This window comes from Oncorhynchus kisutch, linkage group LG3, assembly GCF_002021735.2.
Source record: "Oncorhynchus kisutch isolate 150728-3 linkage group LG3, Okis_V2, whole genome shotgun sequence".
Lineage (NCBI taxonomy): Eukaryota > Metazoa > Chordata > Actinopteri > Salmoniformes > Salmonidae > Oncorhynchus > Oncorhynchus kisutch.
The window spans coordinates 25,769,649-25,891,207 of NC_034176.2; the positions used below are offsets into that span (position 1 = coordinate 25,769,649).

Below are 121,559 nucleotides of genomic sequence, written 5' to 3' on the forward strand. Positions count from 1 at the left end.
ATGTTTCTCTTTAAAAATACATGCTTATCTGAAAATTCGATGGAATTGTAGTTGTTGATATTTTATGTGTAGCCTAATGCTACAGTGTGTCTGCGATACTGTAACTTCATCACAATCTGATTTACAGTAGGACACTGCATCGCAGAGCTATGCAATAGTATGATAAGGAGTCCCTCCCTCCTGATTTAGAGTGTTGAAATGCAAAAGTGATTTGCAGTTTTAATTTCCAATAAATCAGTCTAGCTTCTCAATTATTTGTATTTTCTATTGAACCTTTATTTAACTAGGCGAGTCAGTTAAGAACAAATTATTATTTACAATGACAGACTACCCCGGCCGAACGATGCTGGGCCAATTGTGCACCGCCCTATGGAACTCCCAATCATGGCCGGTTGTGATATAGCCTGGAATCAAACCAGGATCTGTGTGACGCCTCTAGCACTGAGATGCAGTGTTTAGACCGCTGCACCACTCGGGAGCCACTTATAATTACAATTATAATTACAGTTAATGCAGTACATAGTGTTGTACATATGATCTAATGTAGCAATTGCAGATAACAGAGTTGTGTCAAATTAACTGTGTCACCTCAACCAAATCTATTTTTACATTTGAACCATAATACAAAATAAACATTCATCCAAAAAACAGAAGCTACATTTAGTTTCTCTCTACTTGGATATTGACCAATATATGTAAAGAGGTGAGTTTGAAATCTTGCATATGTATGGAGCTATGTACTGTATGTAATGTTTGTCAAAAGTAAATATTTCTGTAAAAGACAGACATCAATACATCAATTTGGAGTCAATTTGGAAATGTGATAACACAACATAATGAACATCTTTCAAAACAGAAATAGTCTTTGTGTGCTATACACTACACAGTAGACTGGAGTGTATCAATTGGACAACCTTGTTGTTATTGGCAAGTTAGTGCCAAACCTGAATTTGTAAGCTTTATATAAACGGCTTTATATCCTTCCTATAAAACAAGAATGGAATAGCTCTTTTCTTTTAGACTATAGCAGTCTCTGTCCTTCCTAACCTACAGAATTTATGGACGAGAGGGCTGAATGTGATCCTGTGTGTATTTTTTCTCATTCTGTGTGAGTGACAGCTTGGCAGCTCTCGTGAATATCTTACCTAATCTGGGTGCAGGTGGATGATCGACATAAGGAACAGAATCGCTTTGTCATTGCACATGCTCCTTGTTAAACAAGTTGCTCCTCTATTCTCAACAGTCATTTGCTTTTTTCAAGAGATCGACACAGAACTGAAGGTGCAGCCAAGGTATGGTGATTAGAAATGGTTTTGTTGACCTGCAGGGGTGATCATGGTATTGATAACATTTCAAGCAGCCTCCTAATCAAAGGGTTTCCTGTTGAAGTTGTAATCTTTCTTGAAAAAGAGCTTTGTTTGTTTCAGTGCCATTTAGGCTACTTGACCAATAACTTTTTGGCGGTAAACTAATGGGACTGGGTTTGAGTGGTGTTGTGGCAAGGATCAGGCTCCAGGTGGGGTGGCTTGAGGCTCTGAGATGCCTCACTTCTTTTTTTATTATTCCAGATGACTTAGCAAATTCTGCAATAACCCCCCCCCCCCCTCCTTAAATCTTTGGGGAGCAAAGGCTGCTAGGATCTATTCAAAGTCATGATCTCAGGTATCAGTGTGAAGGAATAGGGGGCTCTACTGTTTTGTTTTGACTATAGAACATTCACCCCCCCCCAAAAAAAAATGAACATATACTTTGTTTCAGAATAAAAACAGAATAACCTGAGCAGTTGTCATACAACTGTCACTTTAATTTTCAATATCAAACATAATTGAACTACAACATCTTGACATGCAAGGAAATGGTTTACACTTTAGTAACATTTAATAGCAATGGAGAACATTCCATTTGTCTCCTTGTAAATATAACATGAATAACACATTGTTCTCCATGTGCAGCAAGAGTCCAGAAATAACTTGGCTGTCAGTACTCAGGAGGAACAATGGCCTCCCAGTCCTCTAGTCCAGAGAGAAGCTATAGTTCACTGATGGAGAACATATTTCCCAATAGCAGGTGTTTGAGTCTGTCAGTGCCTGGTCCTCACCATGACTGTCAATGAAAGGGCCAGCTTGGCCAGGTGTGGGAGCACCTCTCAGCCCTCTCAGGTTACTCCTTGAAGACGTTGAGGGTTTGGGGGAGGTTGTAGCTGATATCAGCAAAGAAAATGTTGCCATTATTTATATGGAGAGAGAAAGCGTACCGCATATTTCCCCTGTCATTGTTCAAGACTAGAGCAAATGATTCTAATGATTCTAAAACGACAAACCATGCATTTGCATCTTTTGTTTAGTGCTTGAGCTGTCCCTTTAAATATTTAGTCGCCTCTATGAAAATGAATAGCTTAGATATCTTAATTTGATCTGAAAACCAAAGATGAACAACGGTACGGCACACTACTCTCAGAAAAATCATAATTAGAGGTGTGTGAATACAAATGATAATGAAGCTCTTAAATGCTTCGTCTTCAAATGTATCATATTGCATTTGCCTAAGAAATTAAGGCAAATTGTGGAAATTATGGCCTGGGCTTTCAGCAAACACAGAGAGGCCTGTGGGGATGAGTGATATCTGGCACACCATGAAGAGAAGGAGAGGTGTGCTGCCCGGTGCTTAGCCCAAATGAAAGCCCTGCTTAGTGGAGCAGAGATCAAGATGACGGACTGGTGGAGGGTTCAGCTGGGTCTTTGTTATTGATAAGTCTGTCATCCCTGCTGATATTGGAGCAGTAATGGCAGCTGATGATTAGGCCAATCCTGAGCTATTAACTACATTTCTTATCCCTTTACTCGAGCCCAGGAGAGCAGGCTAAAGAGACAAAGGCCGCCTTTATGAAGCCAAGGACTTAAACGGCATCCACCTGACCTGAAAGACACAACTGTAACGTATTTCTGTCAGGCCAAAGAAGTCAGGGATGAGGTACGTGTCAAAGGTTGCTATTTTAAATGAAGGGGTTCTGAGTGACTGGGCTGTTGAAAGAAGGCTGCGATGAAATTAGAGAAAATTGGCTGTTTTGTCAACATTTCATCGGCAAATTTACAGAAAGCTGACCTCAACCCTCTCTCTCCTCTTTTTCCTTAGGCTAAGGGGATTGGGTCACTCAGAATTGACTGACAAATCTCCTCTTTATTTCTCTCTCGCTTTCCCTCTCCCTCTCAAGAAGTGATATTTAATATGATCTCTTTTTAATGATCCATAGCTGGCTGAAATTACATCTCTTCCAAAACATGTAAAAAGACAGGCTTTAGCTTTATTTACCAAAATCTTAAGGAAATGTGCCTCTTAAAAATGTTTACAACATATAAGCTAGTTTGATTACAATTAAAACTAAACAGTAATACAAAGTAATGTTTTGCCTACAAATATAGACATTAGATATTATAGTGAAACCGGCAAACAATGTTGTCAATCTTACAAGTGAACCAACCTGGAAATGAAATATTACAGAGCTGAAATGAAAATATAGCTACTGGATTGGTTGCTTATGAACACATCACTTTACAAATTTTGCAACACAGCATTTCCATATCAAATCCCTATCCTTGTCCCTGACCCCATACCTGCCCTATGTCTTTCTCTGGTATTGCCTGACAAAGACCAGCAGAAGTCCTGGTCTAGTTGGTTTAGCCACCTGCAGCCAGATGCAAAGCATCTTTCATTAAAGTCTAAAACTTCAGGAATATGATACTGGCCCTGTGATAAGATCTGGTAATGCAGTAACATGGAATTATGAAGAAAATTGCCATTTTGTAAATAAGCACCTGTGATCTCTTATGAAAGCCCCTGTTTATGGGCCGGGTCAGTACAGGGAGAGAGGTGGCCCTGGAACCCAATCCGTCCCCATGTGCAGACTCAGATGGGGGATTTACAGACCAGGGGCCATGCAGGGGGCCGGGGGCAGTAATATTGGAGCTGTGGAAGGTCAGCCCAGGGAGGACTAGACAGTGCCCCCCCTTACAGGGGAGAGTGGCCCGTGTTAAAGTCATGTTGAGAGTCGTGTTGTGGTGGTCAATGCTAACAGGGAGGGAGGCTCTACAGGGCAGCATTCCATCCACTGTCTGTAGTGTGTGAACCAGGCTGACCACATCCCTTTATTGCATTGAACCCTGACTTCAATGTGGAGGTGTTGTCATGTTATCATAGACGGAAGAGGAAGCGAGACACTCCACTCACAGTTTGTTTTCCTGTTTTTTTTGTTGTTCAATGAAAGTCAGTTAACTAAGTAGATCAGACCCAGCTGTTTTTGCGGGAGGGGGATCTCTCACTCGCCAGCTGAACAGGTTCTGAGACAGCGAACAGCTTAACAATGTCAGACAGAAAATGAAAGGGACAGTTCCAACAGAAAGGCAGAAAAAAGGCCTAATGTTTATCAGCAGATTTTTTTACAGTTCTTTTTTTGATATCGTACCTAGAGGCCCGGGCCGTGAAGCAGCTATAACATTGCCGTTATTCTCTTATCCTCATTGATTATCCACATACACAGCACTTGTGGAGCTTTTAGAATATAGCCTCCCGAGTGGCACAACGGTCTAAGGCACTGCATCGCAGTGCTTGAGGAGTCACTACAGACCCGGGTTTGATCCCAGGCTGTGTCACAACCAGCCATGACCGGAAGTCCCATAGGGCGGCGCACAATAGACCCAGCATAGTCCGGATTAAGGGAGGGTTTGGCCGTTGGGGCTTTACATGACTCATCGCTCTCTAGCAACTCCTTGTGGCGGTCTGGGCACCTGCAGGCTGACTTCAGTTGTCAGTTGAGCGGTGTTTCCTCTGACACATTGGTGCAGCTGGCTTCCGGGTTAAGCGGGTGGGTGTTAAGAAGAGTGGTTTGGCGGGTCATGTTTCGGAGGATGCATGACTCGACCTTCGCCTCTCCCGAGCCCTTTGGGGAGTTGCAATGATGAGACATGTTTGAAAAGGGGGGTAAAATAAAGAAATAAAGAATATAGGCTACCCAACACTATAAGGCTGTCCATTGTTTTGTTTCCTCTGTCACTTGTCAGTTCTTTTTAAAGGCTTGTAATGATCTAGTGATTGATCCCACAGGGGCATGTCTGTTCTCCCTCCCCTCCATCCCTGAAAGTGCATGTCAGGTGCGATAGAGTTATGTGACATTCTGACAGATTTGACGAAGGAAATACAGTGTTGTACTTACACTCACCCCAAGTTCAGAACCATCAAAAGAGCCCACCAAGCATGCAGGTGTCCTGCAAGAAAATTATGCTACCCTCCCCCACCCCTTTGGCTCTCTTTTTTCTCTCTCCGAGCAGCCACAAGCAGAGCTATGCTTAATGCTCACATAGCAAACCTTCTGAACATACTGATATCCATGATCAGGGCTGGCTGTAGCGTTTTGGGGTCCCAAAGTTTGGTTGGGGGCCTTCCCTACCTCGCGGCAAATCATTTTTGTGGCTCCCTTCTTTGGGAATTTTCTGCAATTAAAAAAACTTTTATGGGGTGGAGAGAAAACGTTGCAGTTTTATAGTGTAGAGTGACTAACATAATCAGGGACCCTGGGCACCTGCCTTGCGTACCCTATCAGTAATTACGCCATGATTACTACAAGGTTTAGATAGCTGTCTTGACTAACATACCTAGCAATCTATAAAATGTTAGCTGACATGGGCTAATTGAGTGAATATCTATTATTCTAAACCTAAACAGTAAGTTGAAACCACGACTGACTTGTTTTCATTTTTGGTCGGGGGCCCACTAGTGGCCGCTCATGTTGCTTAGTGCCATCACTGTCCATGATACAGTTTCCAACAAGTTGTCATTCTCATATACTGTGGTTGAAATCTTCAGCCAAGAACAGTCCGCTGGTCGTTCACACCTCATAGAAGCACAGGACTATCCGTGACTGCCACCTCTAAGGATTTGTTCTGTTTCACCTCATTATACGCAGCTTGCTTTGACAAATTCTTGATTTTCGTTCGTAAGTGGAGGCTTTGGTGAAATTTAAGTCAGAATGCCCAGTTCTCAGTGCAATCAATTTACCCAGGCTTTCCTTAAACATAATCTCCACTGTTAGTTAAGTCTCCAATGACTCATGACGACATAAGTCCCCCAACACAAGAACAGGTTAAAGTGGCTGGAAATGAGTGCTCAGGAGGTTTGCTAAAATGGAGAGGTTAGATGGAAGAAAGAGAGAAGTCTTATTGTGCTAGAACTGATGTGTTTCGTGTCTCCTCTGGGTAGTTTCCTCATCACCTCTTTAAATTTGAAAGTGATTGGCACACAGCCCACAGCAGGTTCTCTTGAGGAAGCCAGCAAAGCAATGAGGGTCAATGGTGGCCATACATTTTAAACTCTGCAGATTGGAATCAGCCACGGACTTACTGCAGGAATACCAACACATTTAGCTTGTTCATATTATTGTCATACTACCCTCTACAAGGATAACATCAATTAAGATACTCTACCATGAAAGGTGATTGAGATATTTTGAATGTAATAATCCAAGTATCCGAATGTCTGTCCAGGACATTTTGAGGTGTCAGTTTTAATATAGGTGGCTCTGTGCAGTAAGCGCGAAACCAACAGTTACTTTTAATTCCTTCCCCAAAGATGTCTTGTGAATGAACATGAAAGACTGGAAATTTAATTTAAGCTCTCAAATTACTTGGCAAAGGCTAATCAAGGAAAAATAAATAATTTAATATATCCATTTTGAAGAAATTGGTCTTTCATGGAAATTCATTTGGAATAGTGTCTTAAATCACAAATAAGTTCAATTAAATAATCTTGTCAAGAGATTTTGGGACCAGAAATGTAAAGCCAGTGTGACTACAAAACAGATTTGGAAAAAATACCAATCTTGAATAGCCATAAATTGCTTTTGTTCTGCAGAGTACAATGTGTAACATGCTCAAACTCCCCATAATTCTCGCCCTCGGTGGAAGGGCTGGAGAGGGAGTGGGGTTGGCAGACATTTTTTCGCAGCTCATTCCAGAACGATGTAATAAGTGACATGACTGTGGCCTTAACTAACACTCACAGACAAGTGTTTTTTCCACCAAGCCTCTGTCCTTCCTCACCTAAATCATGCCTCTAGATTACACTGTAAAATGTACTGTATGACCTCATGTGGTCATCATAATTGGATACATATTCTTAGGCCTTCCAACATAGAATATATCAGGGGCCCAAACACAGCAACTGTTTTGTACTGTAGACCAGAGCAAGCCTGTACTGTGCCACATGTTCAGACATACAATACTGCGACTTACAGTCTGTGTTATATTTTTATATACCATCAGGGGGTGATGTGAGAAAGCTAAAACAAAATATCTAATCATTCGTCCATTAGTCCAATAAACAAGCAACCAATGCAATTGTTAATTATAATAAACTAAGAAGTTATTTAAACCTAATCTCTCTTGGACAGATTTTGCGTGTTAACTGAAAAATCTGTCTGTTTGGGTTTCTCGTCACTGGTTATTTATATTTCGCAGGGGTTAGCATCTTTCAAATGTCTGAAGGGGAGGGGACATTCGGCCCATAGACTTGCAGGTAACTTGCGAAGAAAGAGGGTGGAGCTCCTTGTTCCGGTTCTGTTCCTCACTCTAGCATCTCTTAATCCCTTCTCTTAACATGTATGGTCCCAGAACTTAATTGAGCAGCTGACCAATTACGCAAGACTTTAGTTCTGGGTTAACTAAGATTGTTAAAACTTAATCAGGTGAAATACCATTATAGGGCTTATATCATTAAATAAAAACTATTTGACCATTTACTGTTCTTATTTTGCTAATTCAAAGTTGAGGTAAAATCATGTGTAATGTGTGTAATAGTCTCTGAACTGAAGACACTGAGGGGGAGAAGTTCAGAACAATATTTACAAGCTGGGAGTATGATTAAGTGTCACGGTGTTCCTCCTCTTCTTCCGAAGAGGAGAGGCGAGAAGGATCGGACCAAAATGCGGCGTCGTAAGTGTCCATGGTAAATCTTTAATAAAGAAAGTACTGACACTGTATACAAAACAATAAACAAATGACGACCGTGAAGCTACAACATAGACAATCACCCACCAACAAACAGTGCAACCCAGGCTACCTAAGTATGATTCTCAATCAGAGACAACTAATGACACCTGCCTCTGATTGAGAACCATATTAGGCCGAAACATAGAAATACCCAAATCATAGAAAAACAAACATAGACTGCCCACCCAACTCACGCCCTGACCATACTAAATAAATACAAAACAAAGGAAATAAAGGTCAGAACGTGACATTAAGACAGTAATTCAATTAGACAAGTATCCTCGCCCACTCTGTCTGTGGGTCAAAGTTAACCTCCATCTTCATCATGGGAGACCGGAGATGCCTGAGCTCCACTGGTTTCCTTTTTGGGTTCGTCAGATTGGACGAACAATGGCAATTACATATATTGACTATCACTGCTAGAAATATCAAGAACATATGCTACCGATGTACACATACAAACCCCAGTGAGGATTATAGGCTACAGGAGGAGGGAACAAAATATTGACTTCAGTTTTTGCAAACATTTTCAAGCAGAGCAGTTTCACCAGAAACAAACCACAGCTGCTTTGCCCTGCAGGAGAACATGAAAACAAGTTATATGCAAAATATAATTCATTGCATAGGGTAAAGAGGCATGACAGTGCACCGAGGGACATGCATAAATCAATAGATTGTAACCACCACTGTTCAGTGTAGCTCTTCCCTTGTTGGAAAGCACATGTACACCATGTTCATCTGCTATTAATCCAACCCAGAGAGAGACACTGTGTCATACCTTGAGTCTGATAAAACACTCATAACAAGGCAATACAATCTACAGGACTGAATATACTGTGCATACAGTATTCAAAGTATTCAAACCCCTTCACTTTTCCCACATTTTGTTATGTTACAGCCTTATTCTAAAATTGATGAAGTTCATTATTTTCCTCATCAATCTAAACACAATAACGCATAATGACAAAGCGAAAAAAAGGTTAGAATTTGTTTTGCAAATGTATTACAAATATAAAACAGTATTCAGACACTGCTATGAAACTCGAAACTGGGCTCAGGTGTATCCTGTTTCGAATGATCATCCTTGAGATATTTCTACAACTTGATTGGAGTCCACCTGTGGTAAATTCAATTGATTGGACATGATTATGAAAGGCACACATCTCTCTATATAAGATCCCACAGTTTACAGTGCATGTCAGAGCAAAACCCAAGCCATGAGGTCGAAGGAATTGTCCATAGAGATCGTAAACATTATTGTGTCGAGGCACAGATCTGGGGAAGGGTACCAAAGAATTCTGCAACATTGAAGGTCCCCAAGAACACAGTGGCCTCCATCATTCTTAAATGGAAGAGGTTTGGAACAACCAAGACTCTTACTAGAGTTGGCCGCCCGGCTAAACTGAGCAATCAGGGGACAAGCGCCTTGGTCAGGGAGGTGACGGTCAATGGTCACTCTGACAGAGCTCCAGAGTTCCTCTCTGGAGATGGGAGAAACTTCCAGAAGGACAACCTTCTCTGCAGCACTCCACCAATCAGGCCTTTATGGTAGAGTGGCTAGACGGAAGCCCCTTCTCAGTAAAAATGCACATGACAGCCTACTAGGAGTTTGCCAAAAGGCACCTAAAGGACTCAGAGCATGAGAAACAAGATTCTCTGGTCTGATGATACCAAAATTGAATTATTTGACCTGAATGCCGTCACTGGCACCATCCCTACAATACGGTGAACCGTGGTGGTGGCAGCATAATGCTGTGGGGATGATTTTCAGCGGCAGGGAAAGATGAACGGAGCAAAGTACAGAGAGATCTTTGATGAAAACCTGCTCCAGCGTGCTCAGGACCTTAGACCTGGGGCGAAGATTCACATTCCAACAGGACAACAACCCTAAGCACACAGTCAAGACAATGCAGGAGTGGCTTCAGGACAAGTCTCTGAATGTCCTTGAGTGGCCCAGCCAGAGCCCAGACCTGAACCCGATCGAACATCTCTGGAGAGACCTGAAAATAGCTGTGCAGCGACGCTCCCCATCCAACCTGACATTGAGAGGATCTGCGGAGAAGAATGGGAGAAACTCATTGTTGTAGCGTCATATCAAGAATACTCGAGGCAGTAATCGCTGCCAAAGGTGCTTCAACAAGGTACTGAGTAAAGGGTCTGAATACATATGTAAATTTAATTTAAAAAAAATATATATATATTTTTTTAAATATACATTTGCTAAAATTTCTAAAGACCTGTTTTGGCTTTGTCATTGTGTGTAAATTAATGAGGAGGGGGGGAGCAATTTACTGCATTTAGAAAAAGGCTGTAACTTAATAAATGATGGAAAAAGTGAAGGGGTCTGAATACTTTTTGAATGCACTGCACCTTGTTTTCCAAACTGTTTGTTTTGTGGGCTTATGAGACTTGATGCACCTGCACTGTAATTTACTGGCAACCAGCAAAATAAGATAAATTCCATAAAGAAACTTTTAACAGTACATTACTGTAAAGTTTTGTATTTACGGTAACATACTGTGCCTTTCTTTATAATAACTTACAGGTAACTGGATGCCATTTTTTTTACAGTGTGGTGTTAATTGATATAAATTTAATGAACAACTTCTTGGGCCTGTTGTATTTATTTCAAGGCTACCATATAAAATGCATCTTTAGCGAGACAAAAAAAATCACAAGTTAGTTAGCACTTTGCCCCAAGCCATCCTCACACTAAACCCTTTCTGTTTTGACAGATGGCAGTCTGTCCTCTCCCCTGGCTTGTTATTTCTATTCCCAACTTAACAACTTCCCATTGAAGCCTTTGAAACATCCAAAGGCAACTTTAATAAGAGCTGGGTCTTCATTGGATGCACAAGTGTATCTTAAACTGGATTTCCAAACCTTCCTTTACCGTCTGAGACCTGTCTGAGACCTGTCTGAGACCTGTCTCTGCACCATGCATCTTCCTGTATGTGATTTCATACCGCCTTATCTTTTCAATAACTAAGTGCAAACAGTCCCTTCCCCTCAGTCTGAACCATTGCCATCAGATTGAACCTATGCTGGGGGCACCTGCAGTACTTTGCAATATAATATCTCTGAGCTACATTACAGACAATGACACAAGAATGTATATACCAAGCGTATACAATTTGACCTGGACTTGTTGGACTTTGTTACCAGCTTATATAGGCCTATATATATTCTAGTATGACAATACATATGCAGGTCATGTGACAATAACAACAACAAAAAATTTGTGAACATGGATGCCAATAGTACTACCATATAAATTATTAAACACAATTCAACCTGGGACAAAGGGGGAAAATCAATGGGAACAATATTCCAAAATCAATAGGGATATCTATCAGTAATGGCTGTATGTAGCTCTAATCTAAGGTGGTGAAGTGACAAGACTGGTATTGGCAGCTGACACTTTGTGAACACTGCAAGGCCCTATGGATTATTAAACATATTGTGTGTTGATCTCTCCAGTGACCTCTACAACCCTGTAGTCCTCTCCCTCCATAGGGCTCTATTGAAAATCACCAAGCTGTCCTCATAATGTGGATTCGGTATGACGACACAGCCAGCATCAAGTACAAGCAGTGGAATGTTGAAATGATGGTGTATTTGTGACCATATAATTCCACAAACGGTAGAACTCTGTGATGTGTGGGATCTCTGTGTTTGTGACAGACTCGTGACAGCCTATCACATTTTTTGAAATCCTTTAAGTCTTGTTTCATTTTATTTCAATAACTCAAAAAAGACAGTTGGATATCTCTGATTCAAACAAATTTGCTGTCATTCATTTCATGTCATGTGGGCAACTCAGGTGACCAATTTGTCCATGGACTGACAGTGCCTGGGTGCAGGGGAGAGAGAGGGTGGGGGACAGCAGAGTAGACAGATAGAGGGGGAGGAGAAGGACCATGCAGGCCTGTCATCCTGACTCTGAGATGAAGTGGGGAATTAGTGTGGAGGTAAAAGCCTGCTGAGGACCATGGAGACAGCAGATGGAGAGAGATAGGATAAAATCTCCTGAAATTCACAAATGGTGTCGGCATGAGGAGACAGAGTGAGGGAGAAAGAGAGAGAGAGAGGTAGAGAGAGAAAGAGAAGACAGAGAGAGATTTTGTGTTGTTCTAACCTCTTGACACCGGAATAGTCAGATATTACTTTCTTCACACAAAAACACAGGACTCTGGCCTCCAGGTCATTATAATATGACACCAGTACATACTATATACCTGGTACAGATCACTGTTGACCTTTCTGTGTGATAACCTGAGAAATCACATCTTATGATATACAATAATGAAAGCTGTCGGGAAGAGTGGATGATGTGTTTGTGTATCCTGTGGCTGTGTGTGTGTGTGTGTGTGTGTGTGTGTGTGTGTGTGTGTGTGTGTGTGTGTGTGTGTGTGTGTGTGTGTGTGTGTGTGTGTGTGTGTGTGTGTGTGTGTGTGCATGTTGTGGTACAGCAACACCAGGCATTCCTCCTCCAGCAGACACACTGACTAGGCGAGAGTGGGCTCAGGTATCTCCAGTAACCTCCCTTTTGTCCTGCGCTATAATAGAGCCTTTTGTCTGCTGGTTTCTGCAGGTCATTGTGAGGAGCACTTCTTAGTGTCAGCTTTAATTTACACTGTAATTCTAACCATGATGCTCTGGGGAGCACTGCGGCAGCATTACCTGATAACTGCACCCAAGGGGGAGCTTGTAATGTTTGTTGCTTAAATATTTAAATATTGTTCAATATTTAAATATGTTCAATTGACCTCCGTCAGACCTCACCCAGAGTAACGGCAGGGTCCACAGGGTGGATGGTTATCTGGAAACTTCCTAAGATCCCAGCCAGGATGATGGCCCTCGGGCTCTGTCTGCCTCAATGTCCTCAAAAAAGAAAAGAAAGAAAAGAAGATCCTCACTTTAAAACAGCAAACATTATAACCTAATACAGATACTCGGCTTGAGTCAGACAGTGACTGGGACATAACACTGTCTGTACAGTGCTTCTCTTCAGAATTACATGATCCAGCAGGAAGTGTTTCTTCAAACTTTAGACATCTTGGCTGAAAATATATGTTAAACTTTCAAAGCTTATTATGATAACATTTACTGTTGAGAAATGGTTATCAAAATGTGTGTCTTACTTCGCCATTCAATTATTATGTACTGTAAATGCAGTATGAATGGGCTGGACTACATATAACCAACCAATCAACCAGTCAATATAATCATTGATCATTACTAAGTCTGGCTGTTTCTAATATCTTCTCTAAAATACTTTTTGTAAATAACACAAAAACTGACGATTTCAGGAAAGATCTTTGAGCGTAATGTATACTTATAGTAACCATACCAGAACCCAGTTTTCCAGGGACAAGCAAGTAAAAATATAGGGAGGTTCAAATGGGCCTGTTGACATGTGGAGTGGAGGGTTGTGGGAGCCAGTCTCAGCCCTATTCCCCGGCACAGCTCACGTTCTCTGGGTGAACCCGTGTCCCGGGGCCCTGGGCCAGCTGGGCGGCTCTGTCTCATGTCTTAGGTCCTCACAGTTCACTGAGCCCTTTAAAGTGAACACACCCACCAGGGTCACTCAGGCCCACAAACACAGACAGGGCAGTCTTGGCTCCCATCTGAGACACACACACACACACACACACACACACACACACACACACACACACACACACACACACACACACACACACACACACACACACCAGACAGGCATCCTTTTATCTAACCCACTTTCCTTTGATTTAATTAAGACACACATTTTCGTATTTCTTGTTGTTGTTTTTTTCGTCTGCAAGAGATGGATTCTGAGATGGTTACTGGAGGGAAATGTCCAGAGTGGATCAGTTTTCTGACATGTCACACTCCAGTGAACATATGCATGGAGATCAAAGTGACCCCTGTACCTACCACAGTGCATCCCCGACAGATCTGACAGTGCCCCCATTGTGCAACCCTGACCTGTTACTGATAATGGATAGCCGCCACAGCCGCCCCCCTTTGAGAACCGGTCACACACAGAGAGCCATGTAGAGCTATGGCTGCAGTAGCTATCCCCCTGAATCATCACATATGACAACAGGTCAACTCTCATGTAGTATGACAGACAGGACTATGGACTAATACACACAGTGCTGAGTCCTTGTATCTTCATGCAAGTGAATGTGATTCATTACCATTCACTAGATTCATAGCTTCCTCCCTGTTGCAGCTATTTTGGTCTGTAATCTCTCCTCCGCATTACTGTTTATTTATCGTAGTGCAGAAACTCTTGGAACATCAAAGAAAGGGAACAACTGAGTGTGAGTTCCGCACATAAAAATATTATCTGCAGTTGTTTGATATTTCTGCTTAAACAGCAATGCACAGGATTTGGTTTCCATCAGGTCAGAACAGAATTCTCCCCCCACATCTGACTCTAGTCTGTGTTTTCAATTCTACTATGTTTTAGTATCTTGATGGAACTTTAGATTAGTCTAGAACAGACTCTCCTTCAGGCTGGTGATAATTACTTTGTTTTGGTACTTGCATGGATCTGCAAACCTGTTCAGAAAGGTTGTATCCCTGAAAGTGCTATCAGCATTCAGACAGTCTCAGAAAGTCTCCCTACCAGCCTTGTCTTTGCCCTAGGCTGATGATCTCTACGTCATGCCCCTCGCAAAACAAGTTTGGATGATCAAGGCCAGAGCAGTAGTAAAGTGCACCAACTTTGACCTTCTCATGAACTCTGTCTTCACTGTACCTTGGAGGTTGACACACATTATTGGTTCTGTGTATATTAGAGACCAATCCATGACAGGTTTGTGAATTATCACTGGCATGAATGTGTAAGATATACTGAAGGGCTACTGGTGGCTCCATCTAACCCAGACTGACTCCCCTCTAGCAGAGACAGTGGGACCATGAGGGGGTCAAAAATGCACAAGTTATCAAATTATCCCCAAAAGCTCCTCCATACCCCCCGCCTGGGTTTACAGAAGCAAGCCAGACTCCCACAACACACCCTGCCAGCTTACCAGTCCTGAGGGTTCCGTCAGACAGCTCGGGAATTTAGGATGGGGATCCGACAAGGCCTATAGCTGGGATGGAAATTTCTCTCCTCCTCTGTTTCAGCTTCTTATTGTCTGGGACAGGGATCCTGGTGTGCTCCTTCTGCCTTTATCTTCCTCTGAATCACCTGTTTGGATGACCTGTTTGTTGGGGCTCTGGGGTCATAATCCTAAAACATCACTGTCTGTCTTTCAGAGGAAAACTAGAATGTCACCAGAACAAAGGTGCACCAAACGGAAACATTACAGGAAAATGGAGGGGCACAAAACAGAGCTAATATTTCACCTCTCAGGGTGAACCTTGATGGAATTCAAATCTATTGATGTTGAAAACAATTGTAAATGTTACACCAGTTTGTAAAGTTGATGCAGCCAAGGATGTGTCTGTACTGATTAAGTTCCATAAGAGACAGTAGTTTCATTTTGTATGAAATAAACATTTGTCAAATGCGTCTTGCAGTGTGAAGGTAAATATAGGTATGCTAATTAATTATTTATTACATAAACACATGTTGCAACTTTCTATTTATGGTCTGGAAATTACCAACAACAACAATATCTAAAATAGTAATTATTTACATAATTACATTTGGAAATATTACTTGGAATAAATACCCTCAATAGGCAAAGGGATGTTTTAGCATTCCGGGTTTTATCACCATTCTCAGTTCAAAATCATTATAGACGATCCATCATCATACTGAACCATGCATGTTGGTATGGTATGATATGGTGATGAAACATAGTTTATTAAAAACTGCAGTAATCATTTCAGATAATGAAGTTATCAACACATGAAAACCATCACCAACACATAGACAAAGTTATGAGTCTGGTGCTTAGCGTTTATTATGACAGTAAGAGGTTACCACTTAATTTTTACATGTGCGCTTACTTCTAGAATGATTTCAGAGATATGGTTTTAACTTGATATTGATTAAATACTAATTGATGACAAAATATTGACACTTACATCTTGTTATCTAACTGTTTTTAATTTATTCACAATTCCATTTTGAACATGATTGCAATACAGTGAATGGATTCCAGGGGGCAGTATTAACCTGGCAGAGATCAATTTGGCCCCACCGCAGGTTGACCACAGAACAAATCAAATCAAATTTTATTGGTCACTTACACATATTTTGCAGATGTGATCACGGGTGTAGCAAAATGCAGACAAGACAGTAAATAATCAAACTCTTATCTATAGCTTAGACAATATCACCACAAATATTTCCCCACAAATTGACTGTTTCATGAAAACTGTATTAGTAACACCCATACAGAATCCTACTAGAGAATTATGTTCTCAGGCTTTACTATATTACCAACTTTGGAGTGTAGCACTGACATTTGATTGGTCATTATTTTCACCTTCCCTGTGGCAGGTAAATTAAGTCAACTAATCATGGAAGATACAATGTGACAAGAATGTGTCACAGTGCCAATAATGTATTTAAAAATATATATATATTCTTCACTTTCATCTTTAATTAAGACTAGATCTCAAAAACTATCATGAAAGTAGTTCTAATACATATTTTCTTTGGTATTTCTCATTTCAGGTGAAGCTATTGTACTTTTAAGAAGGTAGGCCTAGTTGGATTTAAGAAGGAATGAGGGGTGTGTGTCAGTATGTTGAGCATAGCATATTTGAAAATATATTTAAATTGCTTTTCTCTCAATTAACTGGAGAGGGAGAGCAGCAGTGTAGTTTGATCATATGATTTCAACACATTGTTTATGAAATTCATCGCACAGCTTCTACAATCAAATATAAAAGCAACCCTTATTTTTTGACTGCCTTGGCACAGCTAAGAACGTTCCTCTGTTCCACTCGCTGCTCATTATATTATCAAAATATGATTTAGCATTTCTAAGATTTTAATAAAACATTCATATCATGTTTCAAGTTGTAATGTCACGTGCACAAGTACAGTGAAATGCCTTTCTTGCAAGTTCTAAACCCAACAATGCAGCTGTCAATAACAATGTAATACTAAGAACAACAAGGTAGAACAAAAACACATGAGAAATAAAAACACACTGTATACAGGGTCAGTCAGTTGTCACCCCCCCCCCCCCCCCACACAATCAGCTCCTCGGTCTTACTGACATTGAGGGAGAGGTTGTTCTTCCGGCACCACCTCCCTGTAGGCTGTCTCATCCTCACCGGTGATCAGGCCTACCACTGTCGTGTCGTCTGCAAACTTAGTGGTGGTGTTGGACTCATGCATCGCCACGCAGGCATGGGTGAACAGGGATTACAGGAGGGGACATAATGATTGTCGGAGGAAAAGTAAAATGTACAAGATAGTTCTATGACAGATTCAGTAACTTTCTCTTGTTTTGTAGCAAACCTTATATAATTTCATTGAAGACAATGGCAATCAACACAATTCACACCACTGCATTAACAAAAACAAGCAATCATTTTGTGTCCTATGAAATTAAATTGTATGGATATTAGATAAGCCTAAAGTGAAAAAGATCAAAAGGCCATAAGACAACAAACAAGTTGCACAGTCAAACAAACAGCAAACAACAAAATGCCCAGCTAATCCTTGTCCTGGCTAGCCTCATTGTTGATCACATATTGTGAAAGCTGAAAAGAAGCCAGATCACAGCTGAGGCCATGACACTCGTCACATACAAACTCAGCTGACGAGATGGACAGATGAAATGGAATGAGAAGATATTAGAGTAGGAGAGAACAGGATATGGCTGGGCTGTAGATGAGGCCTGGCAGAGAGAGGCTGGCAGCTCCAGGGAGAATATGCCAGCAGTACCATGCAGGTGGCTGGATGTTGGCCCTCAGATGGGCCTGCCGCCAGTCTGGCCACAGGCCCCATCCCAACCTCCTGCTCTCTATTCAGCCCTTTGTGTTGCTGTGGGGCAGGCCAGACAAATTCATGTCTCATCATCACACACTGTGATAGCAGTGACTCAGCGAGCATCAATATCCCCTGTCACCAAAATCAATAGTGATGACTGTATTACACAACGTGCATGCCCGTGCGTGCGTGCACACACACACACACACACACACACACACACACACACACACACACACACACACACACACACACGCACAGAAGAGTGATACATACACAATTAAACAAAGCCTAAATATTGTCCTTGCATTAATATATTCTTCTCATTTACATGAAGCCTTAAACCCAAATAGGAAGTAATATACCCATATAAAGCCTCAAGTGTCAAGCAATAATGCAGTTTGAAATGTCATAAGAACGTAATGTCTTTGGACTGGCTCTCACAGCTGATACCTGCAGATATCAGAGGAAGTGTCTCACCTTCTGTTTGATTTTTCTCTATGCATACTCTACACAAACACTCACTCACACCCACACACTGTCACACCCTTGTCGTGTCTTTGGCTATGCCGGATTAAGTGATATGACATTCTAGTCTATAAAATAATTTCTCCCTGATTAATATTACCTGATTGAGCTAATCATGTAAATGTAATTAACTAGAGAGTCGGGGCACCACAAATGTATATTTATAGAGCTGTTATCTTCCGAATAAACTCTTAAAGACCTAGTAATATTTTACATCAATAGCAGTCAATATTAATCGTCATCTTAATTCAGTCTCATCTGAAAGTTGTAAATTCTTGGTTATCTGCACGAACCCTGGCTAACAAGTTGAATCAGCAATACAAAATTGGGCTTAATTATTTATTTACTAAATACCTAACTAATCACACAGAATTACACATACACATAATTAAACTTGACTTGATTACAAATGACGTCATAAAGGAAAACGTCCCTAGCGGGCGGAACAGATATGACAGCTGGTTACACCAAAGAAAGGGCTGGGTTTGAGTGAAAGAGCGGGAAACCTGAGGAACAAAGGGCGAAGCTGTGCTATCGTAAATGCAGAATCTTATGCATTCTAAATTACCGCCCATTTGGAAAAGAAAAATGAAATAAATATTTACTCTGAACTGCGCTTCGGTAGGTTGGTGGTAGATGGAAGGCCGTGTTGCCCAACCGAGTCCTTTGTCCTTTGAAGAATGTCTCTGCTGGTAAATTGGATATGTTGTAGTAACGTCATTGTGTGGTAGATGGGATACTCTGTCTGTTCCTTCCTAACCTGCGTTTGCAGCTGCAGTTGCTAACTCAACGGCTAGGAGGTATCACTTCTGTAGTGAATAAGAGTTCAATGTTCATACCATTCGCAACCAAGGCTCATGCTGATGTTGGTTTCCTTCTGTAGTTATTATCTGAACCATTCTGACAATGGACCGTCGTCCTCACATCCTCGGAACAGGAGGTTATATTGTCGTCAAGGCTTTATATTGGAAGGGACGGGCCACTGATTGAGCAGAGCCCTACCTTCTGAAAACCCAAATCTCACATTTTAGATGCTAAAATCACATTTCATCCCATCACAAATAAATTCATATTCAAACATTTAAATTGAACCACAATTCCATGTGAATCCGATAACTCTGATGTGTAGACTTTCCACTGTAGAGTTTATGTCATCTTATCATTGATGAGAATGTCTCAGATGACATCATATTCATTAAGTACCACCGCATATGTTCAATTGATCGGATTACCAGAATATAGTTCATTTCCACCCACCTTCTGATGTTCCCAGAATCTCTATGTTTTAACCAAGGGTTTTGCAAATGTAACATCAGTAGGGTAGAGAGAGGAAAAAAGGGGGGAAGAGGTATTTATGACTGTCATAAACCTACCCCAAGGCCAACGTCATGACACCCTCATCTGTTTCACCTGTCTTGTGCTTGTCGCCCATTTTCCCCATTATCCACTGTGCATTTATTCCTGTGTTTTCTGTTTGTCTGTTCCCAGTTCGTCTTGTCTCGTCAAACCCATGCTCTGTTTAATCCCTGTTTTCTAGTTCTTCCGGTTTTGACCATTCTGCCTGCCCTGACCCTGAGCCTGCCTGCCGTTCTGTACCTTACGGACTCTGCCCTGGATTACTGACCTCTGCCTGCCCTTGACCTGTCATTTGCCTGGCCCCTGTTTTGTAAATAAACCTCTGTGACTTGAGCTGTCTGCATCTGGGTCTTATCATGAGGTCTCCTGCTGTGTTCCAGGCCCTGGTTAACAACGTACTCCGCGACATGTTGAAACGGTTCGTGTTTGTCTACCTTGACGACATCCTCATCTTGTCACACTCAGCTCAAGAACACGTTCTCCATGTCCGACAAGTCCTCCATTGTCTGCGAATTCCATCTCTCCTTCCTTGGATACATCATTGCTACTGGTAATGTGCAGATGGATCCCGGAAAGGTGAGAACGGTGGTGGATTGGCCCCAACCCACGTCCTGAGTGCAGCTGCAACGCTTCCTGGGATTTTCCAATTTCTATTTCTGTTTTATCTGGGGTTACAGCACCATGGCTTCCCCCCTTTCTGCAATCACCTCTCCCAAGGTGTCATTCACATGGTCACCAGTGGCAGACCAGGCATTCCTGGACCTTAAGCACTGCTTCACCACAGCTCCTATATTAATACATCTAGACCCGTGTCGTCATTTCGTGGTGGAGGATTATGCTTCGAAAGTTCGAGTCAGGGCTGTCCTGTCCCAGCATTCTGCTCTGGACCTTAAGCTGCATCCCTGTGCCTTCTTCTCCCATCGTCTTAATGCCACAGAGAGGAATTAAGATGTGGGAAATATGAAACTACTTGCGGTGAAGATGGTGTTGGAGGAGTGGAGGCACTGGTTAGAGGGGGCCGAACATCCATTCATTAGGGGAATGGATCACAAGATCCTGGAATATCTCCGCACCGCCCAGGGTACAAGAATGTGAAGCCAGATGTGCTTTCATGCTGATATAGCCCCGCCGTTACACCCTTGGACCCTGAGACCATCCTTCCCACCTCGTGTCTGCTGGCTGCACTCATCTGGGGAATAGAGAACCTGGTCCGTGTGGCACTGCGTTCCCAGTCGGAACCCGGGGGGGCAGCTAACTGGATGTTTGTCCCAGACGCTGCCTGCTCCCTGGCCCTGGACTGGGCTCATTCCTCCATGCTTACCTGTCACCATGGCTCTCGTCGTACCCTGGCCTTTGTTCAACAACGCTTTTGATGGCTGACCATGGTCCATGATGTCTCCGCGTTCGTCGCCTCCTGCACTGTCTGTGCTCAGAATAAGAGTCCTTGGCAAGCTCCGGCTGGCCTCCTTCAACCACTTCCTGTCCCTCACCATCCCTGGTCACACATATCTCTGGACTTCGTCACTGGTCTCCCTCCGTCTGATGTCAACACCACGATCCTTACGGTGGTGGTCATTCCCCTCCCCAAGCTCCCCTCAGCCAAGGAGACGGCCTAGCTCATGGTACAGCACATCTTCCGGATCCAAGGACTTCCGGTGGGCATGGTCTCTGACCATGGTCCGCAGTTCTCGTTCCGGTTCTGGAAGGTGTTCTGCACACTCATTGGGTCATCGGCCAGTCCATCCTCCGGGTTTCATCCCCAGTCAACAGCCAGTCGGAGTGAGCCAATCAGGATCTGGAGACGACTCTTCACTTCCTTGTCTCCACCAACCCCACTACCTCGAGCCAGCAACTCGTGTGGGTGGAATATACCCACAACATCCTTCCCTGCTCAGCCACTGGTCTCTCGCCTTTCAAGTGGTTGATGGGTTATCAGCCCCCGCTCTTCCCTGAGAAAGAGGAAGAGGTCAGCGTACCCTTGGCCCAGATGTTCATCCGCCGCTGTCGCCGTACCTGGAAGACGCCCGGTCTGCTTTTCTCAAGACTACCTCTCGGGGTCGATGATAGGCAGACCGCCACCGGACCCCGGCTCCCCGCTATCGTCTCAGGTCGAGGGTATGGCTGTCCATTCATGGTCTGCCCCTCCGGACAAACTTTTGCGCTGTTTTATTGGCCTTTTCCCCATCTATAAGATTCGTAGCTCCTCTGCTGTTCATCTTCTGTTGCCAGTTCGTCTTGTCTCGTCAAGCCTACCAGCATGTTTTTCCATACCCCTGTTCTCTTTAGTCCCTGTTTTCTAGTTATTCTGGTTTTCTAGTTCTTCTGACCATTCTGCATGCCCTGACCCTGAGCCTGCCTGCAGTTCTGTACCTTACGGACTCTGCCCTGGTTTACTGACCTCTGCCTGCCCTTGACCTGTCGTTTGCCTACCCCCTGTTTCGCAAATAAACTTATGTGATCTGAACTGTCTGCATCTGGGTCTTATCCTGAGGTCTAATACACACTGACACTGACACTTAAACACACACACGCACACGCACACACACACTTCATTTGCTCATACGTACAGTTGAAGTCGGAAGTTTACATACACTTAGGTTGGAGTCATTAAAACTTGTTTTTCAACCACGTCACACATTTCTTGTTAATTAACCAACAATTGTTTTGGCAAGTCGGTTAGGACATCTACAAGTAATTTTTTCAACAATTGTTTACAGACAGATTATTTCACTTATAATTCACTGCATCACAATTTAAGTAGGTCAGAAGTTTACATACATTAAGTTGACTGTGCCTTTAAACAGCTTGGAAAATTCCAGAAAATTATGTCATGGCTTTAGAAGCTTCTGATAGGCTAATTGACATCATTTGAGTCAATTGGAGGTGTACCTGTGGTTGTATTTCAAGGCTTACCTTCAAACTCGGTGTATCTTTGCTTGACATAATGGAAAAATCTAAATAAATCAGCCAAGACTTCAGAAAAACAGGTGTAGACTTCCACAAGTCTGGTTCATCATTGGGAGCAATTTCAAAACGCCTGAAGGTACCACGTTCATCTGTACAAAAAATAGTATGCAAGTATAAACACCATGGGACCATTCAGCCGTCATACCGCTCAGGAAGGAGATGCGTTCTGTGCAAATCAAAATCAATCCCAGAACAACAGCAAAAGACCCTGTGAAGATGCTGGAAGAGGAGGTACAAAAGTATCTATATCTACAGTAAAACGAGTCCTATATCGACATAACCTGAAAGGCCGCTCAGCAAGGAAGAAGCCACTGCTCCAAAACCGCAATAACTGCACATGGTGACAAAGATCTCACTTTTTAGAGAAATGTTCTCTGGTCTGATGAAACAAAAATAGAACTGTTTGGCCATAATGACCATCGTTATGTTTGGAGGGAAAAGGGGGAGGCTTGCAAGCCGAAGAACACCATCCTAACCGTGAAGCACGGGGGTGGCAGCATCATGTTGTGGGGGTGCTTTGCTGCAGGAGGGACTTGTGCACTTCACAAAATAGATGGCGGCATGAGGGAGGAAAATTATGTGGATATATTGAAGCAACATCATAAGACATCAGTCAGGAAGTTAAAGCTTGGTCGCAAATGGACAATGACCCCAAGCATACTTCCAAAGTTGTGGCAAAATGGCTTAAGAACAATAACGTCAATGTATTGGAGTGGCCATCACAAAACCCTGACCTCAATCCTACAGAACTGTAATGGTTTTCTAGGTGTGAAGGAGAGTCGGACCAAAATGCAGCGTGTAGATTGCGATCCATGTTTAATAAACAAACGTAAAACACGAATCAATTACAAACACTACATAACAAAGAACGTAAATGAACCTAACGAAAACCGAAACAGCCTATACTTGTGTAAACTAACACAGAGACAGGAACAAGGACACTAAGGACAATCACTCACAAAACCCAACACAAAACAGGCTACCTAAATATGGTTCCCAATCAGAGACAATGACTAACACCTGCCTCTGATTGAGAACCATATCAGGCCAAACATAGAAATAGACAAACCAGACACACAACATAGAATGCCCACCCAGCTCACATCCTGACCAACACTAAAACAAGGAAAACACATACGAACGATGGTCAGACCGTGACAAGAACATTTGATGGCAGAACTGAAAAAGCTTGTGCGAGCAAGGAGGCCTACAAACCTGACTCAGTTACACCAGCTCTGTCAGCAGGAATGGGCCAAATTTCACCCAACTTATTGTGGGAAGCTTGTGGAAGGCAACCCAAAAGGTTCGATCCAAGTTAAACAATTTTAAGGCAATGCTACCATAGGCCGCCGCATAACACTTCACATAATTCTGCCCAAAAGCAATTACAATTTCTCTCAACCCGTGACATATGGGCTTTTTAGGTGAGCGCTGATGTCGCCCTGTGATACAGTGTCGACTTTGTCAAAGGCAGGGGCGCAAAATGTCCAGGGTGCTGTTGGAGAGAGCTGCGGCACTCCACCAACATTCCATCAAAAAAGTATCTAACATAAATCATATAGCAGATATAGGATATTGTAGAAAGAGTATGCAGCCTTTTCTGTAGCCTACAGGCTGGAGATAAAATGTATGACAGTGCAATGAGACGGACAATTTTAACATCATGCAGGTTTCTCCGATCAAATAGCCTAACCTAAATTAAATAAAATATAAAATGAGCTGTCATGTTAACAAACAACATGTCCTAAAAACAGGACAGGTCAAAGTAAAATTGACAATATGGAAGGGACAATCACAACTGTTGTCCAGGAGTTTCACCCCATTGTCATGATCAGTGGTTTCAAGTTTGTATCGATACATTTTTGACAAGCTGATCATACTCAAAAATAAAATACGTCTGCATTTCTTGCTGTGTTAACACATTGCAAATAGGCTGACGATAACACCTGATAAAGTTGAGTTGCTGATTTTCAGAGCTTAAATAACCAAATTGATTCGTCACAGGAATCAGGACTAATAAATCCAATGCAACGTCCTGTTTTACAAATGGTGAGCCAACCACATGGATGGGCATTCATAAAATGCCCATTGCAGCCGACATGGCATGCTACACCCCAGTAAGCACGGACAGAAGTCTATGTTTGGTTCAGATTTTGTCGGGTTTGGGCAAGCCTTGATTTGGCCCAAACACAGATGTCTATAAATTCTTTCTGTCTTCAAACTTTTATTCAGAACAAAATATTTGCAAAATACATATTTTTCAATGTTTGGAAAAGATGCCTTTTGAACGTCCTGCAAAATATGCATTTTAAACTTACTGAAAACATGTCTTTTCACCTTCCATTCAGAACCTAAATTGAACCTAACTTCAACGTCTAGAAAATAAATATTTTACATGTCTTTTCAACTGCATTTTGCTTACTGGGACTATTCTAGTTTTTTTTTGGTGGGAGGACATTTTTTGGTCTCTCCTAGCGAGGCAGAACGGCACATTGTAAATATGGTATTTGCACTGACCCTGGAACTGACCCTGTATATACAGTAGCTTACTTACTCTCTTGTGTTCTTCTTATTTCCATTTCTCATGTGTTTTTGTTCTACTTTACTTTTTTTTATTGTACTACTGTTATTGAAATGTTGGGAAAGCTAGAAAGGCATTTCACTGTACTTGCATTTCACTAAAACTTGAAACTTGAAACATTCAGAATAAGCAGGGAACCAGAACAACCCACTACCATTTGTTTTCCCTTCTGTGGCTATGAAGCTACAAAAGAGACTGACAGTATTTGTTACCTTAAATCCATGTTGGCGTGATTTGATGGTTGTGAAGGAGGCATGAGGTTCATATACTGTGGTCCCATGAGTGGACAGGACCTAATGAGAAGCAGGGGGGGCTGGGAGGTGGGAGTTGGGAGCTGGATGGGCCCTGGGGACGGGGTCACTCTGGGTTAACTATCAAAGATGAGGGCAAACCTATCCCTGTGGAAAAGGCCCAAAAGAAAACATCACCCTGCGCAAGCTAAGCCCTCCAAACAGAACAGGGAGTTCCCCGCCATACAATAATTAATCCAAGACACTAGAAACTGCATTTTTTCATCCTACTAACTCCTTACTGGTCACAGCCCACAAGACTGGACACTGAGAAACTTTGGTCCAAAAACATGTTGGTCTATTGAGACGAGAAAATCATCATTCAGCCATCCTGTTAAAGATTTTGGTGGATAACTTGACATTTGGCACAATAGCTGTGCATGATTGTTGTATTAAAAAGGCTTTGACCCTCTTTCTTTGTAAATACAGTAGTTTGTTTTATATCAATATTTTTTTGTATTAATCAATGTGCGTATTGCCAAGCCTTAGCTTTTGAGAGCATTTCATGGTTTTCAACAAAAATACTGACCATAAGAAATTGATACATGTTTATTTCTTTGACTGTTTATTGAAAAATATCTGAAGGAATGAATAAAGTATATATGGTTAACCATGGAGAAAATATGATAATAAATGTATTATAGAGTCTTGGAAAGATTCGTGTGGGGATTTTGAGAAACACCCAGCAAATGTGGTAACCACACAGTGATAGACAGTGAAAAACCAAATGAAAATAAAGACAGATGTGAAAGTCCAACATTTAGCATGACAGAAACAGTGGCAACAATGAAGTTGTCTAGACGGCTAGTTTTTATTAGATGAAAAGCTGGCTATTAATGCATTCTCTGTATTAAAAGTCAACTTGAAAAAAAGTCTAAACCCAATCCAAATTTCTGTGTACAGTATACTTTCCTGTTTAAACTTTTAAACACAGTAAAGTGGCATTCACAATCCCAAAATAACTCTTTCTTACAATGCTATTTGAATCTTTCAAACAAGCCTACTTAAAAATGTGACACAATCTGTGCAATTTAACTCATAATGATAATGCAGATTTTATTGTCATCAACTTGACGGCGTCAGGCAACGTAACTATTATGACCACCACTCGATGAAGATGAAGTGCTTCTTCTACAACTAGAACAGCGTTTCCTGAATCCTTTGTCCACCATGGTCCAAGAGGGCATGCACCTGCCATGCCGTTACTGATTCAGCATTGTGGTCCAGCGAACATCACAATTCATGTCAAATCCTTCATGGGATCACTGCATGGATATCAAGTGAACAGCTCCTCTCTATGTTCTGTGATGATGATGATAGAGTACCTCAACCTTACTGCTAACAAAACCCAGCTTCCCCAGCAGATCACTGGATCTTATGCATGTATATGTACCCATAACATAGATAAGAAGACCCACACACCTACACAAATGCTGCCCCCCCCTCCCCTAATCTTTTTAATCACCCCTCTGCTGACACTCCTTGCTAGAAGGCCCCTTAAAGAGAATCTCTTTCATCACAGCGACACTTTTAGTCTCATTTCACATGTCCAGACAGAGGTAGCAGTGCTAATGGGGTTGCAATACTTGTCAAATGGGTTACAGGTCCTTGGGCAGAGGCAGTAAAGTCACATCACTGAGACACTGCTTGTCTGACAGCTCACTGCATGGTTCTAACTACTATACATCTATGAAGTGCTAGAACCTTCTGATGATCATGTCTGCTTTATTCTTTATATTTGTCTTTAGTCAATTTGCTTTTTGTTGTGGTTGCCTTAACCACTTGAAAAAATACCTGTACTGTAGGTAGGTAGGTAGGTAGGTAGGACTCGGGTCTGAACAGATAGTTCAGCTCTTCTGCTTCTTTCTTTAACCTGTAGCAGACACAACACATTGTCTAAACTTGGCATGTAGGTTTCTCACTTATGGGTGGCACAACTTGGGATATGGGGAGGGCAATGGGCAGGGTTTATGCAAATTAAATACTGTGGTATCACTACAGTTGTCACGCCCTGACCTGAGTTATCTTTGTTTTCTTTATTATTTTGGTTAGGTCAGGGTGTGACGAGGGTGGTATGTGTGTTTTTGTCTTGTTTAAGGTTTTTTGTATATCTATGGGGTTTTGGTATGTCTAGGTAAATGTAGGTCTATGGTGGCCTGAATTGGTTCCCAATCAGAGACAGCTGTTTATTGTTGTCTCTGATTGGGGATCCTATTTAGGTTGCCATTTCCCATTTTGGTTTTGTGGGTTATTGTCTATGTGTAGTTGCATGTCAGCTCTCGGTTTATCATAGCGTCATGTTCGTGGTTTTGTTAATTTGTTTAAGTGTTCTTCGTTAATTAAAGAAGAATGTATCCTTATCACGCTGCACCTTGGTCTCATCATTACGACAAACGTGACAATAGTTTAAAAAACTGTAGTGATTTTGCCGACTATAGTATTTTGTCAGACATTACAATAATATTTACTGTAGTGTTTTTGTGGACTGTAGTATTCTGTTGTATTTACTGTAGTATCCTACAGTATACAACAACATTCTAAAGTAAGTACTACACATGATCGAGGGATACTACAATGTATAGTATTCTTTAGTATTCCGTTTACGACAGAATTCTACAGTAAGTACTGCAGAATAGTAAACTGTAGTATTTTTTTATGTGGGTAGAGCCATAAGAAATATGTTAAGACAAGTACAAAATGTATGCTGGCTGGACCTTTCTTTCCCCAATATGTCAAATGAATCAGCAAAGTGTATAACTGTGAAGTAATGCAGGCTGCTAAAGACTTAAGTTATTGGTTATTGGATATGGTCATAAGGAATATACTAGATCAGCGTTTCCTCATCGTTCAGTCAACATGGAAGCAAAAGAGAAACCAATAGCCATTAAGACATCGCTCAGCACTTGTAGCCTACTGGGTCCTAAAGCACCAGTAATGTGTTGTTTCTATATGTCCAATGCTGATGAGTTTATTGTTTTAGAGCAGGGCTCCTCCTGCTGAGATCATTAACAGCTTTAAATTGTTTAAGGCTGAACTCATGCTGAAACCCAAGCTCCCAGACATCATTAATTCAATTAGGCTACAATGACATAATTTGCTGGGGGAGCATTGTCGTAAACACTAAAGATGGCTGACACCTGTCTATGTAGATACTGCAGGGCAGTCGTACAGTCATATACTTTGCATATTTCTCTCTTAATTGTATTAACACCCGCATGGTCTATTAATGTTGCTCTGTTCCAATTGCTGTGGTGACACAAATATTTCATGTTTGCCATCATCCCTGCAGTGTGAGTCTAGTTATGTTTGGCATACAACCTACTGCGGGGATAATGCAAGATTAGATGGTGTTCTCTTTATTATCAGGAGAACAAGAAGAGCACTAACAAACAATGTTATTATCTATTTTTTCTGTAAGGGATTAAATATTTGGGATACACATCATTCTGTAAGCGTATGTCAGACCTGTAGCTATCTAACAGACCTGTGACAGGACTAGTTGGGCAGGGACATTTTCACTTTACTCTTACAAACAGTTTATGTGGAATTGAAGAATTAAAGCATGTACATTCCTCACCTGACACTGAGACAGCTTATCTTTTGAATCTTCTTCCAGACAGTTTGAACACAAACTTTAAGACAGTGAAGAGGCAACCCAATGTTTCCAGGGCAACTTGACAAGAAATTACATGCAGCTTCAAATGTATAGCCAAAGGCAAGGGGTTTGTGGGTAGCCTTTCCTCCCTGAGCGATGGTAACTCATTCCAGGCTGGCTGGGAACACAGCCCTCTCTCTGTCAGGGCTTGCTGCCTTCACCTGAGCCTCCTGCTGCCTTCACCTGAGCCCCCTGCTGCCTTCACCTGAGCCTCCTGCTGCCTTCACCTGAACCCCCTGCTGCCTTCACCTGAGCCCCCTGCTGCCTTCACCTGAGCCTCCTGCTGCCTTCACCTGAGCCTCCTGCTGCCTTCACCTGAGCCTCCTGCTGCCTTCACCTGAGCCTCCTGCTGCCTTCACATCCTCAAAAGGTTGTTTTGAGGAGCTAATACAGAATGGTTGTTTCTGAGGAATATTCAGACATCATAAATCTATGACACGAGAGCTTTACAAAGCATGAGTAATGTTCATTTTAAATAAATCTTTCTCACACCCCTTCTCTGAGAACATTTTCATTTAGTGAAAAGCTATAACATAAAGACATAAAATCGTGTGTTACTTATCCTAATTCATGGCTTAGCGCTCAACGCCATATAGCTTGTCAGGCCTCCCTTTCAGCAGAGGAAGTCAACAGAGAGCTTTCCATCAGGAGGGTACAGGGAGTCTGATGACATGCAGGGAGGTGGGGAACAGAGCCATGTGAACCCATGTACCTCCACCTTGGGAGAGAACCAGTAAATGCCCGGGAGGAACCGATCCATCACGACCTTGACTTTCCATTGCCTGCTTTGCCTCACTGATGTGACGGTCTGACCGCACCAAGCGAGGAGGAGTAGGACTAGAGGGAGGGTCTGTGAAACTCAAGCCTCACACACACAAATGCATGCACCGCCGCAGCCGGATGAGTAGACACACCGACAGAACGTATACATAAAAAGGTCATTCTGGGAGGTCACGTCCTTTGATATCTGTGCTAGGATGTAATCTGGAACCAGAGATTATTGCTCCGGCTAGAAACATATACTATATTAAATGATAATGCATCCCCACCCCAACACTGACAGGTAAACAATCAATGAGATTGAGGTTTATATAATATGGAGATCAAAGACATGTCAAATGATTTGACATACTGTACATGTGGTGGTGTTCTATGTCTAAATATTAACATGGATCTATTGAGATGAATATATTATTACATCCACCAGTTAATCCCCAAAAATATATATGGAGAAGACAAACAATAGCAACACTTAACTTCACCAGACTCAGAGACATTGCAAAAGTGCAATTTCTCTCCAAAACGACCCCACAGTTAATTATTAAACCATGACATTTAAGAAAGCCCATAAAAATCCATATAGTGAATGTCCTAACCTTTTGAAGAAAAGTTTGGCGGGGCTGTTCATCTGAGGTTTATTTGGGATGTTTAAAGCCCTATAATAAAGCCAGTCAAAGCCAGTCAAAGCTGCCCATCTGAGAGTAACGGTCTTCTGGTGTGGTGCTCCGGTTGGTAAGCTGAGAGAAGAAGGTACTGGGGTTCAGTCAGGCCTCTGATACAGTCAATACGGTCTGGGAGGACACAGACATAGAGAGAAGACTCTGAGGAGGCACAAGGAATCATGATTGTGTTTTACATTATATATATTCATCCATCCTATGAGACATGTATGGAAAACACATTCACATTAAAATAATAGCATTGCTGTCCTGACAAAAACTCCGGAGCCTTCATAATATCTCAGAGCAGGTCAGAGGGAAGGGCACGCAAGTGACAGTGGTAGGGACCTCTATCCTCTCTGAGAAAACACCCGTTATCAGATAGGTCAATTAGGTCATACATAGATCACATCGGGTGACGTGACAAGATCCAGAATCCAGCCCAAAAGTCCTTAGGTTTGCACTGTTAGCTTTGTCACTGCAACTGGAGTTAAGCAGGATTCCAGCGTGGGGTTTAACGAGGGCTTAAATAATTGAGGTCAGCCAATTAGATTTTTGTGGATTCATTGCATGACTTGTCTGGGTGTAGTTAATCCCTTGGACCATTTCACTTCAACATGGCCCAAAGGTCCTTACTACTGTAGCTAGTCCCCTCAGAATGTCATACAGTATGGCTCACACTGCCACTGACGTGATAAAGCTTGAAAAGGAAGACCCTCACCGCTCTCTGTGAGAGAACTATCCCTCCTGCCCTTGTTAGGAAATGGAATTATTTATACTATTTATACATTATTTATACTATTATTTATACATTATTATCCAAGGTGGCATAGCAGTTCAGACGTCTTTTGTCCTCGTCTTGTCGTGTCCTGTATATATATATATATTTACAACTTTTTCACATACATTTTATTTTTATTTTCCATCAACTCATCTTCAAAACACTCTCCTGCAACCCGCCTCACCAATGTATATTTATAAAAAAGTATTATTTACCTCAGATCTGTATTCCTCCAAGAAGCTAGCCAGAAACTCCAAGAAGCTAGCCTGAAACTAGCCAGAAGCTAATCCAGAAGCTAGTTCAGAAGCTAGTTAGCTCCTTTACTGGCAAATCGTTAGTATTCAGCTAACCACGGTTTGTGGTCATCAGCTATCCTTTAGCTCGAAAATCTATCGGCAGTTCTGTACGGCGCAGCGCGGCTCGGAACGGAACATACCGGACCAATTTTTCTCTCCATGTCCCTGGATTTTGACTGCTCTCTGGACATTCATACCCGGATCTCACAGCTAGCTAGCTGCTATCCGTGTGACTATCGGCCTTCGTCAATTCCGGAGCAAACATCAATTATTCCGGAGCTAGCAAGCTCCGTCAATCACTCCTGAGTTCCATCAATCACACCTGGGCTGCAGTCACCTATCCGGACCCGTTTTACTGCCTTCGCGGAGCCCCACCGGGCCTTCACAACTGGACTGCCGACGTTATCTACCCGAAGGAGTTATTCGGCTGGCTCCTCCGTCGCGACGTTACCTGAACGCCCATCTGCGGCCTGCTAACCGTTAGCTGTCTTACCGGCTGCTATCTGAATAGACAATCGGACAATTTTTTTTATTTTTTATTATTATTATTATGTTTTCTTCTTGGGCCTCTATAACTATATCTATTGTTTTTATTTTTGTTGTTGTTGTGTGATTTGGATTAATCCCCTCTACCACACGGAACCCCACTAATCTACTGACGGAACTCAAGTGGTGGCTAACAACAGACCTCCATCCTATGCTAGCTTGCTACCGATGCCCTGGCTAGCTGTCTAAATCACCAACCAACCTCTCCACTCACCGGACCCTTTTGATCACTCGACTAAGCATGCCTCTCCTTAATGTCAATATGTCTTGTCCATTGCTGTTCTGGTTAGTGTTTATTGGCTTATTTCACTGTAGAGCCTCTAGTCCTGCTCACTATACCTTATCCAACCTATTAGTTCCACCACCCACACATGCAATGACATCTCCTGGTTTCAATGATGTTTCTAGAGACAATATCTCTCTCTTCATCACTCAATAGCTAGGTTTACCTCCACTGTATTCACATCCTACCATACATTTGTCTGTACATTATACCTTGATGCTATTTTATCGCCCCCAGAAACCTCCTTTTACTCTATGTTCCAGACGTTCTAGACGACCAATTCTCATAGCTTTTAGCCGTACCCTTATTCTACTCCTCCTATGTTCCTCTGGCGATGTAGAGGTGAATCCAGGCCCTGCAGTACCTAGCTCCACTCCTATTCCCCAGGCGCTCTCTTTTGACGACTTCTGTAACCGTAATAGCCTTGGTTTCATGCATGTTAACATTAGAAGCCTCCTCCCTAAGTTTGTTCTATTCACTGCTTTAGCACACTCTGCCAACCCGGATGTTCTAGCTGTGTCTGAATCCTGGTTTAGGAAGACCACCAAAAATTCAGACATTTTAATTCCAAACTACAACATTTTCAGACAAGATAGAACTGCCAAAGGGGGCGGTGTTGCAATCTACTGCAAAGATAGCCTGCAGAGTTCTGTCCTACTATCCAGGTCTGTACCCAAACAATTTGAACTTCTACTTTTAAAAATCCACCTAAAAACAAGTCTCTCACCGTTGCCGCCTGCTATAGACCACCCTCTGCCCCCAGCTGTGCTCTGGACACCATATGTGAACTGATTGCCCCCCATCTATCTTCAGAGTTCGTGCTGCTAGGCGACCTAAACTGGAACATGCTTAACACCCCAGCCATCCTACAATCTAAACTTGATGCCCTCAATCTCACACAAATTATCAATGAACCTACCAGGTACCTCCCCAAAGCCTTAAACACGGGCACCCTCATAGATATCATCCTAACCAACTTCCCCTCTAAATACACCTCTGCTGTCTTCAACCAAGATCTCAGCGATCACTGCCTCATTGCCTGCATCCGTAATGGGTCAGCGGTCAAACGACCTCCACTCATCACTGTAAAACGCTCCCTGAAACACTTCTGCGAGCAGGCCTTTCTAATCGACCTGGCCGGGGTATCCTGGAAGGATATTGATCTCATCCCGTCAGTAGAGGATGCCTGGATATTTTTTTTAAATGCCTTCCTAACCATCTTAAATAAACATGCCCCATTCAAGAAATTTAGAACCAGGAACAGATATAGCCCTTGGTTCTCCCCAGACCTGACTGCCCTTAACCAACACAGAAACATCCTATGGCGTTCTGCATTAGCATCGAACAGCCCCCGTGATATGCAGCTGTTCAGGGAAGCTAGAAACCATTATACACAGGCAGATAGAAAAGCCAAGGCTAGCTTTTTCAAGCAGAAATTTGCTTCCTGCAACACTAACTCAAAAAAGTTCTGGGACACTGTAAAGTCCATGGAGAATAAGAACACCTCCTCCCAGCTGCCCACTGCACTGAAGATAGGAAACACTGTCACCACTGATAAATCCACCATAATTGAGAATTTCAATAAGCATTTTTCTACGGCTGGCCATGCTTTCCACCTGGCTACTCCTACCCCGGACAACAGCACTGCACCCCCAACAGCAACTCGCCCAAGCCTTCCCCATTTCTCCTTCTCCCAAATCCATTCAGCTGATGTTCTGAAAGAGCTGCAAAATCTGGACCCCTACAAATCAGCCGGGCTAGACAATCTGGACCCTTTCTTTCTAAAATTATCTGCCGAAATTGTTGCCACCCCTATTACTAGCCTGTTCAACCTCTCTTTCGTGTCGTCTGAGATTCCCAAAGACTGGAAAGCAGCTGCGGTCATCCCCCTCTTCAAAGGGGGGGACACTCTTGACCCAAACTGCTACAGACCTATATCTATCCTACCGTGCCTTTCTAAGGTCTTCGAAAGCCAAGTCAACAAACAGATTACCGACCATTTCGAATCTCACCATACCTTCTCTCCTATGCAATCTGGTTTCAGAGCTGGTCATGGGTGCACCTCAGCCACGCTCAAGGTCCTAAACGGTATCTTAACCGCCATCGATAAGAAACATTACTGTGCAGCCGTATTCATTGATCTGGCCAAGGCTTTCGACTCTGTCAATCACCATATCCTCATCGGCAGACTCGACAGCCTTGGTTTCTCAAATGATTGCCTCGCCTGGTTCACCAACTACTTCTCTGATAGAGTTCAGTGTGTCAAATCGGAGGGTCGGCTGTCCGGACATCTGGCAGTCTCTATGGGGGTGCCACAGGGTTAAATTCTTGGACCGACTCTCTTCTCTGTATACATCAATGAGGTCGCTCTTGCTGCTGGTGAGTCCCTGATCCACCTCTACGCAGACGACACCATTCTGTATACTTCCGGCCCTTCTTTGGACACTGTGTTAACAACCCTCCAGGCAAGCTTCAATGCCATACAACTCTCCTTCCGTGGCCTCCAATTGCTCTTAAATACAATTAAAACTAAATGCATGCTCTTCAACCGATCGCTACCTGCACCTACCCGCCTGTCCAACATCACTACTCTGGACGGCTCTGACTTAGAATACGTGGACAACTACAAATACTTAGGTGTCTGGTTAGACCGTAAACTCTCCTTCCAGACCCATATCAAACATCTCCAATCCAAAGTTAAATCTAGAATTGGCTTCCTATTTCGCAACAAAGCATCCTTCACTCATGCTGCCAAACATACCCTTGTAAAACTGACCATCCTACCAATCCTCGACTTTGGCGATGTCATTTACAAAATAGCCTCCAATACCCTACTCAACAAATTGGATGCAGTCTATCACAGTGCAATCCGTTTTATCACCAAAGCCCCATATACTACCCACCATTGTGACCTGTACGCTCTCGTTGGCTGGCCCTCGCTTCATACTCGTCGCCAAACCCACTGGCTCCATGTCATCTACAAGACCCTGCTAGGTAAAGTCCCCCCTTATCTCAGCTCGCTGGTCACCATAGCATCTCCCACCTGTAGCACACGCTCCAGCAGGTATATCTCTCTAGTCACCCCCAAAACCAATTCTTTCTTTGGCCGCCTCTCCTTCCAGTTCTCTGCTGCCAATGACTGGAACGAACTACAAAAATCTCTGAAACTGGAAACACCTATCTCCCTCACTAGCTTTAAGCACCAACTGTCAGAGCAGCTCACAGATTACTGCACCTGTACATAGCCCACCTATAATTTAGCCCAAACAACTACCTCTTTCCCAACTGTATTTAATTTTAATTTATTTATTTATTTTGCTCCTTTGCACCCCATTATTTTTATTTGTACTTTGCACATTCTTCCATTGCAAAACTACCATTCCAGTATTTTACTTGCTATATTGTATTTACTTTGCCATCATGGCCTTTTTTGCCTTTACCTCCCTTCTCACCTCATTTGCTCACATTGTATATAGACTTGTTTATACTGCATTATTGACTGTATGTTTGTTTTTACTCCATGTGTAACTCTGTGTCGTTTTATCTGTCGAACTGCTTTGCTTTATCTTGGCCAGGTCGCAATTGTAAATGAGAACTTGTTCTCAACTTACCTACCTGGTTAAATAAAGGTAAAATAAAATTTTTAAAATTTAAAAAAATACTGACCTAAGGACATTCTTCTAAAACTGGTCAATATATAAAGTAAGATAAAAGTCGATTATTTAATTGTTTATTGCAATTCTATCAGAGTAAATGATTTCATAACATATGTGCAAAAGATGCTGCAAACTCGAGACATCAGCTGATTTGAATGATACAGATTAGGAGAACAATTATCACAGTGTCACTTCAATAAGTTTTGCACTCTGCAGATTTACTATTTGTCAAAGACCTTTGGGCATGAACAACAACTTAAGCTCATTTATGTAAACAAATATAGACCTTAAGGACAGGCTTGCTTTTTATATCTTCCCTCATAAAGAACAGAGGCAAATGTATGTCTTACAAGTCAGCAATGGCCTACAGGAAGCAGAGAAAAAGGGTCTCTTATTGGAGGTATTAAGCGTATGTAGTAAATAGAAAGTACATGACAGGATGTGCGCCAAATGCAGAATTCCTGCCAGTTTAGTTTACCAGTTATTGGCTGTTGACTTTAGGATTTACTGTCTACGGCAAGTTCTATGCCTACAGTACCTGTGATTTATTAGCCAATGGCTATTTCTGTCAAAACATCGTGGGTTGAAATATAGCAGAGAGCCTAAACACCTTGTCCTGTGCTACATCCCAGGGTAACTGAAAGGTCTCTTCTACTTCCCAGAGGACTAGATGTGCTGTCTGGAGGGATCCAGTCTGCTGCGAGCCAGTCATCTGACTCCTCCCTGCCCTGAGTGTGCCTGGACAAGTTGTCTCCTATTCAGTTTCAGCTATACAAGTGTGATAGGATCACAGAGTGCAGAAGGCATCGGGCTTTAACAGGCTATCAAATGAAACTGATTATGTCTCTCCGTTACATGAAACCATTTTTTTTTAAGAAAATGAGACGGAATAAAATACTTAAATAGAGCTCTTTATTTGACGGTTTGTAAACTGCCTGAGTAATATGAAACTGCAGACACACACTCCCTTCCAAGTCTTGTGGTTAACAGACAGCTTATCTAGAGAGAAAACGCGGTGACAGGTTTAATTCTGTGTTCCTTTTTGACGTATGTCCATCCAATACAACAGCAGAGGTGAACTTTAATTTGTTAGAAGTTAGCTCAGTAAATGTCAGTGTCCTGTGCATTTGCAAAAAGGTACGTCAAGTCATGTAATAATGGTAAGCACACAGGTATCAGTTTACATTGCATTTCATGGTTATGAAACACTATAGTGAAAGATAAATCAACTTATTTACCCTGCATGCAAGCAATAACTTTGCCACTGCATTGTGTTCTAACAAACCTCTAATTAAAGTTAAGACCACAAGCAAGATATTAGGTTTTCCAATTATCTTCTCTTTATCCACATTGAATAGCCTTTCTTAGGTTTCATAATAGGAGCATAATACTGTCTGTATGTCCATTTTAATTAGACGCAGCAAATGGAAAACTCTTCCTATAGTCATTCTTATTCTATAAATTGAGGTCCCCGGTCAATCTATTGTTCTAGTTTGCAAGACATACAATTCCCATGAGGGAGTCCAAAAATTTCTGTGGCAAAAATGTGTTTGGGGATTGTAGGGCAGCATTAAATGTGGATCTCCAGGAGGTTAGGGGTGCTGGCTTGTGTTAGCCCCGGAGGTTATCTCTACTACATCCATTGCCCCTGGCCTCACCATCCTCCTCAGACTTCAAACAGTCAGACTGCATTCCTCGGCCGTGTACAAATAAGGACTAATAATGCTGAAAAATCAAAAAAACAGATGGTGTCCAATAGCGTGGGAGGATTACTGGGGCTATCCAAGGCTATGTCTACACCTCTGGGCACGGAGAGGTAAATCACATTCCATTTCTTTCTCAGCAAAAGGACACAGAGTTGACCAGCCTCCCACGACACAAATAGTTTCATACAGTATCTGTGGAAGAGCGTGGTGTTTTTGGATTGAGAGCCTGAACTCAAAGTTTCTCTGGGGGGGGGCGGTACCTGGCTGGATAGCAGGCTATGACTTCTCTATTTGTTTACGAGCACAGTCAGTCAGCCTCAGTCGTGTGCTCATCACGTACAGGGCCCTTCAAGACTCTTTCTTCAAGAAAATGACTGGCTTGAAGAAAGTGTCAGAGTCAGATATTGGTTACCACCATTCTCCCTAACAGCTAACCACAAGCAATGAAAAGTGCTCAACAAAAACGGAGAGAAGCTCCTCTGCTCCCCAGTTGGACTTGGGCTGAACTCAGATGATTGTGCTGGGAGCAGGGAGATCCAGACAGTAGTGAGCCCACAGAGGCCTGATTGTCTTAGGCCCAGCCTGTAATTAATTTGGCTGAGGGAAATGTGGTCTCGGTCGCTTCTAATTGTAAGGTTGGGAAATAATGGTGATAAAATACGCCTTAAAGGACCTCATTGTGTTAAAATATGCTGTGGATATGAAAACAATAGTCAGATAAAAACAATGTATTGTGGGATATTCAGAGCAAACCCAGTCATCTGTTACAGTAGATTCATTCGTGAAGGGCCTCTTCTGATTTGAGTGATGGAGAGAGGATGGTTGTAAGGTCACTGACTGACACATACTGTAGCACTATAGATTGTCTTCAGCCATGCTGTGTTCTTAAGAGGCCTGCTGCTAAAAATGTATGTAGCTATTCATTTAATACTTTGGATAAACAAACAGGACCATACATATGTTTTTTCTTGGGGCGGAATGTAAAGAAAACATCTAGAAGAAAAAAACAGGCCTACAACTGTCTCTCAGGTGGAAAATGGGGGATTTTGGTAATCGAATGAAAATATTGTCACTGGACTAATTTCCTATGTGGTGCCAGAGCGGCAGTGGTGAAAATGTGTGAAAACTCTACGGAGGCCAACGGTTAACAGAGTGGAAATGTGTGTATGAGAGTGTGTGTGAGGGTGTGTGTGAGTGGTAGAGGTCAGCTCATGTTTCAGGAGTGGTGTTTTCTTGCCCAGGCCACCCCACTAGTCCCAGGGACTTCTCTGGGCGAGCTGAATCTCACAGCAGACAGTGATACAGGGAACTACTGCCTGCACTGTTTTGCCTTGATTAGTTCCGCTCTCATTTGAGAAGCTAGAATCTTAGGTTTGTGTTGATGATGAGCGGTACATTATTTATGACAATAAGCAGTTTGTGGTTTGAAATGACAGGATATGAAGGCATGTGGATGGAATAAGGAATTATGGTTGGGAAAAGCTTAAACAACCAGTACATTATTGAGATCCAGAAGTGCCTAAGAGTGAAAAGGTTTAAAATATTGTGATATTCACTAATGTGATATAACATATAACATCTTCAAATAATGGAATCCAACATGAATAAACATGATGTCAACTCTGCACAGTAAAGTACTATACAGTACAGTATATCACACTACATGCTTGTGTTTGCTGGTAACTGAGCTTACAGTTGTCGTCAGAGCCCTACACTGTGGGTTCACCTGGCCTGATGTCTACTAGGTGAGGTCCTGACCAACAGTCTTTTTGAAATGCAAACACTCCGTGGGTGTGCCAGCTCCCTGTGTGTTTACTGTAAATGAGGCTCCTTTGTCATCCCAGTTTGCTGTGGCTTTCACTCTGTAATCAGTACTCACGACTCAGCCCATTGAGCCCATCACTTCAACCTGCTTCCTGAGAGGAGACATTATGAGGCATGTTCCCTGGACATACTGTATCTCCTCACAGCTGTACAGAGTCTTAGTTCATCTATAATAAATCATTCCTAACATACTAATAATACCGCACATATATTAAAAGGATTTTAGCTAATATTGTACAGAAGAATTGGCAACTGCATTTGGCTATGGTAAGACTGTCATAGTGGAGAAATGACAGCAATTCAGCCAGGGGCCATAACTCACATAGATTAACAAGGTGATATGGGTGGTACCCATTTCCCTGTCATTTGTATCTGTAGACACTGAGGTGTTTGAGCTGAAGTGGTAATGTAAGTGATGCTCCTTTAAGGAGTGGCAGGATAATAACAGAGAGACAGGGGAAGACCAACAACCCTATACCTTCCAACACCTGTGATGTCAGATCTCTAGGTTGATAAGGAAGAGATATACTACTGTCCCAGAGAGAGGAGGCCTTCAGCAGCTCACTCACTCACGCCACAAGCCCTCCAAGCCTCGTTCGTCACTGTCACAGCAGTAGATCTCGCACGCATTGTTCTAGCTGCTGTGGAGTTGTCTTCAGGTGGACATTTATTTAATACCTCACTCACTCACTCACTCACTCACTCACTCACTGTCACGGATCCCTCCGGAACTTTCATCACGCACACCTGTCCCCTATTCCCACTGATAAGTATTTGTATATATGTGCCCTTTGGTTTCCATTGGGTTGTCGATTAATGTTACTATGTCCATTGGTGCATGTGAGTACCTGTGCTGTGTGTTTTGGGCTTTCGTGCCCTTATGGATTGGGTAGATGATTACGGGTCTCGTCCCGTGTGTTAATCATTGTGCGCATGTGTTATTTATTCGAGGTACTCCTCACTCTTTTGTTTGGGTTTCAACCCTGTGTTTTGTATGGTGTTTGTTTGGTCTTCGTCCCCGTGCCTTTTCACGGCACGCCATAATTTGGGCTTAATAAAAAAAACGATTACACATTTCCTGAGCCTGTCTCCTGAATCATTCATACCAACGTGACACACACTCTCATGTACGCTGTGCATGAAGCACAGAAGCAAACACACAGCAAAAATAAGAAAGGGCATTTACTACCCAGTTATGATTTAAAAAAATAGAAGTGAACATCCTGACCACAGCAGCTAAAAGCTAAACAAATATACAATCACATGTGATTCACTGTTCGCAGAATGTCAACCTGCAGTCATAAAAGGACATAGAATGGGAGGATGAGGAGGACTATACAATTGAATGGACAGAAGTATCACCTCATTTAGTATGATAAAATAGAGCTCAGATTAGAAGAGACTGTAGGCAGTAAGCAGGAGGCAAGGCTCTGGAGGAAGTGTCAGCTTGCCTGACCTTATTGAGGGGCTGTCAGGGAGATGAAGGATCACCCAGGTGGTATCTAGCCTACATTCAAGCAGCTGCTGGGGGTGTGTCTGGAGCCTACTCAAGCCATGCTACAGTATCCTGCTCTCTTTTTCGGTCACCCAAATGACCCATTTCCCCCCCTCTCTCCCTCCCTCTTCTCTCAATTCAATTTAAGGGCTTTATTGGCATGGGAAACATATGTTTACATTGTCAAAGCAAGTGAAATAGATAATAAACCAAATGCTCTCTCTCTCCCCCCCAACTCTCTCTCTTTCTCGCTCCTTCTCTCAATAAAATCAAAAACGAACATGGTTGCAATTGCAAATTTCATCCATTCACAGAGTTTAATAAAAAATAAAAAATAAACTTGAGTTCAGTCGCTTTAACTATTACTATACAATGAAAATACACAATACAATGTTGAGTTTGCTATTATGAGGTTTAGTCTTTTGAGTACAACACTGTTTTAGTGTAGCATGAATTAAGCTATTATCATGAGATGGAAATATTGTTTATTCAATGAACCAATTGACTTTGGTAATTTAGCAATTTCTTAACATTAAAAATGTACATTTGACATGGTCTCAAATCTGTACAAAATAAATAGCACAATTTTGCTCATTTACAGCTTGGCTGAAAAAAAAGGTTATGGTTGGTCATAATTAAATGGCATACAAATTCATTTTAATAATCATGTTCTCACCAGTGGAGGCTGCTAATAATGCCTGGAATGGAGTGAATGGAATGGTATCAAACCCATTGATACCCTATGTTTTTGATACCATTCCATTGACTCCATTCCAGTCATTATTATGACCCTTCCTCCCCTCAGCAGCCTCCACTGGTACTCATTAGTTACATAACAAAATATTATCCTTTTAAATAAAGCTTTTCAGATTCATAAGTACCATCAAGAGCAAGTTATAGTTAAATAAATAGAATGTTTTCCATTTTTACATGCACAACCAATCTGTTTGGGAATGTATTTACACTAAACAGACACTACACTCCATATTTATTTTTCAAAAGGTGTATATGTCGACGCCCGGACAAATACACACTCACATAATCTCTTGTGAACACACTGTCTATTTACTATGAACACCATATCTTCTCTTTAGGGCTAAAACTATCAATGTGATCAAGCTGAACGCATTATAAAGAGGACATGGAGTTCAAAACCACATTCTGACATCTCAACAATTCACATGATTTTTTTTAAGGGTTTTTCACTTTTATGGTCATACGATTAACTATGGAGTCATGCATTATGAGAACTGGTAGGCTTGTAGTATTTGGTAAGAGTTTTTTAAATCAGTGGCTCAATTAAATGTCTTTAGGTGGACAAAGAAAGATGTGCTACTTCTGTGACAGTACTATACAAATATGCTACAAATAATCTCTAGAAAGGAGGAGAAAATAGAATCATCCCAGGGAATCTTCACGGTTGAGAAACTAGTTTCTCTCTCTTTGAGTCCATTGTCTGCAAATGATCCAGGAGTCACTGGAAGAGGTTGTTGCTTATGTCTTGTCCATAGCAGTGTGGAAACTCCTTGATGTGAGGCAGTTGAGGAAGTTGAGAAGCAGATTTTGTGGATGATCTGCTATATTACGTAACATCATTTCTGTATGTGGTTCTTTCATGATGCAAAGTAAGAGTTCTGCATGGAATAGAGTCGGTCAATGGGTCCCACACGTGCTTGCATATTCACTTCTGAAGATGCCATGAAGCAGTCACTGAGGCTGGTTAAAGATGTGTCGCTGTCTATATCATGGAAAATTGAGTCATTACCTGTAAAGAAGAGAAAGAGAAAAATAAGTTGCAAGAATATAATCATGTACATAAAAAATAAATACTAAACATGGCACATTGAATAAAAGCAAACTGCAACTTCCAATTGCTCTGATAATACTGATGATGTACTGTATTTATGACTGTCTTGAAAATGAATAATTGTAAGTCTTGAATCCCACTTTGAATTATTGTTATTACATACTAGTGTAATTCTGATAACTGTTTTGACAATAACTCTCTGAAGTCATTGTCCTGCCTCCCTGGGACAGTTACTATAGATCTGAGAGGAACATGTCAACAAAGAACTTAATATGCATCTCATCATTTCTTGTCCTATTATTTTCCTTGCGGGAATTGTTAACTTTATTGCACTCCAGATTTTAATGACACTGTTACACAAGACGGGGACCGAGTGATGAAGAGGCATATCGTTTAATGTGTTGGCAATATCATCCTTCCCTCTATTTATCCCATAAAAATAGAGGGAGTGTGATGAGACTGGGACTTTGGGTGTTGCAATTGCAAGAAACAAAATGGTGGCTTAAAAAAATTATATCAAGTTGAAGAAGCTATCTTTATGGGGTTGGAGACATTGGTCAGAATTCTCTTCTACATGTTTCACCCCGTGTAAGTAAAGGGAAGAATAGAACAACAGATTCAAGATAGATTCAAATATTTGTTTTTTCTTGCTTGCAGCTGCAACCCTCTGATTGTCACACATTAATCACATAAAATTGTTATTTTGCATTGTGGCACATTACTATACTCATCATGGTCACCATTGTTTTGATTATAATTTACCGCAAGCCCTTTGGATTATCTAAAAGCTCTTCACATAGTCCGCAATGCAAACTTTTAGATAACATACCAGAGCATGTCACCAAACCCCATGCATAGAGAGAATACAGCGAGTGATTGTGGGATGGGAGTAGGAGGGTAGTAGAAAACATGTTGGATTGATTTCAAAATGAACTTCAAAATAAGCCAGTGGCCTGTTTGTGTCATCTCATGTGGGGGTGGGGGGGGGGGGGGGGGGGGGGGTGCTTGTACTTTGTGCGATATGCCTAAACCAGGGGTCTGTGGCCTGAATACATGTCCCACACTGGGGAGTGTGTGAGGTTGAATAGAGGGTCAGGGGGACTGATGCTCACCATATGGGTTCATGTGGTCTCCGGGCATCTGTGGGGGGGTGAGGCCCTGCTGGAAGGGGTCCGTACTGTAGCCGTTCTGATCCATGGCAACCAGCTGCTGCTGGGGCGGGGCCAGTGGCGTGAAGGAGTTCATCATGCCCTCCATCCGATTGGACATCACCTCTGTAACACAGCCAACCACATGGAGAAAGAGTTTACATTAAGACTGTTGTGGAAGAGGCATTTACCTGATAAGCATTTTTCAGCTGGAAGGAAAGCCATCGACTCTAAATCTAATATAGAAACTAGACCAAAAGCACTGTCTCCATGGAAACCCTTCCTGCTCTGCTGTGGCCAATGGAGATTCTCCCAGCATTTCCTGATAGAAGGCTGCTCTTGACTCACTCAGAGGTGAGTGGGACACACACACAGCCCTTGTTGCTTTAAGACTGGAGCTCACCACCCTGCACTTTCCTTTACATTGGTGAGCCCCTGTGAAAAGATGTCTGTCATTCATTTATTTTTAGTTCCAGAAGTTTTAATTGTTCTTGAGATTTTTTCTTGTTTAAGTTAACAGCACATAGTGGATTTTGTTATACATACACTGCCTTCAGAAAGTATTCACACCTCTTACTTATTCCACATTTTGTTATTACAGCCTGAATTCAAAATAGATTAAAGAAAGAAAGAAATCCCCAATCTACACACAATACCCCATAATGACAAAGTGAAAACATGTTTGATCATTGCTAGACAACCATTTTCAGGTCTTGCCATAGATATTCAAGTAGTTTAAAGTCAAAACTGTAACTCGGCCACTCAGGAACATTCATTGTCTTCTTGGTAAGCAAATCCAGTATAGATTTGGCCTTGTGTTTTAGGTTATTGTCCTGCTGAAAGGCACTGTAAATCCTATCTCTTCCCATACTATCCTATCCACAGTATGCACTTTTGGGGATTTCAGGGCATGACAAAAGGTCCATAAATTAACACACCACGAGGTCAGTTTTACAAACTGGTCCATAAAATGAAAGCATTATTACATTAAGTTTATACTGTATCCGAAAATGATTCAATGATCTTCATGGCTTTTCAGTACCAAGGCAATGTCAGTCTGTTCAGTAATACAATGTCAATGTAAGCCTTGGGATTTCCACAGAAAATAAATATAGAGCCCCTTTAACTTGTAAAACTGTAATTTCTCAAGTGCAACATCTCTTAAATCGTGAATCTTATGTCTACTGTATACCTGGTTTTGATTCTTCCTTCTCACTGTTATAATTCTTGTGTTTTCTTACCATATTTTGTGAGATGCTTCCTCCAGAGTGGATGTATGCCTTCCAATTAAGCTTTTGTCTACGACTGGAATGATATCATTACCACCATTTAATTGAAAAATCCCAATCTAATATGTTTTGTAAACATTTTACAACTGCTTTAGGTATTTTGCCTGGCAGTGTGTTCCTATGGCATTATCTGCAATATTTCTTTATTTTCCTCTGTTTTTATTTGCTTTGAAGATTGTCTGTGAACACGTGTTGGTGTGGCTCTAACTTCCTGTGTGTATGACATCATTTTTTATTTTTTTTATTTTAACTTTATTTAACTAGGCAAGTCAGTTAAGAACAAATTATTATTTACAATGACAGCCTACCAGCAAACAGTGGGTTAACTGCCATGTTTAGGGGCAGAACAACAGATTTTTACCTTGTCAGGTCAAGGATTCAATCCAGCAACCTTTTGGTTACTGGCCCAACACTCTAACCACTAGGCTACCTGAGATGCAGTATCTGAACGGGGACACAAGAGTTGGACCTGGCTACAGCATGTAGACTACAGTACTCACACAGAACGGGTCATCTAATTTACAAGGATGCTTAACAGGGTTTGAGTTGTAAATCTCCCCACCCACACACACAGTAGACACGGTCTCCCTTGTACCACGCCTGACTGGGGCCACAGACGCTAGCTAGCCTCCTCCACCTCCGCACACCAGTGGACACTAGGGATAATATGAGGGGGGTCACACATGAGCAGAAGCCATTACGACCGTTCTACTCCCATGGTTCGCATGTTCCTCAATTAATGCCATGTTTTAGAGTGGTCACACAGAGCTGTGGTGTACAGTATGTGATTATCCTGCCTCTGTGCTTCTCATTGAAGTGTCATGCTACAGGTTTAGCTGGCTGAAACATAATTTTAATTTCTGCTATGTGATAATCCCAGATCACCATTTAAACATCATGTCAAATGCAAAATAACTGTCTAAAATCATGGTAATAACAGCTGTTTTTAAACTACTGAAACAGCTATTAAAAATGATACTGGGACAGTGGGTGTTGCCCTATTTCAGGCTGAACTGAAGGCTGTGTACTGTACCTTGGCCAAGCCGTTGAGAATTCTGTTGTTCCTGTTGCTGCTGCTGTCTTCTTGCCAGCTTCTTCATCTGAAAGAAGGAGACAGAGTTTTAATGTACTCCCCAAACTAACATGTGCTCTTCTTAATTTGAAAAGGATGCTCCTTGTTGCTCACCCCTGAGTGAACTACAGGAACACATATCTGACTGTACTTCATTATCAAAGGCTTTTGAAGATAATATCAAAAAAGGCAGTGGGTGGAGACATCTAATGGAAGACTGAGGTAGATTTGCAAGCATTGCACTTTAACTTTACAGAGTTGAAAGGAATGCAATGAAAAAGTAAAATTTATCGTTGATAGCTGTGGTGATTTGATAGCTGTTTTAGAGTAAGTAATGTTTTGCCCTTTCCAGCCAATCCATGTGCACCATTGCTGTTGTTACTTTGTTCTCTTGATTAGTAACAAATAACATCATTATCTCAAATAACACTGCCTTTGGGGTGGTTATGCTCTCACCTTGGCTCTCTGGTTTTGAAACCACACCTGTACCACACGAACACTGAGACCTGTCTCAGCAGCCAGAGTCTCCCTCACCTTTAATAGTCAACACAAAAGCATTTCAACATCATACAAGAAAACAAACTTAACTACAGATTGGAATCGTATGTGCTTTTTTATTTTTTTTGTGGCATATTTCCAAGTGGGCGCCTTGCCTTTATTTTCTTTGATTTCAAATGTTGAATTAATGTGGCGGTCTTTTTGGACTGCTTGGTTACTGCCTCTTCAAAGCTCTGGACCGAGTGCAGTGAATGCTTTTAGGGCCTACGCTAAATGCAGTTCCTCTCTCTCAGAATGTCATTTGGCGCAGGGCAGGCGGGCTGCGTTACCCTCTACCTCAGTTAACACAGACCAGAGTGCTGCTTGCCACTTCAAAGCACAGCTCTGAGGTGCTGGAGATTTTTTGAATTTGAGAATTTGATTTGTAAAACTACTGTAGGCCTCATGGCATGCATCCAATTCTCCACATGCCAGTCTGTCCAGAGGGATATTCTAAAATATTAGTGTGGATTTGTATCGACCGTATACCACAAAAGCACGTCAAAGCAAGCTTAAAAGATTGATTTTGTTTCACAAAACTCAGGTTTCAGTACACAATGTGTGTATAATGTAGCCATGCAGACATTTCAACTAGCTTTTCCAATGTAGGCCATTCTTACAGGTAATTTTCTGTACATAAACTTGTTCCTCAGCTACTTTTGAGCTCAAACTGCAGCCAGCTGTCTTCGCGTAAGAGGTTAAATAGAGTGTTAGTTTTCAGCTCTGTTCAGTGTTCAGTAGGCAGACAGTGGTATTGTATGTGTCTGTCTGTCTGTCTGTCTGTCTGTCTGTCTGTCTGTCTGTCTGTCTGTCTGTCTGTCTGTCTGTCTGTCTGTCTGTCTGTCTGTCTGTCTGTCTGTCTGTCTGTCTGTCTGTCTGTCTGTCTGTCTGTCTGTCTGTCTGTCTGTCTGTCTGTCTGTCTGTCTGTCTGTCTGTCTGTCTGTCTGTCTGTCTGGTGAGAGTAGAGCTGCTGTGGCAGAGATCAGGTCATGTGAAGGACAGGAAAGGGCCTCACCTTTCTGCAGGGTTTGGAGGACACCTCGAAGGAGGCTTTGAAAGCTCGTCTCTGCTGAGTGGTCAGAATGGTGCGTGGCCGCTTGGGCCTCCTGGGGTCTTTCCCATCATCTCCCTTCCCCTGGCCTCCCGTGCCTTTCTCCTGCTTGATATCCACATCGTCATCGTCACTTTTCTCTGCATAGATAGACAGACATTTTTCACCAATATCAGCATGGGTTTGAGCTGACAACATCCCTGACAGCCTACTGATAAATATATGGTCTGTTCTTTTCAATTCCAAGAGATTCAGACTCCACAACTGTATCCATAATGAATGGAGACACATGTGGTTTTAATACATTTTATCAATTTATTACAAAAACATTAGGCCACATGCACGATTAGACATTCAGAGGACTGAAAAGCATAATGAAAAATGCACATTTGTCATTAGATTTGACATCGTGTCATTGGTAATTCATTACAATGGTTGTTTTACACCAAATAAATCTTTGATAAGAATCCTACATAGCAGATCCACCCCAACATGAAAAGGCATGGGAAATTAACTCAAGATATCAAAGGAAATGGGAAATATATATTTTAGAAACACACAAACTCAAAATAAAAGGAAAATACACATTGGGTCCCAACAGACAAAAAGACTGAAGGGACGCTATGCATAAAGAGACAAATTGCAAAAGTTACCAAAAGGTGGAAAGCTGATGTAGATTTTATTGTCTATGGTAATTAAATGTGTCCATAAAGGGATCTTGATGTTTCTCTCTATTGGCACACATTAAATGCTATCTTAACAAACTAGCTAAATTGCTTTATCATCAAAATAGTCTGCTAATCTAATAAGCAATATCAGTGTAATAGAAAGATAATCATAATTATAACACTAAACATAATGGCTTTGACTCCTGTGTTGAATAATGTATCCCCAATGCATTAGTAAGATAATACAAGACCTGTGTGAGTGAAAGGCAGTGTTCTCTGAAGCAGCAGCAATGTCAATTCAAGCAACAAATGATGTGGGCTTCCAGTGATTGCTTAGAGATGCACACATCATGGTTCCTGTCATCTGGTTCTGATCATCTCCACTGTAAATAGTGTGGTGTAGTAGGCCAAACAGTATTTCTCCAGTTGATTTCAACATTCTGTCTGCCGCATACGTCAAGGTTATCCTCTCTTCATGTCAACTCTGGAATTTTGGAGACCCTCCATAAAATACCAGTGTGATACACTGGGAGAAAACGAAGCGCGGAAGTTAAACAAATATTCCTATAAGTTGACAAAAGTGTACACAGGCACAGACGGTTTGATAAATTCTCTGCCTTTGTGTGTGTGTTTAAATGAGAGCCAGATGGGTCTGAACAGTAAAGGCTTGGCGAGATGCCTCACTGTGTGGAGGCGAGGTGAGGATGCAAAGAACACAGAGTAGCAGATAAGAGGAGCTACGCTCGGCCCTCCGCAGAAAGACCCCAAATCCTCCCGTCAGTGAACATGATACACTGTTTATATTCCTTCCAGCACAACAGCCCGCCCACACAAGAACCTAACAGCCATTAATACAGATTGGCTTCTGCTCACTGCCCATAATATCCATTAGAATAAAATGAATCACAAAAGACTGGGTGTCTCAACCAGAATATGTTTTTGAGATTTGGTCTTGTATAGGATTTGGTCCTACCTGAGTCAGAATCGTCTGGGCTGACAGAACTGAGCAGGTCCTTCTCCTTCTCATAGTCACTCTTACACAGCAGCTGGCCCTCCTTCAGGACAAACTCATCCCCTTTCCTCAGCTGCCGGTCACACACACAGCAGGAGAAGCAGTTTAAGTGGTACACACACTCCAGAGCACGCATCACAAACTCTGTGGGGGCGATCTTCTCCAGGCATCCACTGCACTTGGTGGCAAACAATCTACGGAAGAAGATGAGAGAAAAGGTACCATTACTAATTGATGCATTGAAAATGTATGTAACATTAATATTATTATTTCATCACAGAGTCAAGGGGGTCTACTTAGTCTCCCTAGCTTGGCCTGTCACCATGGGCTTTTGATTAAGAGGATTTGGGGGCAGGAGGCTGTGGGCTGATCCTGTGGGCAGCCAGTACCAGTAAGTGATTCTTTTGACTAGAGCTCATGTGTTAAAGTGCCTAAGGTTGCCCCAGCCCCACGCCACACCAACAGCGCTCGGTCATGGGCACCCAAATGCCTCTTAGCCTCAGACAGCTGGCCAACACGGGGATCAGTCAGTTATAATGCTCAATTAGAATCCACACCCTACACATGTCTTTTCACTTGTTTATCGTAATCACTGTTTCTCTGTCGGATTAGCATCTGATATATTTGGCCCTATGTAACTGTTGCAATAGGTTGTCAGCATGGTCCGTTTGATTAATGCCCAGAAGTGGAACATGCCCACTGTGTCCCCTCCCCATTCTATTCTACACCCACTATATCTGTTTATTCTTCTCCTCCTACATATCAGACCTCATCTAAGGTTACACCTTAGGCCATCCTAAACCAGCCTCTATGGTACATTGCAACATTACCAGTACCCAAACAACACCTCCATCTTCCTTTCTGTCCTTTCATGAAGATGTAAAACTGTTTGTATTGTATTATTGGTTGCTGGGAGAGTTTTTAATTCATTTGTTGTCGTTCAGAAGGAGCCCCATTAGCTGAAGCAAGGAACAGAGAGTGTGGTTGATCTTGGCCAGCCTTGAAGCTGGATTTACTAGCGTGCTCTTTGTTTGCGTTGGGTTGGAAGACAGCTGGCAGCCGCCTATCTATTTCTGGTGAAAATCTATTTCATTGTGCAAGGGAGAGAGCACAGCAATTGACATAATCTGCTCCTGAAACAGGACAGGGATGAGCGATAGTGATGAATATGTGTAAATATGAGGGGAGAGTAACCCAGGGAAGGTTTTGTCATGCTAATGTTATTGTAGATGCTGATTTAAAACTGCTAGGGAGTTTGTCTGCCACACAGTTCAGTAGAGCAGCTGTTTGCATGGTTGAAACAAGATAGTACATGTTGGTTGCTGTCTCTTGTGTCAACATCTCATATTAGGTCCATCTTTGAGCTGCCATTTACTACAGATCAAACTGTACTACAAATCAGACTCTACTACAGATCAGACTGTACTACAAATCAGACTGTACTACAGATCAGACTGGTTCTACTCCAGTGGATGGGTAATTTTATAAGCTATCCAACAGTATTATCACACAATTGATCATTGACATTGATAATAGAGCAACTATGACATTTTCTGAATGATTATAACCTCCAAGTAAAATGTTTAATACAAAATATTGCATTATTATCCAGAGGCGAACACATTTGACCCGAGTGTGAAAACTAACCTCCGACCTTAATTTTCCCACACTGTGCTCCAACCAACTAGGCTATTGGAACTTTTCTCACTATAATGGAAAAACAACATATATCAGATATCAGAATTAGCACACGTAGGGTTGATGAAATCCTTTAATCTGTCATTTATTACAATACGTTAAGAAGATTATTATTCAACTATGGAAAAACCTTGAGGATAAGCCCTTAAAAAAAGTACTTTTTGCAAACACGCTGACTTCTTGGGAAAACAACCTGCTGACCTACATCACGCACATCTGTTCAACAATGAAATGACTGTGATCACAACAAAATCTACTATTCATACAACCTTAATGATCACCTAATATGAATACATTGCGTATCAAAAGATTATTGCAGGGACATCAAACATCCAACATCCAAAAGTCTACCACAAAAATATACGCGTAAAACAAAAAGAGATCAGTAACACTGATAGCCCTCGTGGATCAACCATGCAGTTGCTTGGAAAATTGGCTATCCCTGTTTACACAAATCCACATTTTCACCTGCTTTTTCAAAGATAGATCAATAATCATTCATAGCTTTAGAAAGAGGGACTGTCTAACTGTTGCATGCTGGGATTGAGGGACATTGGGGGAGGAATGTGTGGAGACCAGCCCAGAGGTCCAGCTCTAATGTTTAGCTAATGATTGGCGTCTTAGTCTGAGAGTATAAAGGCAGAGGAAATGACTTGTTAGTATGGTTTGATATGTCCCGGATTGCACATTCACCTTCAACCGCTCTCTCAAATCTTCTCACCCAGATGAAAACATTCTTATTCAGACCCTTCTTTCTTTCTCTTTCTTTTGCTCTCTGATTCTAATCTTGTAAGCCATTATTTTTCTATTTCCCCTCTCTGTCACTTTGCATTATTTTTGGTGCTGTAATTCCTATTTGTCCCTTCTGGAATCTTCCTGTCCCGCTTTGTCCTCTGATCTAATCCGGACTTCTAGCCTGTTGTTGGCCCCTGTTCCCCATTCTCAGTGGGGTTCAGATGGAATACCCATGCATGACGCCCCTTCTATGGCAACCACACCTCCACAGGAAGTCAACGGCGACTTTTCGGATGGGCAGAGAGGGCCTTTCAGAAGCTGGCAGCAGAAGTAAATCCTTCTCTAAGGAACAAGGGGAATTAGCAGGGAGCACTGGACTAGGGATTTAACCCTACCTCTCTCCTTTGAAAGGCCTAGTCACTCCGACTCCCGTGGCTAGCCACAATCAAACAGAAAGGGGGTGGAGGGACACGGTGCAGAGAAGAGAACACAGCTCCCTGAATGACACAAGCACTGGATTGTGGAGGACCCTAATCCCGCTTTAATACCTTTCCAAGTTCAGCTCCTAAAGAATGCTCTTTAAAACAACACCAGTGTGTGAGCAGTGAAGGCCGACCAGGGGGAGGCACGCCATTCAACCTCCCTAACATTACCTGATTAGCAGATAGAGGTCCAGGCGGTGGGGAGAACATGCCCACGGGAGACAAGGGAAAGACGTGGATTATGATGATTACGCTGATCCATAAAAATACTATAATAAACACATCAACTTGGTTGTGCTGACTCCACACATAAGATGAACAGGGTCTGCAGTTTGTAGTGTAGGCCAGGCCTAATGGGGCAAGAGGGAAGAGATGCAAGAGTTGTTGGGCCAGCATTGTTAGATTATTACTTTCATCCAAACGTATAAATATAATTATGAATCATAAGACAAAAAAATGACCAACTGACTCAATCAAATCTATCTGCCAAAGATCAATCAGTTTCTTCTGCTGCCAATATTAACACCTCTGGAAGATGAGGTAGGAAGTTTGTTGTGTAGTCAGCCGCTGTCCTGTATGATTACTGAGGACAGAGATAGAGCAGGTGTCCTGTATGTTTACTGATGATAGAGAGGGCAGGTGTGCTGTAAGTTTACTGAGGACAGAGATAGAGCAGGTGTCCTGTATGTTTACTGAGGACAGAGATAGAGCAGGTGTCCTGTAAGTTTACTGAGGACAGAGATAGAGCAGGTGTCCTGTATGTTTACTGAGGACAGAGAGAGCAGGTGTGATGTAAGTTTACTGAGGACAGAGATAGAGCAGGTGTCCTGTATGTTTACTGAGGACAGAGATAGAGCAGGTGTCCTGTATGTTTACTGAGGACAGAGATAGAGCAGGTGTCCTGTATGTGTACTGAGGACAGAGATAGAGCAGGTGTCCTGTAAGTTTACTGAGGACAGAGATAGAGCAGGTGTCCTGTATGTTTACTGAGGACAGAGATAGAGCAGGTGTCCTGTATGTGTACTGAGGACAGAGATAGAGCAGGTGTCCTGTAAGTTTACTGAGGACAGAGATAGAGCAGGTGTCCTGTAAGTTTACTGAGGACAGAGATAGAACAGGTTTCCTGTAAGTTTACTGAGGACAGAGATAGAGCAGGTGTCCTGTAAGTTTACTGAGGACAGAGAGAGCAGGTGTGCTGTATGTTTACTGAGGACAGAGATAGAGCAGGTGTCCTGTAAGTTTACTGAGGACAGAGATAGAGCAGGTGTGCTGTATGTTTACTGAGGACAGAGATAGAGCAGGTGTCCTGTAAGTTTACTGAGGACAGAGATAGAGCTGGTGTCCTGAATGTTTACTGAGGACAGAGATAGAGCAGGTGTGCTGTAAGTTTACTGAGGACAGAGATAGAGCAGGTGTCCTGTATGTTTACTGAGGACAGAGATAGAGCAGGTGTCCTGTATGTTTACTGAGGACAGAGATAGAGCAGGTGTCCTGTAAGTTTACTGAGGACAGAGATAGAGCAGGTGTCCTGTAAGTTTACTGAGGACACAGATAGAGCAGGTGTCCTGTATGTTTACTGAGGACAGAGATAGAGCAGGGACCAAAAAAAGGACCACCAGCAGGATCGTCTGTCCCTCCTTTAATTTGCAGTCAGGATCTGTGTTTCTCTCCTGCCACACCTGAGCGCACGGATTAGCCCATAAGACCCTCCTGTGTGGATCAATGATCACGATTCCAGCAGCAAAGTGTCAACATTTACCCAGGCCTTCTCAGCATTGGACCTCATCACTAGAAGAAGACATACTCTCAGCAGATACCTTTAAGAGGGCTCCCAGGGGAATCATTATCTCCTTCCAATCCTTTGTCCACACAATTCCTCCTTCCATCCTTACGTCTCACACCATCTCTCTCTCTTCCCTCACTCTCTCCCTCTCTCTCTGTCATGTACACATTCTATCAGTTGAGATTCACAAGAACCCAGACTCTCACATCGTTAGAGCAATGCCCTACTACAGCATAGTTGTATTCGATATGGTGCAGCTATGAACCCTCAAAGCACCTCTTCAGATGGAGAAGACCAAACTTTTTGACAAGCTTTGTCAGATAAAGATATTTCAAAAAAATATCCCTGCATGGTCAAAGGCTAAGCTCAGTGCAGCTGAGAGGCCTCGGCCTTGGGAGTCGTGGGGTTTTCACCTCCCTGTTCCTCTTCTTTCTTTCTCCTGCTAAAGCCCACTGGAGAAGTATGAACTTTCCCTTTGAACTGATTACAGGCAATTTAAAGTGTGACAACATCTTAAGCTTTCACCACATGTTGCCAATGATTTCCCACTAAAGACATTATTTTCAATGCTTCTACCGCAGTGATAAGGATCAGGGTGAGTGGGTGAGATAAAAGAGAAGGCCAGAAGAGAGAGAGAGGAATGGAGGAGTTTGTGGTTTGATAATCAAGGTACATTTAGCAACACATGTTCCCATCTCACCTACTCCCCTTTTGCTATTGAACAACCAGAGAAATAGCATAACAATTTAGTGAAGAATAGCCCAGGCTATTATGTCACCGCATCCCCTTCAAAAGAAAGAGAGGATCAGGATTAACCCACGAAACAGCTGTAAACTATCACTTTGAAGATCCTCCTGGTTTCACTAGGAAGCGGGTGGGCCTGTGAGGCTATCCATGTCAATCAGCCAGACGTGAGAGATGAGGTGCATGGGCCAGGGTCACAGCCACAGGAAGGCCTCCGGACACTGATTGCAGACTGACGACCTGTGGAGTGATTGGTCAACACTGCATGGCTGGAAGTTCATTGATTTATTTACAGGCTACATCTCTGGCTTGACCTTTCTCCCCAACTATCCATCTCCACTGCAGCCCAACAAGAGCCCAAGCTGCCTGTGTCCTGGAGACCAAGGAGATGGGTGGATGGAGAGAAGGTTGAGAAGGGGGAGACCAGAGGCCAAAGTTACTGATAAACAGCAGCTCCATAACAATTCCAATAACAGCAGCTCCATGGTAACTCTGTTGCAATGAAGACTGGAGTGTAACATGCTGACCAGAACACACGCGCGGGTGCGTCCGTGTTGATCAACCAATTATATTAATTTGGGACAGGTTGAAAAACATTAAACATTTATGGCAATTTACAGTGCCTTGCGAAAGTATTCGGCCCCCTTGAACTTTGCGACCTTTTGCCACATCTCAGGCTTCAAACATAAAGATATAAAACTGTATTTTTTTGTGAAGAATCAACAACAAGTGGGACACAATCATGAAGTGGAACGACATTTATTGGATATTTCAAACTTTTTTAACAAATCAAAAACTGAAAAATTGGGCGTGCAAAATTATTCAGCCCCTTTACTTTCAGTGCAGCAAACTCTCTCCAGAAGTTCATTGAGGATCTCTGAATGATCCAATGTTGACCTAAATGACTAATGATGATAAATACAATCCACCTGTGTGTAATCAAGTCTCCGTATAAATGCACCTGCACTGTGATAGTCTCAGAGGTCCGTTAAAAGCGCAGAGAGCATCATGAAGAACAAGGAACACACCAGGCAGGTCCGAGATACTGTTGTGAAGAAGTTTAAAGCCGGATTTGGATACAAAAAGATTTCCCAAGCTTTAAACATCCCAAGGAGCACTGTGCAAGCGATAATATTGAAATGGAAGGAGTATCAGACCACTGCAAATCTACCAAGACCTGGCCGTCCCTCTAAACTTTCAGCTCATACAAGGAGAAGACTGATCAGAGATGCAGTCAAGAGGCCCATGATCACTCTGGATGAACTGCAGAGATCTACAGCTGAGGTGGGTGACTCTGTCCATAGGACAACAATCAGTCGTATATTGCACAAATCTGGCCTTTATGGAAGAGTGGCAAGAAGAAAGCCATTTCTTAAAGATATCCATAAAAAGTGTTGTTTAAAGTTTGCCACAAGCCACCTGGGAGACACACCAAACATGTGGAAGAAGGTGCTCTGGTCAGATGAAACCAAAATTGAACTTTTTGGCAACAATGCAAAACGTTATGTTTGGCGTAAAAGCAACACAGCTCATCACCCTGAACACACCATCCCCACTGTCAAACATGGTGGTGGCAGCATCATGGTTTGGGCCTGCTTTTCTTCAGCAGGGACAGGGAAGATGGTTACAATTGATGGGAAGATGGATGGAGCCAAATACAGGACCATTCTGGAAGAAAACCTGATGGAGTCTGCAAAAGACCTGAGACTGGGACGGAGATTTGTCTTCCAACAAGACAATGATCCAAAACATAAAGCAAAATCTACAATGGAATGGTTCAAAAATAAACATATCCAGGTGTTAGAATGGCCAAGTCAAAGTCCAGACCTGAATCCAATCGAGAATCTGTGGAAAGAACTGAAAACTGCTGTTCACAAATGCTCTCCATCCAACCTCACTGAGCTCGAGCTGTTTTGCAAGGAGGAATGGGGAAAAAATTCAGTCTCTCGATGTGCAAAACTGATAGAGACATACCCCAAGCGACTTACAGCTGTAATCGCAGCAAAAGGTGGCGCTACAAAGTATTAACTTAAGGGGGCTGAATAATTTTGCACGCCCAATTTTTCAGTTTTTGATTTGTTAAAAAAGTTTGAAATATCCAATAAATGTCGTTCCACTTCATGATTGTGTCCCACTTGTTGTTGATTCTTCACAAAAAAATACAGTTTTATATCTTTATGTTTGAAGCCTGAAATGTGGCAAAAGGTCGCAAAGTTCAAGGGGGCCGAATACTTTCGCAAGGCACTGTAGCTAGCTAAGTATGGTTGCTATTTTACCTGAAATGCACAAGGTCCTCTACTCCGACAATTAATCCACAGATAAAACGGTGAACCGAGTTCATTTCTAGTAATCTCTCCTCCTTCAGGTTTCTTCTTCTTCTAACTTGATATGGCGGTTGGCAACAAACTTTAAGGTGCATTACCACCACCAACTGGACTGGAGCGTGGGACCTCAGTTCATCTTTCAATCACCCACGTGGGTATATGCTCCTAAAAACCAATGAGGAGATGGGAGAGGCAGGACTTGCAGTGCGTCGCGCGTCACAAATACAACCAAGTTCTATTTTAGTGCCTAGCTACCCAGACGCTCGTTGACACGCTCAAGCAGTGTGAGTGCAATGATTCATTAAACATGTATGTGTACATTTCTTTTGCAATGCTCACACACGCGACGCGAGCAGTGTGGTCAGCATGTAACAGCGTGAATATGAGGATGAGGTTTACAGTTGAACAGATTTACTGGTTGTGGATGTATTTTCATGCAATGATGAATAAAGGCGATCCTTTTCAACTTTATTTCACCTTTTAGAAAATGACTTCATGTACAATTGTGCTGGTTACTACATACAGCGGCTTCTATGTTAGATCACAGAGGCACATGCTCTAAATATAGCAGCCCGAACTACAACCCTACTTTGTCTAATTGCTTACATTGATAACCACAGTTGCAAAACACACATAGAGGGGGACTTGACATGGGAGAGTATGGACTGTCATCATAACCAAATCAACACAAAACTTGTTCATTTACTCTCAATCCAATTTCAAATCTAGAGCACACAATTGTAGTCTAGAGCAGCATTACTTTTAATAATCCTAAAGGATATGGCTCAATAGCAGTAAGGTCTCGGCAAGTATCTTAGGTTGGTGTAAATAGATACGTGTAGAAAGTAATGAAGCCAAATAAGAAATGCCATCCTTCTAGTCCCCAGGGCCAGCTCCAGTCAGCTCTAAAAGCTGCTTAATCACCACCCTTAATACATTAGCATAGTAATGGGCTTTAAATTGAGCCTCTGTTTTTTAATTAAACTCCCAGCAGGTAAAAGTAAAACGCATTAGAGGAAAATGTGCACACCACTAATGGCCCAAAGGGGCCTTTTCCATCACAACAACGGGTGGCAGGTAGCCTAGCAGTTAAGAGGGTTGGGCCAGTAACCGAAAGGTTGCTGGTTTGAATCCCTGAGCCGACTAGGTGAAAAATCTGAGCAAGGCACTTAACCCTAAATGCTCCTGAAAGTATCTGGTTAAGAGCATCTGCTGAATGGAACAACTCTCTCACAAGACTGGCATTTACTAAGATACCTTGTTGAAGCAAGCTACATGATAACTCATATGCACCTGCCCCAAAATTCAAATTTTGCGATATCACTATGTTTAAAACATTATACAGTATAATGAGCCACAGTCTGGGATGAGGAGGTGTTACCCCCACTGCCGGTCTGGCTCAAATTAACACAGTATTTCTATGACAACATGATTTCCTATGTACTGGAATACGGAGAGATTTCTTCAGACAAGCCTCTGGCCACACAGACTGCCAGCTAGTGTAACAGTATAACTTTAGACCGTCCCCTCACCCATACCCGGGTGCGAACCAGGGAACCTCTGCACACATCAACAACAGTCACCCACGAAGTATCGTTACCCATCGCTCCACAAAAGCCGCGGCCCTTGCAGAGCAAAGGGGAACAACTACTTCAAGGTCTCAGAGCAAGTGACGTCACTGATTGAAACGCTATTTAGCGCGCACCGCTAACTAAGCTAGCCGTTTCACATCCGTTACACTAGTCATATTAGTTTGGGCAATATCACTGTATTACACAACTATACACAACAGTCCTCTGCTTTTAGTCAGTTGTGTCATGTCGTCTTTGGTATCAATATTAAATGTCTTCACATCGCTTTATATGGCAAAATGTATCAACTTCTATACTTGCTGTTTGTTTCCTTAAAATTGCAATTTGTTTGTGGAGGTGTACTCTACTATAGCATGTTGGCCTTCCAGGATCCCCAGACACTGTAAACCCTGTGGGCACCACCTGGCCGTCAACTGTGGGTGAATAAAAGGACATGGGAGAGCCTCATCACACCTATAGTTAAAGGTCAGACTGTTAATCAACCAGGGCCCTGACATGTCACTGCTGCCTACCATAATGCTACGTCTATCATTTACAAGACATTCTGCGGCACCAAACATCAGAAAACAGAGCCAAGAACAACAATCACATTCCTCCAAGTATTGATCAACCTGTTGGCTACTTAAGTCTGACATATGGAGTCCCATGGTGTTGTTGTTGAGTTGTTATCACAATCTGTCCCGTGGGTTTATAACAGAAGCAAATTAACACCATACAGTTAACCTCTATCTTTTTCACTCTGTAGTCAAGAGAGCGAGCGGGATAACGTTCTATGCATGTTAGGGAAAGAGTTGTACTTCTACAGGTTTGGGATCTTTATTTGACATATATTTTCACAGCAAACTAATTCTGCAGCAACAGGATTTGAACATTTAGTCCATAATGTTGCTTGATCGGTGGTTAGGGTATTAGCTGGACAAAAGTATGTTACATGAAAAGTGCAATACTCTTAATACATCCATGTGTTATTGTTGGTTTTCAGTGAATGTATGCAAATCACAAAGCTCATCTGCACTTCCTGCGCTGCAGGAAAATTCTTAGCAACAAGAGTGATCAAATGAAGATCTCACATCTGTAGCACACAGTGAGAGAAAAGCTAGTGTTGAAATGTGAAAGGACAGTGAAATGGCTGGCCAGCAGAAGAGGCTGAGTACACAACTAAGCCGATGGGCAGGCAGCCAGGTACACAAATGCTGTTTGGACAGCTGTAGTTTCTGAAGGTGGATGCTCAATGCAACATCACATTCAAGCCCTTCATCCACACATACAGTGTCATCACTCACTCTGAGTAATAGAGTGGGTGACAAAAAAACACCACTCAAATGCGGTACTCTTACGGTACATAGAGTATTGCATCTACACGATACATAGAGTACTGCATCTACATGTACATTTGCTAATTAACAGCATAATATTCAAGGTAATCACCCGACAGTCTAAAGCAGGTAACTGGGAAGACCGACTGAGGCCCTGGGAAGACCGACTGAGTTCCAATTTTGTATTTATTTCCCCAGTTGGTCTCAACTTACTGTTTCAACTTACTTTGTTTGTTGTGGCCCCAACCCCCATAAAAGTTGTCAATCCCTGGTCTAAAGGTTTAGGCCCATTATGTAATTGTAACTGTCTCTAAACTGGACTTTTATCTTGGATTCAAAACAGCTGAACTTACTCCTCTACAAATGAGGCAGAAGGCTGTGAATTACCAGACTGGTATTAAGAGTGCTCTGCTTCTTCTCACTCCAAACCAGTCAGTCTAGCTGAAAGTAACTGAAACTGTTTGTATGGCCCATCTCACCTGCCGCCCTGCTGGAGATTTGACATCTTAACAGTACATGCTCTGCAAATGTGAGCTGCCGAGAACAGAGGGAGGGCTGGGGATAGCTCCCATTTAAAGCCACTGTAAATTCCTCCGCACCCATTTGATATTTTTAATAACTCTATTGAGGGCCTCTCTCTGTCTGTCCCTTCCAAGCTAATCTAGGTGAGGTGTAGCAGACCCCCCATTAAGGGCTTGGCCCACTCAATGAGGCATCCTGGGTGATTGCTTCTTTTGAGAGAGGGAGCTGGTGATGGCTAGCTACAGTTGGATACATAGTTCTAAGATGTTTTGGAGTATACTGCTGCCTATAACTGCCTACAGATACAGTCGGCTCTTATGACAGTGGACCTGAGTCCTGCTGTACTTAGGGCAGCAGTCAGGGCAGAGGAGGCTCTGGGCCTGTGTGCTCATTACCACCCACTGCATCTGAGAGCTGACATCATCCTTCAAAAGTACAGTTCATAAAATAAACCAAGAGTAATGGCTAAAGTTCCAGTTCTTTTTCTCTGTAAGTAAAGATGGAGGTCTTTGATGATGAATAACCTGATCTTCCATCAAACACCAATCTAAGACGAAATGTTCAAGACACAAAAAAAACGATAAACTCTATAATGTCAACTCAACACAATACAGAAGCACTCCTAGGAATCAAGATGCACATGGTTGTTTAAATGTATTGAATAATGGGGTTCTAACAACAAAAACCTATAATTATATTTTGGGACATTTTGGGGGGAAATAGATATGGAACATCAGATTTTACATTCAGCGGTGAAATAGTTAAAAAATAAACATTTGGAGCAGAGGGCTTTATAATTACTATTGACCCCAGAGGGTCCTGGACTAAGAAATAAAACAAACAGTAATATGAAGTGTTCTGCAAATATGCAAAGACAGGGTCTGGTGGAGAACATCACGTTTTGGTTTCTTTTCTCAGCTCCTAATCTGTGGGCGAACACAATATTAAAACGGCTTTGGATCCACTTGTGACCCAGCTATTCACTAATGAAAAATTCCACAGCTCCATGCAGAGGCCAATGGAGCCTGCCCCTCTACCACAAACCATGCCCTGTCCATCTTGTGGAGTTTACCATGGCCAAAGACACTGGATTAATAGGTAGAGCGGGAGAGGCAGACAATCTGGAAGAGAATCCCATGTGTGTTTTGCCCCTCTGCTTCCACTCATCTTTAGGATACTGGTGCAGACAAGTGTTTGCCCAGGTTTTAATGATCAGCAATGAGGTGGTGATTATTGTGATGGTGGATAGTTGGGTGAAGGGCTCAATTTATTCAACAGAGATTCAGCCTAAGCCGAAAATCAGTCACAAGAGAAGAATCCCAGGCAGCCAGGGCTTAGCTATTGTCCACTGGTCTGTTTGTGTTCCTGCTTTTTCACTCTCTCCACTGATTCTGTCTTTCTCAGCGACGTAAACCTCTTAACTCAGACGGCTCCGATCCACTGGTTTGATATCACTTTGGATGGAGATCAGCTTTAATTATCCTTGGGTATTATCTTAATTACAGAAAAGTAAAGATTAGAAGAAATCAAAACCAAAATGTTACATTTCCAGCACAATTATCACAAAAATATATTTCATTCATATTTCACTCAATGGTCCGGAATTGAACATCCCCCTTCAGCCCTCATGTTCCTGTCTGGCTAAGTAAACAAATTAAATGCACATTTAATAGGCATACTGTAGGTTAGCACCTAGCTGTGACCAGCATAGGACACAGAGAAATAAAGTCAACAGCTGCTCATCTGACTCCCATAGTTGACTCTGAAAAACTATTTGGGCTGTAAAATGAAATCTACTATACAGATATTGTATCAGATTGATATAATTTCATAATGTCATACAATTTACAAAAGACTCCCTTAAAAGTGTGCAGTATAAATTCCAAAAAGGTTTTGACAGGGTATGCCCAGAGTGCAGGCAGGCAACTTAACCATACTGTAGTAAGGCTCTTAAAAGATCTGGTTAAAGATTGTTTTGTGGGTAAGCATGTTGCCATGGCAACATTGGCAGGAGCTATAACATGTTTGTGATGGATGTCCTGGAGGGTCTCAGCGTGAGGACACCACAGCATCCCTGCCACAGCCAGGACACAGAGGCAGTGTTCTTTAAAATACATGTTCTAGGGAGGGAGCACAGCACACATTAACCAGGGAGATGTCTGGGGTGCTGATGGGAGAGGAGGAGGTTTACTCAAAATCCCATTGCTGCTTCTTCTAGGGACAGAGTTCACTGAAGGGACCTCTGTAAACTCTGGTTCTCTCAAAAAAGATAATGAAAGGCTTTTTCTAGACAGGGATAGCAAAAGCTGTAGAAGATGAAGCCACAGACAATGTAAAATGATAGAGAGAACAAATGAGAGAAAGTGGGACAGGAAGGGATAGAGAAAGCAAATGGAGAAAAAAAAACTATATTTTTCGATGACAGGATGTTTCAGGACCCAAAGGCCAGGGATTAACACTGAGATTAGCATACAAAGAATATATTTGAATTTCTGATCCGCAGGCCCCTTCAAAAGACTAAATCCAAGATTAGCAGGTGTTATGCTAAAACACGTTTTGTGTGACATAGTTACACTAGGCAAACAAATATGTCTTTAGTGTGAATGGTTGGCATGAATGTAGGGCCGTAGCCATAGAAACCAACTGGTATCTCAGAGCCTTGGAGAGGGTGGACAGTGTTGGAATGTGGCAGACAGAGAGAGGGGCACACACACACCACGGAGCTAACCAAAAACCTGCTGTTTCCCCCCAAAAGCATAATCTACTCCGCTGTTCTGCCTACAGACCACCTATAAATATCAAGTATCTTTGGCCGAGGCAAATGAAAATGTTCATTGTGAGATCACAAAGCTTTTCAGTGCCTGATTATCTCTGTATTGTCTATGTTTTGTGAGAGAGGAGCCAATTGAGGAAGATTTAAATACAAAATGTGAATTCATGAAGTGAAGCATTCACACAAAACATGCAATTTACTGAAGATTGACATTGTGACGTATTGTCTGTGTTCTAAAATAGATGGACATATGTGCACATAAAGGCTGAAGTCAGTGCTTTCATTTTGTTGAAAAAATTGTCACTCATATATCACTGCACCAATGACAGGGAGCTGTGAGCTTTTAAAGAGAGAGACGGAAACTGCAGAGAATAAGATCAGATAGGGCGATGGCCCAGGATTCCTCTGGAATGTTAGGGGAAGAAGGAAACTGACTAGCTAAAGCATTCTGGACCTTCTGCCAAAGCCACAGCATGACGCATAGACCAGCAATGTCATAACGAGGTCAGTTATGGTATGATAATACAACTGAAACATGGACATGACTTGGTTTTGTTTTACACACAGATATACAGTCACAGAACTGGTCTGGTGCCACTCCAAATCAAAACGATGGAAGAAGATCCTGCACTCAAATACCACTTTATTAGGTATTGGGTTATTTGACACTGTTATGTAATTGGAGTAAGGGATGACAATCAGAGAGGAATATTCAGCATTTTCCCTGAGAGGCAATCATCAAACGAGAGGGCAATCATAAAATCACTTGGAAAGGTCTGCACAGATTCATTAAGAGGTAAGTTACTGCAGGCAATGAGAGGGTTAGCAATTAAATCCTTGTTTGCACATATTAAGCCTTAAAGGCACAATGCAGACATTTTTTAAATCTCAATATCAAATCATTTCTGGGTAACAATTTCATCAGCTGTTGTACAATATAATACAAAACACAGGAAAACGGAATTTTGACTGCACTGGGCCTTTAATATTTCTGCTGCTTCACAGTATACAATACCAAGTCTGCAATATTTCCTAAAATAACATTTACAACACTATTTATGTGGTCTGTTCTGTGTTTTAAACCTTCCATCTTGAAAATGCCACAGCACCTGAGCAGTAGTATTGTCCCTTTGTGAAACTGGATTGATTAGGCTGCATTTACTATGTGCAGAGAGCCCAGCAGTTTCTATAACAACAGCATACAGAACATCAAATGTGCTGCAATATAGAGAGAAACCCATGAAAAGCAATTTCTCTGCATCACAGCGATGAGAGCAACATACTACAATTTAGACATTGTGCAAGGAACAAATAACAACCCCAAAAGAACAATAAATAATTGTCTGAGTTGTCCCTTACTTGCTGAAACTTGTATTGGTATATCTGAATTGGAGGTATTTTTGTGTGTTTCATCTTGAATGGGTTTTTTCCACCCTACTTGTTGCCATCTTATGTTACCGTGAGGCTATTCTGTTCATGTCTTCAAGTATTCAAGCATGCATTTCGCCTCCAGAGATCTGGCAAAGGAGTTGTCTGTCTGAGATGCCCCCCCCCCCCCCCCCACAACATTTTCGTAACTCACTGAACTATGGATGTGAGTTGGATGCACGCACACGCGTACACACACACACACAGCTCTCTTTCATGCGGTTGGCTGAGTGCTTGTGTGAATCACTCCAGCTGGAAGAGAACAGGTTGGACAAAATTCTCACGTGGAGCCTTCGAGGCACAGATGGGAACGGTAAAGCATGGCAGAGCACGTCCACTCTCCCCACAATCCAACCCACACACTGACTCCCAACATTCCCTACCAGCACTGACCACAACACATCTCACTGGTTTAACCATGGCTCCTGACTGAAAACTACCCCTCTGACTATCCACCAAGGGATTTGACCCATTTAGTTAGAAGTATTTTTTTAAGGCCAAAAACACCTCAGCAGGACTTCTTTCTAAACATACCCTGTAAGTGCCATCAGCTGTGAGGTAAGAGGATGAATCCTGGTTAACAGAGATCCAACCTTTCTAGAGTATGTGACGTTGTACCAGCTGTATGTGCAGTGAATGTGGCTTGTCTACCAAACACCATTCATTATACAAAACAACTGATATGGATCTCGATTTCTCTTCAGAAAGGGTGACAGTGAATGTATCCTCCTACACTGACAACCTTGGTGATCCCTCTCAGCTAGTGAAAGGGTGTGTATTCACAAGCCAATTTTACACTCCCTTTGGGCACGTGCAGCCCCCTCATCGTGGCTGGGAGCAGCCCATTCTCTGGACCTGCTTAGAAAAAGCAGCTGTTTATATAATGCAGTGGCGGCACTTTATGTTACAGAATGATAAATAAAGGGGAAGACGCAGAGCTTAAAGCTAATGAAAAGCATCTGAAACACACAGAAAAGTAGGGGGAAAGGCACACAAGCACCCACACACACAATATGCATATAAGCACCCAGCAGGGAGGGGTGGTGAAGCACAGACCCAGCCAGAGGTTATGGGGACGTGCTGGGTGGCTAAAAGGACGACGCGCCCCACCAGCCGAGGTCAGTCCCAGGGGGGTGAGGGGGTGTGTGGCCCCCTGTGCCACCAGGGCCTGCAGCTCTCCTATCCTCAGGGCAGTCACCCTTCTCTCCACCTCCCACCTCTATACCCTAATGACAGAACCCTGAGGCCTTGTCACCCCCACACTACCTCCCCGCCCCTCGCCCCACTGTCCTTCCCAGGTGCCTGTCAGAGGGGCGTCTGCTTCACGACTGGTGTTACCATGGCCCAAGGCCCAGTCTTTCATTTGAAGTGCCCTGGTCCAGCTCTGCCACAGCCTGAGCCCATGGCCCGCGGCCTGGGCCATTGTCTGGCCTCAGAGAAACACCATTATTTCAACTCCATTTACTGTGAGTAAACACTGAGTGATGAGCCCCCCCACCCTGTCCTATCCCTCACACACACACACACACACACACACACACACACACACACACACACACACACACACACACACACACACACACACACACACACACACACACACACACAAACACACACACACACGCACACACAATTCTCTGATTCCTCTCTCCCTCTCCAGATTGTCACTCACTAATTCACTTTCCAGCATAGAGTGGAAGACAAGCCCCATGTGCTTCTGAGTACGCTTTCATCACTGAATGGGTTTTAAGGGCTGCTGGTCCTATGGTGCACCCTTATAAATAATATTCACAACACACTGTGACCATACTGTGACCACCATGGTTCCAAACAACAACAAAAAGTTATCAGACTCTAGTGTGACTCTAGTGTGTTATCAGACTCTAGTGTGTGTCTCAAAGATTCATAGATGGTAGAACCTCTGGTTTTGTCATGAGAGACAAACAGTGAGGCAGTTCAATTGAGCTGGGAGTATACATTTTGGTGGCTTTTGTGTTCCTCAGACAATGGTCACAGTGTGACTTGACACATGCAGCTGCAGAATTAGAACTCTGGGAGTGTGTGTCTAATGTGGTCAGAACAGTCAGTCCACACAGTCAAAAGGCAACATGAGACCAGCATTCACTGATTGACACGTCAGACGAAAACGTGAGGATGTAGATGCGGGAACAGCCATCCACCAAACTCTGTGCATTTAAAAGACATTTGCATAAACATTTAAAATAAAGGGGGAAAGATGTCGTTGTTTAGTGAAATAGCACCATATTCCCATTTAAAAAGTATATATGTGGGAGAGAATATAGTATATCTTAATTATGGGGAATTATCAGGCAGCTTTAACTAGTGGTCGTTTGCACTGTCTCTGCCCAGCATTGGTAATAGGATTATTTGGAGTGTACTTTATCTTAGGCAGAAAGAGGCTGACACAGTAGCACAAACTAATGTGATAAAAGCTCCTGCTATCACTGCTTGATTCAAGGATCTTAAAGGTAACTGTTTATGACAAGGTAATAATGCTGCATGCAAAAGGCTGGCCTGTAAATTGGTTAGTTAGGGCATGATGGATGAGGGAGAGACTAACCTTATTTCCAATACAACTGCTTGATTTCTGAAGCTGAGGATAATGAATTTGATTTAATTAGCCCCTCCCTTATCTAGTTAAGAGTTTAAGAAATTTGACCCCGCATGTGCTCACATGCAAAAAAATAACATTGTGGTGAAAATGATAAAAAAATATTTGAAACAAGACCCCCAAAAGAAAGAACCACAGCACAGAGGAGTAAAAGTAAAAAAGGTATAGTGCATTTGAGATATTTTTCCCTTTATTTGCCAACTGCTCCATCCATCTGTTTAAGCATGGCATCATACATTTAAGCAATAATGCATGATAAAAATGTCATAACACATGGACTCGAGTGTATTATTGCTTTTACACAATGGGTTACCAGCATTGAAAAGCACGATTCTTTACTAAACCATACATTTTTCTACAAAACATGACGCTATATTCACTAACAAAGGTTGGCAAGTGCAATTTTAGGCATTTTCTGGTCGTTAGTTCTATTCGTATTGACTGCCACGTAAAGCAAAACTACCCAAGCGCTGGTTGATAGTTCCAGAACTTTGCAAGTAGCTATGGCAACAACAAAAAATGGTTGCTATGGAGGCTCTTCCCCCCCCCCTTGCTAGCTAGCTAACTACACAGCTAACACAATCACTTCAGAATGAAGCTGGAAATATGGCAAACTAGCTGCAATTTGTTGCGTTTCACCTGTTTTTCTATTGACATTTCTTTGTATATATCCATACTATTATTCGGATTCATGATTTCGACAGGCTGAGAAAAGCTGCTTGTCTGCCTCTTCCCGACTCCCGACACAACAGAGATTGAATTTCAATTTTGAAACAATGTTGCAAATGTTGGAGATAATGTCCAGATGTTTTTTACCGTGGAGATCAAGTTTATAAGTTGCATGACTGGGCAAATAAGACAGTGGATCTGTAAAAGTACTACTACTACTAGGAGTAGTAGCAGTAGTCGTGCATTGCTACCAATGTTCCCTCAAAATGTTGTCGACACTGACAACATTTTAGAAAGCAAACTTGAATTTTGTGAAAATGATGTGCTACTTCCAGCAAGCGTTTGCTGTGAACACTGAGGCTGTACCCGCTTTAAGTTACAGTTTTAACAGTGGCCAAGTAGGCTACTGTGGCTATTTGATCATAATGTAGGCATACCAGAGTGGCATACCATCAAAAACAATGTGGAAAATGCATCCCATAACATTTTAACATGGAAATAGCTGTTCTATTATTCAGCCTACAGTAGCAGCCAGATGTTTTAACATCACTTAAAACACATACGCCTGTGCAACATTAACCAATTAAAAACAGTACTGTAGCAATGAGGTTTGTGCAGTAAGCTATAGGCCCAATACAATATCACTGCATATTGGCTTTGCTTGAATAGTCCTGCCAATGCATTGTTGTTTAGGCCATGTTTTTAAATTATATTTCAAAATTGAAGGTAGGCTATTTGTGCAGACCGATAATAGATCATTTGTTTTATTACTTGTGAGGCACAGCTGAGTGAGCATATATTTAAATTATTTGTATTTTACTGGGCTGATGTTGCCTGCTTCTGATGGTCAGTCTCAGCAGAGGGAAAGTGCAGCAGACTGACCAAAAGGGACACCATTTTCCAGCTGATGGAGAAACCTGAGTCGCACAGCATTATTCTGCCTCATGCACAAATTCATGTTGTTACTCCTATGAACAGAGAAAGTCAAATATTCCTTTATTTTAAAAAAATAAGCAAGCCACTAATAATAACAGCCATGCAAGCCTATAGATACACTTTCCTACTCATTCATTACTGCTGCAGTACTGAGTGGAAATAAGAAGAACATTCATTTTGTGGCTTATAAAAGTGTTGAATACAAAGTGTTGACAGTGCTGAGTAAGAACTTAAACATGAACTCAGTCATAAAAACAGCAGTGCTTTGCTGTATTCGTTGACAGTCTCTCTCTAGTCATGGATTTAAACGATTTGAAATCTCACAGTATCAATTTAGCTGTAGCTTTACTGCAGACATGGTAATCTGAGCCATCCGATTGGCCAGCGGTAGGCCTATAGTGCACTTGATTTACTCTCTGGGCCCACCTGGAAGGCAGAGTTTGTACCTTCAGACACATGAAACGGTTCAAAATGGCAACAGTTCGCCTATCCAAAACACCCTAGTCGACTGCAGTTACTGCACTTTTACTGCAGTTTTAAAACTTCAATCTTTTTCTGTAACTCCCAAGGGGAGTTGCGCAGCAGTCTCGGGTCTATTGCACGCCTATGCGCAGTTAAGAGGTAACATTGGTTGCCACTTTTTTATGAATGTGGCCATGTGTGTTGTGTAGTATATTATGGTCAGCATAGACTCTAAATATGGGAATTCCAAGCCACCCGTTGTACAATTTGTACTATTGCCATCTCTTTTACCAGTTTCCCTACATACAGTGCCTTGCGAAAGTATTCGGCCCCCTTGAACTTTGCGACCTTTTGCCACATTTCAGGCTTCAAACATAAAGATATAAAACTGTATTTTTTGTGAAGAATCAACAACAAGTGGGACACACAAAAAAGTTTGAAATATCCAATAAATGTCGTTCCACTTCATGATTGTGTCCCACTTGTTGTTGATTCTTCACAAAAAAAATACAAATTATATCTTTATGTTTGAAGCCTGAAATGTGGCAAAAGGTCGCAAAGTTCAAGGGGGCCGAATACTTTCGCAAGGCACTGTATCTACACTAAAGAAAGGAAATACATGAGGAAGTGTTGTATACAAACCTTTAAGAAGTCAGCTGAGAGGAGGAGGCTAGGGATCAGGCACTAGCTATAAATAGTTCATTAAGGTAGTGATTCATCATCAGATTATTAATGAAGCTTGTGTTGGACCCTCAGCTCCACAGTAATGGGGTGGTGTATATCTGTCTCCTCCTGGCCCTCTGGGTGGACCTGGGCCTGGTCTAGCACTGCCAGCTAATCTATTTAAAGGGAGAGCCAGGCTCCATCATGCCGCTGAAATGTTACCCAGCTATGGGTCCCCAAGCCTTTCCACACAGGCCTGCCTGACACCTCCTATTATGACTGCTACTTCTACTCCACCTCTGAGAACAGCCCACTCAAGTCCATCATTCTGACATCCCCAGGTATGTGTCATCTATCACTAATTGACCATGCATGTGAGAACCCCCCCCCACCCCCCCAAAAAAAGCAAGCACAAAGAAAAATAGAGCTGAGAACAAACGATAGGTTCAGCCACTGCAGAACATCCCTCTCCAATATAGGGCATGGTGTTTATACAAGTCAGGGGTTTTCTGGAGTTATTTATCTAAAGCCAGCTTTGATTTGCTGTGGGTTGTATTGATGTCTATGGCCTGAGTCCTAAACTTCCTGGTTGAGGAAATCAGCCAGCACTACAACAAGACTTAAAGAGACATACTTATCACTGGCAGTTCATCTCATGCTCCCACTGGTAAACTGGGGGAACAAGAGCAACAATACACAGCCCATTGATGCTTAAGAGGGGTAGCGCATTGGAGATCCTATTACCGGTAATACACATTTCAGTTTATCTCACTCTTAGTCATTTTCTAAACTGCATACATATCATTAGAGTACCTGGTTGAGAAGTGTGTGTGTTTTTCTCGGTCTCCTAATAGGGCCCAAAGGGACATGGTTGTTTTGTAACTAACCCTCTGTAGGCCATGAAGGAATGGGTTTATAAACCATTTAAAAACTGGAGACATGCAGGACCCACAGAACACTACCATGATGCATCAAGTACAAACATATCTGTCATGAGATGGAGACGGTGAGCTCTTTCTCCCTCCTTGTGCATTGTAGAAGCACAAGATTAATTATGTGACTGTGGAGAAGAGAAGGAGCCCAACAACCCTCAGTCAGACTCAGACCAGTTCCTCATTACATTACTGAGGCCTCTGGAGAAACCCAATTGACTTCAGACCCACACAGATCCACTGCTTCAGAGGTGGAGGAGAGAGGTACCTACCCAAAGTAGATTTACACTGATTGAGAACCATAACATCTATTAAGGGTGTATTTCTGCTTCTCAGAAAATGTCTCTGTGTACTTCCACAAGGGCAATGATAAATTGCAGAGGCTAAAATATAGTTGTAGATTAAAACTGACTTCAGTGGCAGCAGAATTACACTATATTTCATTTTGCATACATAGTCAAGTTAGCCTCTTATGCTATCAGTTATTAGCAAATCAGAATGTTCCGGTATTCTCCTCTAGTGGATTACCCATACAGTATTGTATGGAAGAAATGCATTATGGCTCCAAAATGGTCAAATCCTTGAAAACCATTCATAATCATTGTGTATGACATTAGAAATGAGGCTGCTTTAAAGAGCAGTACAGTGCCTGACTTCTGAGCACCAAAAGCATTCATTTTAAGATGGTGGATATGAGGAAGAAATGATTACCCTACTAAGAGCCAACAAAAATCACATATTACAATACATCTTAGATTTTTGTAACATCATGCTCATACCATGCCATTCAGTTAGTTGGCTGTACTACAGTATTGTCTGTGACATTGATACACGCTAAAGGAACAAATAGTAATTTATCACATCTAAAGCACCAGCAAAAGATACCATCTCTTGTCCTCATAAAGATATCCATGCAAGTTAGATCTATGACCATGGCCTTCTCTCTGAGAGCCACACACCTATGCAATTTCTGAAAAGGTGAGGCAGAAAACACCTCATCCATAGGGAGTTTCACACAAGCAATAACATGCTATCAGAGAGATAGACAGCTAGATTAGATAGAAAGACAGCTAGACAGGCAGAGATCAAGCTGGATCCGTCATCTGGCTATATGTTCACAGGTCAGTCTTAGCTAATCTAATTCCTAGGGTTTCCCACAAAAAAAAGGCGAGTGCCACTCAGGAGAAGTGGCAGGGAGAGAGAGGGGGTGAGGGTGGATGGGGAGAAAGGGCTTGAATAATTATGAATCCGGGAGCTTAACCTTCTGGGGAGTTAATTTGAGGAGCACTGGGGATAGGGTAGAGGGACTCTTTATTTCCCTGGGGAGCCTCTAATGCCATTGTGTGGGAATGGAGAGATCAGGCCACAGTGCAATATCGTGTCTGTTAACAGCCATATGACGAGCTGACCCCACTGCCATGCCCACAATCACACCTGCCGTCATCACGGCTAATTAGTTAAACATATCAATAGTGCTCTATTGGCCTTTTCTCTCCCGTACTGGCCCATTGATGCTGCCGGTGTGCTGAGTGACAAGACCCCCCCCCCCCCCCCCCCCCTCCAACCCGTCTGAAGGAAATAAAGAAAAAGGAACTCATCAGATTCCCAGCTATGTATTGGCTGAAATAACTGAAATGTGTTATAGAGCAATAGATGATGTTCAGCATGCAATTGAATAGAAATAGATGTATAAGGATGAATTAAATGTATGATATTAAATATGCTCTGTGTAAATGTATTATAGACCGACTTACAGTATATGATGGTGTTTCCCACACCCCTCAAATCTGTTCACTGATCTCCCATGTGTATGTTGTGAGAAATAGAGACAAAGCAGGGGAGAGAGAAGGGAGAGAGCTGGGAGGGAGGGAGGGAGGTGAAGGATACAGACATAAACCAAGGGTTAGATAAATCACAGCATGTGCAGAAATGATACTTTGCAGCCCTTGGCTTTGTTAGGGGGGCTAGCTGGAATTCTTTCATTTGGACTGGAGGGGGGCCCGTCCCCAGCTCTCTCCAGGAGAGTCTCCTGTCATGTTTGCAGCACGAAGGCTGAGAGATTGGATCGGTGGATGGCAGAAAGGCTCTGTTGTGTTGCTCTGGCAGCAGCTTGGGCTTATGGCAGCACGGGCCGTGACATCTGGATTGAGTTTGCTGTGAGCACACTCAGACAGGGCTGCCTCTGCCAAGAGGAATCTCAGCCCTTTGACTCCTACTCCCATGGCTTGCTCTAATTGTCATCTCTCATTATTTAGTCAAAGGTGCAGGGATGAATCATAAACTATTATGTAGGGATGACATTCTCCTCTCCCTGTGAAATCCTCCTCTACTTCTAGCTCTCTCCCCCTTCTCGCCTTTTCTGATAACGGAACTAGATTTTTTTTATCGGGGGAAAGACTGGAAGATAAACATTGCTCATCTCTCAGACTGGATTGGTTTCTGCTCAGATTTGGCTGAGAGGGGCTCTGAATTCTCCACTAGAGTTTCTTCCCAAGCCACAATCGACATGAGATGAGAGCAGGGGAAGTTCACAATGATTTAATGAGAGTGATCAATTAGAGAGGACTTAGAGAGGACTTTGTCTTTTGTCAGGAATGTCTCAACACAATAAGGGGAGTCAGTTCCAGGCTAGGGTTTAACCAGTAGCAATTGAGGGGATTATTGCAAATAAAAACAATGTGTTTACTGTTTTATGGAGCATAGTGTGCTCTAATAAAGAGCTTCATATTAAGAGGGTGGGTACTTCATATGAATCAACATCATACTCAATGGGATTATAATATTCCAGTAATTTATAGGTAGTGGAGACAGAAATATGGCAGAGAGCTCAGAGTAAAACAGGGTGTGGGAGCTTTAGACTATTTCAACAGTATCAGTGAATAAATCAGAACATTCTCTAAGATAGCTGTATATATGTTTATTATCGCACTCCACACGTCATTCTAAGGTATTACTTTCACATTTCATGGTTGAGGCCTACTGGTCCAAATCTGTTTAAACAAATAAACCTTTGACATTTTGATTAGATAATCTCCCCCAATTAAAAATATATATACTTTGAGAAAAGCAACACCAGAAATAAATAACTATAAGTAATTTAATATTGGGCGAGAACTAAATGTAGCACTGTCATATCATCCTAAGCATCCATAGTACAGTCCCTGTTCAATGTGGCCTCTATAACCCTTGGGTCATAGGTTCAGTGAGCCTAGACTCCTATCTGATGGTGTTAAAGAAAATAAAACACACACATAGCTCCCAATTATAGCCATCTAATCCTGCTAGCTATGTGGCTGAAGAGTGTGTCAGTCAGTCAGGTGAGAAAAGGTTGCACTAATGCGATGTGGTGCTCTGAACACGGCGGGGTCTGCCTTTGACGTGTCAAATGCTTGTTTTGGAAACAAAGTCAGGCGTGAATATGCGGAGTGTGTGTGTATGTGTGTATGTGTGTGTGTGTGACATGGCCTGCTTGTCACCCCACTGGTGGTATGCTACTGTGTGCTCTTCATGACACTCACATCACTCTCCTCCCGTGCCTTACATTCTACAGGGATAAAGCAGGGATGAGCTAACCTTATGTCTAGATCTTCAGGCTAGAGGCTACAGATTATGCAACAGATTAGAACCAACCAAGCTATTAAGACATAGCTGGCCAGAAAGTGTAATAGGAATCGAATCGTAAGTATTGAGACACCAAATTCCCCCACTTTGAGAGACTACATGACAAGTACCACTTGCATTTGCAGGTATATTGAATGGTTCAAAATGAGGTGGAAAGATGAGTATCAGTCCCTTCTCCCTTACACAGCTTTGACTTCTCTGTTTATAGTAGCCATTACTCATTCATCCCTGGTTGGGAGGGCTATTTTGTCACTTTTGTGTGTCAAGCATACCATCAGATTAGGAGGACTCAGATTTCATCACTAATTCTGCTCGTCCACTTATGAAGGTGACAGCTCCTCGAGTGAGGAAGCAGGCATTGGTGACACAAACCTATTCCATCATTGGCTAACCGATCACATCCCTCTCAAGGGCTATACGCTAACACTATTAGCACTACTGCTGGGCGTCTGACTAACACATCACTCACACAGAGCTACATGCTAACATCATTAGCTAGCTCTAATGTTGGGCTTCTAACAAACACATCACTCACAGAGCTACATGCTAACAGCATTAGCTCTGTTGCAAAAACAACCGGACCACAATGCAGCCTTCTAAATATATAAGATCTATTTTTTTTGCCTCAACACCCTCTGTGGTTGTCGTGAGAAATGCCCTCATTTGTCTCTGAGAATGTGGGAGAGATGTGTTAGGGAGAGAGATACTGTTTTGATTCCACCCTCTTATGCCCACAAAAGCTCCATACATGTTATTGAACTTGCAGTATATGCCTTTAGCGGAGCAACGGGACCCACCATTCAATCCTATTATAATGTAATATTTCACATAGACATTGAACTACCGAGATGATTTGTAATTAGAACCAGAATCAGTCAAATGAAAATAGGGTAGAGACAATAAAAAAGGAATGTTTTCATCTATGGGAGGATTCTCTGGCTTTATTTAAGATCTGTGTGAATGTGCTAACAGCATTAATGATGTTAGAAAGAATTATGAGGAAATCAAATTTGCCTCGCCACTTGAGCGCCACTAAAATGCCAAACAATAAACTACCAGATTGCAAATTAGATCAGTAAAAATATCAAACACATTGCAGTGGAAGAAAATCCATAATTGCGTTTAGCGCCGGGCCTCTCCTGGGAGGCAAGACAATAAAGATCATCAGCACGCTGCTACATGGGATCTTCTATTGACAGAGCAGTAAAAATCGACAGGCTAACTAAATAAACACTCCAGGCATCATTAAATATTCAACAGCTGAGATTTGACTGGAACGCCTGCTTCTCCCACCCCTTCCGATGGCTTCTCTCTGAAGCACATCTTCCTCAGTCGACCCATCCTCCACCCCCCTGGCTCTTCACAACAACAAATGATGCGGTGCCTGAGGGCCCTACTCCAGCGGGAGACGTGTCTGGGAAGACAGGTGCAGGAGAGCAAAGGAAATAAAGAGAAGACAGCCTATGACCAATGCCTATTAACTGAGGGCTGAGGCAAAGCCCTATGGCATCCAGTGACCCCCCTCAGCCCTCATCTATAGAGACGGAGAATGTGTCACACACGGACATCCACCCACCTAATGCATCGTACCTCATTTTCTCTATCAAGATGTCCCATCAAAAGTCAAAGTGTTAAAGAGAAATCCAACAAATCTGATCCCAATCACCCAAATCACACTGTGGAAAAATTCCATTGTGTCAGCAGAAAGACAAAGGACCTGTTAAAGGACAATTATATTCGATTCTAGTATCAGAGGGCAGTACAGTTAAACACACAACATATGGTGTTGCACTGCTAAACTAAACACAATCCAGCATCTGTTTGATCATAGCTTCTGTATTTCTAGTACTGGCAGCATAAAGGAGAGAAAAACATATATCCATAAATAATATAAACTCCCTGAGGCACATGACAATATCATATGCATTCATCTGCCTGTGTGAAGAGAGCGGGGTTATGCAAATGACTGATGACAGCATTATTGTGTGAGGAATATCAATGGAGTAATTACTGTTATATGCCCCTCCACCGCTGAGCCTTGCTCGACGCTCTCCATTTCACAGCCACTCTCGGGGGGGAGATGAGCCACACGCTCTCGAGAGCAGAGCTAATAACGGCAGCTCAGATACGGGCATGACTTAGACGAGCCCTGGGGTCCTAAGCTGCAGACTGCTAAACGTCACCCGTGTCTCAGGAGAGGTCCCCACCACAGATCAAATGATTAAAAAACCACCCGAGCTGAGTGACAATCATGTCTGCCACCTAGGAGACTCTCTCTGTATGTCGGGGTCAAACCAACAGCTCTCACTTCAATAAGAACAACCGGTGACGTTTTATCACATCAGATGACCAACAGACACTGACACGTGAGATTAGCCCACCAAAACTTCCTCATTATACAATTGTAATAAAACAAACTGATGCAAACTAATGCTACATTATTCAGAAAAATAACTGAAGTATTTTAAAGTCATTATTAGTAAATGTCATCGCAGATGAGTATGTTAAGTAACCATACATTTTGATATGACTAATATCATGTACAGTAATGAACGTGTAATCGTTTGTTGTACGGTTACTGTTAATATGCAGGACCGACGTGATCTGGTCTGACTTTTAGAAATATGTCTTGGCACCTGGCCAATGAGCAAACACTCTTGGCATGTAAGTATCTTCTAATGTAAAGCTCAAATGTGTTTTAAGTGCTTAAGAAAACACTCTCCATGCCATGAATCTATGTGCAGCAGCAGCAATCTGCCTGAAGACCTCTAATATGTCATCTTCATCATATTTTACAGGTGAGGGATTGTCTAATAAATAAAAAGGTAAGAGGGCCGAGGTATGTTTCAGAGAGAGATATAGAAGGATTACGGGGAACTTCAAAAGAAGGAGGTAGACTTGTGTAGGCCCTGAGGCTCAGGAATGTTTCCCCCACATACCTTATCAGAGAGGGAAAATATGACTGGTTCATACTGAGAAAACAGATCTTATTGACTGTATTTCTGTTTAAAATCAAATTTGAAAACAAAAAAACAAATGACCATGGAAGAATTTAAGATGCAAGTGTAAGCTACCCTTACCCTGTAAGTCAGATAATGATCTAGTGTGCTGCAGTGTGGGTTGAAGAAAGAGGGCCAGGGCTCGCAATTGTACCCTCACACCATTCATTTCCTGATCAGGTGCAACTCTTGAAGTGTCGACACCTCATATATCTCCCTGAGTTTGATCAGGTTGATCTCCACACTTATCTCACAAGTAATAAGTCCCACTTAGACCTGCACCAGTCTAATACAGTGGCAAGAAAAAGTATGTGAACCCTTTGGAATTACCTGGAGTTCTGCATAAATTGGTCATCAGATTTGATCTGATTTTCATCTAAGTCACAACAATAGACAAACAACGTGTGCCTAAACTAATAACACACAAATGATTGTATTTTTCTTGTCTATATTGAATACATAATTTAAACATTCACAGTATAGGTTGGAAAAAGTATTGAAACCCTAGGCTAATGACTTCTCCAAAAGCTAATTGGAGTCAGGAGTCAGCTAACCTGGAGTCCAATCGATAAGATGAGATTGGAGATGTTGGTTAGAGCTGCCCTGCCCTGTAAAAAACACTCACACAATTTGAGTTTGTTATTCACAAGAAGCATTGCCTGATGTGAACCATGCATCAAACAAAAGAGATCTCAGAAGACATAAGATTAAGAATTGTTTACTTGCATAAAGCTCGAAAGGGTTACAAAAGTATCTCTAAAAGCCTTGATGTTCATCAGGCCATGGTAAGACAAATTGTCTATAAATGGAGAAAGTTCAGCACTGTTGCTACTCTCCCTAGGAGTGGCTGTCCTGCAAAGATGACTGCAAGAGCACAGAGCAGAATGCTCAATGAGGTTAAGAAGAATCCTAGAGTGTCAGCTAAAGACTTACAGAAATGTTCATGTTCTCTGGAACATGCTAACATCTCTGTTGACGAGTCTACGATACGTAAAACACTAAACAAGAATGGTGTTCATGGGAGGACAACATGGAAGAAGTCACTGCTGTCCAAAAAAAACATTGCTGCACGTCTGAAGTTTGCAAATGTGCACCTGGATGTTCCACAGCACTGCTGGCAAAATATTCTGTGGACAGATGAAACTACAGTTGAGTTGTTCGGAAGGAACACACAACACTATGTGTGGAGAGAAAAAAGGCACAGCACACCAACATCAAAACCTCATTCCTCAACTGTGAAGTATGGTGGAGGGAGCATCATGGTTTGGGGCTGCTTTGCTGCCTCAGGGCCTGGACAGCTTGCTATCATCGACAGAAAAATGAATTCCCACGTTTATCAAGACATTTTGCAGGAGAATGTTAGGCTATCTGTCCGCCAATTGAAGCACAACAGAAGTTTGGTGATGCAACAGGACAACTATCCAAAACACAGAAGTAATCAACAACAGAATGGCTTCAACAGAAGAAAATATGCCTTCTGGAGTGGCCCAGTCACTTGAGTCCTGACCTCAACCCGATTGAGATGCTGTGCATGACCTCAATAGAGCAGTTCACAACAGACATCCCAAGAATATTGCTGAACTGAAATAGTTTGGTAAAGAGGAATGGTCCAAAATTCCTCCTGACCGTTGTGCAGGTCTGATCTGCAACTACAGAAAACGTTTGACTGAGGTTATTACTGCCAAAGGAGGGTCAACCAGATATTAAATCCAAGGGTTCACATACTTTTCCCACCCTCCCCTGTGAATGTTTACACGGTGTGTTCAATAAAGACATGAAAATGTGTAATTGTTTGTGTGTTATTAGTTTAAGCAGACTGTGTTTGTCTATTTTTGTGACCTAGATGAAGATCAGATCTTGAATTGTATGACCAATCTATGCAGAAATCCAAGTATTTTCAAAGGGTTCACATACTTTGTCTTTCCACTGTAGATGACCAGGTAGGGCAGGTCCAGATACTTGGGTGGTAGGCTACACTGCCCCTAACACAGGTTAGACTATGACCACTGTCATCTCACCTTATACACCCAACACACATGCACTCACACGAGTGCACGCAAATGCACACACAACACGATTCAGTTAAGAAATTGCTCCAAGCCACACAAGATGCATTCCAATACAGAGCTGTCTGTCAGGATGTATGAAACACTTACAAAATGATTAACCTACTGTCCTCAGTCTGTACAATGTTTACAAAATAAATACAACTTTTTCTACTACTGATGTAATCATTACATCATCAGGTCTGAAACTATCATTTATCATTTTGACCACAATGCTGAAATAACAACCCCAAAAATGATGATGCTATTCCAAAGCATTTTTAAGCAGGTTTTTTTTGTCTAAAAGTAGTGAAGACCATTTCAGCCATTAGCTTCAAGCTCAGCTAGACTTCAAGAATAAAAGACAGTCCGTGCTAAAACAGTCAGATCAATTAGACTTCTCTAGCCGACGAGCACCAGAAAATTCCAGTATTTTAACGGCTGAGTAACAGAACCGAGCCACATACTGGTTCTTGTCTGACATGAATGCTTCATTCACACAGTGTTCTGCTCAACGTTTCCTCACAAACCCAGAAATGCATTGAGAATGAAAATGCTGTCAAACACAATTTTCATCCAATTAGTGTTCTGTTTCAATCCTGGACAGAGAAAATAAAATATTACAGAGCAATAAAAAAAAGAGCCAAAAACAGAATATACTGTATGTCTGTGGTGTGACAGTTCAACTGTTTTCTGTGAGTTTTTTCCTCTCCCCTACTTTTAACTGCTATTGTTCTTATGTTCAAGTGGTCTGGTTTTTATTTTCCGTCTTTTTTTCACAGCAATAAAGAAAAATATAGTAAAGAAATTGGCCTCTCCCCGGCATGGTTTCTCACTCTGGGATGAGTTGTAAATCTGATAGCATGATTAACCGTGGATGACAAAAATAAGGCCATTTTGTTTATTTGTTCCTGTTTCCTTGCCTAATGTCCTTTCAACAGGGCTTTGATCCCTCTAACCTTATGGATCTTCACCGTAAACACGTACCTTCTCATGACACTTTTAGTGCCAGGAGGTTTGATGCCAGGCATCTGCAAGGAAGTCCAGAAACAGATAACATCCCAAGGCACAAGAACATATCGTACAACTGGCTCTCCTATTGAAATGTCTTGGGATTATTGTAGTATGCTGACAGATAAAGGGCATTCAATGACTCCTTTCAGTTCTTGCTTTCTGAAGATAACGTTGTACAGACGTTGCTGTTGTGGTGAGGTTTTATCTTATGAAACGTTCTCTCGTTGTGACAGTAGGCTATGCTATTCACAGGGAGATGAATCTTTGAATATCATCTGTGCTGCAGAGATACCTGGCTTCTCTCTCAACCAAAAGGCCACCTACACCCAATTTCAGGAGAAGAGCTTCATCTGAAGCTTTGAAAGGCATTACAAAATTACCCCAAAACCAGCGTGACGCCTTCTGCCGTGAGACATCTCTACACATTCAAAAGGACAGTTTAGACATGACTGGCTTTGATATGGCCAACCAGACACATTATTGTAAACAAAGTGGTTTTGACTCTGACCTTGATACTACCATAATAACTGTCTTTTAATTAAGCAATAAGGCACAAGAGGCAGAGCTGTATATGGCGTCGGGCCGAACAATGCCATTTACCTGTTACTGTATTCATGATACAGCACTGCCTCACGTGCCTTATTACTTTTACAAAACTGTTACAAACATATATAAATAACAATGAATGACATCTTTTCATTAAAGATGCACTATGCAGAAATCACTCCACCATTTCCTGGTTGCTAAAATTAGAACAGTTCCCCTCATTTCAGTTTATGTGACAAAAGAAGCAAGTAGAGCGTAGATAATCATTGTACCATCTAAATATCTTTTCCATATTGTATTTTCAGCTGTTTGAAGCTGGTGTTACAAAGCCGAAACTTAAGAACGGGAAGTATAGAAATAGCTTACATAGAACATATCTACTGCTTCTTAGACTTGCTTTCAATGGTAATGACATATCTATAACTCACATTTCTATGTGAATTTGGTCAGGTCACCAAAAATGTAACATATTGCAGCTTTACATTTTATTTTGGAAGTAAATTCATACCATTTCATTCTTCCACCAGAAGATATAGTCCGGACAAATAGTAGTCCTGGTTGTTAGTTATTTCGGTCATGTTGCTACATATGCGACCCAGTCGTTCATTATTTTTGCATAGTTGCTTTGCTCAAACCCATGCTCCATCCCTACACCCCAACCCAAGCACTCAGTTCTGCCACCTCTGGTCTCTTGGCCCTCCCACCCCTAGGGAAGTTCCAGCTCAGTCCAGTCCAAGCTCTTCTCTGTCCTGGAACCCCAAAAGTGGAACCAGCTTCCCCCTGAAGCTAGGACAGCAGAGTCCCTGACCAACGTCCGAAAGCACCTGAAACATGCCATCTTCCAAAAGCACCTGAAACCTTACCTCTCAAATAGTATTTTAAATAATAAATAATCTCGCTCTCTCCTCACCTCGACCCCCCCGACCCCCCCCCCCCCGAAAAATACATTCCTGATCCAACACTTTCATTTGACTACATTATGAAATGACTACACCCCCCCTTTAGACGCTCTGTCTTTGCTGACAGCTACTTTATTGAGGAAAAGTGTACTTACTATGCCTGTAATACGTGGTTGTCCCACCTAGCTATCTTAAGATGAATGCACTAACTGTAAGTCACTCTGGATAAGAGCGTCTGATAAATGACTAAAATGTAATCATCTAAATGCAAAAGACCTGGTCGTCTGTTCTAAACAAAATGGTTGCTACACAGGCTGGATAACATTCTTGCCACTTGCTAGCTAGCTAGACAACTTCAGCTAACTCAGTCACCTCAAACTGAGCCTGGAATGACAGTACACTAGCTGCATTTTCATTTGTTTTGGCATTTACTTGGATATGTCCATGATAATGACATTGATGCGTGATTTTGCCTGGCCCAGAAAAAGTTGTCTCGTCTGGGCACCGGTCACTCTGTGTATTATACAGAGATCGAAAATCAAAAGTGAAACATTGTTTCTGAGGATGGACAGGCAGACAGCGATGCTTATATTAACCCCGCTGTAACAAACTAAATGCTAGGCTTGAAGCAAAGTGAAATAACGTGTGAGTTGAGATAAATACAAGAGATGATTCAAACAGCAACATGATATTCTTATGGGGGTGCAGTGTTAATTTTCAGATGGTAGCAACTGTTAGCAAGCATAGTGTGCTTGTGATGGCCAATGCCAGAATGGCTTGGAACACAGCTTGTCCAATTAGCATCCATGATCCAAACAACCAGTTTTACAAGCATAAATATAGAAAACATCTGAAGGCCAATATAACTAATCGAATATTATTCATAACACATAATCAAACACACACATACAAAGACATGCCACAACAAAACACACAGCACACAACAGTGAAAGCGGAAGTACATTTGCAGAGAGCATGAAGAAGACCACAGGAATTGTTTGTCAAAAGGAATCAGAGTGACTAATCACAAGCAGTCTTGGACATCTCAACCTGTTAGAGTGTCTTCATCCCACACTGACACATGTGCCATGGCATGACCTGGTCCTCCTCCACCTCCTCCTCCTCCTCGTCCTACTCTCTGCCCTCCCAGCCCCTGTCACAGTCCCAGGCACACAGCTCCAGAGGAACACTCTGTGATGTTCCTCTCTTTCCCAGCAAGAATACAAACATTCAGGCCGAGGGCACAGCGAGCAGGGCACCGTGCCTTACTCAAGACAAATGTTCCCTTTCGTTTTGGTTTATATATCCCATCAATAATCTTAATAATTAGCAGATATATGCATATTTTTCCTCTCTCAACCATGTGTTCATGCCTGTGTGTATCAAAGAAGCAAAGGAATAATTATTGTAAAAAAAATAGAAATGCAACCAGAAGAAGGGGAACTAAACGTGATTGCTACTAGGCAAAGTAAGTTTCCATTAGCAGTTGCCAAGGCGCCATTAAATGTTATGGGCACATGTTGGTCAGCACAGTGTGAGTATGACATCTTACACTGTGCAGGGCTCCATTCTGGACCGTGGAGCCAGCTTCAAAAGAACTAAACCATCAAGAAAAACAGAGTCTGTATGAGGCTACCATGGAGCCAAGCAGCATTCCTAACTTAGTTCCACTATTGTTTTCCTATAAGAGCTGAATTCATTTATGGCTTAAGGTAAATGTTGAACCAAGCAACCAACCTGAAGATTGGAAGTCTTGAAGGATGTCTGTCACTCAAATAACAATCGTGTAATATTGTACAAGATATAACTCAAACAAAGCCCCCATACACAGCAGCTCCATAATTAGCCGAAGCAACCGAAATGGAGCCCTACTGCCCATAAGGGATGTTTCGGGGCCACTCAAACGCTTGTCAGAGCAGTTTATTACTTCCCTGAAATATCTGTAAAAGAGGAGCTATTGAGCAAAAAAAACTGTTTCAAGGACTTGGGGTGTAAATCATTTTTAATGTTGCTGATCCTTGTGTTAGTGGCGCTTCCAGAGACCACTCGCTGTTTCTCGCACCCCACAGTTCCCTCATTACGCATTGTCTGGGAGAGAAAGCTACTTTTTCACTTCAGCTTCTCAATTATTGCAAACTATAAGCGGTTTCTAAAGTTATAACTGCAGAGAATGACTCTGCCAAGAGTCTGTCGCTCTCGCTCTCTCTGTTTTTTTTGTTGTTGGTTAGAAAACCCATAAAAACAGAGCTAAAGTTGTGACATAATAAGACTCTTGCTGTACATTACAGCTTTGACTCTGCTTATATTTCTACTGTGGATTCAGTCTCAAATTCATCCTTGATATTAATCGATAGATATGGCATATCTGGTCAATTTAGTATTTACCAAATAATATGTACATTAATATGTTGACCATCTACATAAACTGCCAATGCAACAGAAGGTGTGTGGATCTGTCCAGGCAAAGATGGCCACCCTTCCTCCATCTCTTCCCCCAGGGTCATAGTGGGATGTTGTTGTGTAGATTGGCCCCTCTCTCTCTCTCTCTCTCTCTCCCATCTTCCTGCCATCTCTCTGTGGGACATCACTCCCTGACAAGCTCCAAAGCCACACGCTTCCCCTGGACCCAGAAGTGCTGCATGTCTGCATGCGTGTATTCTTTGAGGGGGTGTATCTGTGGTGTGTGGTGTGTGTGTGAGTTTATTAGTGCCAGGATATGAGAGAGAGGGAGGGAGGGAGGGAGGGAGGGAGGGAGGGAGGGAGGGAGGGAGGGAGGGAGGGAGGGAGGGAGGGAGGGAGGGAGGGAGGGAGGGAGGGAGGGAGGGAGGGAGGGAGGGAGGGAGGGAGGGAGGGAGGGAGGGATCTCTGGGTCGGCTGTGTGTACAGTATCTAAAGAATACCCATCAAACCCTATGCAACATCACTCCACTACTAAGTACTGTGACATGAGAATAACTGCACCTGACAATGCACTTTATAGTCATGTTGATCCCCTATGTAAATATAAAACCACACCTATTAATGATATCAGCAAGTACTGTAGTTATTGATGTAATTACAAGAGCTCAATACTGCATGGTATGTTGATGGGGTGTCACATACACGTGATTTACAAGAGGAAACCTTTGAAACACACATCATTTATAGTCTTTACTATGCACATTTGGGAAGCAGACAAGAAAGACTGACGCAGTTGGCATGAGCTCACAGACTTAGCTCTGCAGTCGCCTCAATGATGTTGTGCTCTTTTATTTTACTACCGATAATGAACAATAAGAAAAAATTCAAAACTCTTAGCTCCAACTACATCACAGCCCTGATAGCTATACTAAAACATGTTATCCAATGAAGGGCATTTAGAACAGGAAAGAGAGGGGGAAAGAGCTGTTTTACTTTTCTTTCCTCTGCATTCATTCCCATCTCAGAGTTATGGTGAACTTAAAACCTATAATAAAATAAGGAAGAGCAGCGGGTGTAGATGATCTCTCTCTCTGAGAAATAGTTGTGGAGAAAAAGAAAAACATGTGCTGCTTAGTGTGGCACCAAACCTGTATTTCATACATGACTTTGGAGAATGGTAATAAGGATTAGAAACATACTTCAGCTAATGCACTTTATTCAAGGCCAACAGTTTTCTTTACTTCTGTCTCTGAAAGAGAAGGATATGGAGATGTACAACTTACAAAGAATGGATCAAATTTAATTAGTTAGAATATTTGATTACATACAAAATATGAGTGGAGGTAGACTGTAAAATGGCATGTGACAGTATAGGGATCTATGTAGTATCTATTGCATTAGATCTGACGTGTCAGAGAGCATGCTCTGACCTTACAAGCCATCCAGCTGGTGCCATGGTAACTGGGACCCAGTTGAAAGCTAAAAGACGCCTTCATGCGTAGATGGACCTATTAATCTGATTATGGTCGCAAATCCTACATGTGTCTCTGATTATGTGGGTTAAAGATGTTTAGGGTATATATGTGAAAGAGAGAGACATAGAGAGACATAGAGATACACTGTAACTCTGTAAGAGTAGAAGCTTTGATATTTATGAAGATCATTCCATTTTCTCCAAAAGCCTATTGAGCCTGTTCAGCTATTTACACTAATGTTACAATGCTCATGTACAGAAACTTACTGCACACACACACACACACACACACACACACACACACACACACACACACACACACACACACACACACACACACACACACACACACACACACACACACACACACACACACACCTATTAACACCCCTGGACTGGCGGAAACATTTATGCAAACATTCCCTCGACTGACGTTTTGCATGCACTATTCATTTGTCAATTGATGAATGTGTATATCCACTCAGAATAAGAGGTCACAAGTGAGCAGCAACTGTATGCAAATACAGGCTCTGGGTCAGTGCATTCCCCCTGAAGCTAGAACGTATCCGCAAAAAAGGACTGAAATGAAATACAGAGTGAAATAGTAAACCATCTGTCAAAGCCTTACCGGTCTGTTTGAAAACACAACACCAGAGCACTTAAGGGTTTTAAACAGCCTCTTTTCACTGGCATGGCCATGAATATGCCTATTCTGAGGGCAATCCTTTCATTTTCATGTGAGAGATCTGAGTCACTTGCAGTCCTGTCTTCCGGAGGGGTGTGTGTGTTGTGCAACTGCAGGCCGACCATGCAAAGGGGTGAGAGGAAGGAGAACGAGGAGCTGACAGACAGGGCCTGATACTACATCTCCACCGCAGGCGAATCCCCAGCTAACCCCTGTGCTGACAGCCAGGATGTAGCACTCATCCACAGGCCACAGCCCAGGGCTCAGGGCCCAGAAAGGGAGAGCAGAGAGAGGGCCAGCCTGCCTATGATGGAGGGGGTGGTGGTTTGGGTGGCACGCACCGCTTACTGCCTCCAGAGCCACGCAACCGGGAGGAGAAGCCACAGACTGTGTCGCCTGCCAACACCGTGTCCAATGCCTGGCTGCGGGACAGATCCACTACAAACACAGACATTATGCCCACCCTCACTCACTCACTCACTGAATGTATTATACCACACAAAAGCAGATACAGAGCATTCGGAAAGTATTCAGACCCTTTGACTTTATCCACATTTTGTTACATTACAGTCTTATTCTAAAACGGATTAAATAAAAAATATTCCTCATCAATCTACACACAGTACCCCATAACGACAAAGCAAAAACAGGTTTTTAGACATTTTTGCTAATTTATAAAAAATTAAAAACTGTAGTATTCAGACCCTTTGCTATGAGACTGAACAGAGCAAAGTACAGAGAGATCCTTGTTGAAAACCTGCTTCAGAGCACTCAGGACCTCAGACTGTGGCGAAGGTTCACTTTCCAACAGGACAACGACCCTAAGCACACAGCCAATACAATGCAGGAGTGGCTTCGAGGACAAGTATTTGAATGTCCATGAGTGGCCCAGCCAGAGCCCGGACTTGAACCCAATTGAACATCTCTGGAGAGATCTGAAAATACCTGACGCTCTCAATCCAACCTGACAGAGCTTGAGTGGATCTGCAGAGAATAATAGGAGAAACTCCCCAAATACAGGTGTGCCATGCATGTAGTTGTAATCGCTGCCAAATGTGCCTTAAAGTTCTGAGTAAAGGGTCTGAATACTTCTGTAAATGTGATATTTCAGTTTTGTTCCGTTTCTGCTTTGTCCAGTGATGGAAAAAGTACCCAATTGTCATACTTGAGTAAAAGTAAAGATAGAAAATAGAAAATGACTAAAGTAAAAGTGAAAGTCACCCAGTAAAATACTTCTTCAGTAAAAGTCTAAAAGTATTTGGTTTTAAATATACTTAAGTATCAAAATCATTTCAAATTCCTTATATAAAGCATCATTTTCTTGTTCTTAACATTTAAGGATTGCCAGGTGCACACTCCAACATTTACAAACAATGCATTTGTGTTTAGTGAGTCCGCCAGATCACAGGCAGTAGAGATGAGCACGTTCTCTTGATAAGTGCGTGAATTGGACTATTTTCCTGTCCTGCTAAACATAGTTTTGGCTGTGAGGGAAAATGTGTGATGTAAAAAGTATATTATTTAATTTAGGAATATAGTGAAGTAAAAATAAAAGTTTAAAAATATAAATAGTAAGGTAAAGTACAGATACCACAAAAAACTACTTAAGTAGTATTTTCAAGTATTTTTTACTTATGTACTTTATACCACTGGCTTCGTCATTATGGAGTCATGTGTGTAGACTGATGAGGGGAAAAACGAAATAATCTTAGAATAAGGCTGTAACGTATCAAAATGTGGAAAAAGTCAAGTGGTGTGAATACTTTCCGAATGCATTGTATGAACATAATATACACACAAGCATACTTACAATATTGTCCCCCCTCCATCTGCTTAAGAGGCTTTGAACGTGAAAGAATGAAATTAAGTGTCAAAACTTGTAGAATCGAGTAAATATTGGTTATTAGGTCGAAAACGTGTGCTGGCACCAGAATTATAAAAATATTTCATCCCTAAAATAAATATATATTCAAACAGCAATTGTGAAATACAACACTTTTCAAACAAATACTGTTGGGTCTACAGTAACTGCTGTTTATTTACTGTAGATACACAACCCACTGTTGTGTTTGAGTCTGCCAATAACAAGTCTTATACCACCAGTCTGTGTAAAGCAGAGGACTCTCCAGTCCCACTGCACACTGCTGTGGTGTAGAGGAGACTGAGCAGAGGGAGAGAGGCAACTCGTGACCCCAGTTCCACACCGAGAGAGAGGCCCTGGTCAGAGCAGGCGCTGTCTCTCCAGCTGGGATCACAACGCTAGACTGAGGGTTGGGTTTCAGAGCTGGACCCCAGCCTAGGGGGTGTAGAGGTGGGATGCCTGTCCCCTGTGTCGGCAGGGGCAGAGCCCAGCGGCAGTCCTGCAGGACTGACATCAGACAGACGCCCACCCCAGGGGGCTGGGCCCGCTCACCCGCCCGCTCTCAGGAGGAGGTAGCGACAAGCACAGGGGCCGGAGACAGTTTGGGCTTCTATAGAGCTGTCATAGGGCTGTCATAGGGCTGTCATAGGGCTGCCACAGGGCTGCCAAAGGGCTGTCGTAGGGCTTCCATAAGGCTGTCATAGGGCATCCATAGGGCTGTCATAGGGCTGCCATAGACCACAAGTTTGCTTTTTAAACTGCTGAGTTTGTATTTGCATCCCACCACAATGTACAGTTGAAGTCGGAAGTTTACATACACTTAGGTTGGAGTCATTAAAACAAGTTTTTCAACCACAAATTTCTTGTTAACAAACAATAGTTTTGGCAAATCGGTTAGGACATCTACTGTGTGCATGACACAAGTCATTTTTCCAACAATTGTTTACAGACAGATTATTTCACTTATAATTCACTATATCGCAGTTCCAGTGGGTCAGAAGTTAACATACACTAAGTTCACTGTGCCTTTAAACAGCTTGGAAAATTCCAGAAAATGATTTTATGGCTTTAGAAGCTTCTGATATGCTAATTGACATCATTTGAGTCAATTGGAGGTGCACCTGTGGATGTATTTCAAGGCCTACCTTCAAACTCAGTGCCTCTTGCTTGACATCATGGGAAAATCAAAAGAAATCAGCCAAGACCTCAGAATTGTTTTTTTTGTAGACCTCCACAAGTCTGTTTCATCCTTGGGAGCAATTTCCAAACACCTGAAGGTACAATAGTATGCAAGTATAAACACCATGGGACCACGCAACCATCATACAGCTCGGGAGGAGACGCATTCTGCCTTCTAGAGATGAACGTAGTTTGGTGTGTAAAGTGCAAATCAATCCCAGAACAACAGTAAAGGACCGTGTGAAGATCCTGGAGGAAACAGGTACAAAGTATCTATATCCACAGTAAAACAAGTCCTATATCAACATAACCTGAAAGGCCTCTCAGCAAGGAAGAAGCCACTGCTCCAAAACCGCTATAAAAAAGCCAGACTATGGTTTGCAACTGCACATGGGGACAAAGATCGTACTTTTTGGAGAAATTTCCTCTGGTCTGATGAAACAAAAATATAATTGTTTGGCCTTAATGAGTATCATTATGATTGGAGGAAAAAGGGGGAGGCTTGCAAGCCGAAGAACAACCGTGAAGCACGGGGGTGGCAGCATCATGCTGTGGGGGTGCTTTGCTGCAGGAGGGACTGGTGCACTTCACAAAATAGATGGCATCATGGGGGAGGAAAATTCTGTGGATATATTGAAGCAACATCTCAAGACATCACTCAGGAAGTTAAAGCTTGGTTGCAAATGGGTCTTCCAAATGGACAATGACCCCAAGCATACTTCCAAAGTTGTGGCAAGATGGTTTAAGGACAATAAAGTCAAGGTATTGGAGTGGCTATCACAAAGCCCTGACCTCAATCCAATAGAGAATGTGTGGGCAGAACTGAAAAAGCTTGCGTGAGCAAGGAGGCCTATACACCTGACTCAGTTACACCAGCTCTGTCAGGAGGAATGGGCCTTATTGGGCCACTCGACTTATTGTGGGAAGGTTGTGGAAGGCTACCCGAAACATTTGACCCAAGTTAAACAATTTAAAGGCAATGCTACCAAATACTAATTGAGTGTATGTAAACTTCTGACCCACTGGGAATGTGATGAAAGAAAAAAAAGCTGAAATAAATCATTCTCTCTACTATTATTCTGACATTTCACATTCTTAAAATGAAGTGGTGATCCTAATTGACCTAATACAAGTTTTTTTTACTAGGATTAAGTGTCAGGAATTGTGAAAAACTGAGTTTAAATGTATTTGGCTAAGGTGTATGTAAACTTCCGACTTCAACTGTGCATGTATTTCCATCGATGGGGTTTTCCACCTCACTGACTCAAAATCACAATCTCATTAAGGCACTGGCATTAAACAAATGTAAACAGCTACAGGGCCAAAGAGAGACAAATCAAAAGAGATTGTGGGGGTACAGTAAAACTCTTTGAATAGTATTGTCCATGATGAGATAGATATGGCAATAACTGAGCAAACGAAACAACATATGGTAAGTACATCAAATCCTCCAGAGGTCAATAAATAAGATTCACACTATTCTCAACATAGACTATACTGTAGAATCCATATAGTGACAGTTCTCATACAAAAACAAAGTATATCAAATCAAATTGTACTTGTCACATGCTTTGTAAACAACAGATGGAGACTAACAGTACTTACAGGCCCTTCCCAACAATGCAGAGAGAGAAAAAGAGAAACAATAAATAATTAAAGGAGGAAGTGATGTGTTTTTCCTATTCAATGTCTTTCACAATTTCAACAGAATTGAGACACATGAATCTTCATGAACACTTCATAAAAAAATATATCAATGTTCTATCTCATTCTGTAAATCTTCCATATTTCATCCCTTTATCCAGCCCTCTCCAAGGTGCAGGGTCAATTTGCAGTGCTCACGAGCGCTGGAATGTCCCAGGAAGATGTATTGTGGGTGTTTTCGGGGAAATATTAAGATCCAGCCAGCAGAGAGAGAAGGTGAGGTGCGGGGGGAGGGAGGGGGTCAGAGACGATCAGTATCATAGTCTCTCTGATGATGAAATGCCTCTTATATCCCAGTTCTCTCTCTCTCCTTATCTTTTGCTCCTCTCTCTCTCTCTCTCAAGCATGGCGTCTGTGTCCTACAGGGTGGGCAGGGCAGGCAGCCACTCAGTTCACGAGTAAACACTTTCCACTGTCATCACCACAGTACTACAGAGCCTCAACATCTGTCTTACACTGGTCATCAGCACTCAGCACCCCACAACCACCCCCTCCTCTCCCTCTCCTCCAGCTCCCTCATTTATATCATCCAAATATTGCCCCTCAGTGCTTTTTGAAGCTTCCATGGGTCACGGGACCCTGAGCACAAATCATTTTAGCTGGTTGTGAAGGGACACACACACACACACACACACACACACACACACACACATGGAAACCTAACCTGCAATGTTTTCAATCCAGGGTTATTTTTCTTGCCAAGACAGCGATGGTCAATCAGTGGTGATCCCAAACAAAGAAGAGGTTTAGGAAGCCCTCGCTGGTCTGAGTGTCATCGTTGCAGTTTACTTTAACCTTTCTCCCCTCCTGCTCCAGGGGAATAGGCCTAAGCATATTTAGAGTCCCTGATAGCCTGCTGTGCCTGGCTTCAGGATTTAGCCCCGGATCCAGGGCCCTGGCTCTCCTTGATAGATGGAGAACACAATACATTTCCTGGTTTCCAATAAAACGGAGCTGTTCGTTTTTACACTGTGACACATCACTTACCGTTCTTGTTGTTACTGAATTATGGCCCATTGAGCAGGGGAGCCAAAAAGTACAACATATTTCTGAGAGACCTGTTACTGTTACTTCAGTTGCCCCAGCACCACATATCTGACCTGTAAACACTAATAGATTGTAGAAGAACCAACATCAACCATCACTTTTATTTGCAGGCCAATACTGTAACTGTATGAGGTGATAATTGTCTAAACATTCATAGTGAATACACCTTGGAGGCTACTCTACAGGCAGCATTCGTATTGAACACCTCTGTACACCATTGGCTTGAGAGACACAGGCTGCTGATGGACAGGTCAGTGAGCCAGGGAGATGAGCCAGAGCAGTGCCAGTGACCCGCCCACCTGCAGCCTACATCAGATACAGTATGAGTCAAGACAGGAGAGAGGTTGGGGAGGAATCTGCAGCCCTGGTTAAAGTAATCAGATTGTTTCAGTGCATGTGATCAGCAGTCTAACAGACTTCCAAACAGTTGAATGAGTAAATAAAGTGCCCCAGGGGACTCCTGCTGGAGACGGATTACTGTAAGGGTACACACAAAGGAGTTTAAGCCCCACAGTACTCAGGGGACTGCAGACAAAAGCCTATGTTGGGGTTCTACCAGGGAACTGCCCAGGTTTATTAATCTCATCCTGGGCTGCACCTCCAGCAATTGCAAGTCATGCACTCATTCACATACACACAAACACACACCTGTGCTCAAGTGTACACACACACACTTGCATGCACTGTATGTGCACCCCCCTACACACACACACCATTTTTCGTAAATAACTGAACTATGGATGTGAGTTGAATGTTTGTGGGGGTGTGGGGGTGTGACTCATAAGATCAGTCTCCTGCTCACTTGGCTGTGGAAGAAGGCTTAGGGGGAAGTTGGAGCTGAGGCATTATTGAGCCCCATCCTATTCTGCATCCATTCTTCCTCCTCTTTGGACCTGACACAAGTAAAGGGATTAGGAGCCCCTGTTTCCGTCAGGCCCTCTACCCAGGACAAAGCACTCCACAGCTTAGTGTCACAGTCTATGATAAAAGTGCAGATCTCTGTCAGTCAGCTTGGGTAGACAGTGTTTGGAAGCTAATCTCATTAAGAGATGAAGAAAAAGAGTGGCAGAGAGAGAATTTGTTTTAAAGTAATGACATTTGCTCAAGTGTCAGAGTACATACAAAATCAGTCAAAAGTATTTTAGATTCTTCAAAGTAGCCACCCTTTGCCTTGATGACAGCTTTGCATTCTCTCAACCAGCTTCAGGAGGTAGTCACCTGGAATGGTTTTCCAAAAGTCTTAAAGGAGTTCCCACATATGCTGAGCACTGCCTGCTTTTCCTTCACTCTGCGGTCCAACTCATCCCAAACCCTATCAATTGGGTTGAGGTCGGGTGATTGTGGAGTCCAGGTCATCTGTTGCAGCACTCCATCACTCTCCTTCTTGGTCAAATAGCCCTTACACAGCCTGGAGGTGTGTTTTGGGTCATTGTCCTGTTGAAAAGCAAATGATAGTCCCACTAAGCGCAAATCAGATGGGATGGCGTATCACTTCAGAATGCTATGGTAGCCATGCTGGTTTTAAGTGTGCCTTGAATTCTAAATAAGTCACAGAGTCACCAGCAAAGCACCCACACACCATCACACCTCCTCCTCCATGCTTCACGGTTTGAACCACACATGCAGAGATCATCCGTTTACCGACTCTGCGTCTCACAAAGACACGGCGGTTAGAACCAAACATCTCAAATTTGGACTCATCAGCTCAAAGGACAGATTTCCACCGGTCTAATGTCAATTGCTCGTGTTTCTTGGCCCAAGCAAGTCTCTTCTTCTTATTGGTGTCCTTTAGTAGTGGTGTCTTTGCAGCAATTCGACCATGAAAGCCTAATTCACTCAGTCTCCTCTGAACAGTTGATGTTGAGATGTGTCTGTTACTTGAGTGCGCAGCTGAACATTCTATGCTGGAAACACTTGGTTTGTTATTTTTGATTAAAACAAAACCGCTATTCATTAAATATGAATAATGTGTGGATTCCGCGACACGGTTAGCTTTTAACACCTAGGACTGCTATTTCTTGTCCCGGATTCCCTCTTAACAGACAGGTTGAAGCTTGCTTGAGAGAGACGCAAAGCTGCTAGCCATCAAGCTAACGAAGTTGGTACCAGATGAGCTTTACAACAGATCCCTCTTTATTTGAAGAAATAAATTAACTGTTCCAGTGCTGTAGGAGCTGTATCTACTACACTTTGTTTCGGGACAAACCAGATCACTCCAATGATCTGGTTCCAATGCGGCAATTGTTTGCTTGCCGAGGATTATAGGCTTCCTTGATCATGCAGGTCACCAGTCTACGTAGGAAACTTGGGAAAACACAAAGTGGAATGTTTACATTTTCCAAGCCGGTGGCTAGACGGCGTTTGCACTTGGTGGATGCATCTCTGCCTTATTGTTTGTCGTTATCCTAATGGCCGGTGTTGCCCGGAGCTCCCCCATCTGATATCGGAGTCGACGGAGAACAGCAAGAGGAGCAAGGCAATCAAATATGGTCGCATGTCACGAGCTGTGGAAACCGAAGACAGCGGCCTCCCGGCAAGCAGTCGACACTCCCAATGAGAGGCCCGGAGCAGATACAAACAAGGCTTCTCCATCTGTTGGAGGCCTGCACCAGGCGCCGGGCTCAAGTTATCTTGCCTCTCGTCCGTCCATGAAGGGTTCTCCGAATCATGTGAAGTGTGGGAGTGGGCGGATTTCCTCGTCCTTCTCGCCAGCAGTGATTTGGGTAGCTCTATGGTAAGAAATGTGACCGTTCCTGGTGCAAAAACAATGTCCTATCAATGAGCTTGTGTAAATGGCGTTACTAAACTACACTCGAATGTACTACGATTCTATCGCTGATCTTTAAAGGAAGCCTGTCCAACAATCCAGGTAGAATCAGGAATTCCCCAGGGAAGCTGTCAAGGCCCCTTATTTTTTTATATCTTCATTAATGACATGCCACTGGCTTTAAGTAAAACCAGTGGCATTATCAACAAGGCAGGTCTAACAGGCCCTAGTTTTGTCGCACCTGGACTACTGTTCGGTCGTGTGGTCAGGTGCTACAAAAAGGGACTCTGGAAAATTGCAAGGGCAGCACGGCTGGTCCTTGGATGTACACAGAGAGCTAATATTAATAATATGCGTGTCAATCTCTCCTGGCTCAAATTGGAGGAGAGATTGACTTCATCACTACTTGTATTTATGAGAGGTGTTGACATTTTGAATGCACCGGTGCATACCCCAAAAGACATGCCACAAGAGGTCTCTTCACTGTCCCCAAGTCCAGAACAGACTATGGGAGACGCACAGTACTACATAGAGCCATGACTACATGGAACTCTATTCCACATCAAGTAACTCATGCAAGCAGTAAAATTAGATTTAAAAAACAGATAAAACATGCCTTATGAAACAGAAGGGACTGTGAAGCACAAACACAAACATAGGCACAGGCACATGCATACACACACGATAACATACACACTGTACACACGCACATGGATTTTGTACTGTAGATATGTAGTAGTGTTGGAGTAGGGGCCTGTGTTGTGAAATCTGTGAATGTGCTGTAATGTTTTTAAAAAATTGTACAAACTGCATTAATTTTGCTGGACGCCAGGAAGAGTAGCTGCTGCCAATGGGGATCCATAATAAATACAAATACTTGAACTCTATGAAGCATTTATTTGGACTGCAATTTCTGATGCTGGTACCTTTGGGTCTTCCTTTCCTGTGGCGGTCCTCATGAGAGCCAGTTTCATCATAGCGCTTGATGGTTTTTGCGACTGCTCTTCAAGAAACTTTCAAAGGTCTTTATATCTTACAGTTATGATGGATTGTCATTTCTCTTTGCTTATTTGAGCTGTTCTTGCCATACTATGGACTTGGTCTTTTACCAAATAGAGCTATCTTCTGTATACCACCCCTAACTTGTGACAACACAACTGATTGGCTCAAATGCATTAAGTCGAAAAGAAATATCACAAATTAACTTTTAACAAGGCACACATGTTAATTGAAATGCATTCCAGGTGACTACCTCATGAAGCTGGTTAAGAGAATGCCAAGAGTGTGCAAAGCCATCATCAAGGGAAAGGGTGGCTACTTTGAAGAATATAAAATATATTTAGATTTGTTTTGAACTTTTTTGGTTACTACCTGATTTCATATGTGTTATTTCATCATTTTGATGTCTTCACTATTATTTATACAATGTAGAAAATGGTAAAAAGAAAGAAAAACCCTGGAATGAGTCGGTGTGTCCACACTTTTGACTGGTATTGTAAATATGTCAAAGAAGTCACAAAATGCACCAAAATTATGACATTCCTACTGAGCATGACAGATTTAATTAATCAGTGAGTGTAAGTAACACAGTAATGATTTATAAGTTATCAGTGAATGTACTGCCCCAACAAAATATGATTACAGACTGCACAGGGGCAGAAGAAATGGAAACAGGGAGATAGAGAGAAAGAGAAAGATCCACTGATTGAGGCTAGGCCTAATGCTACAGTGCATTCGGAAAGTATTCAGACCCCTTCACTTTTTCCACATTTTGTTACGTTTCAGTCTTATTCTAAAATGGATTAAATTGTTTTTTCCCCCTCATCAATCTACACACAATACCAAATAATGACAAAGCAAGAACAGTTTTATAGAAATTTGTGCACATTTTTTAATCACATTGACATAAGTATTCTGACCTTTTACTCAGTACTTTGTTGAAGCACCTTTGGCAGTGATTACAGCCTCGAGAATTCTTGGGTAAGACACTACAAGCTTGGCACACCTGTATTTGGGGAGGTTCTCCCATTCTTCTCTGCATATCCTCTCAAGATCTGTCAGGTTGGGTGGGGAGTGTCGCTGCACAGATATTTTCAGGTCTCTCCAGAGATGTCCAGGCTCTGGCTGGGCCATTGAAGCCCCTCCTCCATTGTCTTGGCTGTGTGCTTAGGGTCGTTGTCCTGTTGGAAGGTGAACCTTTGCCCCAGTCTGAGGTCCTATGCGCTCTGGAGCAGTTTTTCATCAAGGATTTCTTTGTACTTTGCTCCTTTCATCTTTCCCTCGATCCTGACTAGTCTCCCAGTCCTTGCTGCTGAAAAACATCCCCACAGCATGATGCTGCCACCACCATGCTTCACTGTAGGGATGATGCCAGGTTTCCTCCAGAAGTGACATTTGGCATTTAGGCCAAAGGGTTCAATCTTGGTTTCAGCAGACCAGAGAATCTTTTTTCTCATGGTCTGAGAGTACTTTAGGTGAGTTTTAGCTCCAAGCTGGCTGTCACGTGCCTTTTACTGAGGAGTGGCTTCTGTCTTGCCACTCTACCATAAAGGCCTGATTGGTGGAGTGCTGTAGAGATGATTGGCCTTCTGGAAGATTCTCCTATCTCCACAGAGTAACTCTGGAGCTCTGTCAGGTTCATCGGGTTCTTGGTCACCTCCCTGACCAAGGCCCTTCTCCCCTGATTGCTCAGTTGGGCCTGGTGGCCAGCTCTAGGAAGAGTCTTGGTGGTTCCAAACTTATTCCTTTTAAGAATGAGTCCACTGTGTTCTTGGGGACCTTCAATGTTGTAAAACATTTTGGAACCCATCCCCAGATCTGTGCCTCGACACAATCCTGTCTCAGAGCTCTACGGACAATTCCTTCGACCTTATGGCTTGGTTTTTTACTCTGACATGCACTGTCAACTGTTGGACCTTATATAGACAGGTGTGTGCCTTTCCAAATCATGTCCAATCAATTGAATATACCACAGGTGGACTCCAATGAAGTTGTAGAAACATCTCAAGGATGATTAATGGAAACAGGATGCACCTGAGCTCAATTTCGAGTCTCATGGCATTGGATCTGAATACTTATGTCAATAAAGTATTTCTGTTTATTTTTATTTTTAATACATTTACAAACATTTCAAAAAAATAAATTTTCACTGTGTCATTATGGGGTATTGTGTGCAGAATGATGATGAAAATCAATCAATCAATTTTAGAATAAGGCTGTAACGTAACAACATGTAGAAAAAGTCAAAGGGTCTGAATACCTTCCGAATGCACTGTATGCCCAGAACCCCATGTGGTTGTAGAATGTGTGACGTTAGTGTGAGAGTGAGCTACAAGCAGACAGCACTCGGACTGCAGCACTTGCCACCCTGATGCCACCCCTTTCTTGTGTATCTGTGAAAAGCCTACGTGTTGGAAAAACATTCCAGAGCTGGATCACATTTACAGAGTGCAGGGGGCCAGCCCTGAAATCCTGAGCCAGAAGAGGCCTTGTCTCAATTCCACATGCACGTTCGACTGGGGTGCTTGTAGAACAGGCAAGGAAAGAGACGATGCTATTTTGCAGGTACATACACTAAAACGTCATTGTAAAAAAAAATGCATCCCAATTATTTATCTATTTTTCACAATAAAATCTATGAAAAACTTTAATCCTACTATATTTTCCCAAATTGACACCTCTACTAATGTGCCATTAACTCTCTCCCTTTTTCATTGTATCTTCTCTGTTTTTCTCTCTCAGTTTTGAAATGATCAACTGGATATTTAGCTTTCTTCATATTCATTCTAGCGGTTATTTTTAGATTGCATTTTTGCAGCATATTGCGGTAAACATTTGCGGTGTGTTTTGAATAGTTGTCATCCTATGCAAATACAGTTGATCCCCTGAAGAGTTGAAGCTGCTGATGAAAATCACCATGTACTAGTTTCTTTACCATAGCTGAGGAGTATTAATATCTGACTGACCTGTCCCGCTGGCTCCTTCACTCGATCCCTAACAGACAACTTTAGGAGATGAGGTTATTGTGGCTACTAACAAATTGCATGCTTGAGTTGCTTTGCTTCCTTTGCTATCATTCTAATGTGAACCCACCAGACAGCTCCCAGTACAGGTCTGACTCCCCTCCTCTCTTCCTCAGGCCAACAGCTCCCCCACACCAAGCCACAGAGGCATAGCCCCACATCCCTACCCATCAGCGTGGCCTCTTAAGTGTTGATGGGCATTAACATGGTTGAGCCTCTGTGGCTTGCCAAAGTATTCTGCTAGCTCTTTGTTTTTCAACTGTTATCATGCACACGTGCAAGCATGCATGCACACACAAAGACACACACAAAGACACACACAGACACACACACACACACACACACCCACACACACACACACACACACACACACACACACCACGCAAACATACACGCACACATTGTGATTAACCAAGACGTTGTTGCAGACATATTAAACACACCATTTTGTAAAGTATTAGTTTACAAATGACTACGCCTATATTATGTTGGGTATTATGACCTGTTCAATAAAATATTCATCATTTCATCTACAAGCTTATAATTAGAAACTCAATTAACCACTGGGAAATGCACCAAGTGAATACAAAGTGCCCACGGCATTACACATTAATACCCCTAAAATGCCCTTAACAGGTCACAATGTGTAGGGGGAAATGGTTGGCACATTATGAAATGACAGATGATTGCATCATTTTATGTTGCTAGGATAGGCCAGGCAATGCTGACACAGAACCCAATACTTCCTTACAGAGGAATACAGCTAACCCAGTCAGTGCACTAAGAATCCAGGCAAGCTGAAGCAATATTATCCAGCTTACGCCAGCTAATATTAGATTTGTCTTTCTGCAGGGGCCCTCTACTTCGACACCAGCACTAGCCGTAGCTACTTCTTCACCCCCTTTCACTCTTTCTTTTGGAAAAATTTGAGAATAAAGAACACTACTTCTTGCGAAATACATCTCACTGTTTCTGACCTGCCTAGTCTTTTATCCTATCATCTAAACACCATGCCATAGCTACAGTATGTATGTGTAAGAGTAGCTTTGAGGCAGGAGAAAGCCTTGTCCATTTTGCGTGCATCCCTTTTCACATGAGAACAAAGGCCACGTGGGAGTGTCGTACACTACAGTGAGTGGAACACAGTAAGTTAGTGCAGCTTATGTAGAAACCTAGCCGTCAGCATGTAGCCTATCCACCGCCCCGCATCCCAAACACAGCTAATTAAAAAACACAATTTCACAGGAGGACACCCCAATCCAGCATAAAAAGCACCTATCAGCACACCAGGGGATCATCCAACACTGAGAATTACGAGGGAAGGAGTGAAGGTAAGGGGGCTCTGGTGTTATGAGTTCAGTGGTCTGTTAAAATAATGTGGCTAGTGAATTGAACAATACTGCTGCTTCAACATATTGTATATTCATATAGTGGATCAAGTGGTTAGCAATATAGATAAAAATGCATTATAATTTTTATATTTCCCTAGATCTGTTGCCACCCATCTGCACTTGTCTGAGCATCACAGTATAATAGTTGACAACAATATATCTTCAGAAATAATACACTTTAATATTCTTATAAACTGACAAAACAGCCAGACCATTGCTGTTGCAGAATGCTCAACATTCCTCAATAGTAGTCTACTGTCCAACACATGTGGAGTGACACCCTTATTACACGGGTCTTTTCAGACCAGACGCCCCTCTCAGGGAGATGTGTGTCCTCTAATGATGTCTAATTCAACTCCCAGCACCAGGTCAGAAGCAGCTATCAGGGGGATGGTCTATTTTCACTACACTTCTCACACATCATCTCACTCCCCGACCGACAGACAGACAAATGACCACCTCATGGTTTCTACGGTTACAGCTCCCACCCAGCAGACAACCAAACCAACCATAACTATTTACTTTGGTTAGTCGTGGCTTTACATTGTAACCTATACTAGTCTAAACTACTACACATCATAGTCACGGGAAGTAGGGATGCTGAGGGTGCTGCAGCACCCTCTGAAAAATCTGAATTTTTGTATTTGTATTTGTAGTGCACAGGGCCTTTACTAGTCCTATATTAGCAGACCGATAACGCGGGGAAATATGCTCAATCCCGTTGTTAATATCAACAGGTCTTCTGAACATTTATAGAAATAAATTGTACCCTAATTCTAAAATAACATTATTCAGCATAACAGGTTTTGTAAAAATACATTGGAGGGAGAATTTACTGGGACACAAAATCATCAAATCTCCTCTGTCTGAACATACAGCTGTAAATTGTGCTATAGGTGTGAAAAAAAAACGTTTGCCAATCCATTGATTTACGGTAGCCAGATATGATTATGGGGCATGAATCAATTTCTGTAGAAATGTAATTAGGCACCGCTCCTGTTGTATGGCAAGGAGTCTGCCTTGCAGGTCACGGCAGTTTGTGGGCTGATATATGCACCTTAAATTGGTGTCATAAAAATCATAATGGTGCCAATTACATCTCTAAGTATCCCATCAACGCAAATGAAATAAACAAATACAGGTAGTGTTGTGTACACATGGGACCCCCCTGCTAGTTGTTGACCTGAGACTGATGGAAGGTGAAGAAAGGGAGGCTGGATTGTGTAATGATGGATAATAGTGTGGGCGTACATGACAGGAATCAGCAGGTTGCTGTTTAGAGGCTCTGGATATCCTCGAAGCTCACACCGTTACAACAAGTTCACAGCCAAAACAACACCCCAAATGTGTCTAGAAATTACTGCTGTTCAGACCTCATACACAATTTTACGCACGCACGCACGCACACACACACACACACACACACACACACACACACACGCACGCACGCACGCACGCACGCACGCACACACACACACACACACACACACACACACACACACACACACACACACACACACACACACACACACACACAGTCTTGTACAACTAACCTTGTGGGGACACACAATTCAGTCCCATTCAAAATCCTATTTACCTAACCCCTAACCCTAAACCTAACCTTAACCCTAACCCTGAACCTAACCCTAGCTCCTAGCCCTAAACCTAAATATAATTCTAACCCTAACACTAATACTAACCTTAACCCCTTGGAAATAGCATTTGACCTTGTGAGGACCAATAAAATGTCCCCAGTTGGTTAAATTTTTTGTTTGTTTAGTATTCTTGTGGGGACTTCTGGTCGCCATAAATATAGTTAAACATGCCCCCCCTGCACCGTTTGTCTATGTCACTGTTTCCTGACTGCATCTCCCAGGCAATGGCATCCTGGAGCTGCTGCTATGAAATCCACATTGTTACCACTAACTGCCTATGGTCATGTCGGACAGAGCAGGATGAATGGCTGACAAAAACAGTGATGCAGGGCAATATATGTAGCTCATTGTTTGTTGCAGGGCATCTAGCAGGGAGCTAGAATGTCCCAGGGATTGAAGTAGCAATGTTAAAAAACCCTGACACATAAAGCTTAAAATGTAGTGACAAGCATGAAGAGCACTAATACAATGAGTGGGGACATAGTGCCACATGTTGCACACAGTCAGTGAGGCAGAATAAACTTAAGCCTCCCATCGAGACAACAGCAAACGCCCCCAGCCAGTGAGTTTCACTATTATCAAGGCGCACTGATTGGATGCGCGCAAAGGTAACTTTGCCAATAGAATTCCGGGACTCTCTTGTCCTTTCCAAGCATGCATGTCGGCTAATCGGCAGCAAAATACCATAACTGAAATGGCCATGTTCTTACTGTTGGTTATAGATAAATAACTACACAAATAAATTGTGTAATAATTTTGTGTAATAATTTCACAATACATTTCCATTCAAGTCTTATTAGTCTACCAATTAAAAATTTCTGAAGTAAAAGTTATAAAGACCAAATAATAATAATAATAACAATAATAATAAGTTCAAGAAATTATAGTTTAAGTTCTCAGAGTGTAAAACCATTTGAAGACCACGAAGGCCACAAATCTTTAGCATGTCATTGTTGCTTTGCGCGTGGAGTTTTTTTAATGGTCGAATGCTGACATATTATTCTTCTAATGTAAGAAAGGAACAAAACTAAAGCCAATATTTTCATATAGGCCCACTATATTCGAAAAGGCTTATAGATCCCTCTAGTTCTATTTTGTTCGTGTGTGTGTAATTATTACCATGATATAGGATTAATAACGAAATAATATTAAGAAACTATTCCAAAAGGTGGGTCGATATGTTTTGGTTGTTGTTTTATCTTGAAACGAACAAAAGGTCTAGCTACATTTAAATCTAAAATTGTTCAATTGTGCCTTCCACGTACCATACACAGCGGTTAGGATAAATACTCCACTAAATGCTGCAGTGGCCATCATCGGTCTCCAATCCAAGAGATCCTTGCCTCAAGAGATCCTTGTCATAACAATTCAGAAAATATCCACAAAATTGCAGATAATTAAGTGCCAGTAAAAGCAATCGTTTTGTGACTGACTATAGTTTTGACTAAGTCAAATAAGAACACATCTCCGTTAGAAACGTATTACGGTTAACACCAAAGTGAATTATCACATGCCATACAAATAGAAAGAAACGATTGAAACGCAAAATGTTCTCAATTATAGGTATATAATATAATAAATGTAGGCCATATTTTCTAAAGAGCGTCTGGCAACTTGACAAGTAGCCGGAGCGCGTATCTGTGTGAGAGTGACAATACTGGAAAAAAATATGTACACATCAGTTTATAGTGTAGGCCTACTGATAGATCATGGGATTAATAAAGTTCAATTGAAATGTATTATTTGGCTGGAATTATACAATTGTTGGACACATTCTAAACATAATTACATTCATGCCTTCCAAGTGAACAGGCCTAGCCTACTTGGTGTTCTTTCATTGTGCGTAAAACAACCAGAGAATAGTCTATATGTAAATATTATTTTTCTTACTGTTGGTAGTCATGTTTGCAGTACAGTTTCCTATCTCGGAAGTAACAACTGGTAGTTAGAGGTTGTTGACACACAGCGCACTGCAGACACTCCTCATGCCATGAGGAATCGTTGACTCTCATCAGAAACCTGTCAGATATTGGACGCTGGCATCCTTCACATACAGATTGGTGATGGCATTCCGTCCCTAAAATGGATGTAAAATAAGTTAAAAGGGCAAAAATATTTTAACAATAGTATGCATACTAACTATACTTTATGGACTGTTTGTGTCTTTTTTTATAGTTACCGGTTTATGACATGTTTATAATCTATATAACCTTATATTTATTAGCTATACAATGTAAATGTTCAGTTTAGCTAATAAATATAAGGTCATAGATGATAAACATGTCATAAACAGGTAACTATAAAAAGACACAAACAGTCTATATCACACTACAAGACCCGGTTTTAGGCCCTACCTAATCTTATAATTGGAATTATCTAAATATTCTAAACCAAAGATATGAATGTGTTTTAATTGGCTATCTATACCACAACCACACAATCTGAAAAGAGAAGGTATCCGCCTGCGGTGAAAATAAAGTATTTGTTAAATGTGATATGCCTAAAAAACAGCAATCAATTGCAGTAACGGTGATCCAATTATTTGAAATAGTGATAATTTCACAAAATAATGAAATAGGCTAGTTTTGTCAGTGTAATAGGGAGATTCTAAATACAATTATATAATGGTGCTATTATTTCTGCTAAACAGGCCGGCCTACAGTAAATACACTACATTCATTATTAAAATGATAACTAAAGAAAATGGTGTAAAATGTCAAATGTTAAGGAGGCCTATGGCTCGTGGGGGGATAGTCTGCACGTATAGCTGCAGGACACACACTTATAGCAATGGAAGTATATTCTACAACTTTCTCGTATTGTGTGTGATATGTCTGTGCTCCGGGCTCTTTTAGATGCAGATGAAACTATGCGGACTTACCAAGCACGACTCCAAGGGTAGCTTGACGATGGGGATGATCTTCAGTCTTTATACCGTCTAACATCCTTGGGTACTTGGATTGGTTTCTCTTCAAGAAACAGCGTTCCAGTGACTCCGGACCTGTTGCAATATCCATAACAATGTACTGTCAGACTTTTCTTCGCTTCAAATACTAGCTAAATGCCACAATATTTGCTGAGGCTACTTGCACACACATACACAAACAATGCGTTTTCCCAGATCGCTAACTTAAAAAAAAAGATTTAAAAAAAAAGTCGTCCCAATGTTAAGACAGACGCCACTGTTTGTAGGACTATCCTTAGCAGATCGTCATATGTCACAGAATCGGATGAGAAGCGACAATAAACCTGACAAACACTATTTGGAGCAGTCACCTGTTAATTTGGACTGAATATGTATACTGTAGGCTATCTTCTTGTTTGCACCCGCGCGTGACCAGAAGAGAATTCTATGGAGGATGAAGCTTATCCGCTCGAGACGTATGTTTCTACCAAGAAAAACTACTAAAACAACAACAATTGTAACTCCAGAAAATATGAGTGAAATGTTCCAATGGTAACTCTTCAAATGCTATGCCCCTTGGACGGATCCCTGCCGCTTGAAAAGTCTGCATTACGAGATTGAAGCGAATGGATCCTCCTCCCACCCCTCTGGGGCCGCGTCACTTTTTTGAGACTATTTACTGACATTGAGATGCTATTGGTGCTCACATTTGGTGCGCTCTAAAAGTTGAACTATGTTTCGCCTATCACTTTGAACAAAGCTATAGACACAATATGGTGAGAGAAACAAAAATGCAGTCAGTGTATAACAACTCAAATACTGTACATTGTAATCTAAAGGTATATCAAGTAGTTTAACTTGCTATGGCCATTTGCAATATATCTTAATTTAGTTCAAAGTGAACCATTGTTAAGATAATACTTCTTTATTACAATTGATATTATAATAATTATAATAATACATAAATTATTGTAATTATTAGAGTAGTAGTATAAGTATCCTAGTAGGCCTATTGTTGTTGTTTTTATTGTTTTTTTTTGTTGTTGTTGATGCTTCTTCTTTTTCTTCTTTTTCTTCTTTTTTTTCTTCATGTCTTCATATAGGTTAGTAAAAGCTTTGAAATGAAGTATTGGACCATTACGCTTTCGACGTTCACATGCTTTGTGGTATTGTGTCCACTGTGCACTACAAAGACTCGAACCTAGTGACTCCTGTACAGCCGATGCACCTGGCGATGGGTGGCGATAACTGAACACTGTGCAGCCTTGATGCCGACGGTGAGAGTGGCTTCCACTGAAACATACTTGAAAGTAGCCCGTCTAGAAAGTAGCCTATACTGACTTTTCTTCCTCTAATCATGTTGCTAGAACTTATGCACATACAGTCTATTTTAAAAACAGGATGGAACCCTTTTTATCTCATTCAATAAATTAGGGCTATCGTTTGCATAATTTAGGTCTATGTTAAATTGTTAGTAATATTGTTGCCTAATACATCATGGAATGCGACCTGTTTGTCTGTGCACCTATTTGCATAAGCCTAGTTATTGTACGCAGTTGGACATGCTTCTCTTTTTGGTTGTGTGCATCCCGAGGAATCAAAACTATTATTATTGTGGTGTAATTTTCGGAACAAATTTTGGTTTTAAAAAATTGAATTTTATTCACATACACAAACAAACATTTATCATAAACAAACAAGTGTAGTTATACTAATTATTCATACTGACACAATGCTGTTCTGTGCTGGACACAGGCCTTCATTATAATTCAGCAGAGGGCTATAATTCCTTTAATCTTTTTTTATCAATCGCACGTGTCCTCGGTTGTGATTGAGATGCACAGGACTTGGAACCAGATTTATTCATGACAGCATGGCTCAGAAAAGCAAGCCTTGGAATCGAAAATAGTATCCCCCACAAAAGAAAAGAAGCACTCCTCAATTATTTCCAATTTTAACCAATGATACACATGTAAAAAAGGAACCATGTGAAACCATGTTTTATTAGATGCAACTAGTTGCCATTATGTAGGCCTATAGACTATAACATAATGTTTGTCTTAAAGGCCATGTAAAATATTTTAGCTTTCCAATACGGGCTTCATGTTTTAAGTTGTCTGCAAAGGTGAGGAATGTGAGTCGACCGTAGCTTAAATCACAGGGTGCTATAGATAATTCGTCATGCCTCCCCTTTCGCAGTACTCCAGGGATTCAGTACCTCAGAGGCATAAGGACACTTCAAGCAGTCACTCTGAGATACAAGGCTACCTCTTTTACCTCACCCCTCTCTATATCTCTACACCAAGTAAAGGCCTAGAAAGTCTTGAATTGGCTAATAGACGCACACCTTAATGGGTTTGACCATTCCGTCGCCCATGCATGGCTTTAGGTCTGGAGATTCCTCAGCTCAGCGGTTTAATGTGATTCTAATCTCAATGTGATCAAGCACAACATCGGGCAGGAGGTGGGTTGGAAGAGACGTCCTCTGCTTAAGTTAATTACTTGATTCAGATATTATTTATCGCCGCGCGTCTAAATCCAAAGGATATCCTAAATGTCCAAGTAGTCAAATAAATACTAGATCAAACTCAAACCGACTTGTCAGCAATAGAAAAGAGACTGGCAACATTTTCATCGTTGTTTAAATAGCTTAAAGGACCTAAATCAGGCGGTAATAGTTTATTGCATTTAGCACATATTTTATTTCCAATAATATTGCTTCATGTTGTTGCAGGGCTGATCCAACCAAAGCCAAAGTTGGGATATGTATACATATAGGCTAATACATAAAAAAATATGGTATAGATGCCAATGATGTGTTGGCCGAGGCAAATTATTTGAGCTAAAATCCGATAGAATTTTACACAATAATTAGCAACCACATCAAATACAAAATAACCAAAACAACAATAAAAAATAACATAATACTACTATTACTACTAATAATAATACGTTTACAATCGTAGTAAAGGAATGAAACATAACCAGGCAGCCTATATTACACATATATAAATATAACTAGGTATATTACACATATATAAATATAACTAGGTATATTACACATATATAAATATAACTAGGTATATTACACATATATAAATATAACTAGGTATATTACACATATATAAATATAACTAGGTATATTACACATATATAAATATAACTAGGTATATTACACATATATAAATATAACTAGGTATATTACACATATATAAATATAACTAGGTATATTACACATAGGCCTATGGAAAATAATAGGAAAGCCAAATTACAAAATGAAACATGCCGTTTTGAAAATAAAATGCATAACATAATCCTATGAAAAAATTTCTACACGTGATCGAATGATACTACAGTGTGTAGTCTTAGTTTTAGGTTAGAGCTACCTGGTATCCATATTGTTCTTGATATCCTTTGTGGACCATACAGTGAACTGTAGCCTACTTTGCAACGTTCAAGCCGATGCCCTCTGGCGTTCAGAAGAAGAACTACTAACGACTGGGTCTAATTAAGAATTGTCTTGACAATAATTATTCGTGCATGACTATTTAGACATATTCTGGATTGAGTTGGATTTGATTTGGTAAATATATTTGTTAATATGCTGCGGTTCTCTTACAAAACTACTGCCTCAACAGAGACTAATGTTGGATTTACTTTGCCTATAGGATATACTGTATGTCAGAGGCATCAGACAACGGTATTATGTCATTATGTCATATTTAGAAAACTAATTTAGAGAAATAATTCATTCGCGTACAATAGAAGAGTATAGGTATATAATAGATAGAACAATTAGTAAGCTTCCTGAACGGTAGGCCTATGGGATTGATCTGCCTTCGGTGGGGATGGTATACATGTTACTCTCATTGCATCCTATCGACAAGACAATTCATACGTGCTTATCATGAACACCAACTACTGGCTATCGGATAAGCCAATACTTAACCAAAAGCTGTGTTTTTGCCCGCCGCGTTTAATGGTCTCTACGTGAGAACCCCGTCCTGCTATAGTCCTACTTTCGAAGAAACTTCACGCAGCAGGTGTGCTGCATGTGCACCTTGGGAAAGGTCCCAATAGTATGCAAAGAATAGTCTGTTTTCAGTAAAACAACCCATTTCTATTGCACCCACCGAAAAGACAAGAGGTTTTGTTTGAATTAAATGAAATGTATGCAAGCTTAAGTTCAATTCGTTGCAGACCTAAATAACAACATTTACTTTATTCATATTTTAAATAGGCCATTCAAGACATAAGAGAACGAATCAAGTATCCGAATGATAAACTGCTATTCTTAATACTAATTTGAGTCAAAGTTTTAAATTGTTGGTTACAAACTGTAATTTATTATTGTGTCCATTGTGATTACATTTATCTTATGGTAAAATAGCCGATATTGTAGTACAACAAACCCATAATCACTAGACAAAAACTGAAACTGCTAATAAATTCGTTAAATATATACATCGTTTTATTATCTTATATATAGATCAACAGTGATATGACAACCAAATGTGACGTATTCTTTATTCGGCACGTTTTTCCCCTCCGTGAACAGTTAACTTTCAGAGCCCGGGGCAAAGAGTGTGTGTTTGTGAGATCACTGAGCGGGCTGTGAAGGGTCAGGTCAATACCTATTTCATTATCGGCTCGAAGAACCTGTTACTTGTTATTTTCATCGCCAAACCCTCTATAATAGACCGACAAGGAATTAAACACGGATTATAACTACTATATACAAATATATATTATAGATCATATATTGATAAAACAATTCAAATATCAACGTTATATCTTTACCACCATCATAATGACGGGTCTCAAACATAGTGATAACTAGTTGAATTACACACACAAGTAATCGTTTTATTTAAGTTATTAATTTACTGTTATTACTGTTACCTTAAATAATAACAATAATAATACAAACAGAAAACCTAAAATCGTGGTATAATGTAGCCAAGTATAAACATACATTTGATTGTTATATATTTCAAAGGTACATTTTATTACACTTGACGCCTACGAATTTCTGGTAACTATAGGCAACCTCAATTTAGTTTGCTCTCACCAATATAAACGTTTTTCGATTTCAATAATGTGCATGGGGCATAAAATACGATTTTAAGTATTGATGATGACATTGAAGGGCATACATAATGAGTTTAATTTAGTTAAAATTGGTCAAATCAGTAAAATTGATAGGTTGGCTCTCCGTTCAACATATCCAACATAATCAATAATCAACATAATGAGAATAACCATTTAGAGAGTACATTTTGTGGAAACGTTTGTCAAGCTTTTTTACTGGAATCTTGTACTCTACAAAACACTATAATTATACTTTAAATACATCAGATCAGATTATATTAATGTCAGATAAATAGTATTCCAAAATATTGACAATGGCTACAAAATACAAATACAGGAACGCAAATCAAACTTCCCTTTAATGCAAATGTGACTTATTTAGTTATTATTCTAGTGAAAAAGCCCAGACTGAAGGCATACACCAGATACATACAGTACATTGCAGTGGTGGAGGACTTTGGTGGTTTAACTCACTTTGATCTTTTAATGAATGTTCCTCAAAACCCCTGGCTCTCCATGATGTGTCTTTAAAGGAAAGGATAAAAGCTCCAGAGCTCCACACAAGATATGGCTTACTGTAGCTTAAATAGCTGCTTACAAGCATAGGCTGAGGTACACAGAACATGATCTCTGAGATATCACACAAAATGGCCATAATATATTATTAACTAGGTGTTGTTTATTCAACTTTTGATTTCTGAAGGCCACTCCTGGAGGCCAGTATAGACCACCAGAATCCTTTATCGTGTAACTCAATCATGCCCTCTTTGATACACTCATATCCAAAACTACAAACAACATCCTTGATTTAGCCTAATCAAACATACGTTTAATAGTAAACTAAATATAAGAAAGGGAAATAATTAGCCATTAAAACACTGAAAATGAATACAAATATTGAAATATGAGTGTCTGTTATATGTATATCATTCTGCAATCCCAAAACGACACTCTCATTTCACACCAGTTTTTAAAATACACTGGTTACTCCTTTCTGAACAAACAGCAAACACATGGAAAGCGGTTTCACAGCAGAATGTACTCATACAGATACAGTACATAGAAAGAAGGAAGAGAATGCTGTAGTTCTACTGGCAACATCAATAAAAACAAACAAACATAATATAACATACATAATCAACAACAACAACAAAAGAACAGCAAAACAACAGTGCTGAAATTCTATAATTTTCACAGCCCCAGCCTTATACACCCCCTCTGAGAGAAAATCAGCACTACAATGATGCCCCCTGCTGTACATTCTAACAGTTACATGTGACTCACTTATGGTTAATTCCCACACACTGTAGAAATATGAGCTACTCTTTTTGCCCCAGAACTACTTTCAATTTAATATGGTAAGAGATCATAATAACGTTATACACAAAATGTGTAATGCCAAAATCTTGAATAAGTGTTATCCACAACAAATGAGAATGTCAAATTGCTACACAAGGTTACAGTGAACAGCAATTTAATGTTGCATAGAACAGGGTTGCTGCATACAATATAGCTCAGTACTTGTGTTGTTTATTTTATACAGTCTTTTTTGCTCTACTTTATTAAGGGTTTCAATCATTTTGGATCTGATTATAATGAGTGAGTAATATAATCTGAGCAATATTGAAAAATTATAAATAACAATATCATCAAAAATGACTAAATTCAAGACTGGCACATCTTATCCAAACACCGATGATGTATAATCCCGTAAAGAATACTGGGTTGCCAATGAAGGGTTGTTCTACTTGTCATTACTGCAGAGTTTCGTAAAACACAAACAAATGTGTCTGCCTATGGCATGCCATTCACATAGATCAAACAACTTTCCCCACCAAAAGTCCTCCTCCAAACTATACATCAATCATTGTGAAGAGAGCAGATGAAAGATAGCAACAGATGAAACATACTGTCAAACCAGCATTGGAAAAGGCTTTGTTTTCAGGGATATGGGTATGTTTCTTCTCTGCGTTGTGTCATATATACAAGGTATTGTAAAACACGTCTTCATGCAACCAAAAACGTATCAAATACCCAAAACACATGGCAAGATGTTGTATTACCAAAACAGTGCTAGTACCAAATCTCTGTCAGTCACCCAACATCTCTCCGTGCCACTACCCAGATGGCTGTGACCATAGTTGACCATTCCATTGTTGGTAAAAGGCTGTCATGATCCATCTGGCATATGCATAGTGCTGTGACTAAGAAACATGAAGCATCTGAGGTAAGTGCAGAACGAAGCTGTAGAACAGTACATAGAAAACCAAGCCACATCTGGATAAGTTAATAGGCCAAATAGACAGACAGGGGAGTTGTGTCTGTGAGTGGGAGATGATAGAAAGACCAGAGCAGAGACTACTCAGCTGAAACAATAGAGAACATACAGTACACGTTCCATTTGCTCACAAACATGGACCGATAGAGTGTCCTTCCTGGGAAATAATTATAGAAGAAGTGTGTAACAGCTGCAGAAATATATTTTAGCCTGCTTTGAGGCTCTAGCGATGGCAAACGTTTCTCAACTTCGAGCACGATTTACAATGCCTTTCATCGGATGGTTGTGTTGTTCATTTGATATGCCTCCAGAACAATAATGTTTCCCTTGACAGAAAGCAAGGCTGTAGGAGGTTCCCAGCAGGATTGTAGGATATGTGCCATTTACAACAGACATAAGCAGATCTTTCTCATGTGGGACGCATAAATCCTCTATGAGCTCTCTAAATGATATGTGCCTACAGACCTTGTGGCTAGAGCACTGAAAGACACTTTAAATGGATCTACAGACTCCATGCTGTGTCATAACACCATGTTAGTTTTAGGAGTCCTGAAAACTGTGTAATCATGACGAACACCACACTATGGAGAATCCATTACAGAGGTACATGGAGACAATTGACATCAAATCCAAAGGCGTTTACATGCATTGCATGCAATACTATCACAAATGATGCTAAACAGAGACTAGACATGATTTCATCATTTATTGCACAGTTATACATGCAATGTAAGTCCATAATGTTTAGTAGATGTGTGTAGGCAATGCACAGTCACACCTACTGTGCAATGGCTTAGGGGCCAGAGTTACTAAGAAAAGTATTTCAACTATTATTTTTAGTTATATAATTGAGTTAATTACTTCACGAACACGTCACTTTTCTTGTGCAGTCCATAGGTGTAACACAGTGTTCTTGTGGAAGTGTGTGTGTGAGTGTGTGTTTCCCATTAAAAGGCTTCAGAGAAAAGGTAGAAATCCACCAGATGTTTATCCGCTGGGTAGATCTGGTAGACAGCATCTCTCACAAGTGAACATTTCCAATCTGTCCTGAACATTAGGCATAGTATTCTAAAACCCCTCTCCATCACAACGTGCTGCTCCTTATGGACAGACCACAACTTCAGCATATCCCTCCCAGAAACAAAGAAATACTTGGAACGTCTGACTGAATAGTTACATATACCTATAGTGAGAGTGAGTGAGAGAGACAGAGACAGAGAGACAGAGAGAGAGAGAGAGAGAGACAGAGACAGAGAGACATTTAGTACCACTTAGAATTTGTTTCTGCAAGTCACAAAAAATCTTGTCAAAATTAAAGGAATGTACACTGAACATGCTACGGGTCAGGTCTGCATGGAAGTCGTATGTAGGTAAGTACCCCCCTCAGTAATGTGGGAGTAATTGAGAGGGTGATTGTTAGAAAGTGACCTTGCTGGTCTGCTGGAATTTCCTTCCTGGAGTTCATGTGCCTAGTTACCACTTTGGCAACATCGTGCCCTATGAACTGACCCTGTCCTGCCTCTGGGTTCAGCAGGGAAAATAAACCCATCCTCTGCAGAGCGCTGCAACTAACAAGAAGAATGCTGCCCAAATCTCTCAGTACTGCTCTGTGTTTTCCCTCCGGACCACTTTCAGCTTAATAAACATCTTAACTGGGCAAGCGTCCCACGGGAGTTGCTTGGAAATCCTTTGGGCAGCCGGAGCTCAGAAGCTGACCCTTTATTGCATCCAGGTGGCTGTGTTAAAAAACGCTGCCCGGCCATAAATGTCCAATAAAATGCATGTAGCACCTCCAGGGGTGTGCGGGGTCATTGCACCTGTCTGTGGAGTGAGTCTCTCCTCTCTCCCCATGGTCCATCACCTTGCTGTACCACACCACCTCCAGCCCCTCCCTGTTTGTCATACAATGTCATCTGGTGGCATTAACTCTCCCATAGTAGTACTATACTACATAACATCTACTAATCTCTCATTTCCACTGAGGGGAGTTTTAACATCTCACTACAGTATTTGATGTCCAGTAGATATGAAAACACATTATTCCTTGATATTTTTGTGTGACTGTTGATTATTGCAAACATATGTCTGAAGGGATGTTCACATTTGTTTTAGACATATTTTGAATTATCTAAATAATCTGAAATACAAAATCTCATTACCAAGTTGGTTTGTTTGCAAACATCCGTCCTAGTCAATCACATCACCATTGTTTACGACTAGCTCACACATATGAGACACATGGCAGCAAACTCCCTTCATGTGTCCAATCAGAAGAGCTTAATGAGGCTGCAGGTTCTGCTGAGGTCTGGACACAGCACATTGGCCCTTTGATCTCACTTGAAAGGAGTTAATTGATCTCTGTGTTACAGGCACTTTGTGCTGAAGGCCTACTCTCCCAGGAGGGAAAAAAAGATTCTGACTGGTCATCTCACATATGGAGAAATATCAGAGAGACGGAGGGAGAGGGAGATCACCTCACGCCCGGCTCCATCCTTGCTCAATTACAGTAATGTGGCTCACACGGCCCAGACGCCATGGCAGAGAGGAGAGGAGAGCCGTGGGGCTCTGTTCTCCTCTGTGAGATCACTCATTGAACCACAGCGCTTGCTGTACTTGGCCAAGATGGTTTTGATATCCCTCTCTCCCTTGAGTCCTGTTGGGGCTTGTTAAGGTAGAGGTGCACAGAGGACCACACGTTCAAGCTCCCCTCTAAAAGGCGGGACATTCCACTACCTGACGACACTCACAAAACAACAAAGAGACTAGAGGCCTCTAGGTGAACTTCAAACAGTACTGAAGTACCACTTAGAGCAATACCACCTCCCTCTACCATGGATGGTCCTATCCAGGTACACAGCGCCAAGCCCATTAAAATAAACTACAGTGTCAAGTGTTGCTGCACGTAAAGCAGGAAACATTTTCTAGATAGTAATAATATTTGTGTTGCTAAGCTAACCTACCAGATCATAGATCACGTGTTAAGCTACAGTATGATAAAAGACAAAGCTAAACTTCTTGCTTATCCATATCTTGCGAATGCAAAAAGTATTTGTGGTGTAGAGGCGTATTGTAGGTTGGGTGTGTTGGGGCTGTGCGTGCTGGTGCTATAATCAGATTAGTGGTGTATCGGTGGAAGTTGTGTGTATGCAGTTGCTACTGATCAGACCATCTGTGCCAGCGGGAGAGACATGGTCTCTGCAGCACATCAAATAGAAAAACAGACCGAAATGCTCTGGGATTAATGGCTCCCTGTGCTCCTTTTCACATTGGAGGCAGAGTTTATCAGTGGGCTGCTGGATCACAGGAGACCTGCCTGCCTGCCTGCTGTATGCCCTGGGTCTACCGGGCTGCCTGCCCCTGACAAGCCTCACACCGTCACTCACTTTACCTCCCTCTCCCTGGTCACAGAGGAAGCAGGCCTGTCAGAGGGAGAGTGAGAGGCTAAGCCAGTCTTAACACAGCCCCTCAAACCACCTCATAAATACAGGCTTCCTTTTCCAATTTCCAACTGGCAGATCCCCCTCTGTCTACATGCTTACATACTGTTCCTGGTCTTGGGTGTGAGGTAAAAAATGACTATGGTGCATCTGGCCTCACTCTCAGAAGGCGGAGCTTTGAAGTGCTGATCCAGAGTTCAGTTGAACTTCCTTAAATCAATTCTCACATGTATTGTAGCTGAAAATGAAGATATCCCCATGCCAATGGTTGTATATAGCAGTGCCAGAAATAGCAGGGAAGTTACAAAGAGATATCTTTAAATAGATCCGCTAAAGACACATGTGCAAGCCTCTACCCTTTTAACTAGGGCATGGGTTTACACAAAACAGGGACAAAATAAAGACCTATTCCTTTCTGATTTTACAGTGTGGTCTCTGAATATCATTATTATTTTTCAATATCACAAAGTGGAGCAGAGGGAAAAGTGAAACCATGTGAGGCAGCTTTTTGAAGGGGCGCTGGGCATGGCTTGTGAAGGAGCTGTGGTTCTTATGGAGGAGGGCCTATTCTGAGCCAATCTGGTGGGCTTGGCCAGCCACAGTCCCCAGCTCAGCAGCAATACGCCCCCACAAAATTGCCCAAGTGACATGGGCCGCCACAGTCTAAGTGTACAAGTTCAGCCCTGAAATCACATCTGACCTGCTGTGCTTCTATTCTGGTCGAATTGGATCTGTGTTACAATTATTACCTTTCAATCGATAAAAGATTAGACAACAAAAGACTAGTCTTAATTAAGGGGGCAAGGGGTCATAAAAAAAAAAACTGTCTCACACACATTGTTTGTCAAACGCTTGCTTCCCATGTGATGGATCAGGTGAAAATAGGTTTAATGCTGACTAGAGTGTGAGACAACAGATACTGTGGCAGGCTGATAGCAAACACTCATATTACAGGGAGAGCACACCTTTGTCATTACTGTCGCTCCACTATCACATAACACAGTGCTCCTCCTGCCTTCTCCCAACCTGCATAGAGAGCGTCTCAAACTGTGAAGAGAGGAATGTGTTGGTATTAACACTTAACCCTGCTTACCTCTACAATAAAACACTTAACCCTGCTTACCTCTACAGTAAAACACTTAACCCTGCTTACCTCTACAGTATAACACTTAACCCTGCTTACCTCTACAGTGAAACCTATGAGTTTGTGTATTCTTGTGTAGAGTATGTGTGCATGGGGGCTCCCAAGTGGCACAGAGGTCCAAGGCACTGCATCTCAGTGCTAGAGGCGTCACTACAGACACTGGTTCGATTCCAGGCTGTATCACACCCGGCTGTGATTGGGAGTCCCATAGCGCACAATTGGCCCAGCACCGTCCGGATTAGGGTTTGGCCGGGGTAGGCCATCATTGTAAATAAGCATTTGTTCCTAACTGACTTGCCAAGTTAAATGAATACATTGAATGTAGTGTAGCTGTGTGTAGTTTATTGGGGGAGTGTGTGAGAGTGCGATCTTGGGCTGTCATTGTGCTTTAGGGCTTCACTGATATGGGGGGATGGGTGTCACCTTCATGAACAGCAGAACAGGAGACAGACCATCACAACACAGAGGGTTGTCATCTGTTGCACACATCACTAAACACCTGGGAATACCAAAGTCATTAGGAGTTTCAGTAGAAATCATATTAACACTGCTTATACAGAAATCACTAATTCATCAAGGTAACAAGCGAGTCTAATTAAGGAAGCAAATCATTACATTAATGTAATTTCATAAACAAATTAAATCTGCAGAGATGAGCAAATAGATTCTGCTATCTCCATTCTTTCAGAATGACACATTTCAGCAGTTGTTAAAATGTTGTAAAATGAAGAGACAACATGCTACCATTTAAACTTAAACACTGGCCCTTGGAAAGAGAAAGAGGTGTGATTCTAGAGTGGAGAGGTAAAGGGAGATTACAGGTTAGGTCCTTTGTGAAACTGGACTACAATGGGGGGGCATGGAATACTTCAGTCTTGATAACATATTATACAATTTGCTGGACTGTGTGTGTGTGTGTGGGGGGGGGGGGGGGGGCACACATGTCATGAAACGTTGCTCATTCTTGCTGCACAGTGCTCATGATGGACTCTGTGATGGATGTCTGTGCTTGTTCCACATACAGTACACCTTCAAAGAGAACTGACTAGCTGACTGGATCTGTCTCTCTCTCTCAGAGAGAGCAGAGCAGTGTTGCAGCCTTCCATTTATTCCCTGCAGTCTCAATCACTGCTACTGGTACACAGGCTCAATCCTAAATGTTAGTATGACAACCAAAAGGGAGAAACAATGAGATTCAGTGGTAGTCATGAGAATTGTAAGCAGTTTATTCATTCTTTGACATTGTATAAAATGTCTGTATAAAATGTACAGAATAACACTTGAGTTAAAAATGTTCAACAAGAATATGAATATAACATGTGTATAGCCTATTTGATTGTTCCAACTCATTATGGCATTTTTCCAAAATAAAAAATAGAAAAGATTATCATATTTGGAGATGCACTACTGCAGTGGTCCCCAAACGTCTTATAGTTCCGTACCCCTTCACAAACATTCAACAACGCCCTCCAGCACCAGAGTCAGCGCACTCTCAAATGTTGTTTTTTAGCCATCATTGTAAGCCTGCCACACACACACTATACGATACATTTAAAAACCTAAGAATGAGTGTGAGTTTTTGTCACAACCTGGCTCGTGGGAAGTGACAAAGAGATCTTATAGGACCAAGGCACAAATAATAATATAATAATAATCAATCATTTTGCTCTTTATTTAGCCGTCTTACATATGAAGCCTTATTTGTTTATCAAAAATTGTTAATAACTCACCACAGGTTAATGAGAAGGGTGTGCTTCAAAGGATGCACGTAACTCTGCAATGTTGGGTTGTATTGGAGAGAGTCTCAATCATTTTCCACACACAGTCTGTGCCTGTATTTTGTGTTCATGCTAGTGAGGGCTAGGAATCCACTCTCACATAGGTACGTGGTTGCAAAGGGCATCAGTGTCATAACAGCATGATTTGCCAAGGCAAGAAACTCTGAGCGCTGCCCTATCCAGAAATTTGGCAGTGGCTTATGATTAAATAACATTTTCACAGAAACGCTTGTTGCAATTTCGATTTGGCCTTCTTGTTCAGATATCGGTAAGTGGACTGGAGGTAGGGCATGAAAGGGATAACGAATCCAGTTGTTTGTGCTGTCCGTTTCAGGAAAGTACCTGCGTAATTGTGCACCCAGCTCACTCAGGTGCTTTGCTATAGCACATTTGACATTGTCCGTAAGCTTGAGGTCATTTGCACACAAAGAAATCATACAATGGAAAGACCTGTGTGTTGTCTTTGTTAATGCAGACATAAAAGAGCTCCAACTTCTTAATCATAGCCTCCATTTTGTTCCGCACATTGTATATAGTTGCAGAGAGTCCCTGTAATCCTAGATTCAGAACATTCAGGTGAGAAAAAACATTATGGTCAGTAAAGACATTTTTATAAACATGTCAATACTTTTCCCTTTGATAATCAGTGCACTTCTGTATGTTGTAAAAGTGTTACATGGTCGCTGCCAATATCATTGCATAATGCAGAAAATACACAAGAGTTCAGGGGCCTTGCTTTAACAAAGTTAACCTTTTTCACTGTAATGTCCAAAACGTCTTTCAAACTGTCAGGCATTCCCTTGGCAGCAAGAGCCTCTTGGTGGATGCTTCAGTGTACCCAAGTGGCGTCGGGAGTAACTGCTTGCACGCACATTACTACTCCACTATGTCTCCCTGTCATGGCATTTGCACCATCAGTACAGATACCAACACATGTTGACCGCCCCATAAACGTAGCGGACATATACCAGGAGCTGTGCCAGGCCCGCCACATCTGTTGACTCATCCAGCTGTATTGCATATAATTCACTGGTTTGTATGCAAAGCAGTAATTGTTTCAAAACATGTCCTACCATGTCACTGATGCGTCGTGAAACAGTGTTGTTTGATGAAGGCATTGTTTGTATATTTTTGGGGCCTTTTCACCCAGTATTGTCCCAGCCATTTCCACGGCAGCAGGAAGAATGAAGTCTTCCACAATAGTATGGGGCTTGCCTGTCCTAGCCACTCAGTAGCTCACCATATAAGACGCTTCTAGCCTCTTCTTATTAATGGTATCTGTTGCTTTTATACATGTCTTACTGCTCGAAAGTCGTCTTTATTCTCGCTCAATAAACTCTTGGCTTATTTTTCAAATAGTCATGTTTAATTTCTAAATGTTTGTGCAAGAGTGAAGGTTTCCCGGGAGAGAGTAACGGTTAATGTGATTGGTTGTTAATTATTTGACTAGGCTACCTGTATTTGACATTGTGTTGTTATTTCGCTGAACACTAGATGGTTTAATTTGATTTTTGGCAGTAAAACGAGGCTAAACGTTCTCAAATGTATAGCCCCATTTGAAAATATAAATGTACTGTTTGAAAATGTGGAGAAAAAAAATGGAATGACATTTATGACATTTTTTTAAGTGATTCACATTTTGTCACGGTCGTCGTAATGAGACCAAGGCGCAGCGTGAAGCCACCAATTGTGCAAGTTCTGCCACTTAAAAAGATGAGAGAGGCCTGTAATTTTCATCATAGGTACACTTCAACTATGACAGACAAAATGAGAAAAAAAATCCAGAAAATCACATTGTAGGATTTTTTATGAATTTATTTGCAAATATTTGCAAATCATCTTTTTAAGTGGGATAACTTGCACAATTGGTGGCTGACTAAATACTTTTTGCCCCACTGTATATGGACATTTTTAGGATAGGAATAATTATTTTATATAACAAAACGACACTTCATGTTATCTCTGGGACCCTTTGGATGATAAATCAGAACAAGATTTCAGAATG

At 41.8% G+C, this 121,559-nt stretch overlaps 1 protein-coding gene across 2 annotated transcripts; it reads right to left on the bottom strand.

Moving 5' to 3' along the window:
- Positions 1-41,630: 41,630 nt before the first annotated feature.
- Positions 41,631-106,407, bottom strand: lmx1bb (LIM homeobox transcription factor 1, beta b). 2 transcript variants are annotated; one of them, XM_020471191.2, is made up of 9 exons: positions 106,198-106,407; positions 105,803-105,922; positions 104,812-104,998; positions 49,883-50,115; positions 48,206-48,381; positions 47,110-47,187; positions 46,615-46,681; positions 44,257-44,418; positions 41,631-43,102 (listed from the first exon to the last, which is right to left on the bottom strand). In XM_020471191.2, exons 2-9 carry the CDS (start codon positions 105,864-105,866, stop codon positions 42,951-42,953), a joined length of 1,119 nt encoding a protein of 372 aa, XP_020326780.1. In that variant the 5' UTR covers positions 105,867-105,922; positions 106,198-106,407; the 3' UTR covers positions 41,631-42,950. The 2 variants fall into 2 exon arrangements, with proteins under 2 accessions (XP_020326780.1, XP_020326776.1); XM_020471187.2 differs by lacking the exon at positions 106,198-106,407 and having other exon boundaries at positions 105,803-106,174.
- Between the last annotated feature and the right edge of the window lie 15,152 nt (positions 106,408-121,559).

Excerpts from the sequence above, each read along its gene's own strand:
- lmx1bb (XM_020471187.2), bottom strand. The coding sequence starts at position 105,938 with ATGGATATTGCAACAGGTCCGGAGTCACTGGAACGCTGTTTCTTGAAG. Across the intron at positions 48,382-49,882 it reads CCCAGACGATTCTGACTCAG|AGAAAAGTGACGATGACGAT; the intron begins GTAGGACCAAAT and ends CTATCTATGCAG. Across the intron at positions 47,188-48,205 it reads CCTCCAAACCCTGCAGAAAG|GTGAGGGAGACTCTGGCTGC; the intron begins GTGAGGCCCTTT and ends TGACTATTAAAG.